The 121,896-nt window shown below is 37.3% G+C and overlaps 2 protein-coding genes across 8 annotated transcripts; one reads left to right on the top strand and one right to left on the bottom strand.

Moving 5' to 3' along the window:
* The first annotated feature begins 316 nt into the window (after positions 1–316).
* ptk2ba (protein tyrosine kinase 2 beta, a) lies at positions 317–80,445 on the top strand. 4 transcript variants are annotated; one of them, XM_088626425.1, is made up of 31 exons: positions 317–475; positions 20,519–20,758; positions 26,239–26,417; positions 26,614–26,701; positions 31,710–31,789; positions 32,943–33,005; positions 33,889–33,943; positions 35,506–35,646; positions 35,942–36,016; positions 37,381–37,482; positions 38,355–38,472; positions 42,698–42,737; positions 44,135–44,181; positions 44,478–44,522; positions 44,764–44,861; positions 45,868–45,949; positions 46,448–46,548; positions 51,677–51,792; positions 54,112–54,212; positions 55,261–55,350; positions 64,056–64,260; positions 64,764–64,875; positions 65,529–65,588; positions 67,193–67,315; positions 70,140–70,289; positions 70,545–70,580; positions 71,010–71,034; positions 74,049–74,083; positions 75,560–75,694; positions 77,317–77,397; positions 78,119–80,445. In XM_088626425.1, exons 2-31 carry the CDS (start codon positions 20,564–20,566, stop codon positions 78,332–78,334), a joined length of 2,994 nt encoding a protein of 997 aa, XP_088482551.1. In that variant the 5' UTR covers positions 317–475; positions 20,519–20,563; the 3' UTR covers positions 78,335–80,445. The 4 variants fall into 4 exon arrangements, 3 of the variants coding, with proteins under 3 accessions (XP_088482551.1, XP_088482550.1, XP_088482552.1); XM_088626424.1 differs by having other exon boundaries at positions 74,037–74,083; XR_015935484.1 differs by lacking the exon at positions 78,119–80,445 and having other exon boundaries at positions 73,907–74,083.
* A 2,591-nt stretch (positions 80,446–83,036) lies between these two features.
* Positions 83,037–97,162, bottom strand: LOC148675274 (neuronal acetylcholine receptor subunit alpha-2-like). Of its 4 annotated transcripts, none has more exons than XM_088626427.1 (7): positions 96,747–97,162; positions 94,778–95,099; positions 90,709–90,860; positions 89,810–89,854; positions 88,701–88,810; positions 84,505–85,597; positions 83,037–83,627 (listed from the first exon to the last, which is right to left on the bottom strand). In XM_088626427.1, exons 2-7 carry the CDS (start codon positions 94,848–94,850, stop codon positions 83,502–83,504), a joined length of 1,599 nt encoding a protein of 532 aa, XP_088482553.1. In that variant the 5' UTR covers positions 94,851–95,099; positions 96,747–97,162; the 3' UTR covers positions 83,037–83,501. The 4 variants fall into 4 exon arrangements, with proteins under 4 accessions (XP_088482553.1, XP_088482555.1, XP_088482556.1 ...); XM_088626429.1 differs by having other exon boundaries at positions 94,787–95,099; XM_088626430.1 differs by lacking the exon at positions 94,778–95,099.
* Between the last annotated feature and the right edge of the window lie 24,734 nt (positions 97,163–121,896).

Below are 121,896 nucleotides of genomic sequence, written 5' to 3'. Positions count from 1 at the left end.
GATTGACGTCGTGTTATTTTTACAAATCTACACTGTAGAGGTGACACAGGGCGCGGCGCAAAGTCTCGATACAAGAGAACTTGTCTGTTCAAGCTATTCCCCTCAAGGAAATTTCTTCAGGGTGAAGTTTTGTTTACAAAATCACTGTCCATTAAATGACAGGGAATCATATTGAATTGATCGCAAGCAGAATTATCTGCAGGTTAAAATGAGATATGTCTCACGGTTTTTTTAAACGCCCGGGCTGCGTAGGTAGTTTTAAATTCTTTGGGGAGCAAGCAGTCATACTATAATAGTTACGGTAAACTTTAAAGAATTGTAAGAAATAAGGAAGTGGCGAGAAAAAAAAAGCAGGGGTGTGGCTTACAACTGACAGCCACCTTTTCGGGGTGCAAACAGAAGAGATGTGGAAGAATTAATTCACTTTTCACTCGGCATTGGAGCAAGAGGAGAGACTAACTCGACTTGTGATCAGGTTGGTTGTTGACTGATATAGTCAGGTGCCCGGGCACCCTTGACCTGGCTTATTCTCAGACGGAGTTAAGGCTACCTGAGTGTGAAGTGCCTACACATAAAAAGAAGGAAGTCGGCATTAGGCTTATTTCGCGTGTTTCAAGAAGATAAAAAATCGGCGAGGGTTTTTTTTAGCAGTAAATATGGATATACTGTTTAAATTAAAGTTACACTCATTCTCTTTCACGTTCTGCTGACCTTTTAAATATTTTATTCAACTAAAAAATAATTCAATATTTAATCTCAAGGACAAACACTCTGATAACGGCAGTCAGTACCAGTAGTTGTAACGCCTCTAAATAGATGGTCTCTGTGCATTTAGAAAAATACCCTCAGGAATAAAACTGAAGTGAATTGAGGGGCATAGAAGTTCGTTTAGATCGATCGTGGATTGGAAATGTTTTTTTGTTATATTATTTTATTTCTTAAATAGCCTAACTGTATTTTTAGCGTCCGTGTATTATTGGCACAAATAAATGTTATTCATCTGTTAGTATGAAGCTAAAAAAAATAATATTTTACATCGTATTACAGTTTTAAGGATTTTTTAAATTCGGTCCACTACAAAATGGAATTAGGTGTTGTCGGTACAACAAACAAGTTTTAAAAACGTGATTTAACCATTATAAAAAGAGAGCTTGCGGATTTGTACACAAATAGAAGATGGAACGTAATTTGGAGTTTAGGTGTGCTCTCTTGAAATTCTGTTTTGTGAGCATTTGTCATCACTGCAAGTTTATACAGGTGAGATGGGTATGCATTCCAGCGCCTGAGGCCAAGCAATCCAAACTCTTCAATAGTTTATTGGTATTCGTATCAAATCAAACTGACAGTGACTGCAGTCTGTTAAAATTTCAATATTTTTTTTTATTCGTTGTCTGCGCACGTATTGGCCTAAAATGCCCAGCGATGGTGTCAGTGTGTTGTGAAGTAGTTTTATTTAAATGCTAAAAGTTCACAACGGACGCTCCATTATATATGTACTGTATGTACAGTACAGTACAGTAGGAGGCTTCAGGTGGGTTGAAAAATGGGTTGGAAAATGCTTAGCGGACACTATTGCGTCCGCTAATACTGCCTAATTGCCTGAAGTACCTTGATTAAGAATGCGGTAGTTTTGTCTGAATAGAAACTTGAACCCATCATTTAGTGTCGGTAATGGGTGTAGCACCAAACCACTATTTCACACTACTTCTGCCAAGTTAGTAAAGTAGTTTTTTTTTGTATTGAGCTTATTAAACAGTCATTTGCAACTCCTCTTTACTCTTTTGTACTGCTATTTTATTCCATGACATAGTACTCATTTAAACTTCTTGTAGATTTGCATCTTACCGGGATCTTGGGTGTTAAGGGATATTATTATTTTAAGATACAGCCTACTGTGTCATCTGATTGGTTCTAAGAGGAGTGAGTGAGTATCCATGAAATTCTAAGACAACAGATGTGAATCAAACTCCACTAGATATTTCCAATCCAGTAATACTCTTTGTTTACGCCAAGAATCTCATTTATAATAATAATTGCTTACACTTATATAGCGCTTTTCTGGACACTCCACTCAAAGCACTTTACAGGTAATGGGGACTCCCCTCCACCACCACCAATGTGCAGCATCCACCTGGATTTCAAGCATATTTGTCTGTACATAGACAACTATTATGTATACAGTAGTAATACTAGCTGTTAATGAATAATTGTACTTAAACAGCATACAGAGTGCTTGTCGACTCTCTTGTTTTTTGGTGTTCCTAAATAGCAATATACAGTAGATGCTAGGAAGAATGAGAGGAGTACAGAGCACAATGTGTGCTATCACTGTGTCATTAATTGACAGTCATGCATAGAAACAAAGAATACTATAATATGTGTAAATTCTAATTAAAGAGAAAAGGTTCAGCAGACATTCTCAGAATGAGCCCAGTTTAATCCTATGTCTATTCCTTTCACTCCTAAAGCTTTTGTTGCTATTATCTTTAAATAAAAAAAAATCATAACAAGTATTGTTTTGATTGTATGGTCATCATGCTTGTAATTGTTACGATAGTAACACACCTCTCATGAGGCAAATTGATGCTTTCATGCCAGGGTATGACTGGAAACATGTGAAAAGCTTGTGTTCCATTAATTGATTTGTTTTAATGTAATTTAGTAGCATGCCATGTTGTTACATTTTTTTAAACTATGGTTTTCAAGGTTGCAAAATTCCAGTTATGTTATACACTATGTTAAGAAAGCCATTCTACATGAATGCTACTGTATATCTGTTTGCTCTATTAGTTATGTATTTTATTTCTCATTAAATATTTGGGGACTTATACTGCAGTTCATTAACAAGATGTACAATGATCCCCTGGCTAAATATCCATTAATCAATGCATCATACATTGTGTATCCTTGAAACAATTAGCATGATTCCTTCCCAACAACTACAGTATGTGGGTTTGTGTTTAGTAAAGTGAAATACCTGCAATTTTCAGGGCGGAGTGCTGTTTCAACATTAGTGCATTACATTTGGTGAATCTTCTACATCAGTCGATCAGAACATTAGGGATATAGCCTCATGTCACTTACAGTACATGCCATACCTCAGGTATTTATGTGTTGTTTCTGTTAAGCTTTGTTATTTTTATGTATTGTATCACACAAGCTTTTTTTCTGTGTAAAAAGCCACTACAGTGTAGAACAATGTGACTTCAAATAGTCTTTACACCTGTAATGCTGTAAAACATTGGGTTCAATTAGTCAGGTAATACACATTTTAACATGAGATGATGCATTAATAATGGGACATAGAAGATAAAGGCTAAAACATGAGTAAATTTGCTTAACACTTACAGTAAAAAACTACCAGGCCCCAAATAGTAGTGGTAGTATAATAGTAATAACATAATAGTTTCTTGATGAGTTGTTTGTGCTCCATCTGCGATTTTGGTTTTCTAGTGATATTGGGAAGCAGTGTAGTACAGTATATGTTATTACAGCAGGATGGGTTTGTGTTTCAGGCAATCTTCGTTACCTTTTTTATTCCAAAATTAATGGGTTGCTAAAGCTTAACTGGCTTGTCAGATTTTTTTTTTTGCCTCATCCTGTTTATGTGAAACCTTTTTAGAATTTCCTACAACTAAGCTTAAAAACACCCAGCATCAGAGGTGATTCTCACCTCCTCACATGCCTCTGTACCACGGCCTCTTCGTGACATTACTAGTTCTTCTCTTTCTCAATTTTGGCAGCTGCTGTATCTACTGCACGTCTCACTCGATGGGTATCACATGTGGATCCCACCTCCTGTTTGTTGGAAGTCCTTCTCTTTGTTTTATTTCCCTCCTGATTCTTTGCCCTTTGCCCCCTTGGTATTTAACATAATAAATGACTCTGTGAGCTGTAGCACGTTAATGACTTTTAAACCTGCTGCATTCTTGCTGGTGCCTGCAAAACGTCTCGTGGCTTAGAAAAATATGAATAATGTTTGGCCCAAATCTAAGTTGTCTTTTCTTGCAAATGTAAGCCGGTCTAACTAGCTTATTAAAAAAAACCCAATATAGACAGATAACAACAGGTCACTCAGAATGTATTTCACAAAAAAGGAAAAAAAAAACCCAACACCAACATATACACAGGTCTGTGTCTACACAAATCGTAATTTGTAAATATACTGTAAATGATTAGATGCTGCACACTTTTTACAGTTTGTACTTTGAGTTGTTTTTTTTTATTTTTAATTTTAAATTCCGTGATTTTGCTGGGGAACTAAAATGCAGCTTTAAAGAAAAGTCCCAACAGTCAGTGGTGACACATACACATTAGAACATGCTATCAGAGTGTACATAAATGCAGGTCTCTTTTTGAGCAGTTTACACAGTTTCTCAGGAGTATAAAACGGCGATATTTTACTGTAGAGTAGTAGTTGCGTGTTCAAATCCAGAGCGTGAGGCTACTGTTGTAATCTTGGCCAAAATTGATGTCCTGATTTTAGTTTTGAGAAGTTAAATGGGTAATTCATTTTTAAGTAATTTGGAGATCATGTGGGATCTTTAGCACTCATAGACCAGTGGCTCTTTAGGAATGGTTAAGCCGTGACTAGACTGTGGTTCTCTAGGATGGTTTGGAACCCTTTTTGTCAATCTAGTTATTTTATTTTTGCTTAATAGTTTGATTTTCTTTATTTAATTTAAATTACCTTCATTTCTCTTTTGAGTGTTTGATTTTATTCTTACAAAAAGAAACAAACAGTGTATTGAAAGTGCCCAATGAAGTCAACAATACAGATGACTCTTAATTTACCTTTGTCGGACTGGACAATGCGCTGATTATTTTTTGAAGCATTCTTGGTAATATAGTTTAATGAAGAGATGCTTTTTTTTCCAAAATGGTTTGGTATTTAATCAGATTCTCAGAGGCGTCACATTTCAGATCTGTTGTGAAAGGGTAAAAGCTAGCTAGCAACAGGATATCACAGCCAGAAACAGTAAATTTACCACAAGGAAGTAAGTACAACGCGGCTACAGAAAAAACAAAGAAGAAAAAGAATATGAAAAAACAACCTGCAGTTTCTGCTCACAGAAGCATTTTGTTCTTAATAAAATTACTGCATATACAATCTGTGAGAAGTGGAAAAAATTTACATTAAGATTCTGAGAGTAACTAACATAGATGCCTAGACTGAGGATGTTCAAGCAGGAACTGTGTCAGCATGTACAGTATAGGCTGCAAAGAAACAAATTCCATGCTGAAAGGTAAAGAAAGGAAACAAAATTGAAAAGCCTTAAGATACCTAGATGAGCACTTGAAAAAGACACTATCAGAGATCTGCAGTCCTGATGGCATTTTGCCTAAAATGTGATGAGCGGCCCAGCTTTAAGCCTTGATTATGTTAGATTTTGAAGGACTTGAAGATGGAAAATCTGAAGGAAGATAGGCAACCTTGAAAAGATATCCTATTTACAGTTTTTAAAGGTTTGTTGTTTCGAGTTGGTCTGGTAAATGGATCCATCAAGTGCATTATATGGTATAAGGATGTTCACTACTGTATGGTATTGAAAGATTCTAGTAGCAACTCAGTTAATTTGTATGTAGGCCAGGCCAACTTAATTCAAAGTATCTGCAGAAATTTAGCAGCAGGATGTGGTTAATTGGATTGTCGTGTTGAGTTGTCAGATCATCTTTTATAACTTAAATCAAAAGCAGATTTGGAAAGGAGAGCTCTGTTATAAAACAAGCAACCTCTGGAGATCTGTCACAGGAAGCACCTGAAATATTCGAATCCCCACGTTACAAAAAAGGTATTACTGCTCTGGAATCGGTCTAGAAAAGAGCAACCAGATGCATTCTGGACATGAAAAGAATGTCTTACGCTGTCAGACTGAACGAACTTGAACAGAGAACACTCAGGTGGACTCGTACATATTCAGAATTCTCAAAGGCTTCAGAGTGAGCAGTGAGACACGAGTAGAAACTGTATGGAAGTATGAAAGTGCATTTAAAACCAAGAACAGCTGGTACATCTTCACCAAAGTGGTGAAAGCAAAAGCCAATACCCTAGCTTCCTTCAAGAAATGGCTGGTTGAGATCCTTGGATTATTTAGCTACTATCTTCTAAATGGGCCAGATGGGATAAATCTCCTTCTGTCTTTGTAACCTTTTTTATCGTTTTAATTTTTGGGTATATACTGTATATTTGAGTGATTTGGGAATTTGGAGAATGGTGATGGTTCCTCGACTATTCGAATCATGCTGACATTTTCCCAGTTGGTCGGGACCTTTCAGCTTGATCCCTGGGACTCCGGCGCGTGTTTTCCAAGACCACATTGACTAAGCAGTCACAATAGCGTTGTATCTTAGTGTTTTCATAAATGCTTCTGACAGTGTGTTAAGCACCATAACCCATGATGAAATAGACTCAGGCTATAGATTTTACTGACCTGCATTAGATTTGTCTGTGGTACTGTCATTAGCTCTCTTACTCTTACTCAGTATGTCCATCATATAAATTGTCCTCTCTAAAACACGACTTCTTACCCTGTGGAATGGGGAACCCATAACAGATTGCAAAAAGATGTTTTAAAGCTCTCAATAGAGAAAAAAAGTTCATGAACTACTACTTTCATACTGAACTGCCAACTTTTCTTCAATATGCGACGATAAATTAAATAGGTTCAGATATCCACAGCAGTGCAATTGTGTTTTCCATTTATCAGTAGTGCTGAAAACTAAAAACTCTTCCTTACAGGTTAAGACGCAATGTTAATTGGAAATATATTACATATATTATTACACTATAATATATATATATTATATTACACCATTGCACTTCCTTGACCTCCAGAGTCACTCAAATAGATGAAGATGCTGAGTCCGTACTCGCAAAATGTAGATGTGTCCAGTTTTTTTATTCCTTTTGTTTAATGGGTTTGACTTTGGCGGTTTTAACAGCTTCAATATGTTTCTGTCCTGCAGCTGTCCTTTGGTGTTTGGTTTAAAGTCAAGCAAAAATCTTCAACCCTTGTAATACTGAAAAGGAGTGATCTTTGCTTATCTCGTTACGTTTGATGCTTTTGTAGCGGAAAATGATAACATTATCCTGTATATGTAGTGTAAGTGAAATTATTGGGGTGAAATACTCTTCAGTACACCATCCCTTTTTTAAGATTATTTTCTTTTCCCAAAAGAGAGAACAGAGCCCCAAGCCAGAAAAAAAAATCATGACTACAAACTATTGAAAATTAATACTATACACAAAATGTAAAAAATAATAGAATTTACTGCCAGGGTCCTAAGGCTGTGAGGTTTTAACCTCTTTTCCCTATAGAACAGTAGAGGTGTTCATGGACTGTCTCGCAAAGGTCTGCAGTCGGTACTCTCTGGTTGTTGTCTTGTCTTTCTACTTTTTCTATCTCCTACTCTATTCTCTTCTCACACAAAGCACAGATTGGTATATATACCCCATTGGTATGAATTAAGTCCCCTAATTAAAACCTGACTGGAGTGTCTTGATGTACTGGGCATAGTGTATGTGCTTTTCATATTAGGTGGTAACTGCTTATATAAGTTGATTCACCTGTGTCGATTCTGTATCTTGAATTATGTTTAGTTGCCTTACATTTTAAGAACTTAATGATGGGATCTTTAAAGTAAATGAGATAACTGAGGCTTCATGCAAGCTGCTCTGCAGAAAATCAAATGCAAAAGTCCAAACGACATCAGGCAGTTTTTGTTTCTAAGTCAGAAGTTATGAATGAAGTTCGTATTGCATCACCCACACTCTTAAAGAATGTGTTTAGGATAAATGCTGCATTACTCATTGCTTTGTAAAGATGAGAAGATTGTAAAAGTGGAAGCTTTAAATGATTAAAATGTTGGCATTAGGTTGCCTTAGATACCGTTTTGCGTTCTAAAAAATGGCCTTCAGAGGGTGTACTGTGGTTTTGCTTCTGAGCAACAATTTCATGTTCCTTTTAAAACCGAAGTCAACATTACTTTTTCAGTTTCTGTGCTCAGTAAACAGAATGAAACCTGAGAGCTATGATGCATTTGATTTTTCTTGAAACATGGGTAAAACGCAATATTAGGAATAGTTTTACCCCTGCATATACCATATACTTTTATACTTGTACTATAAATTACCAGCTACTGGATTAGTTTATTTAGTTTCTAAAGTGATTGCTTATAGGCGGCACATTTGGACAGTGGTCAGCATTGCTGCCTCACACCTCTGGCCTGCTGGGTTCAGTTCCAGTGGTGTTATCTGCGTGTTTGTATTTGTATGTGTTCATGCGGGTTTCCTCCCACAGTCTGAAGACGTACTGTTAGGTTAATAGGCTTATGGGAAACTTGTCTCTGGTGTGAAAGTTTGTGTGTTTGTTTCTTTGTGTGCACTGTGATGGACTGCCATCCTGCCCAGGGTGTATCCTGCCTTGTGCCTGTTGCTTGCTGGGATAGTCTCCAGCTCCCTTAGAACCCTGTATTGGATAAAATGTTTAGAAAGTGGGTGAGAAAATAGGACTATATACTTTTGTATTTTAACTTAATTTGACACATTTGGGCATATTGTAATCCAAACAACTTTAAAACTATACATACTGCACATATATGTATTATTTTAAAAAGAAAATATAGAACTTTAAAAAAGCATGAGTCATAATGCTAGAGGTAGCTTGTGGTTAGGTTTTCTAATAGCCAAACAGATCCTGGGTCTTCCATTGAAGAGTCTAAAATTATACGGGGAGCTCTCAGTAAGGGGATGCTTATGTGCTGTGTCTCTGCAGCTGCAGCACAGCAGCACAGAGCTTTATCAGTAAAGACTATATCTTTTGGTGGTGGTAAAAATACTATCCCGCACTGGTAGCTAATGAATTGCTGTAGATCTTAGGGTTTTGTGATAATACACATTATATGGTTTAATTGGATTTCCATGCACAAGGATTGAGTGCTAGAAGCCCAGACGGATGCACAGTACTTGCCATCTGAAAAACCTGACAGCATAGCCAAGATGGAGAGTATTTCCATGTTGTTACACCCAGCTAGTTTCGGCTTTGATTTGCTCACTATGTTCACTCATTTCTTGATGTTCTCTGTTGTTTTTGACAGCCGTAATGTCAGGTCAGCGTGCAGACAAGTGCCACAACTAGATTAATTGGGTTTGGATCATGTGTTCTTTCCCCGTGAAAGCTGACATTCAGGTGAACATGTGCTTTGTGGGTGTGGAGGTGAAACACTGAAATGATGGATTCACTTGGATTTGTGGCCTTGTGAAAAATTCCCCAGAGATCACAGGCTTGTTAGTTGCATTGATGTTTAGCATTGGATCAGTGGATCAAGAACACCAGTCTTCAGCAAGCCGTTATTTACAGTAGGATCTTTGGCCTGATCACTTAGTCTCCGAGATGGATGCCCATCTCTTGATTGTCAAGAAGTATCTACAGATAGCAGATCAGCTTGGCATATTAGAGAATGTGGGATAGTTTTAGCAACAGGACAACAATGTCAGTGAAAGTAGTGCCAGTTATATTGAAAGCCAGTGTTGATGTTTGTGATGAAGGTCTTAGTTACTTGATCGTAGCAGCTTCGGTGTAGCCTGAAGAGAGTTTGTTCTGAGAGGAGGTGGGTGCTTTGGTAATTGGGCTAATCCTCTGAAACTGCTCCAGTAGTTTTTAAGATTTCCTTAACAATGATATCAATCTTTAGGTCCCAGAACTACTAACTGGTTTTCCTAATTTTGGCAGCATCATGATTCTTTCTTCACTCCAGATTAGAATTTGGTTACATTCCATCACATTTGAAAAAAACTCCCCGCCATATTTAGATCATTTGGTTCTTTACTTGTCTCGTTTGTCCATTTCTTAAAATAACCCATGATGTCAACCTGACAATATGGTTGAGGAGCTTGTGCCAAACTCCCACCACCCTTAATGTAAATAAACTGTCTCCTGTTCTCGGTTCATGCAAGCTCCGCTGAGTTCCTTGGTAGAGAAGCTGTTGGTGAGATACAGGAACCTGGGCAGCTGGTTAATGACTTCTTCACACTCTGCCCACATTTGAAAAAATATCAAGTGTTTTTTTCAGGTTTGCTATTTATATGGCAGTGGCAGCATTTGACCTGTGGATTCTTATGCTGGGTTAGAGGTTCCTGAGAAATCCCGAAGTCCTGCGATTCTGCACGTTCTGTTCCTCTCTGAATCTGGCAGCACTCAGGGACCCCAGCAAGGCACTTACCATTGCCGGTCCCCTGACTGTTGGGATTGTTCTCGCACATTGTTCTCTAGAAGATTCTTGCACTGAGATTTACACCAACAAATTTATTTCACTCTGTGTCCATGCGGTTTTTTGTGGCTGTGGTAATTTATAGTACAGAATTTACTCCTTTGGTCTTGTGAGAATTTGGAGAATGTTTTTTTTCCAACCTAAGTGGTAAGAAGCCAAGGTTCCATTCAGGCATGTTGATTAAATCAAAACCTAAATCCAGATTATAGATCTGTCCCGACCTTGCAGGCAGAAAATTACTCTTTTCAGCTTTTTGCACAAGGTGGAAGCTCAGATGATGATCAGTTTGTAAGGGCTTCCTTATTTTCATGGCTAGCTTCACACCGACCTTTCGTTAGTGAGCGTGTGTTTTGTTGAAGTTTCTAACATATATAATTAGTTGTTCAGAAGGTGGTAAAATCTGCTAGGGTCATTTTTTTATGATGTGTTTGCCAAGCTTGATGGGCGTCATGCCAGTACTTGGACAGAACTTTAGTATAGTTAGATATCTCAGATACTTCTAGAGTGTATTTTGCATTGTGGATGTTGATGGCCAAATTAGTCTATATTGTAGCAGCAGGCTTGTTCTTTGCTTTTGACATGGGTGTATTTAAGTCCCAGGACATTTATCTATGGCACCTTCTCCAGACAGTGGCATTCGGCCCTGAAGAGACATTCAATGGCAGATCTGTGTCTCAGGGCCTTCTTGGTATGGACCATAAAATGTTTGATAGCTTTTATAGTTGCTTTATTGAGTGCCAGTCTGTTGGGCATTCGTTAGCCCTTTTGATGTGATGATTTTGATGATTTTAGCTGTGGATCTTCCTCTATGGATTTCTATATAACAGAAATATGAGGAGAGAGATATGGTTTATACTGTAACAGAAATAGAGGCAGAAGCAGGCTGTCATTCTCCAACGTAGTTTTGTATTGAGTCAAGTTTAGCAATAAGTAATATAGTTGTATGTCAAAGACCTAACAAATTGATTAAAATTAAATTCTGGTGTTTTTATGGTACAGTATACAGTATATTGGTATAGCACAAATGTTGCTTGTAAATGAGAGTTTTCTCAATTTAATGTTTATGCTAAAGTAGTAAACAAAGACTCAAAACTTGCAAGCTGATCTTTGTTCATCAGTAATAGCTGTGAAACTGGTATCCTGTGCCCTCAAACAGAAGACTACACTCTAGAGTGCTTGAACACAGTTTGTATATTCTCATATGCTTACCATCTGTATAGTACTTGAAAGGACATTAAGTGTATATGCTACCATTGGCCTCCCCGACCTACTCTACCTGCTGTTTTATAACTCCAGCAAACCATTTATTAAGACCTAAGATAGGGATGTTTTTTTTCTTTTCAGCTGACCATCATAGGAATGGAGATTTTAACAGCACGTATCTTTAATCGTTTTAGTAAAGCTGACAAAGCAATTTAAATTTTATCTCCAGACATAAGTATCCTGTTCAGCAGTTGAATAGTTATTTAAGATGTTATTGTGCACTGAAGTTTAAAAAGTGTTAAACGAGAAAGTTAAGTTAGGGTTAGAATTCTGTTCCGGCTGTGTAAAGAAACGTTTAAAGCTCAGAATCTTAACTTACTGTTACTTTTTGTTGTTGTGGGGGGGTGTAACTGTTATTTTATGATGCAGTCCTGTTTTGTTTTATTTGTTTTCATCACATGATCTTGCAAGAACTCACACAGTACTTACAGTACCTGGTGGGGTTAGTAAGCTGACTCATAAATTTGTTTTTTGTTCAATGTTATAATGATTGGTGATATTTGCATGGTAGTTTAAAATCAGTATTAAATATCCTGTTAAAACCTCACATCCATTTAGTGTCTTGCATTGATAAAACAGTTAAGCTTCGTTATATTGTTATCCTACTTAGCAAATCAGGTACTAATTTCACTACATTGAATTTTTTGTAGAAGAACATTGAAATAAAACATAATTTGTTCAATGTTTTTGCTATGAATGAATTTTCAAGCTCAAGGAATGTATTGCTAAAACAATGCAGGGCTTCTATTGGTAAAAGATCACAGTTCAAATACTATTATAGAATTTACTTGGTATTGAATTCTGACTTAATGTATTGTCTTCTACTTTATATTTATTAAGCATTGGGAGTCACCCTTGATAAGTGTCTGTTGTGCAAATAAATTATTAAGAACTAAATGTATTTACTTGTGATTGCAAAATTTACTTGCACAAGTCTGAATGTGCAAACCTAATCTCATATTTAGTAGATATGTCTAATAGTTTTTAGTTTGTCACAGCAGTCTATTTCTGCTAAGTGCAAAATGCAAAAGGATGCATCGGTGGATTTTATTTTATTCTCTGCTAATGGATTGCTATTATACAATTATCATCAAAGAATATTCAATATTAAGTGATCTGCAATGATCAGTACTAGTCATGCCTTCATTTATTTCCAAAGATTAATCAAATTATATTGAGAAAAAAATTGTTTTAGAAGATCCCTTGCTACTAATGCTGCTGTAAGCTACATCACTTGTGTCTTGTGGCTATAGCAGCAGTTTTTGAAAGTTTCTCCCACAGTTCTTACTAAGGGTTCACTGACATCCTGGTGAAGGACTGGATTGGCCACTCATCTACAACAAAACAGACTATCACACACTTTAAAAAAATAGATCTCTGAAGAATGTCATCTCTTTAAAGATTTTCTTCTAAAGCTTATACTGTATACTGTATGAGAGGGCATGACGATTGCTGCTGTGCCTGTTAACTCATATACTGGCTTTCCAGGAAATGCCAAATATATTTATTTTATAATTTATCCGCTTGTAATCTTTTTTTTAATGCCACAAAGGAGTAGAGAAAAAAAAGAACCCTATAGCCTGTGTTCTGTTGTTAATGCATTGGGAAATGTGGCAGGATGGAAACCTAAGTAGTTTGAAGTACTAAGCTGTGAACTTCAGATGGCTTACTTTTGCTTATCATAAAGAGACATAGCGATATGTAATTTATTTTGTTGCTAAGGTGTTATGCAGATTAAAAACTGGGGAGGAAAGGAAAATGTTCCTAAGCATTGAGAGGAGAGTGGGTGGTGCTTTAATGTATCTAGGTTGTTTGGCTAGGTGCTGTGAGGTGCTAGACTGTACTTTGATTTAAAAAAAAAATCAGATGCCTTCTTTATTCTTACAGACAAGCAATTTTCCTTGGTTGAATAATATCTGACAGATCAGCCTGGAAATAAGATGCACAGCTACATTCCAAATAGAGACGTAATAGGTTTATTCCATGCTGAAAAAAAGCAGAAAGAAAAAACGCAGAAAGAAACAAAGAAAATGTTTCAGCCGTGGAGCCTTCTTTGGGTGTATATTCCAAATATGTGTGTACACATTGACAAAAAGAATAATCATCCATCAATCCATCAATTCCATCACTCTGACCCATTGATAGTTCATAATGGTTTTGAAATAAATACATCTAATAGCCATGCTTTCAGAAATGGTGCAAAATGTGTGATCCCAGTAAGAATAATAGATAAATGCCAGACCAGAGCCACAGTGTCTCATGGCATCAGATCCTGGTTTCCACAGCATTCGGGTGGGTAGATGACACAAGACCTCACCATGGATGGAACACTGAGTAAGAATCCGAGAATTAAAGGGAACCTGCAGTCTCAATTTCTCAGACCGGTTATTAAATCTTGGTAACAAAATAAATTCATTGACATTATAGAAACATTTTTTCGAATTTTGAGTTAAGCACAAAATCAGGAACTTTGTAAAAACACTGTACTGTACGTTGCCGAGTCATCAGGCAGCGCCTCTCAAAGCGACTCTCGGGGAGTCAGAGGAGTCTTTCTCATTCTTTCTCTATGCCTGATGGCCCCGCTCGCAGTCGTGAGGCAAGGCCTCTCAAACGCCTCTCAGCGAGTCGGGGGTGTTTGTTTTCATGCCCCAGGGCCAGCCAAACCCATTAGGACCACTTGGGTTCCCTGCATGGTCTGAGTGCTTCTTTTCTGTACTTTAATAACCCCAGTTTATCCCTTTGAAAAACTTAATGTCATTTGTTCATCTGAATCAGAAGCAGTTTCTGATCAGAGGACTGGAAATTGATACTCTTTCACACCTAAAAACATAGTGTACTCCTGTTTTTATAATTACTGTAGAGGAGTTCTTCACTGAGCATTGATATCCATTCCAGCCATACCATTTTATAGAACTTGACAAGAATCCTATATATTAATGGGAATCTTTTTTGCCAGATCTGTTTCAGTTATTCCAGTTTTTCATATCCTTTCTCAGTTCCAGTGTAGAATTTCAGGTTTCTCCCTGGGATTCAAGCAGCATTTATTCTGAGGGACACTTTTTTAATAAATGGCATTTTTTAGAAGTGGTACGCAGTTGGTGTTTCACGATGTGTAGTTCTCGACACGTTTCTGAGCTAAAAAAGAGTAGCTAGAGGATTACGTATCTCCTGTAGAAACAGGAAGAACAGTGAAACTGAAAGAAAGCAATGGGGAAAGACTGCTTTTTTTCACAAGGGGCATTTTGGGGAACTGGGTATCGAAGGAGAACAGTAAAAATAATCATTCCAGAAATGAGAAAGAAGGCGAGCAGTGAACCACTAGCATTAAGTGGTGTAATCTTGCATGCAAATACACTGATCTTGATACCCCTGCATCATGTGGTTCAGTCTAAGTAGGCTTTCCCCTACCTTCTGCCCAGCCTGCTTGTTTAACACTTGACATACTGTATACTGTATGTTTAATAGATTCTAACATTAAGATTCAATATTACAAGCACTGTAGCAAACTCTGGAGAGAGCTGAGAGAAAGTTTTTTTTTTTTTCTGTAGTTATACTGCATATGACAGAACTGCTGCATATTTAAAAAAGTACAAAAAATATTTATTTAGGCAGAACAACTACAACAAAAGCCCAGGAAATTCTTATTAGAGATCTTGTTAAGAGTGAAAATTAGAATTGTGTATGTTCACCATGAAATCTTTTAATTTCTCAAAGAATCTATTGCTTTGAGGTTGTCTGTTGTCTAACCTTACAGGTCTTAAAATCGTACAATTATTTATTTACGGTGTGAGGTACAGTATATATTTAGTGTGAGACTGCGTATGTACTGTAGTTTTGTTTTCATGTACAGTTTTAGGTTGTCATGTCTTACATTATGGCTTAGATTTATTTTTAAAGCTCTTTTTAGCATTGTAAACTGTGGCCTTACTCGTTCGTCAGTTTCAGGATTGTTCAGCTGAGATATTGGGTGCCGTATACTCACTGGCTTTGTCTAATTAAATTATTGTTCAAATAGAAGTTTGATTTTTTTTTCAGTCACGTAGGGTTTAGGAATTTGGTACAACACACTTTTTCTGTACATTTTCTTGTTGATATCTCAGGTGCATTACTGGTCACCTGATAAGAACAGTATAAGTTGAAAGAATTTTGGAAAATTATTCAAATGTTCTTACTTAAATATAGAATTTTATTTATTGAGTAGCTATAAAAGATGGATTGATGGACTGTGCATTTTATTTTATTATTTTTGCAATAAAAAGTAATAAAGTATGGTAGGGTAGGGATGGCAATACAAAATACTTTTAAGGTATGTAAAAATGGGTGTTATAGAAAACTGAAGGAATGCTAATTATTTCTTTAAATTGTAGAACCTGTGTATTGACTGCCCATTCCAAACATCAGATGCTTAGATGTTTATAGAAAATGGAGCAAAAGTTAGTGTGTTTTTGGACTCTTTAGAGATGCTTTATCAGTAACTGTAATATCAAACACATGAAGTGTCATACTGGACATTTGTTACATCAAGATTAAGTGAAAGGCTTTTTCTCTGCTAAATTGGATTAACTATGTTCATCTTTTGCCATCTCTTCATAAACAGCAGGTGAAGAAGTGCAGTCACAGCAAGAAATGTATCACACCCCTGTGTTTGGCTTGCATTTTTATATTTAAATAACGCATTCAGGATTTATTTCATCAAACAAAAGGCTTTTTACTAAAATATTTCAAACAGTTCCAGGCTAATTTTAATTGTACAGCATGTCATTTTATCTTCCATAACATACAGTATCATGCTCGACTTAGTTATTTACATTGTAATCAGAGTAAAGGTTTTGTTCTTCATATACAGTATGTCTCCTTAGCTTAGACTGGGGGGCTTTCACTCTAGGTAGTTCATTAACTTATTCTTCCAAGTAATAATTCTTTATTGAAATATTGCCCTATCGCTTGTTGCTTAGTATTATAAAAAAATATTCTGTGGCATAAAATTCAGTTTGAAGTTCTCCACAGTTCTTTTTTATCTCCTGCCTGTCCTGTTTGGCAGCTATAGGTGCTCAGAGTGCAGAACAAGGCTACTATAGTAACACATGTGCTAACATGCATGCATTGCAGAAACAGTGTTTGTGGGGGAATCAGAAGTACTAGGAAAATCCATGCTGTCAAATCTCATAGTTATTCAGAAGAAGTATTTCAAATCGGGGACGTCTTTCCTGAACAATGATGATCTTTTTTATTTAGAGTTAATTTTGTTGATGTGGGAAATAATTAATTGTAATTCTCCACTTTAATACAAATATTAAATTATCCATTGCTAATTACATGGTTTACATATACATTTGTCGTTCATTCCTTGTGTTGATATATTTCTACAGTACGTTATCATCACAGTGAAATACAAATTCACCGGAAAAAGTTTTATGGATGAAAGAAGCAGCTGAATAATGATGAGCAACATAACAACATTTTCCTATTTTGAGACTTGAAAAAATGAGCATCCTCCAAAAATTTGGAAAGGAAAATGCTTTGATGTGCTTGGCATTTGTAGAACTTAAAAAAAAACAAAACTATAAGTCTCCTTTTAACTATCTGATAAGGTTAGTGATTCAGTAACTGGATAATGATTGTGCAATGAGAAGCTTTAAAATCCTGCTGTTTGTCCTGGCTTTGCTTTGAACAAAGACATTTATCACCTCAGGGCAGATCCTGTATTTACAGCATCTGTATATATCATGACTCCTATCTGCCTGGTTCGGTCTTGCTCTGCTGTTAACACTTGATCAGGTTACCTAGCATTGTTATACTGTAGCTGGATACCTATGAGGCATCACAAAAGAAACTGCCTTTTAACTAGTAAGAAGTTGCCTTCTCTGCTGCTCTTATTGTGAGCAGCAGGGAATACAGACCTTGATTCTGGTCATGTGCATTCTGTAATCTACAGTATAAGTTTGACTTTTCACTTCAAACCAGTTGGAATTTTTCCATACGAAGAAGAATTTTAAATTTGACAAGTATAGTTAACATTATCTTATTTTTTAAACTGGCGGATAATGTATAGACCAAGAAGCAATGATGCTTGCAGGTATTATAAAATGTCTGAATGTCATGGGCACTTTTTATTTTAACCTAGTAAATGGAACAGAAGTACATACAAAAAATGTAAATATTTAAGAGGTGTTTACATAAATCGCCTCACCTCCCACTTTAAAAAAACAATTACTACATGGAACTCTCTGTAACCTCTCTTATATTCTGAAAGAGCTACTTCTTGCCTTTGATGTAAGATCACACTCCAGAAGGAGAAATCTTGAACTGTATACTATAAAGTGAAGTATTTGTAAAGTAAGGTGTCGGTATAACTGATGTGAACTATTTTGTAATCTTACTGGGTCACTCAGGAAGACAACAGCAGGACAAAAATGTTGTATAACAACCTATGTTGCAATGAAGCAACTTCCTCTATAAAGGTTTGTTGTTTGATTTCAGTGGCACAAGAAAACAAAAACTATTAGCAAAACTAAAGCCGAGGTTAAGAATACTTGTTTATTTTCTTAGGTAATATAAATGGATTCTGAGGCTGAACTGTGCCATTGATTTTCTTAATTATACTTTTTAATCTGTTTTAATCTGTCAGTCTGATATATCCTGATATATTGTTTCCTGAATAAAATGAAAATCAATGAATTATCAGATATTAGACTATTTTAAGATAAAGCTATTATTGTGCACTCTCTCATCCTAGTGTTAATCCCGCATCAGCAGGGTCCGCTTGTCGGCACGCCCATCTCCATTTGAGACAAATCTTTGAGCTGACATTGCCATTAACTGCGACCGAGAATACTCCAACCGTCTGCTGTCGGAGTGGGGGGGGAAGGAGAACAAAGTAATGTAGCCAATTCATAGAGGGGGATTATTAGGAGGCATGGGAAATTTGGCCAGGACGCCAGGGTTACACCCCTACTCTTTTCAAGAAACACCTTTGGGATTTTTAATGACCATGACCAAATGAGTCAGGAGCTCGGTTTTACGTCTCATCTGAAAGACAGCGTTTGTTTACAGTATAGTGTCCCCGTCACTGTACTGGGGCATTAGGACCCAAATGGACTGCAGGGTGAGTGCCCCGTGCTGTCCCCACTAACACCTCTTCCAGCAGCGACCTTAGTTTTTCCCAGGAGGTCTCCCATCCAGGTACTGACCAGGCTCACACCTGCTTAGCTTCAGTGGGCTGCCAATTGTAAGTTGCAGGGTGACATGGCTGCTGGCTTAAGCTATTAATGTGCACTAACAGTACAATTATATTATCATCTGTACCAACTCTGAAAAAGAAATTGTATTATGCAACTCCTCTGCCAAGCCAACCAGTCAGTCGTTATCAATGATTGAAAATGTCAAAATCTTCTGTTATTTAAAAAAAAATACAGATATCTTTTTTACAGTACATTATTACTTTTAATGCATCCTCACCTTAACACTAAGAAGATTATTTGAAAAGACGTTTTTTGTTTGACTCTAGAAAGCTTGTTCCAATCAGAAAATGACACATTTTGAACAACACAAAAAGCAGCAACCTACAAATAAACCTGTATTTTTTACAGGAACTAAGGTGTAGGAGGTTTTTATATTTCCAGATACAGTATGTGTGTAGGCATTTTCTTAGACATGACCCTCTGTCTTTCCTGTAAGATCTGAAATTTGACTTGGCTAAAAACGTTTTTTTTTTTAAATCTCTCAGCCTCTACTTTCAGAGGACAACAGTAAGGCACCCTCCAAGTAATGTCCCTAGGAAACAATTTTCAAGATAAGATCCTGTACCTGTTCTTCTGTTCTGCCTCCCTTACGGACGTAGTGCAGAGTGGCCACACCCAGAGAGTGAATTCCAGGCATACAACCGTAGCAGGATAAAAGAAAAAAATGCTTTCCCTGGGGCTAAGAAAATGTCTTGTTCCTCCAGAGAAAGGGACAGCATTTCTCAAAGTAGTGGACAAAAAAAGATGGAAACATCTTGGTTAATGAGGGACTCCCAAGTTTATTGAAAACAAGGGCTTCCACACACGTGTGGCTCATCTTGTTGATGCTGCTGTTGAAAAAACCTTAGCACGCTTAGTCACAATTTCATTTTATATATAAATTGAGCTCTTTGAACCTTTTCACTTGGAATTGCGACAGAGGTACTGTGCTTAAACAGCCACTATTAAAGGAATCAAAGACTTAATGATAGCCTTTGACTTCTAGTCACTTAATATTCTTTACCTTTTGGATTGACTGTAAGTGAATCTTGTGATACTGTCTATCACAACATTCTGTTGACCCACATAAACCATTGCTTTGAGTATGCTATGCTGTTGGTGCCTCTCTTTGTTGGCTCCACCGCTACTGTATGTCTACCAGGAGGCAGTTGAGTTTCTAGCTCCTGACTTATTATCTCCTAAATACATTACATCCCACATCTTCACAATTGCCTGCTTGTCCATCTTAGGTAGACCTAAAAAGTAAACCCCAAAGACTGCAACCAAGGTTATATATTCACAGCTTTTTAAAATGTTTTTACGATTGATGCAGCATGGAACACCTGAGCAATTAGAAACATCTGTCAACCATTTGTCCCAATACTAATGCTCACCGGAAATGAGAGGAATGAACACAAAAAATGACACTGCTCTAAAATGGCAATCTTTTGATCTGAAATGCAGATGTCATTCGTCCACAGCAAAAAAAGGCATATTTCACTTTGGTTTTCTAATGCATATGCTTTCCAATGTATTGGTGTTTTAATACTGTGATTGATCAATTTCTACTATAGAGCAGAGGGAGGTGAAACCTCCACGAACTCAAAAATAGACCAGACTCCCCCATGAGACTTTCGTTCAGATGAATCCATTGTGGAATATTCTGATGGAGCTGTTGTAGCATTCCTGAGCTCTGGTCTTCTGTGGCCACAGATCAGCCAGTCGTATACAGTAACCTGACCATGTGCTTCTCTCTATGATCTCAGTGGATGCTGTGATGGTGGTGCTGCTGAAGTGAACAGGGTGTGGAAATGTCAGGCGACAGCAGAACCCTGTCCTGGACATTGGGAAGCACAGGAAAGGGGGAGCCCTCGGGCCTGTCTGAGCGAACCAACGACACCCTGAGTGTGGGAGACAAAATCATCAAGGTCTGCTTCACCAGCAACAGTTTCAACCTGGGCAAGAACTTCAAACTGGTGAAATGTGACAGTTCCTGGGAAGTCAAGGTAAGTGCCCCTGAGCTGAATCAAGCAGTAGGTACCTAGTATGTGACCCAATAGGAAAGGTGGTATTAAAAATACAGTTGGGATGCACACTGAATTTTCAAAACCTGATGAGCAGTAGGTTCCCTCTTCAAATTGAAATTGCATTGACTTCATTTCATTTTTTACAATGACACATTTTGCAGCTCTGCTATAAGATACTGCAGTGTGGCTTAGCACCTGCTCCGCCTAAATCTTTTAGTGATATATAGATCCTAATAAGAAAACAGACTAAGGCAGGAAGAAATATTCATGTACTTGGAGGTTTGAGTGGGGAGCTGCAGTGGCGTGTGGGCCACAAGGGAAGGAGGTTCATTCCATGCTGAAGATGAAATAAAAGCAACATTTAAGCTGTGGAGCTCTCACAGTTTGATTATTTTCCCCAAATCTCTCCATTAATTTACAGTTTTCAGCCTTTCTCACTTCCCCTGGAATTTGTCTCTCAGCTTTCTGTTTTTTCGGCTCTTTCCCTCATCTCCTGCACCCATTTGCACATTCTCTTTTTTTTCGGTCACCCGTTCACTGATGAGTCAGTGTGACTATTGTATCAGCGCACTAAGGAGAAAGAGTGTAACTTCCAACACACCTTCCAAATCAATTGGAAATGGAAACCGAATGACTTTTAACAGAAAAAGATTTAATCTGATTCAGGGTATATAAAACATCAGAATAGGGAAAGGAAGGAAAATAGTATTTTAAATACACATAAAATTGAGATATTAATGCTTAGAACTCAATTTGGCAACAATATTCTGAACTTGGAGATAAAGCACATACAGTATACTCCTGCCTTGACAGCCCAGAATACAAATGTACTAATTTAAAGCTAGTAAAAAATCAGTAATGTTTTATTGCAATTTTATGTCATACATTTTACTCTCAACAGCAAGCGGAGAGTTTTATGGCAAAATGCCCAAACTTCATTTTTACATTTAATGTGCTTAAACCTTCAGACATGAATAGAGAGGATTTGGCAAAGATGTTTGACAAAGGAGAGGTGTTGACTGCTCTGATGACCTTCTGGATTGGTAAATCATTTGTCCAGCATTTGACAAGCAAATTTGTAAACCCAAATCCAAAAAGAATTAGGCCATGAGATACATTGTATGGAATGTATTGAAAATGTTTCAAAAATGAATGTTTAACCTCTCCAAAAATCATTTGTTTCTTTAATTTGTTATCCAAAAAAGGCCCTACTACATGTATTATATATAACATTACTGCCCTGATCATAGATCATAGCTAAAGCACTTGCTCTTAGATATGAAAATTCCCTTCTAAATTAATGCAGATTTGACACATTTTATTAAGCACAGAATGACCAGCAACAGCTTTCATATATTTTATGTTATCTTTAAATAACGATTTTGAACTAGGGAACAAAAGTTCTCAATTTCTTTTTATGGGAATGTCCTTTTACTGTTTTCAGCAAAATGAACTTCAGCAGATTCTCTGGATTCAAGGTAAATTAGGTGTGGGTGGGAGTCTTCCAAATGAACAGTTCTATTTCGAGGAAGATCAGTTTAGGTCTGTGTATCATTGGTTAAGTGGTCGTAACTGCTCTGCATAGACACAGATGTATCAAACATTTCCTACCTTTTAATTCTAGAACTGTAGAATGTGCAGACAGACCTATTTTGCTTCAGTCTCTAGTTCATGTCCTGGAACCCCAAATGACAGTCTCTCAAAAGCCTAATGTGGCTCAATGCTTAAGGGAAGCTGTGGTTTTCAGCAAATAGGAGATTTGTTTTGGTGCAGCACCTTGATATCTTTTTATTAATCAAGACATAACTGTCAAATCTGCAACACACCTTTTTTGAATATTTTTAGCTCAGACATAATGTTTAGTCAGAGGAAGATGGACCTCGTTTAAAGCCTCATTATTCATTGCTAAAAACTCACGCTTCGAAGGTGAGCCTAACTGACTTAGAGTAAGTATCATATCTTCTCGCAAAATTTGCTTTTGAATACCATCTGAGAAACAAATGGCAAAGATATCTGGGATATCCTCTTTCACTTAAGAAGTGGCAGGATATATGTCGGTAATATCAAGATTTCTGTATTATTACAAGATAGACGCTTTCTCATTAAAACTTCATCATCAGAATCTACTTAACTCCTAGAACATGAGGTTACAATTGAGAGGAGGCCATATGGCTCATTTAGGTGATTGGATTTTTAGTAACTAATTGATCTAATGTACTAATTTAATTGAACTAATGGGGCACCAACACAGATTGTATAATTAAGGAAATGCAGCAGAGGATCTATGTTCTCAGGCTACTTAATAAACACAAAGTGAATCAACAACATATTTGTCAGTTTTACACAGCCATAATTCAAAATATTTTGACAGGTTCCATCACAGTTTTGTACGGGTATTTGGACAGCTATCCAAAAGGAAAACTGGAAAGGATCATGTCCAAAACCTTAGAAATAATAGGCTGTGAACTCCCTTCCATTTCATCCCTTTACACAAGCTGAACCTGCAGTCTTGCTCCTTTCAAGAACTGCCTGCTTCATCCTTAGCTTCTTTCCCAATGTAATCTGAACTGTAAATTCTTACCCTTCAGCTCTGTAGCTTCCTGGGAGCATCTCTTTAATTATTCTGTTTGCCAAATATAATGTATGCATGTGATTGTGATTGTGTTTTGCTTATCTGTTCATTTCAAATTCATATTCATTGTTTTAATATTGTATGTGCTGTGGAGGATGTCTGCTTCATCGGTGTTCTCTTTCTGTGCCAAAAGCAAATTCCACCAACTATTGTGTGGCAAAATAAAGAATTCTTATTCTAATCTAAGGATCTCATCCAGTCACTTCTTTAAAGAAGAAATGCTACTGTCCAATGCATGACATGACTGCAGCTTATTCTAGACTCCCCATCAGATAATCATGGATTAATTTATAAGGACTTAGTAAATAGTCTATATATTTGTACTGTGTAAATAAGGTGAATTTTGTGATCGGTTAATGGGGTAATCAATCATAAATTATTGTTTGCTTTTATAGGATAAGTAATAATAAACATAATAATTCATTAATTGGGTTATAAACCAATGCATTTGTGAAGACCAAAAAACCACAGGATGTGAAATAAGTGGCATAGAATGTTTTTTTGGCATTTTATGTGCTATACGTTATCTAAAAGCACTTGAATATTTTGAGAGTGGAAATTTTTAATAGTTGTCTTTGGTTGATTGTGTGCTGCTATGATACAAAGATCTGAAAAGCTGTTCTATTAAAAAACACAAGATAGAACCCACAAAGCAAACACATCAGCCTCCGCTTCAACTTGGCAGACACACAGGAGAGCATTGATACTGTGGGTGCTCTATAATTTACAGTTAACTGTTTCTGTTAGCTCACATTTTTCTGGTGTTTATGAAATTTCAGTTTTTACAATTCTTTTACAATTTTACAATTCATCTGATAGCACAGGTGTACTTTAATCCCCTCTTGTGTATATTTCAGATATATATGATATGGCATATAACCAGGACATGGTAGTATACAATCAACAGTGTACTATTTGGCTTTTCAACATGAACCTCTAGGGATTCTTATTTTAAGCAGCTACAGTACATTTTCCGATAAGGAGCCACCATTTTGTACACTTATACACTTCTTCAGTACTGTATAAAGAATGTGTTTTTGTGAATGTTACTGTATTTCTGCTTTTATAAAATTTCATTTAATAACGTTTTTGTATTGTAAAGTAAAAAATATATAATAATTCTGGTGCCTGTAAGACCAAAACGTACAACAAAGGCAACAAAAGGAAAGATTCTCCTTTTTAGAACTTTCTCAATAATATCGTTTAGAATTTGTGTTGTTTTTCTCTTGATTAACATTTTATAATTATTTTAAATGGTGTTCCTGGCTGAATACCTCAAACATCCAAATGTATTCCTCTCAGAATTTAAATAGGCAATTGTTCAGAGACGTTAATTAAAATATAAGCAATTGCTTTTTTTTTTTACAAAAGGAACATGATTGATAGCTCATGTTGACATTACACTGTTTTTATAGATTTTATATATTATTATTTTTGCACAACCTGCAATTTATCATTAGATCGCATTCAGAAATTATCGATGAACCAATTTTTAAAATGACAAAGACTCACAGTACGAGAGGCTACGATTGACACTGGTGAGAGGAAGTCTTCTGTAACAGTAACAAGAGACAGAGGGTGAGATGGTAGTGTAGTGGTTAGCATCGCTGTCTCGCAGTGCTGGGGCTCTGGGTTCCATTCTGTATCTGGTGTGCTATCTGCATGGAGTTAGTATGACCTCCCTGTGTCGCTGAAATTTTGTCTAAGAATTATTGGCCCTGGTGTGAGTGTGTTCATGTCTGTGTCTACTGTGTCTGCTGTTGCTTGGCAAGGTGCCTCCAGCTCTCCCACAACCCTGAACTAGATGACATTGTGATAAAATTGATGGGTGGATTAGAAAGCTTGCCATGTCAGCATGTTGCTCTTAACGATTTATCTGATCGGTGTGCACTAATATTCCCATGGAGAACTGAATTTGGTGCGTGTTAAAACCATCAGTGATGTTGCTGATAACTGACTGCATATTTTATCCTTTATCAATTAAAACAGAGGAGATGTTTCACTCAAGCAGGCTCATGTGTTTATTAAGTCAGTCAGGATTTTAGAGCCAGAATAAGTGTGCAGTCTGGGTGTTGATGTTAGATGAATTTCAGGCTTTGATGATGATTGTAAACCCAGACGTGAACAAATACAAACATGAAATGCAAAAGAATACTGATGTACAATATGTTTGCATTAATTTAGGAATGACGTACTGTAGATAAATTAGTCCTCCACTTAACAAACAAGACTAAGTGGGGCTTGGCAGTTGTGATGAATTCAGTGGATACTAAAAAGTATTTCTTTGTATGGACAGGTTTTCACACAGGGATGTGAATCCATGAAAAATAGAATAAATAAACTGACTGTGATTAATGTTATAGCAAAATATAACACATTTGATGCTTTCTTTCTCTGAGCTTTGAGTGAAATTGCTTTGCACACTGCTTTTCCTTATTTTTTTTTACTTGATGCTGCTTTTATATTTGATAATACACTCATTTTCTGATATTAACATTAATCTCTTCAAACAAAACAAAATGATTCTTTTAGCCCATTTCATACTTTTCCTGATGATCAACTTAATTGGTTGTCTACGAGTTTCTTTTTATCTTTTCGGTATGGTGTTTTCTTTCAGGGATGTACCACTTTCTTAATTGGTTCATTAGAGTGGCCCATTAAAACTGAGGCCTAATTTATCTGTCCTAATTTACTTTGGCATGCACGTGAGACTGAAGAACATTGAGTAATGTCTATGGTGCTTTTGTGCAGGAAACTCAGGATGGTTATTCTTGAACATGTCAACCTGAAATGATTCCCTTAGGAAATGGAATGTGTTTTTCTGCAGGAGATCATTAACTCCATCCTAAGCAGTGGGAGGTTGGGCCCCAACATCACGTTTTCGGGTTGCTATGGGCTCCTGCTAAAGCACTTGAAATCGGATGAAATCTACTGGCTGCACCCGGATCTGACAGTAGGGGATGTAGTGCAGAAATATGAACAGCGCCACTGTGAGGCAGAATGGAGGTAATGTTCTGTTTTCTGTGTTAGGCTTTAGTGGTACCTCACACCAGAAGAGTGAACAAAGTTAAATCTTAATCAAAGGAAGACTTTGGTGATCTTCATCAAGCCATTCTTAGCAGATCACAATGAAAGTAGTTGAGTTTACTGACATACTTGTCTATCATTTGGTTATTTTGTTTTCTTTTTACCAATGTTCCAGATATGACCTGAGAATCCGTTACATACCAAATAATTTTATTGAGAAATTTAAGGAGGACAGAACCACTTTGCTGTACTTCTATCAACAGGTGGGTGCATTTCTTCATTGTATATTTTGGATTTTCAAATACCGAGTCATAAGCAGTTCTGCTTTATAAAGACACTCATACTGAAAAGGCCAGAAGTCCAACCTAGGCTTTTGTTTTCTCTTTAAATCATAAATGTCTTTCATAACAGTGGGGGATGTTGTTAGGTTACAGAAAATAACCCACCAACTACTGTACAATGCCATCCTTATCATTGTCAATCCATAAATTTGGATTAAACATGATGTTCTTCCGGATGTCTCTTAATTAATTTTTTTAACCTGCCATCCTGATATAGTATCAATATCCGATGTATTGTTGCTTTGTGGTTTACATTAAAGGGGAGCTTCTGGTATAGATAAGTCACTGCATAACTGAGACTGAAACGTCTGACTTCTATCATGGAACTTGTTAGTCAGTCTGTGTAGTACCCTTTGCAACAGTTTGCTACATACCTGTAGTACTTTACGGTATTCTTTGACCAATCTACTGGTCTATAGGCAGTATTGCACTGTCATAAACAAAATTAATTTTTAAAAACTTAAAACATATTTTTGGTTTGATCAGGCTTGATCCGGTGTGTGACTGATGTATTGCATAATCTGTAGTTCAGTCACGATCGACTCACTAAATCATCTCACCAGTTCCTGTTACAAAATGACTAAATTGTGTTTCATCTGGCTTTAAGCTTTCTAAAGTGTTATCAATTGTGTTAAAAGACAAGAGATGGGGAGGTGTGAACACACTCTGTAGCACCAAAATATTTTAAAGGTAGAATATATTTTGCTTGATTATTGTGGGTGCAGTATACAGTATTTTGAATATAATTTTTTCAATAGAAAGCTTTTTATGATGAGCAGGAAAAGCAGTCTGTTCTGGTAGTAAAGACCTAATATTAGAACTTCTTTTCACATTTTAAAGTCTCAGTTGAAATAAAATAACTTATTGGTAATGTTTCTTTTTATTACTTGGCCCTTTTTATATGACAACACAAGTAATAAAAGGCAGATTTTTAGAAGCAAAATGTCATCCTTAGCTATGAAGTGAGTGTGTGTGTAATATTGTTGCTAAGTTCATAAAAAAAAAACCTGAAATCTGTTTGTTGTGGAAAAAAAAATCCTGTACATTTTTCAGCTTAATTTTCAGTTTCCATATTATGTAATAAATATAAAGTTATTTGTATGTAATATTTGTACTGAAGCCACTTGTGCATTGTGTATTTGTTATTTTCTAGACTGAAAGACTCAATACGGATTACTTACAGTTTGCAGGAATGTATTTTAATTTCTTATACATGTTTGAAATTTAAAAAATGACACTCTGAGGCAGTATTTTGGAAAACATTCTTAATAATATAATATTATAAAAAATGCATGATTTGCTTTCTTCTTCAGAGAAGAAAAAGTGATGATGTACTGCAATTTACATTTTTTCATAATACATTTATTACCTTTTTTAAAAAATGAATGAAAATGTAATTAGAATAATTCTTAACATTCTTAACATTCATTTCAAAATAGAATCATAGCAGAACTGTTGTATTGAGCAATTCTTGGCAGGTATACACATGAAATACACTTATGAACAATTTTTAAATGTAATTGTTCATTTTGAAATGTTGCAATTTGCAATAATGGCTAAAGAATCATGTTTACACTACACCTCAGAGAAGGGTTTGCTTGAGTAAAAATCTCTTTATAAATTTGCTTTTCTCTTTACAAAACATCACATGTTTATTAGTGTAACAAATATTGATTCTTTTTCCCTTACAAATGTAATCTAAATAGAAATTTCCTTGGATTTCCTATAGGTCATTTTCATGACATTTACCACAATTGTTTGTTGCCAAACATGGATTTTAAGGTATACATTTGAAAAAACAGATTTTTCTATGCTGAACTTAAAACTGGAAATGTGGTGAATCTTTTAGTCTTCAGCATGTTGTTTGTGCCACAGTTGTGTAGTGGCTTTAATGAGTAAGACACTGTATTATCTTCAGTTCTTTCAGTTCTATTCAGTTCTTTTACAACTTCAGTTAAAAATCTAAATGCCTGTACAGTATAATTTTAATTCAAGAGAGCATTTCTCTCAGTGCATTGTTAACATTAGTTTACTATACTGCTTGCAAATAATACCATGGGGATTGCTGTAGTTGCTGTTATCCGTTTTTTAACTTGTAAGCTTGTTTTCTTTTGATAGATTTTTGTATGGCTGCTCTTTTTATTCTAACTAAACTGTTCCATTTACTTGTAAAGCGCTCTGGTTGCATTTAGCATTACTTTTTTTAGACGTGCTTTGACACATTTTACAGCGTGTCAATGGGCTAAAGTGTAAACTTCTGAGTACATAAACCTAAACTGCTTGTTCGAGCGTCAAACACTAGTAACCAGGCAAGCATTATATATAATTATATAAACACAGCATTTTAAAGGACGTAAATAGCACCACACAGTCAAAACCTTTGAATTTTCATTTTAGTCATTGAACCAAAATAACATTAAACAATACTTAACATATTTATTATTTCACAAAAATTGTAATATTAACTAAAGATACATAATTTTTAAATAATGGGGTTTAAATTACTATGAATAAAATAATGATAACAAATTATGCATATGCATAATGTTAAGCACTATTAATCATCTTTGATCAAGTCAGCATGAGGTCACAGATTTGCATCCACATTGCATTTGATGACATCAGTAGCAAGGCACCATGGGAAAATCCCTTGAAGTGCCTTATCCACCCTTGCAACTACTGCACTGTGATGTTTTTGTGTGCTTTATCTATAACTAGATGAGGGTGACGAGGTCATAAGGTTGGCAGTCATATACAGTCCCCTTTCACCTACAGATACAAATATTCCCTCTAGGGAACTGTTTAGTGGAGAATAGGATAGCAGGAATAGCATGATGAACTCTGAATGTGCTGCATTTTTTACTGCCGGGGTATAGTGAAGGTTTCTGTTGTCCCAGACCAGAACAAAATTAATACCAGTATTTGGACATAGAAGACAATTGTTCAATGCATGCAGAAAATACATTGTATGGCCCTAGCAGTAATTTGTGTCACATTTTCCACAGTGGCAGCACAGACCATTATTTCTCTAACATTCTGCCCCAGCACACTGGCTGTGGGTTGCTGGCCAGTAATGTTGCTGGCCATGGTGTTGACGTATGGCCAGTTTCAAGCCCTGTTCATCAGCATGCAGACTCTCATCTTGTGTTGGCAGTTGGTCAACGCAACAATCACAATCCAACATTCTCTGAAAAAGAACTAATGTGAGTTGCTGGGTTTTAAAGATCAGTGGTCACAATCAGTGATCAGTGGCCCTCCTATCGTATTATAGGAAATGTCTTGCATAGCAAAAACATATGCACACAGACCCATGCTCACATACTGTACAAATTCTTGCTCTTCATACCTGTACTGCAGTACAGTACTAAAATTACACTTACCTGAAAGTATTCCTGTTGCATTTGTTTTTCTTTGAGAAGGCACCAGATATATCTGCTTCATGGTTACTTGGAGGTTTTTCAAAAGCTGGCCAGTTATGGTTGAAAGGGAATGGAGGCCATTCGACCTACTGTACCTAGCGCTTTGGTAATTAGTTGTTAATTGATCCAGTAATCTCATCCAGCTGTTTGTTGAAGAGAGTTCGGTTATTAGGTTGGCACTTCTTCGCTAGAGTAGTTCAAGTAGGGAGCTGCTTCAGTATGCGTAGGCTGCAAAGGTACAAGTAAAGGTTTATTCCATGCTGACACGAGAAGAAAGGAAATACAGCGTTTTTGGCTGTGGAGCCCTGACATGCGAAGAAGGCTCCACAGACGAAATGTTGTGTTTCCTTCTCTTTTCAGCATGGAATAAACCTTTACTTCTTCGCTAGGACCAAATCATGCTCTGCAGTGGAAGCCCTGTCACACCACCGCTGCTGAGTTTCCTGTCAATTCAATTCAATGCAAACACAAAGCCACAGTATTGAGAAATCAGCAATTTCTGTAAAACTGACCTTACAACTCCAGTATGGTGCACTGGGTTTAAATTTCAGAGCCTGAAATATTCTGGCAATTGATGCTGCAGTTTACCTCTTTGGTGCAACTTTAAACTAGAAAACACAACCAGCTGCTTGCATTATCTCTGTGACGTGTTACTGTTGCTCTAGTTACGTTGGAACTGACAGCACATATTATTTGCACACCTTGAGCACATGATACAATCATTTTTGAATGACAAGCAATCAGCAGTTGATATATCTTCGAATAGGAAAAAAATAGTATTTAAAGAGATGGTGATTCAGGGTTTTGCATTAAGTATTCAAACATGTCTGATGGGAGATGATGGGTTTTTTTTGGAAAATGTGTGAAAGCAAGTGTGAAAAAACAGTAACATATTTCTGGACATTTTGTAAAATAATGTGGGCTTATGTCACATTATGAAAAAAGGCAGTATCCATGTGTTTAGGTTCTGGACTTCTGACCAGAGAGGGGGATGGGTTATAGTTAGGGTTAGGTGAAACATACTGTAGCTGTTATACCATTAAATTACTTCACTCAAATTACTCCAGCAAGTGCACTACAATCTAAATGGCCCTTGAGTTTCTCAGCTGAAATGACAACTCCAGTGTTACAATATAGGAGAAAAGCAAGCTCTTTATCTTTGTAAAATGTTAGTTTTTTTGCTGATGAATTTATTTATACTTTTAATTTTTATGGCACAAAGTAGACACCATGATTTGTATGTTTCCGTTTTGGTTACATGACACACAAAGTTGGAACCGTTGAACCAGCTAGATAAACGCAGTACAGTATTTTACACGAGGAGAAAGGAAGTCATTCATTTATGCACTTACAGAAAAGCAGGTGAAGAGACTTCTTTAACTGGCCTTGTAAAGAACTTGGACTTTTGTCTCAAGTGTCAAGTGCAGTCCGGCGTGGATGTAACGTTTGTTAAGAGCCTTCGGGCTGGTTGTTGAAAATGCTGAGCTGTGGTTGCTGCTCTCCCTGTGCAGGTTCGCTGTGACTACATGCAGCGCTGTGCAAACAAAGTGAGTGATGGGATGGCTTTGCAGCTGGGGTGTCTGGAAATCAGGTAACAGTGAGTTTGCCTTTCAGGCCCTTTCTTTCAAAGGGTTCTTGTTACAGTATCAATATTGCAAAGGACAGTATGAAAAACATTCTGAAGGATTTCAAAGTAAAAAAAAAAGAGATTTTTTCTTGCTTCACAAATCTATTTACTTTGTTTTCTTGTAATCTTTTTCAGTTCTTCTTCTGTATGCTCTATTTTTGCTGAAATGCTTTTGAAAGGAAATATATTAACATGGTTATGCATGCAGTAGGTCTTGGGAATATAGTTTAATTGCTCCAGCAAAGAAAAGGATGTTTGGAAATTGTTTTTAGTTTTGGATTATTTCACAAAAATATTTATGATAATTTAACTTGAACCTAAAAGACCAGAGCTCTGCACATTTAGCTAAGGTAATACAGTAGATATAAAACACAGTCCTGCTGGACAGACTATTCATGAGCTGCTCGGACCTAACAAGTCCTTGAAATCATGGATTGCATATGCATGCAGTATGCCCTTTTTCCTACTGTTAGTGTTGTAATGCTTTTCATGTAATTAATTTGTCCATGGAAAGGCACGGAAAGACTGATCAACACGTTAGAATCCCCTGAAGTTTATTGTTTTAGCTCCCTTTATTCATGCCTTGCATTTCAAGTGCATTTGAGCAAAACCTTTGAGTTCAAAGTGCTCCAGCACATCTAATTATCTATAAATACTGTGATTGATATTACCATGTGCCGAGTATTAGCATTTGAGCTCCTAAACTCTGTAACTCTATCCTCTGTATATTCATAGTCACTCAATATCAGTGAAGTGTGTTGATGAAGTTTAAACCAGTGATAAAATTTGTCAGAAATCTTCCATCCATAAGTGTTTTGGCTAAAGGTAATTAACCTTGTACATCTTTGGATATGGCTTTTATTATGTAAGTAATAAATAAATATACCTTTGTGTGGTGGGTGTTTAATTTCTTTTCACCCCTTTTCAGCTGTGTATGTTATGCAATTCATTATATTCTTCTAGTGACTGTATCAGAAAAGCAATGATGTACAGTATGCAGGAGAGACATTGTATAAAGCAATATCAGGACGAATCAAGGTAAATATTCTCAGAGATTGAGAATTATCACGTTAGTGATTTAAATTGCTGTACTTTTGTCTCTTTTTTCCACCAACAGGAGATTTTATAAAGATATGAATGCTAAAGGTCTGGAAAAGAAATCCAATTTTGAACTGCTGGAGTAAGTGCAATGCAGTTATCTAGAGCTGTAGCACATATACTGTATGTGTTTGTGTGTGCTTATGTTCATGTGTGCTGGGGAATGGTGTATTGTTTGTGGTGGTAAATGGAATCTGTGGTTTGGGGGAGCTCTTCAAGTTTCCATAATAGCAACAGTGCACATAAACACATGAAAACCGTTCTCATCTGGTCTTTGTTATTGCAGGCCTAAAATCTAATTAAACCACAAGAACTGTTTTTTCTTAATGTCCATAACAAATTTGTTAAATTGACAGCTCACCCACTGTGAAAAATCAGCCCATTTTAGTCCTTCACTACTCTGAAAGAATGTGTGATATCTAGGTGAGCATCATCTAGTAGTCTGCATTACTGACTGTCTCCTAAGGTAAAGCACAAATTATTCGGTTTTTTATACAATATTCAAAGATATTTTATTCATTTTTTTTCTGAAATTTTCATTTGGGTAAGAATGCAACTGAAAATCATACCTTGATCTACATGTAAACATTAAATAATGTCCCATATAATTATGGAAACGTCCTGTACCATGTAAATAGGTTATGCAGAAACCTATTAATTATATCATGAGTAACAATCAATGTGGTGAAACTGGATGTGCATGAAACTATATACAATGTGTATACAAGATTAATAGAAAAATATAAATGAATACAGTAAATCAACAATATACTGGGAATAGGAAATGATGATGTACTTTAACCTCGTTTTTGCAACATCACCACATCCTTGTGACTGAAATATGCAGTTATACATCCCTTTAATACCATTTTAATACTGAACTCTGAATGCAGATCAATGTAATATTATGAGAAAAAGTACATTTTACAATCTCTTTGTCAAATCTTCATTTTTTCATTTTCTAGGAAGGATGTAGGTCTAGATCTCTTCTTTCCAAAAGAACTGATGGACAGTATGAAGGTAATGTGAAAGAAATATTTGGGAAGAAATATTTATGATTGAATTGTAACTCTAGCACAGCATAAAGAAAATGCAAGTATTAGTAAATGTAGAGTTTTTTTTTTTAAACATACGACTTCAGGCTGTGCTAGAGTTCTTACTCTGAACAAGCTGCTCAAACTACCTATAGTCCTTTCTTGAAAGAAACTTAAAACCTGGGTCCACGTTACCTTCTAGTCTGTATAAAATGACGTGATTATTTAATTACAAAATAAGAACAGTATTCCTTGGCTTGATCCTTTTCATGTTAATTGTAGGCTCCATTAGCAATTAAAAATGAGTTTGAAATCCCACTGGCAGAGGGAAAAGTACTGTAGTATTGCATACTTACTGCTGTCGGTGAAAATAGTAAGGCTACAGTTGAGAAATGGAAGCAGAAAGTGATAATAGAAAGTCAAATGTAAAAAAGAAATGTGATTTGGTAATCAAACCTACATTTCTAATTCTAGACAAACTTCAGCCAAAGACAGTACAGCTAGCTGTTTGTTTTTTTCATTATATTGGAACAAAATATGAGTGGGCTTTAAAATCTAATAGTTTTTGGGACAAAAATGCAAAAAAATACTTTATATCTCATGTCTCAAGATTAATAAAAACACAAAAAATATGAACGTTTAAAAGTATTACAAGGGGAATTTTTATAGAAGTGGTTTGAAATGCATTTTATATTTGGAATTGGTGCTGTTTGTGTTAGATTTTTTATAAATAAGAGGAAATGTCAATGTTAATTTTAAAAATTGCAATGAAGCTCTAACAAGTAGCACTTGGACTGATGTCAGCATGGCTTTATGTACTTAGAATTACACTAAATGATGTCATGTGCTTCTTACAAAATTATTAAAATATTGTTGCTTAATAAAATGTTTATTTTCTCTTATTCTCTTATTCTTTGCATTCTTTTGACTTATTGTGGTTTCAGAGAATTAACTTCTTTAACGAATTCAGTGTTTTATTTAGATACAGTATGCAGCACAGTAAATTTAATTAATCAACACCATGTAAAGTATGCTCCGTGTGTCCCTTCAGAGCTTCAAAGCAAATTTTTTAGTAGTAGATTCATAGACTTAATCAACCAAAAGATCATTGAGTGATGTCATGTTATTTTCTCATGAAAATATGTTATAAGGATTGGTGTTGAAACTAGCATTTGAAAGGAGAGAATTCTAGCATGATAATTATTTGTGCACTTGTAGTAAATAACTTCACCTGTATGTCTTGGAATTATTTGCTTTGAGTACTTGAAAGGGTCAGCAAAGTCATTAACGGCATGCCTGAAAACTACGAAAAAAAATCGTATCTACAGTATCCTTGAAGCAGTTCTAAGATGGGCATCATCTTAGGTGTTTTCTTAATTGCTTTGCTACTAAAAACAATTATTATTGCAATGTGTTACTTGTCAAAGAAAAGAAAAGACACAGAATTATAGAGAACCCTGTTCTGAAGGTTTAGGAAAAGTAAGAAGCCTATGCCTCTGTATAATGTAGTTATTTACTTTAACTCTGGGTGTTGTTTTGTTGTAACAGCCCAAACATCTGCGGAAGATGATCCAGCAGACATTCCAGCAGTATGCCACACTGAAGGAGGATGAGTGCATTGCAAAGTTCTTTGAAACCTTGAGCAGTGTCTCCAGCTTTGAGGAGGAGGTTTACCCCTGTGAGCTGGTGGTGAGTCTCTGTCTTATTTTCTTTTTTTTTTCCTTGTCAATCATTTTCTCCAGATCTAACTTGAACGCTGCCAAATGTTACTTCACCTTTTCAACAAAGAAGAAGAACCAAAGATTTTTTTTCAGTGTCTTCATCAGACTGCATTGGTTCTAGAGCCAACTTTCCTAGCATCTTTGATTGAATTGCAAAAGATCTGACACTGTTTCCGGACAGCTGTTGCTCTGAAGGTAAACTTTCTCTTGAAGTAAACCATGACAAGATAGTAAAAGTGCCATTTTGCTTTTCCCCTTCACAGCAAGGCTGGAGTATTGCAGTTGACCTGGTTATTGGACCAAAAGGAATTCGCCAGCGCTCAAATAAAGAGGCAGTGGTGAGCATTTCATTCAGCTTGAAAATCAGTTGCAGATGGATTTTGGGTTTGTTCCAGCTGTATACGACAGTGATGGCTAAAGGAACAGTGTCTGCACATAGGCCAGTAAAACGTGGAATGCCTTTGAACTGATAGTGCTGAGATATAAAACTTACAGTATGCACACCCTTAAGTGTTTAACACAATCAGTGTTGCTTTAGGCAAACTTTGGTGATTTAACTGTTATTAGCATGTTCCTCCCCTCTCCACTTTGTTGCCTAGGAGTTTTAAAACACAGATGTACAGTACATTGCCTTGCAAACATATTCAAACCCTGCCTGTGGTTGTATGAACATTTTTTAACTTTCATTCAATACCTGAATGCTCAAGCTGAAGTCTTCTATGGGTAAGATAAATTACAGTAAATGTCAACAAAATAAATATCAATATAAAAAAATATAAATAATATATAAGAAATATGTTGATTGAATAAGTATTCAGACCCACAAACTCAGTATTTGGTGGAAGAACCTTTGCCACCTTTTACAGTTACAAGTCTTTTTGGGTGCGTCTCTATCAACTTTGCACACCGGCTTCATGCAATATGTGCTCATTCTCCTGGTAGAGCTGCTCAGGCTTTCCCAAGTTGCTTTGTTTATGGACAGTTTGTACAGATTCAAAGTAAATTTCAGGCAGGAGTTTAACTGTGCCATTCAATAATTAATTTACTTATTCTAAGCCACTCCAATGTAGCTTTGTTCTTTTGCTTTGGATCATTGTCATGCTGAAAGGTCAATTCTTGTCCCAGTTTTATGCCTGAAGCAGGTGTTTCTCTAGGATTTTGCAGTACTTTACTCCATCTACAGTATGTTCCTATCAGTCCTGACTAGCTTCTCCGTACATTCTAAAGAGAAGCAGAACTACTGAATAACCCAATGTTGCCACCATAACACTTGACATTAGGCATGTTATTGACTGAGTGAGGCACAATGATTGGCTTGCGAGGGATGCAGGGCTTTGCACTTAAACCAGAAAGTTCCGTGTTTGTTTTGTCTGACCACAAAGTCTTTTGTGTCCCAAAATGTTGTTTGCAAACGTTTACAAGGCACTGTAAGTGTAATAAACCTATAGGATTGAAACATTGCTGTATATGAATTGTTATTATGTTTTAACAGGGACTTCAATGGTAATGCCAAACCATTAATGCTCCGTTTACATAAAAGTGTACAGTTTATTTTCTGCCAGCTTCATGTATAACTGATGGTGTGAAGCCATTCTTCTCCATACAGTATGTTCTGTATATACTGTAAGTGTCAAATGTTCAATGCACTGACCTTCTATGGCTTGGAATAATAATGAAAAACAATTATTCGTTTGTTTTCCAGGCCATCTGTTTAGCAGAGTTCAAACAGATTAGAAGCATTAAGTGTTCCTTACAGGACAATGACAGAGGGCAGTTACACCTGGAGATAACTGGAGCCAAGCAGGTAGTAAACCAGCTATTTCACAGACATTGATAATATTATTGAATACAAATTAAGACTATGCGCCTCTCAGACTTATACTTCCATATTGTCTTCAGAACTAAAGAATGTTTAGAAAAAAGAGTGGGTCATTTTGCTCTTATGGTTTGTTTTTTAGTAACTAATTGATTCAATTGATCCATCCAACCATTTCATGAAAGAAGCCACAGTAGCAGTTTCAACAACATGACTGGGTAACTTGTTCCACACTCCCGCAAGCCTGTGGCTGAAGAAGCGCTTCCTGTTCTTGGTTTTAAATGCCCTTTCCCTTAGTTTCCACTGAGGTTGTCCGGTTTGTGTTTCAGTATTGGTTTTTAAGAAGTCCATTGGATTCACTTTGTCAGTGTCTTTCAGGATTTGGAATACTTGAATCAGGTCCCCTGGTAGTCTTTTCTGTTGGAGACTAACAAGATTAATTTCTACCAGCCTGTCTGTTCCTTTAATCCCATGACTGTATCTGGTCACACTTCTTTGCAAAATTCCTTGATTTTAATTCCATACAATCAACCGGCATGCCATTTGCCTTTCTCATTGCTTCCCTACAGTGCCTAGAAGGTACTCTTTTGCAGCATTATGGAACACACTGCCCAGCCACATTGTTGAAGCCGATAACCTGTCTGTTTGAGAAACGCCTGGATGAGATCAGAATGATTAGCTACTAACTATGAAAGGAGCTAGATGGGCCACAAGGCTTGTTTTTGAACTGAACATTTCTCATGCTATGTGTGTTATAATTGTGCATTGCGGAAATTGTTTAACTGAGTTCTGTATATATATATACTGAGTTCACACTATGTGCTGGTCGCTTTACATGCGCTCAATGTGTGTTTTTTTAGCTTTTGTCCATCAATACCTCTAACCTAGCGATGGCAGAGAACATGGCCGACCTTATAGATGGTTACTGTCGGTTAGAGAATGGAGCTAACACGTCGGTGATTGTAAGGCCAAGAAAAGGTAAGACAGCCATTGACATTTTTCCTTCACTCTCCTGTTACTTACTTGACTTTCTGGGCCTTTGAATTTCAGACATATGACAGCCAACTTGGTCAATATAGCTTACATTTCTGCAGACAACTAAAAATCCCTGAGGTGGTAATAGATTACAAAATTTAAACAGTTTCAGATGCATGTTGATCCTGACATTCTTTCATCAGATGGCAATCTGAGAGTCCTTATTTTTGAAATACTCAAACATGTTAATAATGTTAATATTCATGCTAAAGGACTCTTCCTGTAATAGTGTAGAGTGCATTTGATCTATTCTTGAAATACTAATCAGCCTTTTCTAATGTACTAGGTAAAGCTACAAAATAATATGAATATAAGGATAAAATGTATGTGGAATTTACATAAATGGAAAAATCCCATGTTACTATAAAACCAATGGTTATAACATCAAGAAAATATTTGTAGTTTGTGCTTGTATACTGGAAAGCATTCTGTTTTCGCACCCTGTTCCTAATACAAAGAACCCAAAATTAGACTTTAATTACATGCCTGTCAAGCGGTTCTTGTTACTGTAAGTTTATAAGACTCCTAACTGACAATTAAGGGATCATGCTCTCACACCAGTCTGTGCAGCCTTAGCAATTTGAGAGATATTGTGAAATTTGTCTCCATTTTGTTGTATAGTGTCTGTGATTTAAAAGCCCTCACCCTTTGTTTCTGAAAATGAAGTTAATCCTATTGTCATAATTGTTTAATACTACAAGAGGTTTATTCATTAGAAGGGTCTAGGGTAACCAAATGCATAAATTCTAACTGATCCTGTTTAAAAATCTTCACACAGTATGTCTACTGGTTAAAGTTATAGCTGACTTTTTTGTAAAGTGAAGGCTGTTCTTGGAGGTAAGAGAAACAGCAAAAGGATGCATTTTACTCTATGCTTTTTATTGATTATTTGGCTATGTAAGAGTCTCAAGTAAGCTAGCAGTTCACAGTGATATCAGCAGAAATTTACATGGCTGTTACACGTGCCCCAAACCATTCAGTGCTTACACACAAAATTAATATTGAAATAACATAAACAGTAGCTGTTTTTCTTGTTCTGTGTTTTATAACTGTGCATCGTTGAAATGGTTCTATAACCTGTTATAGAAAATGTTATAGTACAAATGTTCCAAATGGTCCGATTATACCAAGATTAGTGCACAGATTCTTAAACCATAATTTCCATAAATTACGTTGATTTACACGATATCGTCTGCTGGTGCCCTCTAGTGGAGCAACAGTCATTAAAATCTACAGGCACAATCGTTTTTAGTTTTTGCTATAGTGCTATTTCTACCACTTTGAATCATATTACTATAAATTTATTAGGCTCTTGATTACTATTATTTTTGCAATTTTAAGAATTGTGAAATATCTGTTTCCAAAATTGCATGCAGAAAGTATATTGTTATATCACTATATCCTGTATCTAGTAATTAACTTGTTTGTACATCAATAATAATAATTTCTTACACTTATCTAGCACTTTTCTGGACACTTCACTCAATGCACTTTACCGGTAATGGGGACTCCCCTCCACCACCACCATGTGTAGCCCCACCTGGATGATGCAACAGCACCCATAGTGCACCAGCACCAGCTCACCACACATCAGCTATCAGTGGGGGGGAGAACAGAGTGATGAAGCCAGTTCATAGATGGGGATTATTAAAAATTTGGCCAGGATGCCAGGGGTAACACCCCTTTTGTTTCAAGAAACACCCTGGGATTTTTAATAACCACAGAGTCAGGACCTCGGTTTTCCGTCTTGTCTGAAGGACGGCGCCTTTTTACAGTATAATCTCCCTGTCACCATACTGGGGCATTAGGACCCATACAGACCTCAGGGTGAGCGCCTCCTACTGGCCCCTCTAACACGACTTCCAGCAGCAACCTTAGTTTTTCCAGGAGGTCTCCCATCCAGGTACTCACAACTGCTTAGCTTCAGTGGGTTGCCAGTGGTGAGTTGCTGGGTGATATGGCTGCTGGCAAATTTGCAAGTTAAAGTTACATTTACAGGCTCACATTTAATTCTCTAAAGTTGAATTGATGCCAGATTTTCATGGAGAACAAAACAGGAGTTATGTAACACTGCCCACTAACAAGTAATTTCTAATAAAAGAAAGAATGATTCGTTTAGAAATATGTTTAACTGGTGTAAATTACATTTGGAGAAATCAAAGGTAAACTCCATATTGAATAGTAGAAGAAAAATCAAAATGTTGCGTTTTGTCTTTCTGCTTTTCAGCTTGGAATTAACTTATTTTTCTTTTTGAAGCCTTCAGGTTGAGGCAGCTACATTCAAACGTCTTTAAATTGCATTTTGGATTAAAATACTTTAAAATACTTGATCAGTTGATTAACATCTTGAAGGCTTAAGTTTGACTTGTCCTGTAGTTGAACTTAAAATTTAAAGTTTTGTCAGGAGACTGGTATTATAAGACAAAGAGCACATACATTGTGAGATTGATTATCAATTGGCAATTACCAACTGAAAAGTAAAAAAGATTAAGTCTAAATATATAATGCAAGGATCAGAAATAATGTCACAATAACTTGTACAATTCTACATTGTTGAGTGCTCACAAATTTGTTACAAAGAAAATTCTGAGATGCCTTTTTTGTCAAATCTATAATTTATTTGCTTTAATATTCCACTACATGTACCCCATCTCCACAAAAATGTTGGTTGGGGCTGAAAAACAAAACATATTCCTGCATCAACCCCTGGACCATGATGGTTACCAGTTATATACCACTTATTCCTGATGAGGGTCACACCACCCCAGAGCTCATGCAAGAAGAACACAGCACAAGAGTACAACATAGATAGGATGGCAGTCAATCACAGGGAGAAACACTTTATACACTATAAAGGTGAATATGGGGGGGAGCTATGTCATTGAGAAAAGATTCCTAATAGAGTGTGCCCCATTAATTTATGAATCACCTACTGTAGGTCTTTTTCACAAGCAGCTTCTTCAAGTTTAGTGTTTTCCATTAAACATTGAATTGTAGTTTAATGAAGTGATGCCACTCACGAATCCCACTCCTGCCACTCGATATTTCCTGCATTATTTTATAAGCATTTATCCAGTCTTTAGTCTAGATGTTTTAGGTTTCTCTGGAGTTTTCACTTTGACCATAATTTAGCTGTACCTCCCTTGCAGAGTTTGTTTGGATTCTCCCCCTTCCATTTTAATTTTCTTTGTAGATGCTTAGCCTAGACTGACTGGTCATTTAATTGTAATCCATCACTTTCCAGTGGTCAAGGCAGCTGATGTCTTCCTAAGCACACCGTGTCCTCAATTATTATTTTTCTCCTCTATCTTAGCTTTTTTTATTCTTGAGAAATTCAATAATTTTTCTTAGTTCTTAACTAATGACCAACATAGTGTTTTTTGGAGTCTCATTTAACAGAAGAATTGTAGTATGTTTTTACGCTGTTGTGGAGTGCGACACAGGAAGAAAGTTTACAAATAATACTACAGTACTGTTTCAGAGCAAATGAGCTTTTTGTCTGACTCAGAAGAATGCTAGCGTACATTGGTTTCACTGCAGTCTGAAACCACAGCAGGCTCCTAGAGAACAAGATTTAGTTTCAGCCTTATATATTTAGCATGGGTTGCAGATGTAAAAAACCAACTATCTGAAAAGCCACTAAGATGTTTCATCCTTTTCAGGATGCTGCAAGTCAGGTGATTTAACATCTTTAGTAAGCTACAGTAACTTGGATAGTGTGCTTAGAATCGATCTTTGAAAGACACCTGTAATAGCAATGACTTTTTTACCCTCTTTCTCAAATATATCAACATAGCAGAATTACAAAATACAACAGCAAAATCCTTTCCCTCTTCTCCTTTTCAAGAATCAAGCAATTCATCGTGCTACTACGCTGTGCCTTCATACTAATACTGTTAATTTTCATGTATGTTCTCTTCATTTTTTATGGAACAGTAGTCAATTATTTTCCGTTGTTAAACCTTGCAAACATCTGTCTTTAGCTGTATATTTACCAGGTTAGATGCATTTAGCACAGATTAATGCCTTTTGATCTTTACTATGTAATGCCAAAAAAATGTAAATACAGAGGATCTGCGTTAGTTTGAAAAGAACATGTACAACATATTATCTATATTCAAGACAGATAGGACTTCTTTATCATATTCTTTATTTTGTTTTTTTGCAGACAAGGATTTCCGAAATTCTCTTCCAGCTGTTCCTACAGCGTAAGTTTAATTTTTTACCACTTTTTTAGAATGATGACTGATACAAATATATCATATAAGTGCCATATATATCAGTCATGTGAGGATAAAGGTGTAGCTGGAGCAGTAGGAGAAAAAAGTGCAATCTTTAACCTTGTTGCACCCTTGATATGCCAATAAGCCTACATTCATCAATATTAGTTGTTTTGATAGTGCCCCAACACCTATCCATAATATAAAATCATGTACAGTTAAAATTAATTTAAACGTAGGCTTACAAAAGATAATTTTAGTGGAATAAAGCATTTTCATATTAATACCATAAACCCTTTGACCATGTTGAAAATGTACTGTACTGTATACAGTATGGATAACAGCTAAACTGGATAAGGTAAACTTTGATGTATGTTTGAAGTGTAATGTAAAAAGAAAATTGTTGAAGGTATGATGATGAAATTCTAATATGGGGACCCTTATAAAGGTCATTAAAACCATGTGGTAAATGGGCGTGACTTACATTTGGATTTATTGTACAGGACTCTTGCAGACACGCTGGTAGATGACCAATTCAGCTTTGTTTTGATTTCTTTCTGGCATGACAATTTGTGTACATAAGAGAAGGAGCCATTGGGAAGCACACACTTCCCATTATTATTCCATATACCACCTACAGTAGATTGCTGCTGTTCAGCTGTGGTCTTGTACTACACTGTATTTATTTCCAGGGATGAATATTTCAAGGGCACTGATAATGTTTCAAAAATTTTTGTTCCTGTGCTCTCTAGATAGAAGGAAAGTTCATTTATAACTATTACTTGAGATCCCTGAAAGGCATATCTGTCATGACCAGCTGCAGGTTGAAATCTGAACCTTATTGTTTTGAAGATTTAATTTATAAATGCATGGGACACACCCCTCTTTTAAGGGATCTCTTCCCATTGGTAAAGCTGGTATTTTAACCCATCTGTCCTTCCATTTGGGGCTGAAAAATTGTCTGCCAATGCAGTCATCCTTTTTGTCGGGAAATAGAAGGATCTGAGAATCCTGCTGAGATAACCAGAGGAGATATAGAAAGATAATACAAGACTGAATTTGTGTTGTCTCGATGATTGTGACGTCACATTCAAATTCAGAGTAGTAGCTAGCAGTCCTCAAGGCCGGGCTCTGTACAGCAGACTTTGAGCTTTACTTTAGCTTGTGAAGAAGAGGAACCTCAGAAATGGCTTGCGTTTGTGCTCTTTCTTCTTGCATATGGTGAAATCTCGCTTGAGCCGTTATGAGAAAGATAGTGCTCTTCCTTGAGATACCACATGGTAATAGTTTGAAAATTAAAAATGAATGCAGATTGACCCAGTATTATTGGGGATTTCTGGGTGGTATATTTGGTGTAGCTGGTAATGTTGCCTTTCTGTTACCAGTGATCACAAGAACATGGGATCCAACACTACTGTGAGGGAGAGCGTAGGTATGTGTCAGACAGCTTCTATTAAAAAATGTTCAAAAGAAGACCTTTTTGCTGAAAATGTTTTTTCTTCCAGAATTATTTAAGATTCCTCTATTCTTTAAAATGGTAAGCCAGGCAGTTCAGAATAAAGTTGACTGTTCTATTATAATTTGCCATTTGCTCAGTATAGGGATTTGAATGTTTAAATTGATGAATTTCTTTGATGTTTGCAGTAAGGTTCAGCATATACTATACTGTATGTGGAAAACAACTAGAAATAAGGCCAAACCAATTACAATTTATTTTCCATGTGGCAGGGTCTGACATCTATGCGGAGATACCAGATGAACGGCCAAAGTCCGGTAAGAAATAAAAAAGTTAAATATTCTTTACAACCCTTTTAATATGTTAGAATATATGTATGAAATCACAGTAATATAATGAAAGAAGCAAATATCCAATGAAGCTGCTTCATCTCCATTACTGAAGAGTCGGTGTTAGATTTCCTATTTCTAAGTGTAAAAAAATTCTGAGACTTCAAAAAGTAGAGAATAAAAACACTTTAGGAGAAATAAAAAAATAAATGTTATTCTTCTCTTCTAGTTATAAAATTTGGAATCTCCCGAGATGATATTGTCCTGGGGAGGATTCTGGGGGAAGGCTTTTTTGGGGAGGTGCATGAAGGAGTTTATAAGGACAAGGCAAGTTACACACTTTCGTTTTAAATGGTATTACGATTGAATTCTTATTATGTAATACGATATTTGTATCTGTAATGGGCAAAACATACGATGACAGAGAGAAAGCTTCTGAAGCTGTCCTAGACCTTTAGTGCTCTGTATGTTGAATTTGAAAAAATAAAGGAAAAAAAAACACTAAAGGTTAATCCTTATGAATGAGCAATAACAACAGAAATCTACATCCACATTAAAAAAAAAATGAAGTCCACAGCTGTCATGACGCAAGCTGCTTCATCTGTAGCTTGTCATTCCGCTTTTCTTCCTGCAGTCGACAGGATTTCAGCTGTTATACAGGACTTGTGGCTCAGCCAGAGAGCACCGGTGAGCAGCTAATCTCCAGCTCAGCTTCCACACTACTGGAGAGTCGGTGTTAGTGTATTTACAGGGAGAGACACGGCTACTGGTAGACAGGAGCTGCGAGCAGCTGTGACTCTCCCAGTCCATCAGAAGCTGAAGTTCTGTCTCTCCTTTTCTTTCTTTAAGGAGCTTGATAGATTTCTAATCATTTATTGACTCCATCTGTATAAAATAAGAATGATTGCGTCATTTTTTAAAACAAGCATATCAGTAAATGCAGATATACTCTGTGGTCTTTAGATAGGGTGGTTAGGGGGCATGGTGGTTGGTGTTGCTTACTTTCGAGTTCTGGGTTCAGTTCTAGCCTTGAGTGCCTTCCTGGTGGAGTTGTTCTTCCTGTCTCTCCATAGGTTCTCACTGGGATGGTTTCGTCCTACAGTTAAAAGACGTGCTATATAGGCTAACTGGTGCCTTCAAATTGTCCCCCTTATGTGTGTCTGTCATCCTTTCCAGAGTGTGTCCTACCTTGTGCTCATTGCCTGTCAAGTTAGGCTCCATTACTGCAACCCTGTTATTGAAATTGGGTGGATGGACTAATGGTCCTTTGTGTTAATTTTATTTAGCAGGGCATATTTTTACATGAGTCAGCCTCTTTTTTTATTTTTTTCAGAAGGGAGAGAGGATAAGTGTTGCTGTGAAAACCTGCAAGGACTGTTCTCCTGATGTGAAGGAGAAATTCATGAGTGAAGCTGGTAAGTAGGCCAGGGTCTTAACTTGCCTGTCACAAAATACGCAAAGTTTATTAATCTTGGTTTACCTGATTCGAACTGATGTTTTATAGTATTTTTCAGGTTTTCAATTTTAACGTTTCCTCACTTTGATCATGTTAGAATGTCAAAGTGGGTTTCAGATCTTCACTTCTTGAGTCCACAACTTCAAGATCTGAATCGAGATTTTTAAATTTAAAATCTTTGAATTCAATATTTTGAGTCAAATGTTTCCATTTCATCAGTGTGTGACATTCATTAGTCAAAAAGGGAATCATTTACAGGGTTCTTCTGTTCTTTAGCAAAGTATGATCATTAGCAAAATATGATCAATTCAAATTATTATTTTTTTCACTTGTTGTGTAGTTTATACCCATTGCAACTCAGTTTTTATTTTGTGAGAGTGTGTTTAATATTTCCATGCATTCAGCTGTTTGTTACAGTATTTGGAATCCATGAATTTCTGTATGATTGCTGTTTCAGTGATCATGAAAAAACTTGACCATCCACACATTGTGAGGCTGATCGGAATCATTGAGGAGGATCCTGTGTGGATCGTCATGGAACTCTACCAGTATGGAGAGGTTGGTGCTTATTCTGGTGTAGCATCATGTAATACTTATGTGATTTTTTTTGGTGTTTTTTGGGTGCCGTGTGGCTCAGGACCTTGGAGTTATAGATGGTGCAGCAAACTGCAAATTTAACAGTAGCCATCAGACTTACATCAATTAGACTGTTGTTGGTCAATTGCAAAGTGGGAGAGTATAATAGGACCCACAGAATGACATGATTTTTTAAGCAAAATATTTATCACTGTGTCGTAAACCAGTCTTATTGAGTAGTAAATTTGATGTTTGCTTAAGATTTCCTGGGGTGTTCAGATGTTTGAGTCTGGGGTTGTGTAATCTGCAGTTTTGTGCCAGAACATTTTTTGAGGATTTGTTTTATGATGATGAACAATGAATCCTGTTAAAGAAAGTTTGGATGTAAGGCAATTGTTTAGCACTGTTTGCTGCATTACTGTTTGAAATATGAATTTCTGTTTAATGTGTGATCATAATCAACTTAAATTCTATTTATTAGAATAGAATAAATGCTACTACTTGAATGAAATAAATAATACATAATAGATCAATATTAGAATAGAGTAAATAGTACTAACTGAAGTACAGATAAGACATAGACAATATTAAATAAAAATATACAGATACCTTTTATATCTGCTTGTCTGCAGATAAGACATTATTCTAGTTTCTATCAAATTTGTAACACTGGCTTTGTGCAAGTTTTGCACATTCTTCTAGTGCAAGGGCTCTCAAATTGCTTGGGGGTTGCTTATAGACAGCAGTTTTCAAGTCCTTCCACAGATTCTCAATGGGATTCATGCCTGATCATTCTCTTGCTGAAACGCAATTTTTTCTCACATTTATGTCTTTAGCAGACTGACATACAATTTTCTGTGTAAACCATTTTTTGTAGAAACCTAAAGTTCTTATATAGTGCTGAATGAATTATCATATGGTAACTGAGATGTATACGTATCATCAAAACGAATGTAGAATATTTCATGTTTTGTGACAGGTTTTCTTCTAACAGAGCTTGAATTTCACAATTGTTAGCGCCTCAGATGGCAATTGCAATCTTGACTGTCATCTGTTACATAACTCAGAAAGATTAAATGCTATTTTTGTCTAAGAGTGGTTTTGTATGGACTTTTTGCTTCATTTGTTTGATGTGTTTTTTTTTAATCACTGTGTTATCTACTGTACGTTTCTGTACTGTAGGAAATTTGCTTCTTTGATAATGATCATAATAATAAATAATAATAATATTTCATTCTAGGGTTGTGGTAGCAATGTGGTAACAGCATCCTGTCTCAATAAAGTAATCACTGTATTTAGTGATTTTTTTGCCACCAGTACAGTATACATACAATATGACTAAGATGCAAGAAAGCACTAATGAGTTAATAAACATTTAATAATGTATAAATATTTCTGACAAACACACAGCTGTGGTAATTTACCAGGTGGCACAATAAATCAGACCTTCAGTGGCGAGTGACATTTTACAGAGTATTGCAGTGCGGTCCTGCATCATATTTTAAAAAAAAAATGCCATGATGCACTGTTACTTTATGTTGGCCGGGACTCTGTGGTATACAACGGTATACCGAATGACACCTTGTGCATTCTAGACGGCTGCATCTGTATGTATGTGAGTTGAGAACTGATTAACAGTCAGTTAACTTAATAGGCATAAACTCTATCTGGGCAGATGAGCGAGGGTGTGTGCAGGGGATCTGTTTTGGGCCTGTTTCTCTACCTGATTTATATGAACAATTTAGATTCTGGTTTATTTAAAGATTAAGACATTATGACAAAGAAATGCACTTAATTCGGTAATGATACAAAGGTGGAGATGGAGAGGCAAACACAGAAATATCAGCAAGGGAGTTACAAAGAGACGGGACAATTGGGCAGAATCATGGATTGAGCTGACACTTGGCAGATTAAATTCAATATTGATAAGTGCAAGGCGATCTACTCGTAACAGGAGCACATACCTTACTACGTACTGTACATCACGTAGTTGCTTCTGAGCTGTAGGACGCTACACATGAAAGCTATCAGGGTGTTTATGTTGATTGTTTTATTTACTTATCAAGACAACGTGGGTAAGCAATCATAAAAAGCACACAGAATGTTGGGGTATATACTGTAACAAAAATGTGGATTTTAAATCCAGGGAACTAAATTTCTTTAATGCACTAGCAAGACCTGATTTGGAATACTATATTCAGTTTTGGTCAACTACAGAAAAAAATGTATTGCCTTAGAAAGAGTCCAAAAAAGAGTAACACAAATGTGTTCATGGTCTCAGAGGAATGTCGTACAGACTGGTTGAGGGAGATAAATTTCCTCAGACTTAAAAAGAGGAGAATAAGAGGAGATTTGATCTATAGTAAGCTTATAAAATCCTAAGATTGTATACTGTATGTAGTATACCTGTATGTTCAACTTATAGTTTCAAAATCAGGAGTGAAACAAGAGCATGGTGTCACCATTGGAAACCTAAAGGAGATTTGTTTAGGAAAAAGAGTCGAGTAGGAAAGATTTCTTTACTCAAAGAGAAATAGGTATTCGGAAAAGGCTTCCCAGTCAAATTGAGGCCCAATCTTTAATGATCCATTAATGATCCCTTGGCATTTTTAATTATAACTTTTAATGGCCCACAGAGTCGGAACCTCTAATTAGTACCTCATCTAAAGAATGCACATCCTACAGCGCAGCATCTCTCGTCACCTTTGCAGGGCATTGGATTAGACATTTAGATCCAGAGGAAAGAGTGCCATCTGCTGTTCTACCAACACTACTACTACCAAACTCTTTTAGACTTATCTAAGTGCCTAAATACTAAAACATTATGTCCTCAGCACCATTCCAAATAGTTATAGTGTGCTTTCGCTGTAGATAACACTAGGTGAAGACAATTTCAGTTTTAATTGTTATAAACCTGTTATGGTTTATAATATTGACTATGACTTGTGGTTACATGCAGATGTTTTACAAACCCTATTTTTGGTTTCTATAACTAACATTGTGGACAGATAAACCTAATTTTCCTTTGAAATGTATTGACTTTTGTGTCAAATTTAATGTGACTATAATGAAAACAATGTTTTCCCCATGTTGTCACAATGGTAATATACTGTAATAAGTATATTTCATATAATTATTATATGTATCACCTGAAAATAAAACATCTGAACCCTGACATTTGTACAATACTATATAGATGCACTTCATCTGAAATTCATCATAAAATGTCCATCTGCATACTGTACTATTCGTGGCATTTGTGGTTCTTTTTATATGTGGTATAGCATAATAGGGTAAACATGCACGCACTATATAGTGGTCAGTGTATTTCATGAGCTAAGACAAGCTCTGGACTGAAAGCAGCAGTCCATTCTTCATGATGCCTTTAGGTGAAGATTTAACATAAACCCTGTTGTTGTCAAGAGCATGTTAATGCTACACAAAATATATTAGAGACTGTTGTATGTTGTTTATTTAAAAACTCTTTTGTCACACAGATCCCAATTTTGCTTTTCTACCTGTTACTGTAATGGCTTCAAAATTTACAGCCAGCCAGTTTGGAGAATTACTCTCTGGATATGCTTTGCAAGAAAACTGTTTAGCATTTATATTAGGTTTTGAAATCCTCATATTCTGACATTGACGTTTGCTCCTTCAGTTGTTCTGAGCAGTATATTTCAATAATGCCTAGATGTGCAATGGTGTGCAATCACCGTGGATGCCTGAAGCTGGATTTAATATAACGTGTTCCGGATCGGTTCTGTTGTACTGTAGACAGGGTTGGGTATGTAGATGGTATCTAAGACTTGTACATCAGAATGTAAACTCTGGAAAATGAAAAGTGTAAGCAAATATAATCAAAAACCTGAATATGTATGACAGTGTTGAAAAGAACATAGAAAGGTTACAAGTGAGAGGAGACCATCATTTGGCCCATCTAGCTCATGTAGGTTCTAGTAACTTATTGATCCTAAGGTTTCATTCAGCCATTTCGAGGAGTATTCCAGGGTATCAACTTCAAAAACACGGCTTGTTTCCTGCTCACACACCCATTTATGTAAAGGAATGCCTCCTGCTCTTGCTTTTAAATGCACTTCCACAAGATTTGAACTTGTTTCCTCTGGTTCGTGTTTCACTATTTATTCTTAAGTCCTCTTGGGTTGATATTGTCAACGTCATGCCTGCGTAGCTTGTCCCATGTGGGAAAACTCAACACAATTACACAATCCACTTTGTTTAAAAGTGCCTCCTGTTCAGTTTAAATGCACTTCCTCTTAGTTTACATTTATGACCTCCAGATTATGTTCCAGTGATTCTAAAAACGTCAAATTGAAAATGTCAATGTCTTTGTACAATTTTAACATTACTTTTAGTGTCATTATTTCATTAGAAAATGAAAGTGATTTAGCAGAATAAATACTAAAGTATCATAAGCAGATTTTACAGCCTCAGTTGATGCCATCTTCTATTTAGATTTTGTATTTCTGTTACCTGTACTGTAAGAAAAACTTATGTGATCTGTCTAATCTTGAAGTTTGTGAATACTGAATATGAAAGTGTTTCTTCAGTCTTTCTTAATTCACCTATTTTGTTATCATCTGCAAACAAAAAAAAGTTTATTATTTATGCCAGAACAGTAGATCATTGATAAAGAGGAAGAACAGCAGTGGTCCTAATACAGGTCCCTGTGGCTCCCCATTAATTAAGTCAAGTCTGTTTACACCCTTTTTCTGTTCTCCGCTTTCTCTTAATTAACGCACACACAGTACATGCATTACTTTGAAAGTCTGCTATATTAAATAGATATCAAAAGCCATGAACTGTTTATGGTTTATTCGTTACTTCAGGTTAAAACCTCTTTGAAGTCTGAAATATTATATTTGAGGTATTAACCAATACATTTTGGCAAAATGTCTCATTGACTATGACATGGAGTAAGTATGAGGAAGAATAGATCACTGTGTATGGAGAAGCTCAGCTGCCTGAAGCATTGAGAAACTGAGCGTTATGTTAGTTGCTTATAAAGCCTACTACTTCACCAATGTATACCATAATTAAGATAATGCAGTACATGAAATGCCTACTTTGATTCTCTCTTTCTGTCTCTCAGCTTGGAAACTACCTTACAGACAACAAACACAACCTGACAACCGCCACATTGATCCTCTACTCTTTACAAATCTGCAAAGCTCTGGCTTACCTGGAGGGAGTTAACATGGTGCACAGGTAGATGATGTGTAAAGACCACATACTGTATGCTTTCATATAACCTAATTTTTTTTCTTCTTTGAACTTAACGTCTTGCAATAGGAAACACAATGGAAATGCGTGAATAATGTTTATAATTACTGTCTTTTTAAGTAAGTTAAATAATCTTAGAAATTTTTAAGGTTATGTGTCATTTCTAGAAGTGATTCTTGTAATGTGGTGTTGACTGGGGTATCTAACAAACATCTGTGCAGTACGTCCAGAATCCTGTTCTTAACCTATAAGTAATGTAATAAAGACAAACATTAAAAAATGAAAAGGGAGAAGATTAATTAAACATTTTTAATGTATTTAAGTGTGGTCCAATTCCTGAAATTTCTTTAACAAAAACTGTACAGTACATACTGTACATTAACCATTATTTAAATATATATTGTATAAATTGCAAATTGTAAAGGGTTATAGCTTCAAAGATGGTATGTAGACTCACTTTATTAGAGGACAAGGGGGTAATAATCTGCAGTATTTTCAATGTTAAAATGCAGGTAATCTGCTACGTATGTACAGTAATTGTACTGTAAGTGGATCTTGATGAGTAGGAGTCAGACCAGCTGTGAGGAAGAAGATGGAGAGAACATTTCTAATTTGATCACAGAAAGGAGAAACAGGTTTTACTCTCAGGAAACGGCTGTAGAGGATACTGGATCTTGTTTTATTTTTGAAATCCTCACTTCCTCAATCCTTTCTTAAAGGTGATGAAGGCTGGACATTCGGTTTGACAAATGCTCTCCTGTACATTAACGTGAATAGAAGAGCATGTTCCAGAATAAACATTAATATAATCACATTCCGTTTCTTACACACGTGAAGGTAACATTTCATTACATGTCCATTAAACTAGTTTTGTTAAACTTTAGGGAACGTCTACCACAAGGAGACCCAGACAATTAGTTTCTGCATCACTATTCCCTCCTCAGAATATTAGGCATTCATAAGTCTCTGTGCTCATGGCAATAGGCATTTAATCTGGACACAAAGTCGGATCTGTTTGGATCTATTTATAGAAGAACACAGGAACATAAAAATATTACAAATGAGAGGGGACCATAGGGCCATCTGATAGAAGTTAACTGATCCAAGTATCTCATCCAGCTGTTTCTTGATCAAAGTCAGGGTATCAGCTTCAACAACTGATTGGGTAGATTGATCCATCCCACAAAACTTTGGGGTAAGGGAATGCCTTGCTGGTCTTGGTTTTAAATTTGGCAGTGTCTTTTGAGTACTTGTGTCAGGTCCCCTCATAGTCTTCCCTGTTCGAGACAATGGTTGACTTCCTTCAGCCTGCCAGTCCAGGGCATTCCCTCAAGCCCTGGAATATATTTGGTTGCTGTTCTCTTCCAGAAAGCTATACTGTATCTTTTCTATAATGTGGTGACCAAAACTTTGCACAGTATTCTACTGTAAATGGCCATAACATTGTGTTATACAATCGTAACATAACTTCCCTTGATTTAAATTATTTTCTTTTAACTACGTATCCTAACATTTGCTTTGCCTTTTTAATTGCTTCCACTCACTGTCTAAAAGATGTAAAGGATCTGTCAAGATAAGCACCTGTCAATTTCTTCCATAGTTAAAAAGTTAACTTATACATAAATATATACTGTTAACATGTACAGTATGTCTGCATATGTTAATGATGAAAGAAACAGTTATGATAGATTTTTATCACTAACATCCAGTTAATTTACTTTAGAAGTTAGTTAATATCACATTTGTGCCACATTTTGTACCTTATGGATTTACTCAGATGTTTTAAAAACACAATTTGCAAACCTGAATGAAAGTGTAACTGGTTACCTGATCCACTGTTAATTCTGTAAGACCTGGGCATGGCTACTGTACAGTATGTCTGAGACACCCCCAGGATTCACTGAGTCCTATTTGAAAATCCTCACTGTATTAGACTGATGCCTCACAAATTATTTTCATGTTGGTCTTTTTAGATACTTTTCTCTACATTTTACAGATTTTAAACAAACAGTTCTGTGGGTTCCTTTTCTGCTTCTTGCTTTTTATGTACAGTATGTATACAGTTATACTGAACCCCAACTGACTGATATTGCATACATTGTATTATTGCTAATGTTTCATTTTACTAATGGATTTTACATGCATTTCCTTCTTTTCTGAAAAGCCCCATTGTGAAATCCATCTAGATCTAGTGCTTAAGACTTTTTTTAGCGGAGATCTGTAATCACAGACTCCAATAAATGGCTTAAAGACCTCAAATAAACTGCACAGAAATAATCGTTTCCCTTTCTGTCTTTTATGAAGGGACATTGCTGTGAGGAATGTGCTCGTAGCTGCTCCCGAGTGTGTGAAGCTGGGAGATTTTGGCTTGTCCCGATACATTGAGGACGAGGAGTATTATAAAGGTTAGTCTCTTTGAGGTCAAATAAGTTGAATACAGGAACAGGCAACAAAATGGGTCGTTCTTCTCATTTGTAAACAGTAAAGGTTTGATAATATTGTAAACGCTTTCCAGTTTATATGTCTTGTATAAAGTAACTCAAGGCTTAAATGAAAAAATAAGCAGCTAAAAGTAGATATCCATAACTACTGCTGTTTTTATTATTGCCGTTATTTTCCTATTTGTTTTATTTAATAAAATATTTTTTTTATTTACATTTTATTTAAATAATAAGGAGGGAAGAATTTAAGAAAATAAGGTGAAAATAAGGTGAATGAACAACTGTCATTTGATACTGTAGGTGGATGGGTAGTAAACCTATAATTAAGTATATAAATTAAGTACAATTAAGCACAAATAAGTACAAATACAGAAGATTAATATAAGTCAAAATAAAGATGGTTAGTGTCCTTGGTACTGTACAAAAATAGAACAGTTGTGTTTAAAAAAAAACACAAATGTGTTTTTTTTATCACAAATCTGCTAAATATTAGGAATGATGCTGGAGAGTTGGATCCTCATTAGACGCAGCATCAGGTCTTTTCCTACATTTAGTTTTCACTGCAATGTAATATAAAATGTATGTGGTAGTAAAGGGAAGTGCCACTTACACTCAGACACGTACTGTAGGACTGATTGTTTTGTCACAAGTCACCTGGTAACTATGCTATAATGAATGGGTTATAAATATTAATATACCTGGGATCTAAATGCTATTCAAGCATCTTAGTATTTTTTACATGCAATTTCATATTTTATATTTTAGAAGAAAATATAATGCTAGCATCGATTTGTTTCACAGAACCCCTATTTTCTCTGCAGGGAAGACCAGTGTTCCACCGAACAGTTTGAGGAATGCTGGGCTAATTAGTTGTATGTAATCTTAATGGTGAGACCATAGTGCGACATAGCTGCTTTTCTGAAGTTACTGGCGAAGTAAGAAAATATTTGCTGCCATTGCTTACTTGCGAGAACTCCGTGATTTGTAAGTCTCTTGTTTGGTTCCTCTGCAGCCTCTGTAACCAGACTCCCAATCAAGTGGATGGCTCCAGAGTCCATCAACTTCAGACGTTTTACCTGTTCTAGTGATGTCTGGATGTTTGGTAAGTGCTGTTCTAATGTGGCTTTCCCCTAAGTGTGTAGAACATGACAAAAGGCTCAGATAAGCCTAGTAAAATTAGCAACACACCAACAGCGGCTCAAGTTAAATTGTAACAAATTTAACTTGAGCAAATTTTAATTATAATTTAAGTGCCACAATGTTAATGGGATTTTAATATAGATAGACTTCAGTCCACACTCCATCTAGACAAATATATACTATGTCAATAAATAGGCATGATGCAGATTTCTATGTTCAGATACTGGTACAGAGCACCAATTAAGGCTTGTACACTGCAATGATACTTTATTTATATTGTTATGCACCTGCGGCTAGGGGTGTCATAGCAAGCAGTCTTTAATAGGTGAGCCCCAGAAAACAGACACAAATAGAGCTGTAAGGTAGAGAAATTAGTGCTCTTGTATTTCTTGTGCACAGAAACACAAAAAACACATAACCAAACTATTCTTAGAGCGCTAAATAGTTTTTCTAACCCTCTCTATAATTATCAGGCAGCTATGATGCTTCAAAACAAACTTTTAAAATGAAACAGATTTTTGGGGAATGTAGTTCAGGCCTGAGCTGCCACCTTGCATGAAGGTTCCATTCTCATAGTATAATTTTGTTTAGAGTACGACAGATTTTCTCTTTCTTCCTTAAGGAGATAAAAACTGTTGCAAAACAAAAAGGGTTATTTAGCTTAATCTAGCTCAATTGGGATTTCAGTAGCTAAGGTAATACCAGGATAATACAGGTAATATAAATGCACTTTCACATTGTGTCTCACTGATGTTTCTGTAAAAGTCCTCTGTTTGAGTTTGTTAATGTGTTTGAAGACTATGAATCCTTGGATCAGGTCCCTTCATCTTCTCGGGTTCAACAGTAAAAAGGTTAAGTTCTTTCAGGTTGTCAGTGTAGGACATTGTCTTAAGTCCTGGAGTTTATATGGTGTCTCTTCTTTAAACCGACTCTATAGTAGCAAAGAAAGCCTTTTTGTATTCTTGTGAGTAAATTGAAAAAAAAAACAGTAGTTTAGATCAGGTTGAGGTCTTGCTAATGCAATGTACAGTTCTACAAAACATTTTGATGCTTTTAAGTATACATCCTGTTATTGTATATAATTTTTATTGCTTCCCCGTGGTGCATAGAATATGGATTTGATGTGTCTGCTGTACATAAACACCACCTACAGTAGATCTCTGTTCCAAGTGGCCTCCTCAAAATCAGTGTTTCCAATTTTACATTTATAGCTGATCTGTGCTACCTGTATAACTGCCTGTCCTGGTTTGAATCAAATAGCATCAACTAAGTGTTTGCACAGTCCTGTATTTTGTCTCTGTTGTTTTGGATTTCTTGTGCAACTTCTACAGTGTTTTCTACTTGTCCTAGTTTGGCACTATCTGCGAACTTGACTAATTTTCTAACTATACTAGAATATAGATCATGAATATACGTTAAGAAGAAAAGTGGTCCTAATACAGATTCCTGTGATAATATTTGAATGTACTGTATGCAATTTGAGATTCATTGATGTTAATTAAAGTGTCTTACATAAATTCCTTTTTATCTGTTTTTAAATAAAGCTAAACTAATAGGATATTGTTTGTAATTCTAAACAGTCATAAACTGTCATAAACTGTCATAAATCCCAGTAAAAAAAAATTAAGATGAGATTTGCAGTACCTGAGGTCGTCCTCTAAGAGCAGCCAAGAACGTTGATATAAAATGTTTACTCATTTTAAATAGTGGTGCGCAGAACTTTAGGACATAACTGGACAAGGCTTAGAAAGCAATTTCACAGGAATAATAGAAATAACTTTTCTACATTGTTATCAGTGTTTAGAAAAAATTACTAGGGCGTGTTGTTTAGACAGAGACACAGGAAACTTTGAAATCCGGGCTTGATGCTGTAATAGGATTACTGAGCATTCAGAAAAATGATGAGCACAAGTGGGCTGAATTGCTTGTTCTTGTCATTAGCTTTTCTTATATTCCTACGCATTTCAGTACAGGTTATTGAAATGCTGGCGTTAGCTTTAAGTGGTGGCCTTGTTTTCCATTATTCAAGTTAAGCCTGTGCTGTGTCATGCATCACTGTTTGGTATCACTGGCTCTTTGATGTTGATACACAAGAAAATATTTGCAAACTCATGTTTTCCTTCATCTAACTTCTGCAGCCTTTCTTGTCCTTATCATGACTTCTTTCAGTGAACTTTTCCGTGGCCGTTTTCTTTTATATGTTATCTTTTTGGGGGGACTTCTAGAAAACGTCTGTGGATATTTGAAGTGTTTTGAAAGATTTAAAGTCTATTTATATGCAAGTTCTTCTTATTTTCAGCATGCGTGAGTGATAATAATAAAAACAGTTGAAATAAAACAGCTATTGGACAGCTTCCTGTGGCGAGCGACGCGCTTCTGTTTGATGAAGATGACATGTCACTTCGGAGCTTGCCTGTAAATTATACAGTCTGAAGCTTTATCTGAGTGAAATTATAATTTCATAGACACTGTGTACTAGTAATACGTTGTTAATTGAATTGACTGCTGATAGCATTTTGAAAAAATAATCCCATCGCTAAATTCATAGAAAGTGCTTTGCACTTTGTGTACTGTAAATCTGAGTTGTCTTGCCTACGGAGAGAGAAATGTCTTATTATTTCATCTTCTGCTGAACACATACCTGTCAGCCTGTTTTGATAGATTTTCTCTCTCTAAGCCTTACTGTGGTTCTTCTTCTAGCCTTTCTTGGAATAGCTTGTATGACTGCTGCTTCTTGTAATAAATGCACCCTTTACACTTAGAGAAGCTCGAGGAATCTATTTGCATTTTAATGACTCAGGGGCTGGTTGTCTTGCTGAGAAGAATCTGTAACTTTTGATGCCTGAACAGCTAGTTTTAGTTCTGGACAGAATATCACAATAATGTGTTAACATGGCTTACACTTCTCTATATTAAGAAGTAACGAAACCAGCAGATGTGCAAACATGTCTATCAAGTGTAACTTTAGATGTCGCTCCACTGGCACTGCACAGGCCTGATTCGAAGTCCTAGTTCAGGGGTCAGCAACCTTCCAGAAGGGCTGCGTCAAGAGTTAACTCAAACACTTGGCTTTGCATGCCATTTTGTAACACTAATAATAAGCCCTATTTTACATTTTCATTAATAAAAATGAAATTTTAAAATATAATAATACCTAAAATGTAATTAATATGCATGTCTTACCATTAGTTGTGATCTTTTCTGAAAAATCCATATTGCTGGTTTTAATCTGAAAAGAGAACATTGGGCCAAAACGTTGGAAATCCTGAAATCTGATGGAACATTCCTATGCCAGTTCTTGCATGTCCACCCCAAACTCTGCAAAAGGGATTGTGCAATTATTTGACAGTTCTTAAAGATGCTGGAATGCCTTCCACGTTTCGAGAAGCCCCATAACAGTTTGATCTGCACCCTGCAAACGGAGGTTGAGTTGACCACTCTTCCTACATGCTCAGACACATATCTTCCCCTATATCCCCTCTCTCTGTGTTCCTCCTCTCACTCTGTACTCCCTCTACTTTCCCCCTCTCCCAGAGCCCAGGCACTCTGTACCCTTGCTCCTCTGCGGTGCAAGGAGCTTTCCTCAGGAGTCAGGATTGCTTAATCCTGATCACTTTTCTGCCTCTCCTCAAGTGTAGATGGCAGCTATTTTCTCTCAGTTGCATTCCTCAGAGCATCCTTGATTCTGAGGCTGGCATGCTCACTCCAGATGTGGAGTGCCTGTCTGTAAACTGTCTTAGATTTGCTGTTTCATATTGCCTGGTGCAGTGCTTGGATTGCTCTTCCAGCTTGTATTGGACTTGCTAGGAGTCCACTACCTGGTTGTTCATACATGCCCCTGCAGCTCACCAGGGCCCTAGTTTCTAGGGCTATGACTCCTCTCTCCTCCCCTCCAGGTGGGACACCAGTCTGATTACAAGGATTACCCCCCCAAGAATGCTAGTCCCCTCTTATGCAGCTGGGTGGACTGGAGAAACCAGGACTAAAATATCTCACTCAGGGGTACAGAAGTAGTGTCTCCAGTGGGGTCTTGAACCCACAACCTGCTTGAGTCCATAAAACTCAAGCAGGTTGTACACCCATATGGTGTACAAGTATAAATAACATTTCTTTCTGTTTATAAGAAAGCTACAAAAGATGCTTTGTGCCAGATTTTGCCTTGCAGAACATTGTCACAAGATCACCATTTACCCCTTTCACCTTGAGATTGTGTTTAGGGCTCACATATTGAACAATAAATCGATGGACACAAATATTTAAAGTTAATAAAATTGCAATGGATTATTAAAATGTTCAACGCAAAATTTATGAAATAATAAAATGTACAAAATGGCAGTGGGAATAGTTTCTAGAGTACCTAATTTATTTTTATTACTTATAAATCCAATTTCCTCCAATGACATGTTTATATGTCCTCTGGCAGCAGGGTGCCTATTGAAGAAGTCTGCCCCTGTCTTTTGTTTTCTCCTCTGAAATAGCACTCAGGCTTTTGCTGCTATGTTTTAAGTTAAGTAACTTTAGGATTACTTTATTACATTTTTAAATGTTTCTTTTAAAATATTTATATAATGTTCTAATAGGGTATACAGTGTATCTATTCATCTTCAAGAACCACTTAGTATTACTACAGGATTGTGATGAGCTGGAGCACAACCTGACGGACATCTGTGTGGAGTTTCACATCTGCGTAGGTTTTTCTGCAGGTGCTCTGATTTCCTCCCTCCTCTCATGCTGGCTAGATTAATTAGTGTCCATTAATAGCCCCTGTGTATGACATGTTATGGACTGGGTACACCTGTCTATATAGTTACTATAGTTACTATTACTACAAACAATAGTTGGGGCACCACCATCCCACCACCTGGGGGCTCCTAACACACAGGCATCTACCTAAGCTACTCAGGGAAGACTTAAAGGAACAAGTAATAGGTTTGTTCCATGCTGAAAAGAGAATAAAGAAAACACAACGTTTCGGCAACTTTGTCGTCCCCTGAAGAAGGCTCCATGGCCGAAATGTTGTGTTTTCTTTCTTTTCTTTTCAGCATGGAATAAACCTGTTACTTGTTCCTTTGCAGCCTACACATGCTGACGCAGCTATCCACCTGAACTACTCAGGGAAGACTTATACTACCTAGACCTCCTTAACCATTCCCAGCACTTCTTCATCACCACACCCCCCTTCCCCAGCTCTCTGGTTCATCTCTGCTCAGTATTAGGTTTTCATCAGAGAGCTCCACTTCCTGTTTGCCACGAGTCAGTCTGCATCCCCCTTTATGGCCTATAGACTTCAGCCCTGTTTTGCGACCATGACTTTTTTGGATTCTCCCTTGGTTCCCTTTGCTTTAGGACCTTCTGGTTTTTTGATGTAGTGTTTTTGGACTTGGATTCCCGTTTGATGCTGTTGGCACTCTTTTTGCGTTTCCTAGATCCGCAAAGGGTCCATCCCTAACTATAATGTAACAGAATGTTTTATAGTACATATTTTCTGGAAAAAATAATGCCTGCGGAAACTAACATATTTTTAATAAAAATAGTTTAAAACTTGAACTACACATTTTGCCATTTACTGAACTCCCTGTAACAAACTATATATTGAAGAATTGAAACATTGAAAGATCTAAATTTCTCTCCTCAGTTGTTTTGAAGAAATATTAACAATAGTAACTTTCTTATTAATTTCCTTAAACTCATTAAAATCATTCAGTATTCATTTAGAAATTGTAGAAGGAAATGTATTTATAAATAAAATACCAGCACTAAGAAACATATTAGATAGTTCTTGAATGCTGTCTGATAAATAATATAGTGACTGGTATTTTGTTTCTGCAAGAGAACCCATTCTGTACATTCCATTCTTTTTAAAAAGTAGATTACTATAGTAATTTAAGCATTTATCCCATGTACACAATACTTTCAATTCTCAACATCCTTTAATAATTGGAGACAGTTATACACCAAATAATGGATGATTGATTCTTTCTCAAGGTAGTATAATTTACCATGGCTGTAGACAGATATATACAGTACATATGCAGCGTATAATGGAAGCAGTAACAAGAACAATAAAAGTGTGTCCTGCCTGTGCCTGACATTTTGTTTGATTTCAGTAGTTCAGCCTGTTTTTGTTACCATTCAATGAATCAGCTCTCTATTCAAAATGATCAGTATCACTTTGGGCTGGTTTTCAAGGGGGAAAAAGGACCACAGGACTAATAGCAGACAGAAGTGGAATTTAGTGTACTCCTGATTGTAAATTGGTCCTCAGTTTAGTTACACCTTGTGGGGCCTAATTGAAGATACAACCAGTGAGAAATACAGTGCGATTAAGTAGATCCATGCATACCCATATTGTTTTGCCTATAGTTACATGGAGCTTCACTGATTTTTAGGTTGATGTTTTGTTAATGTTAATGGTTTTATAATGGTGTAGTATGACCCTGTCCAATATTGTATTTTGCACATTGTGTAAAATAGATTAAATAAATCTTCCTATGTTTACATATTCTGCAGACTTGACTGAATTCTATGCTTTTTCGCCAACAAATCTGCAGGCTTGTGTATTATAACCACTCCCTAGGGTTCATAAAGGTCCCATTTGGCAATTCTTTATGAAATCCAAGCTTCAGATAAATCAGAAATGATCCTTTCTTGGCCATTACTTGAGTACATACTGTACTGTATAGAGAATGACCATTCATGATAGTTATAAATAGCATTGTGTTTAATGGAGAAAAACATTTGAAGCCCTATAATTAGAATAACGTAATACCATATACATTTAACAAAACGGCAATACTGTATACATTTAACATTTATACAATCAGTAATAATCAGCAAAACTTGAGAAAGAGGGAATTGGGAGAGATTATATAAAATGGAGCCCTGATCCTGACCGCAGTACTCTATCTCCGTGTTATTCATCCTCAGAAAGAATGCACCACACTACTAGTCCTTTACATATCTAGTATAAAGTTTCCTTAACTGGACATTTTTATTATGGCTCCTATGGGAGGTTTTATGTACGTACAAATTGTCACGTGCCGAGTCTTATTGTAGCAGCAACCCTGTTTACGGTAAACAGTTGATGTTGTTGCTGTGCAGAAGCAGTCACTAAGGTCGTCCCCATTTAGAGATCTTGGGTGGATGAAACTTAATTGCCCTACTGTGTGTAGCAAATTTACAATGCAACAATTGTACCATTACAGTTTAGCATTCCTAGAGCACATTCCCACTCTTTTATTGAGCAGTGGGGGATTACTACAACTAACTAACCTTTGTAACTGCTTATTCACACACCTTGCATATGAAAAGTCATAATCATACCTTGCCAAATGTGTTGTCTTTTGTTATTTAACACCGAAGAAGACATGAGCTCTAAAGTTTTCTATAGACTTGTCAAAATTTTCCAAGTATCATGATTGAAGAGGTTTACATTTTGTAATAATTAGGGCTAGTGATTCTGTATATTATTTACACACATACGTAGGTATCAGTTCAGGTGGGTACACACCTGAAGAAAGCTCCACGGCCGAAACGTTGTGTTCCCTTTCTTCTTTTTTTAATAATAATAATAATAATAATAATAATAATAATAATAATTACTTACACTTATATAGCGCTTTTTCTGGACACTCCACTCAAAGCGCTTTACAGGTAATGGGGACTCCCCTCCACCACCACCAATGTGCAGCATCCACCTGGATGATGCGACGGCAGCCATAGTGCGCCAGAACGCTCACCACACATCAGCTATCAGTGGGGAGGAGAGCAGAGTAATGTAGCCAATTCATAGAGGGGGATTGTTAGGAGGCCATGATTGATAACAGCCGATGGGGAAATTTGGCCAGGAAGCCGGGGTTACACCCCTACTCTTTTCGAGAAACGCCCTGGGATTTTTAATGACCACAGAGAGTCAGGACCTCGGTTTTACGTCTCATCCGAAGGACGGCACCTGTTTACAGTATAGTGTTCCCGTCACTATACTGGGGCATTAGGACCCACACAGACCACAGGGTGAGCGCCCCCTGCTGGTCCCACTAACACCTCTTCCAGCAGCAACCTTGGTTTTCAGCATAGAATAAACCTATTACTTGTTCCTACGTAGGTATCTATTCTTATTCATATTCCTATGTATCTATTCCTATATCCCGCTACAGTTTAACAGCAATACAGGTTGATTTGCATATATTTTGTGCACTGAGTGCTTTGAAAACTGTTTGTGAAAATGCCAGGGGGAGTAGGGGTGTAACTCCTGTAACTCCAAATCTCCCCCTGGTCTTTACCAGTCATGGCCTGCTAATAATCCCCAGCTCTGAATTGGCTTCATCACTCTGTTCTCCTCCCCACTGATAGCTCATATGTGTTGAGTGTTCTGGCGCATTTTGGCTGCCGTTGCATCATCGGGGTGGATTCTGCACATTGGTGGTGGTGGAGGGGAGTCCACACTACCTGTAAAGCCCTTTGAATGGAGTGTCCGGAAAAGCACTGTATAAGTGTAAGGAAATATTGTTAAAAAACACTTCTAATAGGCTGTTCTACAGTTTTCAAGACAGTCCATTGTTTCCGTATTATTTCCAGTTTTCCAGTAGGGTTTTGAGTTCTGACGTGTGTGCGTTGTTCGAGGAGGTGTCCCAGGGATGACTGTCGTGTGTTTTTTGTGTGCTACAGCGGTTTGCATGTGGGAGATAATGAGCATGGGCCAGCAGCCCTTCTTCTGGCTGGAGAACAAAGATGTGATCAACCAGCTGGAGCAAGGGGTTCGACTGCCCAAACCGGATATCTGCCCTCCCACCCTATACACCCTGATGACGCGCTGCTGGACATACGACCCCCAGGAAAGGCCGAAGTTTACAGAGCTGGTCTGCAAGCTCAGGTACCCTTCCGCCAAGCTGTTTGACTGCGTTCTCTCCAACAGTGGAAACATGTTGATTGTTTCCATGAAAGAAGTCAAGACATGACATTTTGACCTGTTAGCTCTTCGTCAGATCTTTTATTATGTAAAATAGCAGACCGGTACATGTTGGTTTTTACATAACTGGATAGACACCCAAATATGGAAGAATACCCACTTTGTTTTGTGATAAAAAATCTAGAAGAATATGGACAGTTCTTGATGCTGTCTTTGCCGTATGCACATTTTTAATAACTACTGTATATATGTACAGTTGTAGGTCTATATTCTATATACAGTAAAGTAGATTTTATACTGTATATATTATTTGTAATGGGGTTTTTCCATTTATAATTTCTTTTTTTTATTTTTCTTTTGTTTCACTACAATTCCAAAAACAAGGTATCCAGAAAACATATGCCATTTGGTCACGTAAAGTGCACTACAGAACTTTTATTGTGTGTGCTGTGTCTGCATCCCTCTAGTGACATGTTCAAGATGGAGAAGGAACAGGAGACGCTACAGCAGTCAAAGAATCGATCCCGTGCCACAAAATTCTTTGATCCTATTATCACTGTCAGTGAGCCTCCACCAAAGGTAGTACCATCTCATTGAACCCGTCCTAGTGTGTTGTGGTTGCTCCTGGTTTCTGTAAGGCAAAGATCCCGCCTAACTCACAGACCTTCTTATTTTTCAAACTTCACTCCAGTCTTTATGATCAGGTCAATTTAATGTGCTATAGGTCCCCTAACCAAATGCCATACTCTGGGTGACCGTGCTTCTCTATCTCTGCTCCTCACTTGTGGAACAGCCTCCCTGATCATCTCAGACAAGCAGTTTCAACTGAGCCCTTTAAAAGAGATCTTAAAACCTTTCTCTACAAGGCCTATCAACAAGCCTATCAACTTCTAGTACCTGTCTTTTTCCTTCTTATTGTTAAATTCCTTGACCTTATTTTTTAGCCTTTTATTTTATGTGATATTGATTTTAAGGAAATGTGCTATGTAAATTAAATGTATTATTAATAGTTGGTTAACTCTGTTGGCATATGTGTGGGCTAATGATACTTTGGATGTGGATTTGGATTGTGGGTCCACTCGTTTGGCATGTTTCTAGAAGAATCACAGCATGTCTTTTCCTAGAACAGTGTGTGGGTTTTTTGGTTTGAGTCTCACCTGGGAGTCATTGACACTTAACTAAGAGAAATGCATTACAGTATAAACAGCTTGTAACTTTCTCTTTTTTTGCAGCCTTCGAGAATGAAATCCTCTCGTTTTGGAAGTACCCTCAATGTTGGTTTACAAATTCAGGTACTGTACGTTTTCTGTCCTCTGTCGTGTTCTTTTACTGTTTGCATTGCCAGGAAAAAACAACTCGTCTCTTAGGTTTCTCTTAGGTTTCAGCAATGACCATAGTGCAAACCTGAATGCCCAGCTACTCTGATGTTTGTTTGATAGTCTCTGGATCTCAACCAGGCCTAAGCAATGAAACTGATATGAACAATAAAAGTTACTAATGCACCACCTACTGTTTACTTATACATCACCTGATGAAGGAGAACAGTTATAGTCATTTCAGATGTTAAGGTTCTGTAAATGTTAATGCCAATTGTCTAGTTTTTAGCTTAATATGACAACCCCAAATTTAATGTGAGTGGCCTAATACTTCTTATTAATAGAAGTAGGAAAGAAAGGAGCTTGAAAAAGTTCTGGACTTGAGAGATATTGCTGTGTTTGCTATTTTGCTTTGTAAAATAGTGAACAGGGAAACAAAACCTCCCAAAAACCCCTTACTGTGAATAGGGTGTGGTAGGGGGTTATGGATCTCTTCAGCACATCCTGTGCGAACGTCCTCAGCATAACTTGAGCAGAATATTTCAGTAATTTTGAAATGGATTTTAATAATGGCACTGGGATTGTTTTTATTATTTTTATTTGCTTGTTTTATTTTTTAAAATGTATCTGTGTTTCTAGGCAGTGGAAATATAATAATATACAACTAAAAAATTAAAACTAAGAGTGGCTTAGCACAAATCCTACACAGTTCTACACAGTGTATTGTTAATTTTATAACAGTACTTTTGTGAAATCTATAGAATAACTTCATCAAAAGTTTTTTATGAATGTCTACAACATCATAGGCATTGATTTATAAAATCAGTGTGCTGGATATCCATGCTTATGGCATCAGTATTTTAGGGTTTAAACTAGCGGCCAAAAACTAAAACAAGTATAGTATGCTATTTTTAAGTTAGTGTTCAGATCAATTTCAGTGGGGTCTTGTAGTTGCTGATAAAAATTTAAATTAAAATGTACACGTGAAATTTGTACGGCCTTTGGCAATATTAATTGGAGTTATTCTTATGAAGTATGGTGATTTTCTGATTATATTTTGGTAAGTAACAGTATTGAGTATTGAAGGCTTAGGCAAACTCTTATTGTAAGGGAGAATCTCTGAATGATAAACAAGAAATGTCAACATACCCAAATTATTTGCATGTTGTAGAGCATAGAATATAATCCAGTGCAAAAACTGATGTGGTTTTAATATATTGTATAGTTCATGAAACTGACAATAAGCAAGAAACAACATTTAATGATTTTTTAGATTCCCAGTCTACTTATCTACTCGTATATTGTAAGGAAGAGGATGCGCTGTTGCAAGTCAGTGCTAGATGAAACAACAGTGCTGTGGGAAGTCCACATTCCTCTTGTATATACTGTAGTTGTTTCGAGTATAGCCCTTTCTTGGTTGAGCAAAAAGCCCATGAAGATAAACGAAATCCTGTGTTTCTTCTATGGCTTTCAGTGTGTCGGCATTCCCGTGCTTTCGCGTCGCGTTCATGCTGACCGCCTCTGTGTGTGTGTTCTGTCCCATTTGCCTTCTGCCCCAACTTTTGCCACCTGCTTCCCAGCTGCCAGAGTCTCTGTGCGCCAGCTCGCCTGCCATTGCTAGCCCGCCTGATTACCAGACACCCGTCGACTCCAACAACAGGCTGCTCCTGCCGCGCCAGGTCCCCAGACGCCGGAGTATGGGGGTAAGAGTGGCTCACTGGCGCTGCCTGTCGTGCGGAGATGGGCGCACGAGCAAGGGCAAAGGGACAGTCTCCCCCTCTTGAAGAGAGGTGGCGAGAACCCCATCGAAAGGATGAATCTACCACCAAGGAAGGATGGTCTGCCGGCCTGCTTGCATGCCTGTCTGTGTGATGATTTTACTATCCATCCATTTGTCCATCTATCTTGAAATTAGGTTGAATTTCTCCTGTTGTCTGTTTACTTATCATTTTCTCATTACCTGTAAATTACAGTGCAGAGCCATTATAATACAGTTCTTGGGGTCCAGAATGAGTATTAACATTATCTACAGTATGTTCCACTTTAAAACACGTACTTTCATTTTTTTCCTGAAATAATTTGAAATTTGTACAAATTCTGAGTAGAAAGTAGCTCGGGAGACATGACAAATAAAATTTAAATATACATGAATCGACAGATTTTATTTAAGTTAGAGCTTAATTTGTACAGCTCTGCATTCATTTATTTGAATTGTCTCTTTATTATAAACGTGAACTCTTGTTTACACATAATCCACAGACATTTCTATACCATTTTTAGTAACATTTAGTAACTGTTTTTGCAATTGGGGAACAAATATGAAAATTATATACTTTTTCTTGTTTTCAACATACAGTAATTACATTTATTATGGAATAATGGAAATAATAATAGAAAATAATGGAAAAACAACAATAATGCAAAGTAAGGTTTTCATTTAATTCATGTTCTTTAGGCCCTTTTCATTTATGTTTTTGCAATGCATGGCATACTGTAATTAAACTCTGAACATGAAAAAAAAACTAATTTAAAAACTTTGCCAGCCAGCACTGCCACCTGCTAATTGATTTCTTGGTCCGATAAAAGCTTGGGCAGTTTTTCAATCTAAAGAGATAAAAGTCAGTTAATTAGCTCTTTATTGTTTTGTTTATCCTAAAATGTCAGCATCGATTTACTCACAGTGACATCTTTGAAAAATAAAGAGGGGTGGGGTACATACCGTACATTCTCTGAAAATCTTAACTTTTACAAGTCGTGATGCAATGTGGTTATTAGTTTAAAAATCTAAAGAAATTATTGCTCATCACTCTCATGTTGTGGACAGTTTTACTGTGGCAGGAAATTAAAAAACCTAAAAATTAAAAAGGACCAATACTGTTCATATCCTTCAAATATAACTCTTATAACATTATAAGTCTTTAGGTGCAGCAAAGCCTAACAAATTGTCTCCCTCAAACAAGTCTACAGTACTTATTGCCTTGGCACATTGTTAGAGAGGGTTTAGTATAGTTACACGACAACGACTGTTATGTGTGAATGGTGTAACTTGGTAAAAATTAGCTCAAGTGAAATACTGGAGCCTGTGGGATAAATCACTCTTTCTTTTGTCTGTAGTCTTAAGGACATAGCAATACATTTCCATAAACATAAATTCAATTTAACATGAACTAATAGTCAAAATTACGGAAGCGCATTGCTGCCACCAAGGGAAAAAAAATATTCGCCCCCTTATCTCGTAATTACGAGATAGCAATGCTTACGTAAGTGTATGTACTGTACAATCTGTTATGTCGTGCACTGAACACATATAGTAACTACTGTGAACTTTGCTGGCACTTTCAGTTTAATGATTGTGTCAATGCCCAGCTCTGCAGAATTTGTACAGATTTACTTTCAACTGGGGTTTAGTCATAATGAAATCTTGCAATTTGGAGCAAATATGAACAGAATCGTTTCAAGCATGAGGACCAGTTTTGTGGGATTTAGAGATCAAAGCAATGATGGTTCCGTTAGGAACAGTTTTACATGCAATCACTTGCGCTGCTTAAAACTGTAATTCCACACATAGCGATATATATCGCGATATATAACAATATATATATTAAAGGAATAAGTTAAAGGTTCGTTCCATGCTGAAAAGAGAAGAAAAGGAACACAATGTTTTGGCTGTGCATGCTGACGTAGCTACCTACTTGACAATTGTGCTATCTCATGATCACATAAAGTACACAATAATTACTTATCTCGTAATTATGAGATAACTTTCTTAAAGTTTGCTTTGAAAAAAAAAGAAATATCTACATTATGTTTAAACATCCAATCAGTGTGTATGACTATGCAGACAATTCAAGATCTGGCTTTTCTTTTAAAATGTTTACAATATTTAAAATATTTTGGGACACTGCAGAGTTTTTCACTGTTGCCCCTAAAGTCATTAAGAGATGTGTTCCACATTAATTTCCATCTTATAGGTTGTGTTTTAGTTATCAGTTCTATTTGTCATTTTTCACTAGCATAGAAAGAACCAGCCACAAAGGAGAGGAAACATTAATAAAGAATCTAGCCGAGTAGTAGTCAACATTGGCTTTTCCATTCCATGCATTTAAATGCCTCTGAACATTGGTTCAAAATGAAATAGTTTCCAAATAGCTTCAACAACCCAGGTGCTGAAGATAATTTTCTGTAATTAAGGATTATCTGGAGAAAATATTTGCAGTGGAATGTAAATGTCAGGCTTGATTACCACTGATTACCATTTGCGCCTGTGGCTGGAAGGTTGTCGGTTCAAATCCCGCGGCCGGCAGAGGAATCCTATTCCGTTGGGCTCCTGAGCAAGGCCCTTAACCCCAACTGCTCCAGGGGTGCTGTATAAATGGCTGACCCTGCACTCTGACCCCGAGCTTCTCTCCCTGTCTGTGTGTCTCATGGAGAGCAAGCTGGGGTATGCGAAAAGACAAATTCCTATTGCAAGAAATTGTATACGGCCAATAAAGTGATCTTTAAGTTATCCCCATGTCTGTTGGAAAGGAGGGTGACTTCATCGTGGAACCTGTCAGCAAGGAGGATGCTCAGCGGCTGTGGGAAATTGAAAAGGCTCGCATGCAGGAGACCCTGAAGAGACAGAAGCAGGAGATGATAGAAGACAACAAATGGCTGGAGAAGGAAGAGAAACTGCTAGTAAGACACAGAGCTTGTCTGATCACCTCTCAGGACATTTTGGAATAGTTTGTCATTCAATCTGCAATTACTGAATATTCTTAAAAATGTAGGTTGTATTGGTAGTAGGTTGCTGTTATACAATATCTTTTATCAAAGTACAGTTTGGAAATCATAGAATGCTAAAATTGTTTTCTTATTTTGTGATATTGATTTTTCGTTAGTAACCTGTAATATTGTTTAATTCTTCTGTTTTTTCTGTTTTGTTTTCTGCAGGATCCTATGATACAAGAAGGCAGTAAAACATCAGAGGTTTGTTCTCTGTCTACTACAACAGAAATAATGAATCCAATACGAAAACCTAATTGTTTGAGACTGTTTGAAAGAGTCTACAGTTTAGTCTTTCCGCATACTTTAGTTCATAGATGTACTGTACAGTATGTAAAGTACTGTATATAGTGCATAGACCATACAGTACTTACAGTACTGTAAATGATCATTTTAAATATTAGTGTCTTTAGCTTATACCATTTGCTATATGTTGTTCAAAAAAGTAATGCATACAGTATATAAATATTGCTTATAATACTTGCATATAATGGAGCTGGTTTCAGAAGATTTCAATTTCTTGTGTGTTTAGGAAATTTCAAATCCAAATTAAATCTGAAACTTGGTAATCTTTTCAGTTTAATTGAAGCAAAACTAAATTAGGTGATTTAAGCTATTTCCTTTACATTAAAGGTGCCTGAAAAGGAATCTGGATATGGTGAGTACTGCTTGGCAGAATTTCATTTACAAAAGGTTTTTATTTTTACTCTGACACTATAAACAGTGTAAAATAAAATAAAAACCCTTTTAGAACACCCTGGGACAGTAATGATTCATTCTTGTTGAACAGAAACTATTAAAATTGTTGCAGTAACATCTGCATCCAAACCGTAAAGCAATTAGAGAAGATTAAAGCTGTTTTGTTAATTTGTCTTATTTAAACTCCATTAGGTCATGGGGATTCATTCAAACATGAATCAGGAGAATTTTCATACGCAACATTTGGCCTTTTACAGTACATCTCCTTAGCCATTGCTAAAGAGGGATAGAGGAATAAGAATGTAAAAAAAGTAGGAAATGATGGGGTTCCTTCTCTAAGACTAGAGAGAATTTAGGGAGAGGTTTCTTGGATTGTTTAAGAGTACCAGCTAAGACGGCCTGCTTTGAAAGTTTGACCATAGGTCTTTAAAAAGATCACAGATTAATCAAACTGAGCATGGAAGAAGAAACATTTGTGTATAATATTCACAGTCACTACTCGCTGGTATGAGCATTGCTGTGAACCATGACTGGCGCTTAGTCGTTTAGTGTCTCTGCTGTTGTCTCATCCTAGAGTAGCACTCAAAAGTCATTGGCTCACTGTTCCCAGAGTCTGGAGGTTCTGAAATCTATTCTTATGGTTTGGCCCTCAGGGGCCCAAGGCTTAAACATGCAGTGATGTTTTTTTGTATCATTGAAAAGACTGCAGAGTAAGTAAGAGTAAGTGTAAGTACAGAGAATATACCTAGTGTATATTGTATATATTTGAAATAATCCCTGTATGGTATTTAAGGAAGAATGTTAGCGCTATATACAGCATACAGTGGTTTTATTAGATTTTCTATAAAAATACAGACATTCTCTTAGCTGTAAAATACATACATTGCCTATGGAATGTCTACACCACCCTTGGACTTTTTCACATTTTATTGTGTAGCTGTTATTGTATTTAACTGAGAATTTTTGCCACTCATCAACACAAATTACTCTATAATGTCAAAGTAAAAACAAAAATCCAGACATTTTACTAAATTAATTAAAAATAAACACCTGAAAATTATTGAATAATAAGTATTCACCCTCTTGCTTTGACGCACCTAAATTACCTCTGACGTAACCAACTCTCTTCTCCAAGTCACATAATTACTCGACTGGAGTCCACATGTGTGCAGTTGAGGTGTTTCACATGATTTCAGAATAAATACACCTGTTTCTGGGAGCTTCCCCACTTAGTCCATCATTAAAAAGGTGAGAAAATATGGAACAACTGTGAATCTGACCAGAACTGGCCATCCTCCAAAACTGAGTTACAGTCCTCCTGTCACGATCGTAAACCCCTCCCCTTAAGGACGCTCCAGCCTTTCCTCGTTTATTCTCTATCTCCTGCACCTGCCTCTGGTTCCTGCCCCGGTCCTATAAAAGCCAGATGTTCCTGCCAATCTGGGCTCAGCTTTGGAACATGGATGCCCGGAAGTCCGCCTACCCGCGAGTCCAGGAGCGGCTTGACAGCATAGGCTTCACAAGGGCGTCCTGACCATCTGGGTCCGGGACTGGGAGCGCCTGGCCCCGTTATTCCCCCGACCCTTCGCCGGATCCCGCTCCGGCCTTTAACTCTTGTCTTGTCTGTCAGGATGGAGCACCCGGCTTTGGACTTTGGCTTGCTCTGGATATTCTCGTGGACTCCCTTGGACTAATTTGCCTTGGAAAACTCCCCCCCGAACACCAGCGCACCTTTGACACGCCCCCTGTTCTTCTTCCAGCCCCTATCCTAGTCTTTTTTTCCCCGTGTTTTCTTTCTGGTTTCTGGCTTGTACGGAAGGGTAGCAAGAAGAAAGCCTTTGTTGAAAAAAACTCATATCACATCTTGGCTGGAGTTTGCCCAAAGGCATGTGAGAGACTCAACAATAAGGAGGAAGATTCTATGGTCTGATGAGAACAAATTTGAACTTTATGTTTGGCACAAACCTAACACAGCACATCACACTGAGAACACCATCCCTACAGTGAAGCATGGTGGTGGAAGCATCATGCTTTGGGGATGCTTCTCTGCGGCAGGGACTGGAAAGCCCATAATGATAGAAGGAAAATTGGATGGAGCTAATTACAGAAAAATCCTGGAGGAAAACGGGCCGCAATCCGTAAGAGCACTGTGACTTGGAAGACGATTCATCTTCCAACAGGACAATGACCCGAAACATACTGTACAGCAAAAGCCACACTGGAGTGGCTTAAAACCAAAAAGGTTAATGTCCTGGAGCGGCCCAGTCGAAGCCCAGACCCCAATCCAATTGAACATCTGTGGAATTATTTAAAAATTGCTGATCACAAACAGTCCCCATCCAACTTGATGGAGCTTGAGCAATTTTGCTAACAGGAATGGGCAAAAATTCCAGTGTCAAGATGTGCAACGCTGATAGAGACTTACCCAAAGAGACTCACAGCTGTAATTGCTGCCAAAGGTCGTCTTAACAAGTATTAACTCTGGGGGGAGGGGATATGAATACTTCTGTATACAATTATTTTCTGTGTTTTATTTTTAATTAATTTAGTTAAATGTCTGAATTTTTTTTTCACTTTGACATTATAGAGTACTTGGTGTTGATGAGTGGCAAAAATTCTCAGTTAAACACATCTTGGTTCAGTGCTATAACACGAGACCATGACAAAGTCCAAGGGGGGTGGAGACTTTCTATGGGTACTGTGTTTTTTAAGATTGACAATCTTTTTGCCTCACTGATTTTCCCATGGTGGAATAAGGGGCTCTGCTTATAATTGTTTTTACATTTGGAAATCTCATCATGACATCACTCTGTCCTGTATCTTTTTTTAAGCTCAGATTCCACTTGTGAACCAAGTTTCTTGTGCGTATACAATCATTGTGGTGTGTACTGTTTCACTTCACCATTTTCTTGAACTGCCTTCCTTTTTCTTCTGTACTTCTGCTGCTTGCTTTTCTTCAAGCTCAATTCACAGGTCCCCCAGAAAAACCTCCCAGATTGACGGCTCAGGTAATCAGCCTGCATCAGTGATTACAGTACATTTACACATATTACTTAATTAAAGCAAAATCTTCCTGGAAATTGAAATTCTAGTGGAGATTGCTAGGTATGCATTTCTGCCATTTAAGACAATTGTCCAAAAAGTAATTTCCTTAAAAAGTCTTGCTTACCAGCTGGCAATATCAACAATGAGTCAGTTTCGGCAAAGTTTTGCCAGTCTGTAACTTGGCAATACATCAACCTGAATGAACAAATGTCTGTCTTTGAAATGTAAAATCTATATTTTTTAAATTAAATCATTCCTTAATGGATACATCTTCAGATAATCCCAAACGCACACCTCTTGCATTCTTAGAGAATAAAAATGTAAATATTTGATTTTCAAAATTGTTAAATATATCATATTAATTTAATAGTAATGTCTTGACAGCAAGAAGTTTTCATTTTGCCAGCACTTTAGAGTGTATTACATTAATCATATTCTATACAAACTGTATTTATTTCATCTTAATCAAAATAATTACACAAAATAATGAATTTTGATTTGAAGTACACAGATCTTGGGACTTAAGGGCAAAAAATACCAAATGCTTTTTTATACCTTTGCTTAATTCAATATTAAGATTTAGAAGAATCCCCTTGATTATGTAAACTGTAGAACTTTGCTTCAATAGAGTTCTAAGATTTCAGAACTTGTTTTCATTTTATGAAAACAATGTTTGTTATGCTGTTTGTATGGGCTCCAGACAGCTAATGATCAGTGTATTCATGGAAATGTTTTTATGTAAAAAACACAAAATGGACACACACACTGGGGTGGTCAGATCAAGTACTTTTGCCAGCAGCCATATCACCCTGCAACTCAAAACTGGCTACCCACTGAATCTCAGCAGGTGTGAGCCTGGTCAGTTCCTGGATTGGAGACCTCCTGGGAAAAACGAAGGTTGCTGCTGGACCTGGTGTTAGTGGGGACAGTGGGGACACTCACCCTGTGGACTTTGTGGGTCCTAATGCCCCAGTATTGTGATGGGGACATTATACTGTAAAGGGGCGCCTTCCTTAGGATGAGATGTAAAACCGAGGTCCTGACTCTCTGTGTCATTAAGAAATCCCAGGGCGTTTTTTTAAAAGAGTAGGGGTGTAACTCCGGTGTCCTGGTCAAATTTCCCATTGGCCTTTACGTATCATGGCCTCCTAATAATCCCCATCTCTGAACTGGCTTCATCACTATGTTCTCCTCCCCACTGATAGCTGATGTGTGGTGAGCGTTCTGGCGCACTATGGCCGCCGTTGCATCATCCAGGTGGGGCTGCACATTGGTGGTGGTGGAGGGGAGTCCCCATTACCTGTAAAGCGCTTTGAGTGGAGTGTCCAGAAAAGCACTATACAGTATAAGCTTAAGCAATTAATTACTTTAGAAGTGGGAGGGGTTGGAGAGCTCTGTGATATACTGTATGCGGTGATCTCTTGATCTTTGTTGAGCAGCCTGCCCCAACTGCGGAGATGGACCGCTCTGAGGACAAGGTTTACCACTTCGTCATGGAGCTGGTGAAGGTGGTGGTCCAGCTGAAGAATGATGTCAATGTGCTGCCGGCTTCTGAGTACGTCAATGTTGTTAAGGTAGGTTGCTTTCTGTGGAGATAATAACGGCATACAAGAGCAGCAGGAGAATGCTCAGGTTGGCTTATGGAATAAGTGAATCCTCTCTGAAACAATTTTGGGTTGGGTGGTGGTAGTTCTGCTGGCAATATAGTAGTACGATTATGGGGTGAGGGAGGAGGGAATGAAATTGAAGTTCAGTGTTAGTGTTTCAAAGGCTTGTTTTCTTGTTTGAATATTTTCTTGGAATGTTCCAAAGTGAATTAAGTTTAGTTACAGTATGTGAATAAAGAGACACCCATGGCTTTTTTCTGTTCTTTTATTTTCACTAGTGCCTTTGGATCCTTGTTTCATTGCTGAAGATGTCATAATTGGATTGACATTATACATTTCCTGATTGTGGATTCTTGTGTCAACTTGTATACCTTTCTATTTTTTGCATTTAAGACTTAGGTTAGCAATTACTCTGATTTCTTTCAGTGGCACATACAGTATATGTAGTTTGAAAAACACCAATGTACTGTACTAAATACTAATACAGTACTAAATGTACTGTATGCTGGAAGCTGGAGAAGAATGTCACTCTTGAGTTAAATTCAGGTTAGGTCTGCAAAGGGCAGTGATTACAGCTTATCCCAGCAGTGTTGCAGAATGAATAGGAGGGATTATTCAGCACAGAAATTGAGAAAGCTTATACTATAGGCTTCAGAGACTTCCTTTCACCCATTCAAGTACCTGTTGTCTGAAATGGGCACAAAATTCATAACTACTGATAGTGTTTTTTCTGAGTCATTTCATGTTAGAACTAAGTCGAATGTGACCATTATTGCTGCTGTCTCTTGCAAATAATTTGCAGTCACTTCCAATAGTTTTGGAAACTGCCTTGGCAACGTTCTCATCTTATTGAGCCCATTTCCTCCAGTGGCAAGAATGGTTGTGCTTGATTTCTGTACTGAAAGGTATCATTGCATTTTCTCAGGCATGTTGTCTAAATGAATGTGATAGGCATTTCAAGTTTTCATTTTCAAGACCCCTTAAAGTATTGATGAAGATGTAACTCTCACTATACTGTAGAAAATCTGGTTTTGCACTTAATTTTGGAAACAGGAAATGGGAATTGCTTTGATCTTTAATACAAGGTGTTTAGAGACTATATGTTTTTTTCAGAACAGCACAATAAGCAGAAATAGGAATTTAGAATAGGAATTCAGCATCTTTGTTAAAATTAAGGTGGCTGAGGTTTGAGTGCTTTCTGAAAGACTGATTTAAGGAAGAAATAACTTCCCTGGCCAATAAAAAAACAGTCTGAAAGACTGACAGGCAGACTGACCTTTTACTATTGGGCAGGTTTAACCATTCTAGGTTGTCACTTTCCATTAATTTTGTCTTTTGCTACTAGATGCTACCGTACCTTAGATCACCATGTCTTTGTCAGTGTGACAGCCTCTATTGGGCCTCTATCCATGTGCTTGCATTTCACAACCTAATGATACAGCTGCAGTTTGTAGTTTGCATTTTCTAGTTTGTCTCTCAAGCCTACCTAGGCTGGTACCTCAGAAATTCAGGTCTTGCTCCTACAGTGTGCATTATCAGTGGAATCATTCGGTGCAGCACCAGTGACTTCTCCCTTTCTCGTCTTGCAGTCAGTTGGGTTGACTCTGCGTGATCTGATCCACAGCGTGGACGAAGTTCTGCCCACACTGCACGCATCCAAACGGACAGAGGTAAGAGTTCTTCAGGGTCTACGTAGACTGCCCTGCCCTTAATGATTTGTATGCAAAACAGATGAGTGCTCCTGTGTGCATTAATCAACCCAGAATTATTTAAAATGTAGTTCAGGTGGGTAGCTGCGTCAGCATGCGTAGGCTGCAAAGGAACAAGTAATAGGTTTATTCCATGCTGAAAAAAAGAAGAAAGAGAACACAACGTTTCGGCCTTGGAGCCTTCTTCAGGTGTCCTGAAGACACCTGACACCTGAAGAAGGCTCCAAGGCCGAAACGTTGTGTTCTCTTTCTTCTTTTTTTCAGCATGGAATAAACCTATTACTTGTTCCATTATTTAAAATGACTGTGTTACAATTGTGGCAATTTCCATGTCTGCACTATCATCAGTAGCATGTAGTAGCAGTAGCATGATTCCTGCCAAACTGCACCCCACTCTTCCATCTATAATTTAAAACCTGTTTGGTGCTGAAATGGAAGAAATAGGATTTTTTTTGTCTTTGGGTTCTCTGAAATATGGTTTTAAATTCAAGTTGCTCTTCTTCTGCTCCCAATTTATGTGGTTACATCATTACAGTAGGTAACCACCACCTGCTAAATCATAAACCCGAATGTCGGTTGTTGGCAAGGGCTCCACCATCATCCTTGTTGTCTTTTTCACGTGGAGTTGCAGTATGGCATGCCGGTTGCGGGCATGAATCAGGTGCCAAGTTTCTCCCTGCAGATCGAAGGCACTCAGAAGTTGCTGAACAAGGACATGGCAGAACTGATCAGCAAGATGAAGCTGGCGCAGCAGAATGCGATCACCTCCCTCAGCGAAGAGTGCAAGAGGCAAATGCTGGCAGCTGCTCACACGCTGGCCATGGACTCCAAAAACCTCCTGGATGCAGTAGACCAAGCCCGTGTCCGTGCCAACACAGCCAAGCCATCAGCCTCCTAACCAGAGCACGGGCTTTGCTGACAGCTTGTGAGGAACTGGGGGCAACCCTGGAGAGTTGCAGAAGTTATGTGTGCAATAATAAGTAATTTCATCTTACAGTGCTGGCAGATAAATATTACAGTGGAAGTATATGGTACTTTGGCAAAAAACAAGACCTTTGTTTGGTTAGGCATGTTACCTGCATCCCCAAATAACAAGACTGTAACTATTTTATCGTGTATAATTTTACAAGCTGCAACTCATAGTTCTGTTGCTTTAGGTGTTTTTACCCTGTGTGGCTTGACTGAATTCCTGGCTTAATACAATACCTCCCATCTGATTTAATTGTGGAAAAGCCAGTGTTGAATCGTAATAATTCAACGTGACTGTGAGAAGTAAGACATACAATGCTGGCATGTAAAGACTTGTGATAAGGTACAGTACTTGTGGTAATTTTATTCCAGAAGCAGAATATTTTTTTTAAAAAGTGGCACATGAGAACCGTGCATGTTTTGTAGATTGGAAGGGATTTATTATGTATTACTATTTGAATTAAAAAGGAAAAAAATAAATGGTTTATTTTTTTTTTCTAGTACACATGATAAAACAAGTGTATTTTTCTGTAAATGTTAGGTGACCGCAGCAACAGAGGTAGGTCAAGGGGTGCCATCACATCACCATTATGCTATGCTGGGGAATCATTTTGTGATGCAAAATTAAAAGCCTTTGGTTACCCTTTGCAGGCCATTGGAAAGCTCATGAATGGTAAATTATGAAAATCACAGACTGTGACTACGTACAGTACTCATCAAGGTGCATATTCTGTTTGTCATGACAAAGTTTTCATTTTAAATTATATCCTTAACTTATCAGGATGTTCAGGTGGAACACTTGCTCTGGGGTTTTCTGGTAATTAAAAGTGGAATTCTCCTTCTGTCACTCACTATTGGAGAAGGGCATCCTGCCTGTGAAAGGAGCAGGTCAGCAGCAAACTGCTGTTTCACGGTTGCAGAGAGTGCAGAGTTATCCTGAACTTCGTGCATGTTTTGATCTTGCCACATACTGTACAGTACGTAGCTACTGGACTCTACTGCACATGCAACTCACAATATGTTGACTGCATTGGAAATATCATATGAGAAGACATTGGCAGTTCATTTTTATTGGGTTTCTATGGAAACCATACTTGCCTTCACTAAGTCGTGGAATTATTCAAAACACTTCGAGTGATACAGTGCGTTACAGACACCCTGCTGTTGCACCTGCACACAGACATGAATGAAAAGATTTGTGTCATGAAGAAAATAAGAATACTTGACTGCGAAATCACACTTGCCCGTGGTTTGCCAGGTTGGAAAAAATGAGATTGTATGGAAACTATTCACAACTAATAATTGCACTGAAATTCATACTGTTTCACATTTCTGCTTTTCCCAGTACTAAGAGTACTACAAAACAGCATCAGTATTTAGAGACTGATACAATATCTCTTTACCTAATTAATTTATGTTGTTGTTCCTAGGTTAGCAAGCCTATTTTATTAATTATATTGTGAATACTGTATCTAAAAACTGCAGATGTTGTGTATAATATGCAATACAGTAATAGTGATTGTTCATTGTCCAGCCAAATTTGACAGTACCATTATCCATCATAAATCTATAACTATATAGAGATGTTAAAAAACATTTTGCTTTGTTTTTAATGTCTATCTTTGATTCTTTGCTCTGTAAATCTTTCATTTAAAGTATTTTTTCTTTGTTCGAAAGGGTAGAACTTTAATATTAAACACAAATGTGAAATTATTTCTTGCCACCATCTTATGAATAATCAATAACCAATGAATGCTGTGCAGGAATAATTTATTCAGGCATTTTCCTGATTAATAATGCGGAAACCATTATATCGAAGGTACTCAAGCACACAGCATTTGTTTCTCTAACACTTCATGTCTGGTAATGTCATAATAGTAATTGAGACATTTTCACTAACAAAATAAATGAAAAGTTAAAAATGAACAAATGGAAGCTATTAATGGGAAGTGATAGAATGTGTTTTTACAGGTCTTCATTGTAATACTGTACATAGACATTTCTAATACAAACATAGCATTAAATATGGAATTTCACTTTGCCTGTTGCTAATAGTTCTGCAAAGAAAGCTGTATTGATGTTTGTACTTAGTTCATGTTTCAGGAATTATCCTTGACCTCATATGTCAGATTTATGAATATCTAAGACTGCTTGCTGTAGTTGGTAAATGCCCCTTTTAATGAAGTCTGAGGGGACTTCATCCACGTATTCAAAACCCTCAAAGGTATTGAGCCTAGTGGACTTCTTCAAAATGAATGGTGAAACACAAACCAAATTACATAAGCGGAAACTACTTGGATGTGCATTTAAAAGTAATAATAGGGGAACTCTACTCAAAGTGTTGTTGGAGTATGGAACAAGCTACCCAGTCATGTCGTTGAAGCTGATCTCCTGGTTTCCTTCAAGAAATGGCAGGTTGCAATCCTTTGATCAGTACCAACAACCAAAAAGACCAGATGGGCAGAATGGCCTTCTCTTGTTTGTAACCTCTCTTTATGTTCTTTACAATCTTCTGCATTAAGTGGCACATGAGGTCCATAATGGAAATTTACTATTAAATTAAGACCCCGTGACACTTGGCCAAGGCCAAATAGCACACAAATTAAGTACGCTCATTTGCTGACAAGTTAGCACTGATAGTCTGTGAAACAAGCCCCATTACAGCCACATGGACACTAGTGTGCAATGCAAATAGTAAAACATCACTGGACAACAGTTTTGGAGATTAGGAGTGCAGGCTAAGTTGCAGCTCAAGTGAAAGCCTATGGGCTGTGCAGAAAATGTCTGTGATATGTGTTGTGCGCTTATAGATATTTAAAAAATAGAAACATGGATGTGAGAAAACCCCAGATGATAATGGACCATTTTTCTCATGTTTGGTATAGCCAAAGCTACTCTAGCTTTGTCAGTTCTGTTTATAATGACCTTCCACAATTCGCAGCCTAAAGTTTATTTAGAAGGAGATACTTTTGTGGGGAGATTAGTGTTCCCAAAAACATTTGAAGAGGGATGAGAGTTCCTAACATTGGGAATCTTACATGGATTTCAGCAACTGTATGATCTCATTCATGTTAAAACAAAAAAGAGGCATATTTTGATTATGATAGACATATAAAAAGGTCTGTTTGTTAAAGTTACAAACAGACCTTTTTCCTGTTGTTTTGTCCTTTGGTTTTGATTAAAATGTGCATGACATTCTAAAACACTTTCATTCTTAAGAGCTTTCCATCATTGATGGGCCGCACAATAGGCTTTATTTTAACAGTTCCCGATTTCAGATAAAATGTTCCATAATTTAAATCTAAAGATCATGAGTTGTGCATAAAATAAAAGTGTCTTAAAACATGGACAATGGGTTTAGTGAACCAGCAGAGCCCTTTATGTTGAAGTCTGTTTGAGCTTTTCACAAGGTAATTCTAGATTTGCATATCTGTTTGGCATTTTTCCTGGGTGAAGATAACAATGATCTGCCATTGTTTCCTCTGGGTCCAGAAGGCAGATTTTAATGCAAATGGATGTGTTAAACAATGGACTATAAATACCCACATGTGTTGAGAAGAGCCATGTGGAGTTTTGCATACCACTGATGGGATTACTGACCCTTATAATTATATGCTCCTAGCGTGGAAACATGTAGCATCCTGCAATTAGTGGCTACAGTTAAATAGTCTGATATTTGTATACCTGTTGCTTACATCTCATTTACAGATGTTGTAGATAGATCACTCCTTTTTTCTGGGATATACTGTACATGCAAACTGGATACTGTATGTATTCAAACACAAATATGATAGCTGTAGTTTTCTTTTCAGAAAGCTGTTCAGTTTTGATTTTCCCAATAAGACCAGGAGCTAGTCCCTGAAGAGTTTGTTTGAAAAACTACAGTTTATAGTATCAGCCTGTTGCCACAATAATAGATGTTTTTGTTTAAGCAGTCTAAAAAAGCACTGCAACACAACAAAAGTGTCTGCTCAAATGCCTACTGGTGCAGTATGTGTTAATTCATTTGTTTGATATAGTGAAATATGAGATATGAAAGTAACTGAGGAACAGCACTTTGAATTTTGTAAAATAATTAGCTCCATCTAATCTTACTATGTATGTTCATTGAATACAATGAACATACATAGTATTACAAATTAACTCAATAATTTATACCTGCCACTAGCAATAATATTTGCATCATTTATAGATGATGTATAAAATGACAAAATTGTGTTTGTGCAGAACATAACAAAGTATATTGTTCATTTATAATCTATGCTGGGCAAGAACGATTTAACTTGTGTTTGGTGATTATATAAAAGTATAATTTTTGCTTCTATTGGAATTGTCTCTTGTATATGTTAGATTTTAGAAATTCACTGCCTGTTATATATACGGTACATCCTACATAAATATTGAAACAAGCAGTGACTGTGGAAAAAGGAAAGTTTAACTGTACATGTATGAACAGATTCCAGTGTACTAGATATGACATGAGTATTCATGTACAAATAAAACAAGACTGAATTATGCTTTGTCTATGTCTTGCAAATTTTACAAGTTATTTCAGTGGTTACCATATTCTCTACATACAGTAGTATGATATATTCTTAATAATCAATAATGAGCCTCCATCCATTTTACCATTCAGGTACAAGGTATATTTTAATAGGGTCCAATATAGTTCTCTGCATCCAAAAGAAATATTTCTACATGACTACATGAAAGTTAGCAGTCAACTGGACAACAGTACTTTTTTATTTTATGGTACAATGTTGCATTTAAAAATATAATAAAACTATTTCAGTGGCAGCAGTAGCAGGGAGTGAACTCATCCAGAGAAACAAGGGGTCTCTGTGGTTTTTGTTTCTTGAAGGAGCTAGGGTGCTTTTGTTAAAAAAAAAAGACTGTAAGAGACATGCCTTTTTCACCCTGAGAAAACAGCTCTGCACTCCACTGTTTCTGGTCTCTGCCTGATAACAAAGAGACATCATTGGACCTTTTCTCCAGTGCGTCCAGGTAGCACAGGCTTTGGTCAGTCACGCATGCCCCTTCGGTGTTCAAGTCTTTAACAGCAGATCAACCAACCATCATCCTGTAAATAGTGAGGCCTAAATCATCCCAGAAAGCCAGGGTGGAAGGAACAGCCCAATCGTGCCCAGTAAACACACAATGATGAACATCCAGAGGAAGATGCGATCAATTACCATGGCAACGTATTTCCAGTCCTCTTTCACCTGAAAAAATAAGAAAAAGGAAATAACTCTCTAAATCTGTCTAAACACTTTCAATATTTATGAATCCAATGCAGGGTCTGGGTGAGCCGGAGCCCCAGCCAGCAGTCAATGGATACAAGGGTGCAAAATAGTTTGGACAGGACACCAGTCCATCACAGGGCACGCATACACAGGACAGGTGGCTATTTCGACATGCAAACTTATCTAGACAGCGTGTCTTTGGACTGGGGATGAAAATCACAGCACCCAGTGTAAACCCATGTGAATAGGGAGTAAACATGCAAACTCTGCACACACATCTCCCCGGTAACCGAGATCTGTGAAGAAACAGCACTCGCCACTATCCCAGAATACTACTAGTCAGGTGTCATTTGAATTTTAAATACACTGTTAATGGGAGATCATTAAAGTTTATAAAAACAATTTGAAAATGGTTTACTAAATAAAAGAATCAAATTGTTACTGTAATCAATGACCCAACAAAAGTTTGGCCTCATGACCCCTTTAGATGAAAAGTCAATTCCACATACAGACAAAATCTGCCTCTATCACATTTAAAGCCATTGATTGAAAAATATTTTGCCTTTGAATTATTTGACCATGTGTTTCTCAGTGGTTTATGGTCTGATTATTAATGGTATACTGTTGTTTCTGAAAGCACTTGATTATGAGAGAAATTTAATAAAATCTTAGTTGGTAGAAGGGCAACTGACAACTCCCTTTTGTCCCTTTTCTCAGTGCAACGAATAGAAACTGTTTTTCCCAGATAAGTGCAGATAAGAGAAGAAACTCACAGATTCTAATACCACGTTTGCTGCAAACAAAGCTGTCGCTTCCTACTGCAGACTAACTTTATTAATACAAAGACACCACTTACAGAGAAGTCTGCATCTTCGGCCCGGAGGTGGTCTGCGATGTAGTGTACACCTTCCAGGGCACGCAGGATGCTGGGGGAAAAGGGGAAGTTCGAGTCGGACACCAGGTTGTCTATTTTAGCAGGGCGCTGGGTGGGATTGACCCGGCCGCCAAGCTGGCGGGCCATGCCCTCTAGGCGGTGGTGGAGGTTGTGTTTTTGAGGGAGTGGGCTGTGGGCGGGTATGAGGCGAGGGGAAGCAGCACTAGCAGAGGAGAAGGAGAAAGAGGGAAGGCCCAGCTCGGCGTCGTCGCACTTGAGGTCCACATCAGTCTCAAGCCAGTACCTGGAAGTGCTGAGCTTGGCCTCACTATGGTTCTGCTGCTGCAGGAGACGTTGGCGTTTCTCGTCTAGGGTGGGGCGCTTCATGAACAGCCAGCGGGGGATGAACTCCAGGAAGACAGTTCTCACCCAGCGGGGCATCTTGTGGGTGCTGGGTGAGCGGTGGTGGACGTTGAGCACGAAGACGGTGATGACGATGGAGAGGGTGACAAAGATCATGGTGAAGAGGAGGTACTCTCCAATGAGGGGTATGACTAGGGAGGTGGAGGGGATGATCTCAGTGATCAGCAGCAGGAAGACAGTGAGGGAGAGCAGCACAGAAATGCACAAGGTGATCTTTTCACCGCAGTCCGAAGGCAGATAGAAGACCAACACTGTCAGGCAGGAAATGAGCAGGCAGGGGATGATAAGGTTGATGGTATAAAAGAGGGGCAGCCTGCGGATGATGAAGAAGTAGGTGATATCAGGATAGATCTCATGGCAACAGTCATACTTTTTCGTGTTGTATGTGCCCACTGCATTGATGATGGCCCACTCCCCACTCTCCCAGTAGTCCTTGAGGTCTACAGTGTTTTCGATGCGCTCCAGGTCGATCTTGGCCTTGTCGTATGTCCATGAACCAAACTTCATCTTGCAGTTTTGCTGGTCGAATGGGAAGAAGGTGACGTCAATGCTGCAGGAGCTCTTGTAGATGGCTGGGGGCACCCACTGCACCATGCCGTTGTAGAACAGGTGGGCCTTGGTCATGTGGGTCACTGCAAATTCCCCGTCCGCACTGTGCAGACCCGGAGAGACAGCAGCAGTGTTAGACAACAGCACCAACAAAATCTAACATTCAGAATTTTTATTTAAAAAACGATTACCAAAACACTACTGTCATGACCCAGATCAAGCAACAATTGTGATTTATATCTCCTTTCCTTAAGGAGCAACATTCAATTTGTTCTACTTCAGAATACCACATCTTTATCGATAATGTGCAGTAATTTGAAAACAGAATGGAAGCAAGAAAAGATTTGAAGAAAATATTGTGTTGTACAGGTGAGGCTTTTATTAAGCCTTTATCAATCAATTGCACTTTAGTTTAGATACCTGACTGTTGATTAGTGGTACTAGAAATCTGAAATTTGAAAACAGCTCAGTAATTGGATGAAACAAATAGTCCCTGAACAGTATTTACTTGTTTTGAAGGTTACTGTTTGAAATCTGGACAACACAGGAGAGTAACCAAAAGAGCTAGATGATTGTAGAAAGTGAATTTGCAATTTAATTCACACTTGAAATGGTGTGATATATTTTCTTATGGAGATAGAGCATATAACGTATAAAATAAATGTGCCTGAGACAGTTGAATCAATCCCCTTAATCCAGCAATTTAAAATGTTCTTTTTTGTATGTAACCTTTAAATCAATATCAAATTAAAAAGACAAAATAGTCATAAATTATTATATTTTAATACTCAACAGCTGCATTTGCATTCGTCACACAGTAATACCAATTTAACACAGTGTTGCACTCCAATCCAGGAGCACTAGGTGGCACACTGATATATTGTAATATTCAGAGAGACAAAAGAATACCATACTTTAAAAACAATGCAAAGAAATGTTAGTATGACAATGCATCTGACTCAGACAGTGATATTGTGATGAAGATGCCTTCATCACATATGCAGCTTTTTTTCATAAGTGCTATACTGTTTTGCAAATTTTAATATTGTAACCACAATATACCATATCCATAAATTGAATATGCAAACTTCTAAACTCTTTGTAGATAGTGAAGGCAATAATTATTCTTTACCAGTATCCCAGAATACAGTATCCACTTGGGTGAAGGTGCTACATTAATCAGGAGTTCAGGTGGAGAGTTGAGTTAAGAGGAAACTTAGATGGGCCAAATACTGCAAGCTAAAAGTGGAATTTAGTAAGGACAGTTAGTCTCCATTTTCTTTGTAAAGAAGTACCATGGAATCTTTAATGAGCTAGTAGCCAAGGTGTGAGTTTAATGTTAATTCTCCAATGGAGTGTTACTCTTACAGCACATCATCCCCAGTTTATATAAATGTGGTCCAGGGGTGGAGTGCCTCCTAGTGGCCAAGCGATATCTTTCACAACTGGAACCTGCATGTTTTCCATCCCAGTATTGAACAGAACCTTTGCTTCCGAGTTCTGAGGAAATGGGGATATAAGCTGAACATGTCACTGCCATGTAAATGGGACAAAATGAAACAAGCAAGTTGCTGTGCCACAGGAAAGAAAGAATTCTTTGAAATTGAGTTTAAACAGATTTTCTTTACTTGTATAAAAAACAGCCATTAAATTACTTTTCTTTGACTATTTTCTTTCAACAAAATGTGAACATTATTGCCATAAGATTTTCAACAGTAGAATAATCATTCAAAAGCTGCTTTTCAAAAAGCTGAGAGTGCTATAATATACAGCACAGAAGGTTAGCAAACCCCAAATATAATTATGGGAAATATTAAATTTCTTACCTTGATACCCTAATTTAATCAGTTCTTTTCTTATATAACCAAAATTATTTATATTTGCCAAAATGTAATCTGTTTTGAGATACAATGGTATATGAAGTAGACAAAAATGAATAAGAATCAGTATGTAAAATAATAAGTGCGCTCTTACTTTACTTTTTTTCTTTCTTTACTTAGAACAATTCCAGGGTTGGATCAGAATCTAGTGATTAAACAACTGGATAAACAATGACCTACAGTATATAAAGGTCAAAAACTTTGGTGTGGGGGAAACACGTCATCCCATGAGCAAAGGAGATTTCAGAGGACCTCAGTAAAATACTATTTGATGCTTATTAGTATGGAGAGGGATTCAAAACCATTTCTAAATATTGTGGGCTACAAATAAAAACTATTCAGGACTTTTGTGACTTCACCCAGGATCAGTCATCCTGCCAATATCTCCTGAAGTACAAATCAGAAAACCATCCAGGAACACAAAACCTCTGAGTAACATTGAAGGATCTGCAGGTCTTTCTCACTGTGGCTAATGTCAGGGATTATGCCTAAGTCATCAGGAAAAGACCCAATTAGAATGGTTTTCCTGGAGAACAGCCATGAAGTAATCACTGCTCTCTAAAAGGAACATTGCCTCCCGCCTCAAGTTCACAAAAGAGCACTTGTACAATCCTCTAAACCACTAAAAGAATGTTCTTTGGACAGGTAAGTCAAAAGCTGACATTTTCAGCCACAATGAGAAATAATTAGCGTAGCAAATTCCAAACACCGGCTTCCAACAGAAGACCCTCATGCCAGCTAGGGACTGTTTTGCTGCCTCAGAGCCTGGATGGCTTGTCACCTCTGGCAGAACCATGAATTTGGCATTGCATCAGGCCATGCATTTATCGGCTGGAGCTGAGCTAAAAGTGGGTTATGCAGAAAAACAATGATGCTAAACATACAAGCAGATCTACAAAGGAATGGCTGAAGAAGAAACTGAACCTTCTGGATTGCCCAAGTTAAACTCAAGGTCTAAACCTAACTGAAATGTTAAGGTATGACCTAAAGCGAGCTGTTCATACAAGTACTGTAAGTCATCAAAAATCACAGACAAAATTGTCAAAATTGACAAATACTGATGTTATAAGAAACATCTAATTAAAGTAATTGCTTTTCAAGGAGGTACTGAAGCTAAGGGTTAACCTATTCACACAAGGATATGAAGTGATGGATTACTTTGTTAAATAACCCAAATTTATCTTCTTATCCTCGGCATTATACATTTAATCAGGGAATCTTAATCTTTTATTAAGATCTAAACATATATGTATTCTTCCTATTCCAGATTTTACAACCCTTAACCACTGATCAGATCCATTTATTTCAGGAACACCTGCCACTTACTTGTTATACAGCACGATGTCCGGAACCCAGATCAATTCAGATGGGACTCGAATTGATGTGACGTTGTCGTAATCAGAAGGTTTCCATCGTAGCTTGTAGTCATTCCACTCCTAGGAGTGATTACAACATGGTGAGACTTTTTGCCACAACATTTCAACATTTCACGTCAAGAGAAAAAGTGTAATAATCAGAAAGCGTTTCTGCCCACTTTACTGGGAATTCTCGAGAAAAGCGTAACAGAGTATGTCTTTGGACTGTGAGTGGAAACCAGAGGAAACTCATATGATCATACAAACTCCATGCAGATAGCAGCGCAGGTCCCAAATTAAACTCAGGGCTTCAGCACTGCAAGGCAGCAATGCTAACCAATTTTCAACAGTGCCACCCAATAATGATCACATAAAACAATCTAAATCGTTAAATCTGCATTTAGTTAAAAAAAAACATAGACTCAAAACCATCGGATATGAAAGAATGGTATATGTCACAGCCTGGGAATTACCGTAATTTTTAGTATCTGCATTTGCTTTATGTTTTATTTTTATTAACTAATTTGTTGCGTTACCTTTACTACATTTATCACACTATTTTGTTTCAATAACTCTCTCAAAGTCTATACTTTCTCCTTGCTAGACTTGTGAGTTTTAATAGTTCCCTTTACAGAACCAGTGTCCACAGTATCTGCTTGCAGGGTTTTTAGTTAAATGGGAGAATATAAAGTATAAAGCCATTATACGTTTAACATACTGTAATAGTCAGGCCCTTATTCAGGTGCATTGTCACTCGTGGGTTCTATGGGCAATGTGCTTGGCAGTACAGTAGCTGTTGTAATATATACTGTACTTCACCTTTTGCAAATGTAAGCATAGGAAATGCTCCATGTTTGAGTTAATAGACATATTAATTATACATTAAATATTACCTTGTGGGTAAATAACAGGTTTTTGTACGGAAGGTTATGAAAGTTGTCCGTTGTACTGTACATCAATGCTGACTAGCTCCAAATCATTTTGAGAGATGACTTTTTAAAGCACCTCAAGCCTTTACAGGAAACGATGTCCTTTTGTTACCGAGAAGTAAAATGAATGAGAAAAATCCTGACACGTTACCTGTTTGAGCCAAACATTTGTTGTCATCATCTGATTCTTCTCGTCCTGTTGAAAAATGGGAAGAGACTTGAGCTGCTGATTTTGTTTGGCTAATTAGACCAATTGTGGACATAATGTACTTTAGATGGAAAAGACCAACTGTATGTCAGCTATACAAAGCAGCCAGGAAAATCTAAACTCTCATTTCCCAATTGCCAGGCCATGGGGTTAATTACAAAATTCTGTGTCGGTCCAGGTTTGAGTTTGCCTGCCAGGACTATGTTTTGTTTTCCAGGATTCTTCCTTGCATATTCTCTGCTTGTATTGAATGCTGTGTTAGATTAAGATTACAGTATATGAAATGTTTTAGACATTACTGTAAATTATGGTGTTTGTCAGCACATCAAAAACACAGCATAGCTTCTTGTGGCAGGGTGTTTAGTTTCTCTCAGAACCACACAATATCTTAGGAAAAGTTCTTTATTAACTAAATATATTATTTTTCTTTACTGCAAACTTTATGTAACCAAATCAGAAACATGCTGTAGGAAATGATTGATCGTGGATAATGTATTGAAAATTGTCTCAGTATTTTTTGGTAATTTGTGTCATCCCTTTTCACTGTATTTTTGTAATATCAGTTCTTGTTATGTCGTAGGTTGTTAAGAAGCAGCAAGCTAATTCTGCATGAGTCATCACTTCTTCATTTTAGAGCAAGGCTCTAGATCAACCTTTTTTTTTAACTTTTTAGAATGATTGTAAAAAACGATTGTAGTTTGGAGCCAGGTTTTAGAAACTCAAACTTGTATAGTTGACTTGACTCTGAAGGGTGACATTTATTCATTTATTACACAGACCTTCATGTTGCCTTGTAAAACATGCTGGCATTAGAACTGTAGATCTATTCTGGATACACTCACCACATCAATCAGCTGTGCAATGGAGAGACCGAACTTGACAATGACAACGTCAGAAATATTTGGCACTGGCCTAGACCACCTGTTGTAGCCAATAAACAGTTTTTTGAAGAGATCTTCTTCAGCATGGGAGTGAGTATTCTCATGGCAGAACACTGCAGACGGAATGGAAAAAAAAATATTCATCACTCCAATTTCTCTGTACATGTCATAGTTATGCATTTCCTTATGAGGATGGAATGTATTGGGATAGAATTAACAGATGGTAACTGACACAATAGGCATGATAAGAACACAAGTATATAATCAAAGGTATATTATGAGCACAGAAAAAGAGTGGCACACAGGCACACTCAGCAAAACAGAACTTTCAGTTTAAGTGGTTCTGAGACCCTGAGATGGTGAAAGAAAATCAATGAAAAACCTCTTTAATGATGTCTAGTTTAGCATAGTTAATGGAAAAAGGTGACTGAGACTTGAAGCCTTTAACCTGATTACTATATCATTTTTGTACATGCTTTTATGTGTTTATTTTAGAAAATAATAAACATTCTCTTTGGTAAATCTGCTTTTTAAAAAGTTTTTCCAAACAAACATCCCCCATATAAATGCATTCTTAAAGGACCCCAAAGTTTGCCCACAATTGCCTACAAGTACAAATACAAATACATGTGGGGTATATGGCCAGGATAAAATTAAAAAGACTGATTGCATTATAACCACACCACCTTGATATAAAATGCATGTAAAAGTATAGTATTCACATTGGTTGAAGACAATTAGTATTTTTTATATAATAATAAAGCTCACATTATTATTACTAGCCAGGAGATTCATCACATGTTCCGTACAAAATACTGAATTATTTCTCAAAATACTATGTAATATACAGTAAATACTAAATAAATACTTCACATTTTTTCATACAGTATATACATAATTCTTGACACCCCAATGAAGAATGTTGTCTTTTAGAAATGTTTAGTTTTTATTTTATGCACAACCAACTGCTGATTTCTAGTTAATACAATTAACCACTACAGTTCCTGTATTATGTATCAATAAGCATAAGTACTCCTCCAGCAAACCCACTGGGGCAATCAACACTTGACTTTTCTGATTTTTTATTAAATTATTATTCTTTGTAATAAAAAATATATTTCTTAATCCTTTTCTTGTTTAAAAAATTATGAGTCAACATAAATGTCCAAGACTTTTTATAAGTAGTGTCTTCTAGTTTCCATTTGTGTTTAAAGTTGATATTTTTAGCTGCGTGCATGTATAACCCTGCACTTCTCTAACGCACATTAAATGTATTCTGTTAGGTGTTTACTTAGTTTTTAATTTTATCTAAATCTTTTAAAATGTTATTTGCTGCTTCTTTTTTTTATTTCATCAGCAACTCTAACTAGTTAACAAAGTATAACAAAATCTAAATCATTGATATTAATTAGGAAGACTAATGGTCCTAATGCAGATCCCTGTGGTACTCCAATAAAGGTATCCCCCCATTTTGAGCATTCTTTGCTTATTTGTACCCTTTTCTATTCATTATCCAATTCCCAATCCAAACACATACAGTTCCCTGAACGCCTACCCCCTGTATTTTGAGTAATCAAATCAAAAGCCATCTGAAAATCAAAATACATCATATCATATGCTCTATCTATATCTATTACTGTTATTTCTTGTTCAAAGCACAAAGCTAATTAGAAAAGACCCACCTTTTCTAAACCCATGTTGTCTATTACCTAGAATCTAATTGATTCTCTGTGATTCTCTAATCCACAAGTTAGAGTATGTGCATAATGTACAGAATGGATTTTTCTCCAATGACATGCTACAGTATATGGGGAAGCAACTGAATTCAAGAGACTAGCAAGACTCCCAATCCTCTGGGTTGGTGTGCATTAGCAGAGCAAACATACAGTATCAGTTTATGTATGCAGCATGCGCAATGGGCTCTATCACTCAAAAAAACAGGACTTCTCGGCCACTAATGAAAATGCAGAGTGAGATAAACTGCCATCTCAATGGACAGCGCATTTCAATCAACAAGCAAAGACAGAAGGTTACTACTGCTGCTGCTGATGTGACCCTTAGAAGAATTTAAACTTGCGCATTTAAACCTGAATTGAAAAAGAATTGAATTTAAACCTAAATTTAAAAAGAATTTAAACCTGTCCATCTTGGACACAAACACGATGAAACAGAAAATGAAAACTTCTTAGAGGCTGCATTGTGTTTTAACACCATTCAGAAGCCATCCATGAAAATATGTGAGCAGCATAAGCACCAGCCACTGATAGAGGCAATGGTAGTAATGTACTGTGCGCTTTTGCTCCTACAGTATATTCCCACAGAATTAGGATGTAGGATTACCTCCCATTGCAGCCAAAATGAGCCTAGTAATCTACCCCACTGCAGAAGGCAGGGGGTGCAATTTCTGCCACACTCAGGTCACTCTACAGTACATCTTCTCTACAAAAACATTACTTGTTTAAAGCTAGAGTGGCACAATCTAGTAAACTGCTAGCTTAATAAATATAGTATTACTGAATGTACTGCATATGCAAAACACCATTTTTATAAAAATGACTGTATATACAATTTATAATTATATCAAATATTGTATAAAAATATTGCCATATTTATAAAAAAAATAAGGATTAAAATTAAAACCCACAGTGATTTAGATACTTATAAAGGTGCATTAGTATTTTATTTTTGATAGCTAATGAAGCAAGGATGTCTGAAACCCTAAGATCCAAAGTCTCTTTATTGATTCTTAGCATATGTGTGGCTCAGGAATTAAATACAGTGCAGCATAAATCTGTTGTGTTTCTGGACAGGTGAAAGCTCTGGATTGTACTTCAGCTAAAAGCTTTCTTGCGCTTGTCAGGTATTTTGGGACTGATCTTTGCATTACAATTTCTGACTATAAAGGTAAACTCTGTCAGCATGTTGTATGAAAATGAACCGATGTGACCTAACTTACTGGTTATGCAAAAGTAACTGAGCAACATTTCTGAGCATGGTACTCAAAATGAATCAACCCAAGTTCATCCACTAATTACCAGGATCCTACATTTTTAGGTTTACTGTTCAGTTATCTGAATTACTGAGAAAGTTTAGTTCATTTTAATTTTTCTATTCTTCTATACAGTATGTAAGAGCAGCACCAAATTCAACCTTGCAAGTAGTGTTCAATTATTAAGGATTATTTAAAATACTTTTGTTAGAAGATAAATATGACTTACAGTATGCTGACGTAGAGTTTTCTTTGTTATTTTTTAGTTTTGTAGAAATTAATACACCTACATTGTTGTGGCTTTAACGGTTTGTAGTAATCATGTACTCAGGTCTGCACTTTTGAGGCACTGAAATTCTAGGTCTAGGGGTGTTACAGCGTGTGGGTCACAAACTGCACTGGATGGTGTGAGAGTACATCCTTATGAAAGTAAAGGCAAAATCTCTTGTGGTGTGGGTTTTGGCAAGTGGCTTCCACAAGAAAAAACTCCATCATCTTCTTCCAGCACTAGGGAGGTTTTAAAATGGAGATCTCCTGCATGAGCTCTCTTGTGGGAGTAGGATTCTTAATCTGTGCTCCTGTGTTCAAATGCCGTGACTGCTACCTGAATTATTTATTTTCTCTCTGGGTTATACAGTACTTCAGCTAAAGTCCAGGGAAGCACTGCTAGCTTTGCTACCCTGTACCCCAAACTAGACACTTCAATTGGGTTCTTTCTAATTATATGTAAATTATTGTTAAATAATAATTTATTGAAAATAAATTACTGTTAACTTTATAGATGTGCCAAAACATTAAAACAAAAAGCAACAGTTGTTAATCTTTAAACTCTTTCAGAAGTACAACGCTGATAGGAATTTGAGGACTAAACAGAATATGGCGACTTAAACGGCAGGAATTAAAAACACAACAACTTTCCATTCTACTGTATACAGTATGTGATTGTTTGCAGCCAAGTAACCAGTCATAATGCATCATTGTGCATCGAACATGCAGTAATGAGAAAAATGAAGATGTTAGTGATTAGAAATATTCACTTACATGACTTACATAAGATGAAACAACAGAACAGCGTGGTCCTCACGGAGAACATTTTCTTGAAATTGCTTTCCATTTTTTCCCGAATGCAAAGAAATTTCAGCGTCTTCCTCAGTTGAAAATCGAAGGTATTTTTTCTAAAGTTATGCCATATCTGCTGTGGTACGGTTATCTGGAAATCGTGTTTTCTGGAAAATCATTCTTCTGGACCTCGGTGCAAGAGTGAACCTCTTCTTTCCTACTCATTGCGAGAACGAATTGACACCAATCCAATTTCAGTTTACCCTTTTCTCTATTACAGGTTATGATCCGGCGACATTAAGATCTGCCAGAATAATCAAGAGACATAAATCTTTCAGTTTTAGGAACTAGCGGTGGTATAACACTCAAATTAAACTGTCAGAGTTTTAGTTTTTAAAACCTTGTTCAATATGAGTTTTTGTCTGTTTGCCACGCTCCTTTTTTTGTAAGACATGCGCGAACGACTAATTTGCAGCAAAAAAGAACTGTTCATTCCGAGGTGCTGATCCTCTCTGACATAAGGCTGGTGATGCAGACAGCGCGGAGATAAGGCTTCCTGGCGTATTAAACTAAACACCCGAGATGTTGTTTGGAAAAGTTGTTCGAAGTCTGTAGCTGTTAGCAAATCAGCAGAACACTAGCCAGTTTAGCCAGATCGATCTCTCGGGTAGTCTCAGGTCCCATTATTTCAAGGGGGGAATTAATCCATCAGTTCTGGCATGAATAAAAAAATGTAAAACTGTACTGTACTTATTTACACGACATTACCAGGGCCAGTCAGCACGTTTCGAAATTCTACAGGGAACATCCCTTCAGGACAAGTGCAATTATACAATTGTACTGTGTTTCTAAAATTGCATTTCAAAGAAGGCTTGTGACGGAGAAGATAAACAGCCTACAGGTATGTGAATGATATTACTAAGAAGTTCGCGCCGATAATGTTAGAGTGAATTGCACATCACATGACTTCATATTCAAATTGTTTTCCTGAATTTGCTGGGGATTAAAGGCATTTAAGGACAGGAAAAGGTCTCTATCTTTAAGAGTTTTATAAATACATTATAATCAGAAACCTCCAGTAACAGAAGACTCTCCTTAGGGAAGAAATAAAATATCCAAGATTTTAGTTAGCTGAAACATTTTGCCCTAGCACATAAACGCAATATTAAGCGAAAGGTCTTCATAAAACCCCAAAATAAATATTTATTTTTCGATTTCACAATGTGGAGAAGTAGCAGAACTACTGTAGTTCTTTTAAATAAAAATAAATAAATACTGTATACATATGCAAATTTCACAATCGCTGGTAATTAAAATATGTATTAAAAATGGTATTTTAATAATACGTTTTAAAGTCGAGGCTTTGCATTGCATAGTCATCACTATGGTCAGTTAAATTGGATATCAGTAACATTGGAAATGTTATTTCCGAAGTCAAGGTTTACTCCTTGTCCAGGAACAGCTCATTGTTACCATGGACAAGAAAAAAAATGCTATGTAAGCACGTTGGCTAGCTACAGTACCTCTGAAATCATATCAAGCAGGGTTGTTACTGTATATACAGTATTTCTACAAATTAATGTACACGGACCACAAAGAGTTGGAGTGGTTACTTCACATTCATGAATCGTCTTGGAAGTCGCGACATATTTGAATTTAATTACATTTACAAGCATTACATATGTGAAAATTGTGTTAACACTGTACTTCCAATGTATTTTGGGAAAAATATAATAATCGAACGTCTTTATAGTAAATATTTGAGATACCGTTCTAGGTATTTAAAGGTAAATCGCCTTCACAGTGAAATTAAAAAGAAGAAAAATATAAAACCGTCTACTTGAAGATATCAGATTAAACACTGTGCTTCTAAATGGCCATGCTCTAAACTTAAATGACATTTTCTCAAACTAAAAATAGCTAGAAAGCGGAAACTCACGTTTAATCTTACCTTATGTGTGAAACGATGTAGGTTTAAATATTTTCCGTGATAAGGCTACAGTTCATCAATAGTCTAATGTTCAAAGTCCTCTACTGGATTAAACCAGTCATTCATCTACATGTTCAAAAGACCGTTTAAAATCCATGGATGCGAAATTGCTCCCTCCTATACAGTCAGTTCTATACGGATCGGAGTAGTTCAAACGATGTACTGTACTGTAGCAATTTATTTTCTCAATCTAGTACGAAACAGTCCACAAAGAAGGTAAAGCTGAAAGAGTAATGGGTTGGCTAAAGTTTTTGTTTATTTTCTTTAACAAGGTGAATTTGTTGAAGGTTAAAGTTTTGTGCGGTCTTTCTGGGAGTTGATTCAAATACTCCTACATCAGTTGAAGCGCTCCCAGTACAACATACTGACAGTGCTTCATTCACTATCATGGGCTGCCTTTAACTCGTGGATATTCACTAGACACGTGATGTCAGAAACAGGAGGAACCGAACAGCGACTCTACCCCTAACCTCCCCGGCTGCGCCGTTCAAATACACAACAACATTTCGTGATTGTAATAGATATAGTGTATTTAGCCCTTCGGCATATTTTGTTTGCAATAGAGCCAAAGTAAAATTTCTTCCAAAATTGAACTTGTTAAAACCAATTGAATGGCAATAATTGTTTGTAAAAATTGAATTTGGCAGTAATATGTTATTTTCCCACAATAGTCATAATGTAAACAGTGCTGAGAAGAAATACAAAAGAACATATTTTCTAAAAACGTTTTTTTTAATCGGTTACATCTTTTACATAACTCTTAAAAGACGCATACATTCCGACATTTTTAAATAAATCACCAGCGCATGGCCGCTAGATGGAGTGCCACACTCTTTTTAAAGACAAATTGACAGTGAAATAAGCTTCGCAAGTCAAGCAAAATATTGTTTCACGTATCAGACTTAAAAGAGAAACAAAAAAAAGGTGTTGTTGTACTCATGTTAAATCGTAGTAGTAAGTTTTGAGTAGTAGTGGTACTTATACACGCACAGTATAGCTTTGGCTTAGGCCTTAAGTTGAAAGAGTGTGAGTCATAAAAGCAAAGTAGAGCTTTGTGAAACCTTTGGAAACAGCAACACTTCCAGGAGAATAGAATTTCTTCACTCCTGATGCGTAAAAGACTTTGTAACAGAATGCATGTATACTTTTTGGCCTGTCATACATAATTACAGTTTATAATATTTAAAAACATGTTGTTTACATTTGTAGCAATGGAAATGCATTTAACCAAGTATGCAACATAAACACCAAAATAGGTAATTGTATCAAAGTTACCTTCTCACAAAAATCATATTATTGTGTCATTGTTGCTGCAAGACCTGTTTATTATTGTGTGATTTTTAAAGTTACCTGATATTCCAGCGCCTTCAGATACAGTAAATGTTGATACACATTTTTTTCATAAAAATGCTTACTTTCTCTACATTCAACATACACATGCCTATAAACATACACATGCATTATCAGTTTGGTTTGCTTGAATTATTCAAGTTCTATATACAGTACCATAAACGCTACCATAACATTATAAGACGGTACCATTAATTTTGATCAAATCGCACACAGTATGTCAGGGACTCTTTCTGAGTCACGATCCATTAGCACAGGTGCCCCTGAGGGATAGCAATGATCAAAGCAACTTCATTTTCAAATTCTCAGATTATACAGCTGTTCTTGGCTTAATGCATAGAGGTAGCAGCTCATCTGTATACATGTCAGAAATCCAAAGGTTTGTGCAATGGTGTGACAACAATAGCCTAATTTTGTATGCAAAAAAACCCAAAGAAATAGTTTTAGATCCCAGAGCAGTTGGTGATCACTCACAGGTAGTAATGCACAACGAACTTATTACTCAGGTTGATTCATACATGTATACTGTAAGTACTTAGGTGTACACATAGACTGTAACCTGTGCTGGTCTACTCATGTTGAGAGTGTTTGCTCCAAAGTACAGCAAGTATATTTAAGACTAAGAGTGTTTGGGGTTCGACAGGAAGTAATGCTACTCTTTTACCGTGCTGTAATCGAGAGCATTGTCAGATATGGTATTACAGTGTTGGTTTGGTAATCTATCAGTTCTTTTTAAATCGCAAGTTACCTGCCTCATCCAGACAGCTTTGAAGGTCATGGGAGTGAAACAGCACCTCTCCCTGCAGACAAACATTGAAAAACAATAAAACAATCAAACAGGCAGGAGAAATTCTGTCAGATCCTTCCCACATCCTCAACTCTGAATATCAACTTCTTCCTTTTGGCAAACGTTTTAGGGTTCCCAAATGTAAGTCAAACAGATACAAACGTTCCTCTGTTCCACTATCCATTAAAGCTGTCAACGCAAATGTCAAGGATGAACACAGTTTTGACTCTTACAACCCACTTGAGTGCAATACTGTATGTTTTGTCTTATGTTATAAATGTTACATGTTGTTATGTGTTATGCTGTGCATGTGCAATAGAATAATGTGCAATGTTTTTCTTTTCTTCTCTTTTTTAATCAGTTTAAATGTACACGAGTGCGGGGTGTCCATAAAATAAAATCCCTCAGGGGACAATACAAATCTTTATCTTATCTTATTCCGCCATTTTACTAATAAGACAAAAAATGTAAATTTCATGTAATAGTAAATAGAATATGATACATTTTAGTTTGAATAAGATACTGTGTTTGCAAGAGCTGCTGGTGTTTGTGTTTTAGTGGATGGTTTCTGAGGTGGAAAGAGAGAGCTTTAATTCAGTGTTAATGTTTCATAAAAATATGAGTATTAGACATTTTTAACAAAAGATTGGAGTTTATTTTGGGCTGTGCTTCAGTACGCTCCGATCATGAATCATCAATGATTACCCTGTACCTGCTACCATAAAGGATCCTTTTATGACCTTATATAGGTCAGATAAGGCAGTAGCAAAAGTGGTTGTTGTGAGTAACATGCATGAATGACGTACCTAAACTGGCCATGTCACGAACACGAGTTAATATGGTAGAAAAAAGTTGGTAAGATTTTTGGAAGTCTCTGCTGGGAGGAGTCTCTGATTTGCCTCACTTTGATTACAGTATTATCAACAGAATAAGTCACTTGCTTATACAGTTGTCATGCTGCCTCACTACTGTTTTCGTTGAATAAAGTTTGAGGAGCCATGATGATAAATTGACATACCAAATACTCTTCCTAAAAAATAAGCACTGCAATATCTAAGTTTTTTCTGAAAACAAAACAAACCCACGACAATATTAAACAAACAATAAACGGCAATAGTGTGTCTTTAAATCTCCAAATCTGTATGATCTCAGGTCTGTCACAAGCCCATACAGTATTTGGGAATCAGTAATTCTGCGTATTTAAGTAGTAGAAATACCCTTTATAGTCTCTTGTGTTGCAGTTCCTATTTTATTGGATGTATACAGTAAATGATGTTACTGTAAGGTAATGCAAAGGAAATGCTCCCTTATTTAATTACCCAAACTATAGACAACAGTGTGAATTCATAAAAATAAATACTTGAAAAATAGTATTAAAATATGCATCCAGTATTTGTTGCTCTGAGCAGCTAGAGGGCACAAGAGTTAAGAAAGATTTTTTAACTTTGAATTAGTTGAGATTTCTTGGAAAGCTCCAAGATTAGAGAACTTTTAGAACTTAGAAAGTACTGTACATGTAGTGTACATTTTCTCAGGGTTATTCTTTTTTAGCAATATTACCTTTACACTGCACAGAATAGTTTGGATATTCTATTAAATATTAAATCAAAATATTCTTTTAATGCAAAGAGGTCTTTGAAGGTCTTTGAAAGTGTGAGAAATATTGTCATTTTCATCTAGATGTTGTATGCATATTTTAAATTCTTGCCAGATGTGAAACAAATTCTCACATGGTAACCTGTATGACAAGGTAAACTGTATGACAAGTTAATTTTATTTAAAAGACACTTAAAGAGCTTATGATATTTGTATTGTCAATACTGAGTCCATACAATGTTAGAGTGTTGTTATAAATATTCCAACTGAGTTACAAAATGTGGAAAATGTGTGGAAATCAAATTCTATAAATTATATAAGTTCAGTGTTTCATTTACTTTGTACATTTCAGAATTAAATGTTCTGTGATACTTTTCAAAATATATTGATCCTCAAGGTAGATATAGTATATGTAATGCACTTCTAACAACTGAGTTAAGCAATCATTAAATCTGCTATTTTAAGATGTACTGTTTATGTAAGTTCAACGATTCTCAAATTACATTTTGGAATCACTTCATTACCTTTTGTTTATGAAATTTTAATAATAGTTTTATTCTGGGAGAAGGAAAAAGCCTCAGGGAGACCATTACGAGAAACATGGTGTTTGAAAAGAAATTATTTCTGCTAAAAATATTAACAATATTAACAGGAGTACAGGCCAGGCTGTATGGTATCTCTGGGATGCAGAACAAGCTGTTTTTCAAGTGACACACTGTGGACAATTAATATCTCAAGGGACATTTGGCAAGACTCAACCTCAGTAGTCTCCTACATTGGGTTAATAAATGTTTCATTTCTCACCTAAACCCACCAACCCCATCTCTATCTCAATGGTTTCACAGGACATCTATATTAAACAAATGTCAAACAAAGAATAAAAATACTGAAATCAAAATTATTAGGTAATACTGAAACTCTTTGACGACAGAGCTGTGTCACCATGCATATGCTGCATTCCACTCTGAAAAGTAAGGCTTTTTAACCGTGACTGTTTTACGCTGCTTAGTTCAGCCACCTTTAATGAACTGTATTTGACATGGTTATAACATTGTAAAGTGCCCCAGAATGGTCCCAAAACACAAAGAAACACGGGGAAGCCTCTTTAATCTAACTATCCAAGATTTTGATCATTTAAATTGAAATTATTCATAATAACGCTTAACACAGAATGTTCAAACTTATGTCCTGAAAGATCTAGTGTTTTCTGGTTGTTGTTTTACCTAAGCTTTTAGTTCCATCGGTCTAATTGTTAAATTGTGCAATAATGGTTCTAACCAGATGTTTTAAATGGAACTCTACAGTACCTGGAATGAAATGAATGTGTTAAACAATCGACTGTAGAAGACCTTGATAAAAATCCAGTATACTGTATGTGTAACTCAGAAAATAAATACAGTAGAGTAATTATTTGCCTATTGAAAAGATAAGGTTCTCCAGAAGAGACCAGATCCTCTTGAAAATGGATTTGTGACTCTGGGAAGTACTGGGTTTGTGTACAACCAGCTCTTTAATTTGACTCATTACCTGCGTTTTGAAATTATTGGAAGGTCTGGAAGGTCAATTTAACCATTGCAGTTTAAGGTCAACACAGAGAATGACCTCAGAGGATATGTGGAAATTTGAAGTGAGACAGTCTCAGTACAGATGGCAGAAGGCACGAGATGCACTGAACAATTCACTGTACACATTAGTTGAAGAATCTGAACAAATTAAAATGATCTTCAAATAATCAGTACAGGCTGCAAACAAGCACAGCGGGAAACAGTGATCTCACAGTTACAACTTCCGTTTTTTCTTATGCAAAAGGTTCCTGGAAATTTTCATGTTCTCCTTTTAAAATGATTTCTGTCTAAGTAAAGTCTCACTGATTTATCAAAGGGCTATCTCTGTGCCCATTGTCAGCAAAATATTGGTTGAATTGCTTTATCATGGAGATATAATGGAATGAAATGAAATTGCTAATCTCTGAGTCATTAATTCATAGTTTTCACACAGCCTGTATGATAGAATGTATTTTAAACCACCTGCATTCTGAATAATTCTGTTGCATGTTATTAATAAAGACAACAGTGTACTAAATACTAAATAAATTCTGTTAAAAAAGAAACATGTCTAAAATTCTCAGTCACATTTTTCCAGAGACACAATCTGTTTGGTAGAAAAATAAATAGGTTCAGTTTAAATGATAATTTAAAATCATTTCCACAATATGATACACAGGAATAAACACATTCTTGGTAGATAAAGCCTAATTACGGAATAAACAACTACAAAATAGAGAAAATTGGATTTGCAAAATCCAGCTCTAAAAATAATGCTTTAATTAGGAGGCAAGCATTCCACAGTCTTGCAAGATGATGAAAATGATCATCTGTGACTGTGCATTGGAGTGAAAAGCTCCAAATAGTCTTTTCAGAACAGCTTTTCATATGGATATTAACATCACTTTATAAAAATATGTACAATTTTATTTTTGAAAGAATTGAAATAATTGAATCAAAATCAGTATTTGAACTAAATTAGTGAAACATAAAATAGAACATACTGTACAGTATATACAGCAACAGAAGTCAGGCATTAAAAGCATGCCGATGTATGTACCAATTGACAGCATTTTTCACCTCAATGAAAATTTGCCTAAAGAAGACAGATTATTAAAGAAGATACATTTCCAAGAGGTTTTGAAAAGCGTTTGGGTTGTTTGAGACTCATATTTTTTGGTTTGAGTTAAAAATTCAAATCTCATGATTGAAGGGCTTCTGAGATACCCTGCAGGAATGTACACTTTTCAACCCTAGCTAGGGTTAGGGTTAGCGATCCCACACTACGTAGAAGTTTTTTACTGTCAGTGCTGCATTCGGGGCCCCCAGTTATCTTTAGGATGAGTGATAATTTACTCCTATCTGCAATTTTAGTTTTCGGACACTTTTGTCCACCTTTCAGTATATTGCCCCATTCATTGATTTGATCCCAAAAGTGAGCCAGATGAAAAGTGTGAAGAATACCTGTTCTAAGGGGTAAACTCTCTTCATTTTGTCCTTTAAAGTGCAGCGAGAAGCGTAACTTCGGGCTTAATTCTATGGTTCTTTTAACCCTAACCCTAGCCAGGCATTAAAAGCATGCCGATGTATGTACCATTTGACAGCATTTTTCACCTCAATGAAAATTTGCCTAAAGAAGACAGATTATTAAAGAAGATACATTTCCAAGAGGTTTTGAAAAGCGTTTGGGTTGTTTGAGACTGATATTTTGGGGTTTGAGGAAAAAATTCTAATCTCATGATTGGAGGGCTTCTGAGACACCCTGCAGGAATGTACACTTTTCAAGCCTAGCTAGGGTTAGGGTTAGCGCTCCCACACTACGTAGAAGTATTTTACTGTCAGTGCTGCATTCGGGGCCCCCAGTTATCTTTAGGATGAGTGATAATTTACGCCTATCTGCAGTTTTAGTTTTCGGACACTTTTGGCCACCTTTCAGTATATTGCCCCATTCATTGATTTGTTCCCAAAAGTGAGCCAGATGAAAAGTGTGAAGAATACCTGTTCTAAGGGGTAAACTCTCTTCATTTTGTCCTTTAAAGTGCAGCGAGAAGCGTAACTTCGGGCTTAATTCTATGGTTCTATTAACCCTAACCCTAACCAGGCATTAAAAGCATGCCGATGTATGTACCATTTGACAGCATTTTTCACCTCAATGAAAATTTGCCTAAAGAAGACAGATTATTAAAGAAGATACATTTCCAAGAGGTTTTGAAAAGCGTTTGGGTTGTTTGAGACTGATATTTTGGGGTTTGAGGAAAAAATTCTAATCTCATGATTGGAGGGCTTCTGAGACACCCTGCAGGAATGTACACTTTTCAACCCTAGCTAGGGTTAGGGTTAGCGATCCCACACTACGTAGAAGTTTTTTACTGTCAGTGCTGCATTCGGGGCCCCCAGTTATCTTTAGGATGAGTGATAATTTACTCCTATCTGCAGTTTTAGTTTTCGGACACTTTTGGCCACCTTTCATTATATTGCCCCATTCATTGATTTGTTCCCAAAAGTGAGCCAGATGAAAAGTGTGAAGAATACCTGTTCTAAGGGGTAAACTCTCTTCATTTTGTCCTTTAAAGTGCAGCGAGAAGCGTTACTTCGGGCTTAATTCTATGGTTCTTTTAACCCTAACCCTAGCCAGGCATTAAAAGCATGCCGATGTATGTACCATTTGACAGCATTTTTCACCTCAATGAAAATTTGCCTAAAGAAGACAGATTATTAAAGAAGATACATTTCCAAGAGGTTTTGAAAAGGGTTTGGGTTGTTTGAGACTGATATTTTGGGGTTTGAGGAAAAAATTCTAATCTCATGATTGGAGGGCTTCTGAGACACCCTGCAGGAATGTACACTTTTCAACCCTAGCTAGGGTTAGGGTTAGCGATCCCACACTACGTAGAAGTTTTTTACTGTCAGTGCTGCATTCGGGGCCCCCAGTTATCTTTAGGATGAGTGATAATTTACTCCTATCTGCAGTTTTAGTTTTCGGACACTTTTGGCCACCTTTCAGTATATTGCCCCATTCATTGATTTGATCCCAAAAGTGAGCCAGATGAAAAGTGTGAAGAATACCTGTTCTAAGCGGTAAACTCTCTTCATTTTGTCCTTTAAAGTGCAGCGAGAAGCGTAACTTCGGGCTTAATTCTATGGTTCTTTTAACCCTAACCCTAGCCAGGCATTAAAAGCATGCCGATGTATGTACCATTTGACCGCATTTTTCACCTCAATGAAAATTTGCCTAAAGAAGACAGATTATTAAAGAATATACATTTCCAAGAGGTTTTGAAAAGGGTTTGGGTTGTTTGAGACTGATATTTTGGGGTTTGAGGAAAAAATTCTAATCTCATGATTGGAGGGCTTCTGAGACACCCTGCAGGAATGTACACTTTTCAACCCTAGTTAGGGTTAGGGTTAGCGATCCCACACTACGTAGAAGTTTTTTACTGTCAGTGCTGCATTCGGGGCCCCCAGTTATCTTTAGGATGAGTGATAATTTACGCCTATCTGCAGTTTTAGTTTTCGGACACTTTTGGCCACCTTTCATTATATTGCCCCATTCATTGATTTGTTCCCAAAAGTGAGCCAGATGAAAAGTGTGAAGAATACCTGTTCTAAGGGGTAAACTCTCTTCATTTTGTCCTTTAAAGTGCAGCGAGAAGCGTAACTTCGGGCTTAATTCTATGGTTCTTTTAACCCTAACCCTAGCCAGGCATTAAAAGCATGCCGATGTATGTACCATTTGACAGCATTTTTCACCTCAATGAAAATTTGCCTAAAGAAGACAGATTATTAAAGAAGATACATTTCCAAGAGGTTTTGAAAAGCGTTTGTGTTGTTTGAGACTTATATTTTTGGGTTTGAGGAAGAAATTCAAATCTCATGATTGGAGGGCTTCTGAGACACCCTGCAGGAATGTACACTTTTCAACCCTAGCTAGGGTTAGGGTTAGCGATCCCACACTACGTAGAAGTTTTTTACTGTCAGTGCTGCATTCGGGGCCCCCAGTTATCTTTAGGATGAGTGATAATTTACTCCGATCTGCAGTTTTAGTTTTCGGACACTTTTGGCCACCTTTCAGTATATTGCCCCATTCATTGATTTGATCCCAAAAGTGAGCCAGATGAAAAGTGTGAAGAATACCTGTTCTAAGGGGTAAACTCTCTTCATTTTGTCCTTTAAAGTGCAGCGAGAAGCGTAACTTCGGGCTTAATTCTATGGTTCTTTTAACCCTAACCCTAGCCAGGCATTAAAAGCATGCCGATGTATGTACCATTTGACAGCATTTTTCACCTCAATGAAAATTTGCCTAAAGAAGACAGATTATTAAAGAAGATACATTTCCAAGAGGTTTTGAAAAGCGTTTGGGTTGTTTGAGACTGATATTTTGGGGTTTGAGGAAAAAATTCTAATCTCATGATTGGAGGGCTTCTGAGACACCCTGCAGGAATGTACTCTTTTCAACCCTAGCTAGGGTTAGGGTTAGCGATCCCACACTACGTAGAAGTTTTTTACTGTCAGTGCTGCATTCAGGGCCCCCAGTTATCTTTAGGATGAGTGATAATTTACTCCGATCTGCAGTTTTAGTTTTCGGACACTTTTGGCCACCTTTCAGTATATTGCCCCATTCATTGATTTGATCCCAAAAGTGAGCCAGATGAAAAGTGTGAAGAATACCTGTTCTAAGGGGTAAACTCTCTTCATTTTGTCCTTTAAAGTGCAGCGAGAAGCGTAACTTCGGGCTTAATTCTATGGTTCTTTTAACCCTAACCCTAGCCAGGCATTAAAAGCATGCCGATGTATGTACCATTTGACAGCATTTTTCACCTCAATGAAAATTTGCCTAAAGAAGACAGATTATTAAAGAAGATACATTTCCAAGAGGTTTTGAAAAGCGTTTGGGTTGTTTGAGACTGATATTTTGGGGTTTGAGGAAAAAATTCTAATCTCATGATTGGAGGGCTTCTGAGACACCCTGCAGGAATGTACTCTTTTCAACCCTAGCTAGGGTTAGGGTTAGCGATCCCACACTACGTAGAAGTTTTTTACTGTCAGTGCTGCATTCGGGGCCCCCAGTTATCTTTAGGATGAGTGATAATTTACGCCTATCTGCAGTTTTAGTTTTCGGACACTTTTGGCCACCTTTCATTATATTGCCCCATTCATTGATTTGTTCCCAAAAGTGAGCCAGATGAAAAGTGTGAAGAATACCTGTTCTAAGGGGTAAACTCTCTTCATTTTGTCCTTTAAAGTGCAGCGAGAAGCGTAACTTCGGGCTTAATTCTATGGTTCTTTTAACCCTAACCCTAGCCAGGCATTAAAAGCATGCCGATGTATGTACCATTTGACAGCATTTTTCACCTCAATGAAAATTTGCCTAAAGAAGACAGATTATTAAAGAAGATACATTTCCAAGAGGTTTTGAAAAGCGTTTGGGTTGTTTGAGACTGATATTTTTGGGTTTGAGGAAAAAATTCAAATTTCATGATTGGAGGGCTTCTGAGACACCCTGCAGGAATGTACACTTTTCAATCCTAGCTAGGGTTAGGGTTAGCGATCCCACACTACGTAGAAGTTTTTTACTGTCAGTGCTGCATTCAGGGCCCCCAGTTATCTTTAGGATGAGTGATAATTTACTCCTATCTGTAGTTTTAGTTTTCGGACACTTTTGGCCACCTTTCAGTATATTGCCCCATTCATTGATTTGATCCCAAAAGTGAGCCAGATGAAAAGTGTGAAGAATACCTGTTCTAAGCGGTAAACTCTCTTCATTTTGTCCTTTAAAGTGCAGCGAGAAGCGTAACTTCGGGCTTAATTCTATGGTTCTTTTAACCCTAACCCTAGCCAGGCATTAAAAGCATGCCGATGTATGTACCATTTGACCGCATTTTTCACCTCAATGAAAATTTGCCTAAAGAAGACAGATTATTAAAGAATATACATTTCCAAGAGGTTTTGAAAAGGGTTTGGGTTGTTTGAGACTGATATTTTGGGGTTTGAGGAAAAAATTCTAATCTCATGATTGGAGGGCTTCTGAGACACCCTGCAGGAATGTACACTTTTCAACCCTAGCTAGGGTTAGGGTTAGCGATCCCACACTACGTAGAAGTTTTTTACTGTCAGTGCTGCATTCGGGGCCCCCAGTTATCTTTAGGATGAGTGATAATTTACTCCTATCTGCAGTTTTAGTTTTCGGACACTTTTGGCCACCTTTCAGTATATTGCCCCATTCATTGATTTGATCCCAAAAGTGAGCCAGATGAAAAGTGTGAAGAATACCTGTTCTAAGCGGTAAACTCTCTTCATTTTGTCCTTTAAAGTGCAGCGAGAAGCGTAACTTCGGGCTTAATTCTATGGTTCTTTTAACCCTAACCCTAGCCAGGCATTAAAAGCATGCCGATGTATGTACCATTTGACCGCATTTTTCACCTCAATGAAAATTTGCCTAAAGAAGACAGATTATTAAAGAATATACATTTCCAAGAGGTTTTGAAAAGGGTTTGGGTTGTTTGAGACTGATATTTTGGGGTTTGAGGAAAAAATTCTAATCTCATGATTGGAGGGCTTCTGAGACACCCTGCAGGAATGTACACTTTTCAACCCTAGTTAGGGTTAGGGTTAGCGATCCCACACTACGTAGAAGTTTTTTACTGTCAGTGCTGCATTCGGGGCCCCCAGTTATCTTTAGGATGAGTGATAATTTACGCCTATCTGCAGTTTTAGTTTTCGGACACTTTTGGCCACCTTTCATTATATTGCCCCATTCATTGATTTGTTCCCAAAAGTGAGCCAGATGAAAAGTGTGAAGAATACCTGTTCTAAGGGGTAAACTCTCTTCATTTTGTCCTTTAAAGTGCAGCGAGAAGCGTAACTTCGGGCTTAATTCTATGGTTCTTTTAACCCTAACCCTAGCCAGGCATTAAAAGCATGCCGATGTATGTACCATTTGACAGCATTTTTCACCTCAATGAAAATTTGCCTAAAGAAGACAGATTATTAAAGAAGATACATTTCCAAGAGGTTTTGAAAAGCGTTTGGGTTGTTTGAGACTGATATTTTTGGGTTTGAGGAAAAAATTCAAATTTCATGATTGGAGGGCTTCTGAGACACCCTGCAGGAATGTACACTTTTCAACCCTAGCTAGGGTTAGGGTTAGCGATCCCACACTACGTAGAAGTTTTTTACTGTCAGTGCTGCATTCGGGGCCCCCAGTTATCTTTAGGATGAGTGATAATTTACTCCGAACTGCAGTTTTAGTTTTCGGACACTTTTGGCCACCTTTCAGTATATTGCCCCATTCATTGATTTGATCCCAAAAGTGAGCCAGATGAAAAGTGTGAAGAATACCTGTTCTAAGGGGTAAACTCTCTTCATTTTGTCCTTTAAAGTGCAGCGAGAAGCGTAACTTCGGGCTTAATTCTATGGTTCTTTTAACCCTAACCCTAGCCAGGCATTAAAAGCATGCCGATGTATGTACCATTTGACAGCATTTTTCACCTCAATGAAAATTTGCCTAAAGAAGACAGATTATTAAAGAAGATACATTTCCAAGAGGTTTTGAAAAGCGTTTGGGTTGTTTGAGACTGATATTTTGGGGTTTGAGGAAAAAATTCTAATCTCATGATTGGAGGGCTTCTGAGACACCCTGCAGGAATGTACTCTTTTCAACCCTAGCTAGGGTTAGGGTTAGCGATCCCACACTACGTAGAAGTTTTTTACTGTCAGTGCTGCATTCGGGGCCCCCAGTTATCTTTAGGATGAGTGATAATTTACTCCGATCTGCAGTTTTAGTTTTCGGACACTTTTGGCCACCTTTCAGTATATTGCCCCATTCATTGATTTGATCCCAAAAGTGAGCCAGATGAAAAGTGTGAAGAATACCTGTTCTAAGGGGTAAACTCTCTTCATTTTGTCCTTTAAAGTGCAGCGAGAAGCGTAACTTCGGGCTTAATTCTATGGTTCTTTTAACCCTAACCCTAGCCAGGCATTAAAAGCATGCCGATGTATGTACCATTTGACAGCATTTTTCACCTCAATGAAAATTTGCCTAAAGAAGACAGATTATTAAAGAAGATACATTTCCAAGAGGTTTTGAAAAGCGTTTGGGTTGTTTGAGACTGATATTTTGGGGTTTGAGGAAAAAATTCTAATCTCATGATTGGAGGGCTTCTGAGACACCCTGCAGGAATGTACTCTTTTCAACCCTAGCTAGGGTTAGGGTTAGCGATCCCACACTACGTAGAAGTTTTTTACTGTCAGTGCTGCATTCGGGGCCCCCAGTTATCTTTAGGATGAGTGATAATTTACGCCTATCTGCAGTTTTAGTTTTCGGACACTTTTGGCCACCTTTCAAAATATTGCCCCATTCATTGATTTGATCCCAAAAGTGAGCCAGATGAAAAGTGTGAAGAATACCTGTTCTAAGGGGTAAACTCTCTTCATTTTGTCCTTTAAAGTGCAGCGAGAAGCGTAACTTCGGGCTTAATTCTATGGTTCTTTTAACCCTAACCCTAGCCAGGCATTAAAAGCATGCCGATGTATGTACCATTTGACAGCATTTTTCACCTCAATGAAAATTTGCCTAAAGAAGACAGATTATTAAAGAAGATACATTTCCAAGAGGTTTTGAAAAGCGTTTGGGTTGTTTGAGACTGATATTTTGGGGTTTGAGGAAAAAATTCTAATCTCATGATTGGAGGGCTTCTGAGACACCCTGCAGGAATGTACTCTTTTCAACCCTAGCTAGGGTTAGGGTTAGCGATCCCACACTACGTAGAAGTTTTTTACTGTCAGTGCTGCATTCGGGGCCCCCAGTTATCTTTAGGATGAGTGATAATTTACTCCGATCTGCAGTTTTAGTTTTCGGACACTTTTGGCCACCTTTCAGTATATTGCCCCATTCATTGATTTGATCCCAAAAGTGAGCCAGATGAAAAGTGTGAAGAATACCTGTTCTAAGGGGTAAACTCTCTTCATTTTGTCCTTTAAAGTGCAGCGAGAAGCGTAACTTCGGGCTTAATTCTATGGTTCTTTTAACCCTAACCCTAGCCAGGCATTAAAAGCATGCCGATGTATGTACCATTTGACAGCATTTTTCACCTCAATGAAAATTTGCCTAAAGAAGACAGATTATTAAAGAAGATACATTTCCAAGAGGTTTTGAAAAGCGTTTGGGTTGTTTGAGACTGATATTTTGGGGTTTGAGGAAAAAATTCTAATCTCATGATTGGAGGGCTTCTGAGACACCCTGCAGGAATGTACTCTTTTCAACCCTAGCTAGGGTTAGGGTTAGCGATCCCACACTACGTAGAAGTTTTTTACTGTCAGTGCTGCATTCGGGGCCCCCAGTTATCTTTAGGATGAGTGATAATTTACTCCTATCTGCAGTTTTAGTTTTCGGACACTTTTGGCCACCTTTCATTATATTGCCCCATTCATTGATTTGTTCCCAAAAGTGAGCCAGATGAAAAGTGTGAAGAATACCTGTTCTAAGGGGTAAACTCTCTTCATTTTGTCCTTTAAAGTGCAGCGAGAAGCGTAACTTCGGGCTTAATTCTATGGTTCTTTTAACCCTAACCCTAGGCAGGCATTAAAAGCATGCCGATGTATGTACCATTTGACAGCATTTTTCACCTCAATGAAAATTTGCCTAAAGAAGACAGATTATTAAAGAAGATACATTTCCAAGAGGTTTTGAAAAGCGTTTGGGTTGTTTGAGACTGATATTTTTGGGTTTGAGGAAAAAATTCAAATTTCATGATTGGAGGGCTTCTGAGACACCCTGCAGGAATGTACACTTTTCAACCCTAGCTAGGGTTAGGGTTAGCGATCCCACACTACGTAGAAGTTTTTTACTGTCAGTGCTGCATTCAGGGCCCCCAGTTATCTTTAGGATGAGTGATAATTTACTCCTATCTGCAGTTTTAGTTTTCGGACACTTTTGGCCACCTTTCAGTATATTGCCCCATTCATTGATTTGATCCCAAAAGTGAGCCAGATGAAAAGTGTGAAGAATACCTGTTCTAAGCGGTAAACTCTCTTCATTTTGTCCTTTAAAGTGCAGCGAGAAGCGTAACTTCGGGCTTAATTCTATGGTTCTTTTAACCCTAACCCTAGCCAGGCATTAAAAGCATGCCGATGTATGTACCATTTGACCGCATTTTTCACCTCAATGAAAATTTGCCTAAAGAAGACAGATTATTAAAGAATATACATTTCCAAGAGGTTTTGAAAAGGGTTTGGGTTGTTTGAGACTGATATTTTGGGGTTTGAGGAAAAAATTCTAATCTCATGATTGGAGGGCTTCTGAGACACCCTGCAGGAATGTACACTTTTCAACCCTAGCTAGGGTTAGGGTTAGCGATCCCACACTACGTAGAAGTTTTTTACTGTCAGTGCTGCATTCGGGGCCCCCAGTTATCTTTAGGATGAGTGATAATTTACTCCTATCTGCAGTTTTAGTTTTCGGACACTTTTGGCCACCTTTCAGTATATTGCCCCATTCATTGATTTGATCCCAAAAGTGAGCCAGATGAAAAGTGTGAAGAATACCTGTTCTAAGCGGTAAACTCTCTTCATTTTGTCCTTTAAAGTGCAGCGAGAAGCGTAACTTCGGGCTTAATTCTATGGTTCTTTTAACCCTAACCCTAGCCAGGCATTAAAAGCATGCCGATGTATGTACCATTTGACCGCATTTTTCACCTCAATGAAAATTTGCCTAAAGAAGACAGATTATTAAAGAATATATATTTCCAAGAGGTTTTGAAAAGGGTTTGGGTTGTTTGAGACTGATATTTTGGGGTTTGAGGAAAAAATTCTAATCTCATGATTGGAGGGCTTCTGAGACACCCTGCAGGAATGTACACTTTTCAACCCTAGTTAGGGTTAGGGTTAGCGATCCCACACTACGTAGAAGTTTTTTACTGTCAGTGCTGCATTCGGGGCCCCCAGTTATCTTTAGGATGAGTGATAATTTACGCCTATCTGCAGTTTTAGTTTTCGGACACTTTTGGCCACCTTTCATTATATTGCCCCATTCATTGATTTGTTCCCAAAAGTGAGCCAGATGAAAAGTGTGAAGAATACCTGTTCTAAGGGGTAAACTCTCTTCATTTTGTCCTTTAAAGTGCAGCGAGAAGCGTAACTTCGGGCTTAATTCTATGGTTCTTTTAACCCTAACCCTAGCCAGGCATTAAAAGCATGCCGATGTATGTACCATTTGACAGCATTTTTCACCTCAATGAAAATTTGCCTAAAGAAGACAGATTATTAAAGAAGATACATTTCCAAGAGGTTTTGAAAAGCGTTTGGGTTGTTTGAGACTGATATTTTTGGGTTTGAGGAAAAAATTCAAATTTCATGATTGGAGGGCTTCTGAGACACCCTGCAGGAATGTACACTTTTCAACCCTAGCTAGGGTGAGGGTTAGCGATCCCACACTACGTAGAAGTTTTTTACTGTCAGTGCTGCATTCAGGGCCCCCAGTTATCTTTAGGATGAGTGATAATTTACTCCTATCTGCAGTTTTAGTTTTCGGACACTTTTGGCCACCTTTCAGTATATTGCCCCATTCATTGATTTGATCCCAAAAGTGAGCCAGATGAAAAGTGTGAAGAATACCTGTTCTAAGCGGTAAACTCTCTTCATTTTGTCCTTTAAAGTGCAGCGAGAAGCGTAACTTCGGGCTTAATTCTATGGTTCTTTTAACCCTAACCCTAGCCAGGCATTAAAAGCATGCCGATGTATGTACCATTTGACCGCATTTTTCACCTCAATGAAAATTTGCCTAAAGAAGACAGATTATTAAAGAATATACATTTCCAAGAGGTTTTGAAAAGGGTTTGGGTTGTTTGAGACTGATATTTTGGGGTTTGAGGAAAAAATTCTAATCTCATGATTGGAGGGCTTCTGAGACACCCTGCAGGAATGTACACTTTTCAACCCTAGCTAGGGTTAGGGTTAGCGATCCCACACTACGTAGAAGTTTTTTACTGTCAGTGCTGCATTCGGGGCCCCCAGTTATCTTTAGGATGAGTGATAATTTACTCCTATCTGCAGTTTTAGTTTTCGGACACTTTTGGCCACCTTTCAGTATATTGCCCCATTCATTTATTTGATCCCAAAAGTGAGCCAGATGAAAAGTGTGAAGAATACCTGTTCTAAGCGGTAAACTCTCTTCATTTTGTCCTTTAAAGTGCAGCGAGAAGCGTAACTTCGGGCTTAATTCTATGGTTCTTTTAACCCTAACCCTAGCCAGGCATTAAAAGCATGCCGATGTATGTACCATTTGACCGCATTTTTCACCTCAATGAAAATTTGCCTAAAGAAGACAGATTATTAAAGAATATACATTTCCAAGAGGTTTTGAAAAGGGTTTGGGTTGTTTGAGACTGATATTTTGGGGTTTGAGGAAAAAATTCTAATCTCATGATTGGAGGGCTTCTGAGACACCCTGCAGGAATGTACACTTTTCAACCCTAGCTAGGGTTAGGGTTAGCGATCCCACACTACGTAGAAGTTTTTTACTGTCAGTGCTGCATTCGGGGCCCCCAGTTATCTTTAGGATGAGTGATAATTTACTCCTATCTGCAGTTTTAGTTTTCGGACACTTTTGGCCACCTTTCAGTATATTGCCCCATTCATTGATTTGATCCCAAAAGTGAGCCAGATGAAAAGTGTGAAGAATACCTGTTCTAAGCGGTAAACTCTCTTCATTTTGTCCTTTAAAGTGCAGCGAGAAGCGTAACTTCGGGCTTAATTCTATGGTTCTTTTAACCCTAACCCTAGCCAGGCATTAAAAGCATGCCGATGTATGTACCATTTGACCGCATTTTTCACCTCAATGAAAATTTGCCTAAAGAAGACAGATTATTAAAGAAGATACATTTCCAAGAGGTTTTGAAAAGGGTTTGGGTTGTTTGAGACTGATATTTTGGGGTTTGAGGAAAAAATTCTAATCTCATGATTGGAGGGCTTCTGAGACACCCTGCAGGAATGTACACTTTTCAACCCTAGTTAGGGTTAGGGTTAGCGATCCCACACTACGTAGAAGTTTTTTACTGTCAGTGCTGCATTCGGGGCCCCCAGTTATCTTTAGGATGAGTGATAATTTACGCCTATCTGCAGTTTTAGTTTTCGGACACTTTTGGCCACCTTTCATTATATTGCCCCATTCATTGATTTGTTCCCAAAAGTGAGCCAGATGAAAAGTGTGAAGAATACCTGTTCTAAGGGGTAAACTCTCTTCATTTTGTCCTTTAAAGTGCAGCGAGAAGCGTAACTTCGGGCTTAATTCTATGGTTCTTTTAACCCTAACCCTAGCCAGGCATTAAAAGCATGCCGATGTATGTACCATTTGACAGCATTTTTCACCTCAATGAAAATTTGCCTAAAGAAGACAGATTATTAAAGAAGATACATTTCCAAGAGGTTTTGAAAAGCGTTTGGGTTGTTTGAGACTGATATTTTTGGGTTTGAGGAAAAAATTCAAATTTCATGATTGGAGGGCTTCTGAGACACCCTGCAGGAATGTACACTTTTCAACCCTAGCTAGGGTTAGGGTTAGCGATCCCACACTACGTAGAAGTTTTTTACTGTCAGTGCTGCATTCAGGGCCCCCAGTTATCTTTAGGATGAGTGATAATTTACTCCTATCTGCAGTTTTAGTTTTCGGACACTTTTGGCCACCTTTCAGTATATTGCCCCATTCATTGATTTGATCCCAAAAGTGAGCCAGATGAAAAGTGTGAAGAATACCTGTTCTAAGCGGTAAACTCTCTTCATTTTGTCCTTTAAAGTGCAGCGAGAAGCGTAACTTCGGGCTTAATTCTATGGTTCTTTTAACCCTAACCCTAGCCAGGCATTAAAAGCATGCCGATGTATGTACCATTTGACCGCATTTTTCACCTCAATGAAAATTTGCCTAAAGAAGACAGATTATTAAAGAATATACATTTCCAAGAGGTTTTGAAAAGGGTTTGGGTTGTTTGAGACTGATATTTTGGGGTTTGAGGAAAAAATTCTAATCTCATGATTGGAGGGCTTCTGAGACACCCTGCAGGAATGTACACTTTTCAACCCTAGCTAGGGTTAGGGTTAGCGATCCCACACTACGTAGAAGTTTTTTACTGTCAGTGCTGCATTCGGGGCCCCCAGTTATCTTTAGGATGAGTGATAATTTACTCCTATCTGCAGTTTTAGTTTTCGGACACTTTTGGCCACCTTTCAGTATATTGCCCCATTCATTGATTTGATCCCAAAAGTGAGCCAGATGAAAAGTGTGAAGAATACCTGTTCTAAGCGGTAAACTCTCTTCATTTTGTCCTTTAAAGTGCAGCGAGAAGCGTAACTTCGGGCTTAATTCTATGGTTCTTTTAACCCTAACCCTAGCCAGGCATTAAAAGCATGCCGATGTATGTACCATTTGACCGCATTTTTCACCTCAATGAAAATTTGCCTAAAGAAGACAGATTATTAAAGAATATACATTTCCAAGAGGTTTTGAAAAGGGTTTGGGTTGTTTGAGACTGATATTTTGGGGTTTGAGGAAAAAATTCTAATCTCATGATTGGAGGGCTTCTGAGACACCCTGCAGGAATGTACACTTTTCAACCCTAGTTAGGGTTAGGGTTAGCGATCCCACACTATGTAGAAGTTTTTTACTGTCAGTGCTGCATTCGGGGCCCCCAGTTATCTTTAGGATGAGTGATAATTTACGCCTATCTGCAGTTTTAGTTTTCGGACACTTTTGGCCACCTTTCATTATATTGCCCCATTCATTGATTTGTTCCCAAAAGTGAGCCAGATGAAAAGTGTGAAGAATACCTGTTCTAAGGGGTAAACTCTCTTCATTTTGTCCTTTAAAGTGCAGCGAGAAGCGTAACTTCGGGCTTAATTCTATGGTTCTTTTAACCCTAACCCTAGCCAGGCATTAAAAGCATGCCGATGTATGTACCATTTGACAGCATTTTTCACCTCAATGAAAATTTGCCTAAAGAAGACAGATTATTAAAGAAGATACATTTCCAAGAGGTTTTGAAAAGCGTTTGGGTTGTTTGAGACTGATATTTTTGGGTTTGAGGAAAAAATTCAAATTTCATGATTGGAGGGCTTCTGAGACACCCTGCAGGAATGTACACTTTTCAACCCTAGCTAGGGTTAGGGTTAGCGATCCCACACTACGTAGAAGTTTTTTACTGTCAGTGCTGCATTCAGGGCCCCCAGTTATCTTTAGGATGAGTGATAATTTACTCCTATCTGCAGTTTTAGTTTTCGGACACTTTTGGCCACCTTTCAGTATATTGCCCCATTCATTGATTTGATCCCAAAAGTGAGCCAGATGAAAAGTGTGAAGAATACCTGTTCTAAGGGGTAAACTCTCTTCATTTTGTCCATTAAAGTGCAACGAGAAGCGTAACTTCGGGCTTATTTCTATGGTTCTTTTAACCCTAACCCTAGCCAGGCATTAAAAGCATGCCGATGTATGTACCATTTGACAGCATTTTTCACCTCAATGAAAATTTGCCTAAAGAAGACAGATTATTAAAGAAGATACATTTCCAAGAGGTTTTGAAAAGCGTTTGGGTTGTTTGAGACTGATATTTTGGGGTTTGAGGAAAAAATTCTAATCTCATGATTGGAGGGCTTCTGAGACACCCTGCAGGAATGTACACTTTTCAACCCTAGCTAGGGTTAGGGTTAGCGATCCCACACTACGTAGAAGTTTTTTACTGTCAGTGCTGCATTCGGGGCCCCCAGTTATCTTTAGGATGAGTGATAATTTACGCCTATCTGCAGTTTTAGTTTTCGGACACTTTTGGCCACCTTTCATTATATTGCCCCATTCATTGATTTGTTCCCAAAAGTGAGCCAGATGAAAAGTGTGAAGAATACCTGTTCTAAGGGGTAACTCTCTTCATTTTGTCCTTTAAAGTGCAGCGAGAAGCGTAACTTCGGGCTTAATTCTATGGTTCTTTTAACCCTAACCCTAGCCAGGCATTAAAAGAATGCCGATGTATGTACCATTTGACAGCATTTTTCACCTCAATGAAAATTTGCCTAAAGAAGACAGATTATTAAAGAAGATACATTTCCAAGAGGTTTTGAAAAGCGTTTGGGTTGTTTGAGACTGATATTTTGGGGTTTGAGGAAAAAATTCAAATTTCATGATTGGAGGGCTTCTGAGACACCCTGCAGGAATGTACACTTTTCAACCCTAGCTAGGGTTAGGGTTAGCGATCCCACACTACGTAGAAGTTTTTTACTGTCAGTGCTGCATTCGGGGCCCCCAGTTATCTTTAGGATGAGTGATAATTTATGCCTATCTGCAGTTTTAGTTTTCGGACACTTTTGGCCACCTTTCAGTATATTGCCCCATTCATTGATTTGATCCCAAAAGTGAGCCAGATGAAAAGTGTGAAGAATACCTGTTCTAAGGGGTAAACTCTCTTCATTTTGTCCATTAAAGTGCAACGAGAAGCGTAACTTCGGGCTTATTTCTATGGTTCTTTTAACCCTAACCCTAGCCAGGCATTAAAAGCATGCCGATGTATGTACCATTTGACAGCATTTTTCACCTCAATGAAAATTTGCCTAAAGAAGACAGATTATTAAAGAAGATACATTTCCAAGAGGTTTTGAAAAGCGTTTGGGTTGTTTGAGACTGATATTTTGGGGTTTGAGGAAAAAATTCAAATTTCATGATTGGAGGGCTTCTGAGACACCCTGCAGGAATGTACACTTTTCAACCCTAGCTAGGGTTAGGGTTAGCGATCCCACACTACGTAGAAGTTTTTTACTGTCAGTGCTGCATTCGGGGCCCCCAGTTATCTTTAGGATGAGTGATAATTTACGCCTATCTGCAGTTTTAGTTTTCGGACACTTTTGGCCACCTTTCAGTATATTGCCCCATTCATTGATTTGTTCCCAAAAGTGAGCCAGATGAAAAGTGTGAAGAATACCTGTTCTAAGGGGTAAACTCTCTTCATTTTGTACTTTAAAGTGCAGCGAGAAGTGTAACTTCGGGCTTAATTCTATGGTTCTTTTAACCCTAACCCTAGCCAGGCATTAAAAGCATGCCGATGTATGTACCATTTGACAGCATTTTTCACCTCAATGAAAATTTGCCTAAAGAAGACAGATTATTAAAGAAGATACATTTCCAAGAGGTTTTGAAAAGCGTTTGGGTTGTTTGAGACTGATATTTTGGGGTTTGAGGAAAAAATTCTAATCTCATGATTGGAGGGCTTCTGAGACACCCTGCAGGAATGTACACTTTTCAACCCTAGCTAGGGTTAGGGTTAGCGATCCCACACTACGTAGAAGTTTTTTACTGTCAGTGCTGCATTCGGGGCCCCCAGTTATCTTTAGGATGAGTGATAATTTACGCCTATCTGCAGTTTTAGTTTTCGGACACTTTTGGCCACCTTTCATTATATTGCCCCATTCATTGATTTGTTCCCAAAAGTGAGCCAGATGAAAAGTGTGAAGAATACCTGTTCTAAGGGGTAACTCTCTTCATTTTGTCCTTTAAAGTGCAGCGAGAAGCGTAACTTCGGGCTTAATTCTATGGTTCTTTTAACCCTAACCCTAGCCAGGCATTAAAAGAATGCCGATGTATGTACCATTTGACAGCATTTTTCACCTCAATGAAAATTTGCCTAAAGAAGACAGATTATTAAAGAAGATACATTTCCAAGAGGTTTTGAAAAGCGTTTGGGTTGTTTGAGACTGATATTTTGGGGTTTGAGGAAAAAATTCAAATTTCATGATTGGAGGGCTTCTGAGACACCCTGCAGGAATGTACACTTTTCAACCCTAGCTAGGGTTAGGGTTAGCGATCCCACACTACGTAGAAGTTTTTTACTGTCAGTGCTGCATTCGGGGCCCCCAGTTATCTTTAGGATGAGTGATAATTTATGCCTATCTGCAGTTTTAGTTTTCGGACACTTTTGGCCACCTTTCAGTATATTGCCCCATTCATTGATTTGATCCCAAAAGTGAGCCAGATGAAAAGTGTGAAGAATACCTGTTCTAAGGGGTAAACTCTCTTCATTTTGTCCATTAAAGTGCAACGAGAAGCGTAACTTCGGGCTTATTTCTATGGTTCTTTTAACCCTAACCCTAGCCAGGCATTAAAAGCATGCCGATGTATGTACCATTTGACAGCATTTTTCACCTCAATGAAAATTTGCCTAAAGAAGACAGATTATTAAAGAAGATACATTTCCAAGAGGTTTTGAAAAGCGTTTGGGTTGTTTGAGACTGATATTTTGGGGTTTGAGGAAAAAATTCAAATTTCATGATTGGAGGGCTTCTGAGACACCCTGCAGGAATGTACACTTTTCAACCCTAGCTAGGGTTAGGGTTAGCGATCCCACACTACGTAGAAGTTTTTTACTGTCAGTGCTGCATTCGGGGCCCCCAGTTATCTTTAGGATGAGTGATAATTTACGCCTATCTGCAGTTTTAGTTTTCGGACACTTTTGGCCACCTTTCAGTATATTGCCCCATTCATTGATTTGTTCCCAAAAGTGAGCCAGATGAAAAGTGTGAAGAATACCTGTTCTAAGGGGTAAACTCTCTTCATTTTGTACTTTAAAGTGCAGCGAGAAGTGTAACTTCGGGCTTAATTCTATGGTTCTTTTAACCCTAACCCTAGCCAGGCATTAAAAGCATGCCGATGTATGTACCATTTGACAGCATTTTTCACCTCAATGAAAATTTGCCTAAAGAAGACAGATTATTAAAGAAGATACATTTCCAAGAGGTTTTGAAAAGCGTTTGGGTTGTTTGAGACTGATATTTTTGGGTTTGAGGAAAAAATTCAAATTTCATGATTGGAGGGCTTCTGAGACACCCTGCAGGAATGTACACTTTTCAACCCTAGCTAGGGTTAGGGTTAGCGATCCCACACTACGTAGAAGTTTTTTACTGTCAGTGCTGCATTCAGGGCCCCCAGTTATCTTTAGGATGAGTGATAATTTACTCCTATCTGCAGTTTTAGTTTTCGGACACTTTTGGCCACCTTTCAGTATATTGCCCCATTCATTGATTTGATCCCAAAAGTGAGCCAGATGAAAAGTGTGAAGAATACCTGTTCTAAGCGGTAAACTCTCTTCATTTTGTCCTTTAAAGTGCAGCGAGAAGCGTAACTTCGGGCTTAATTCTATGGTTCTTTTAACCCTAACCCTAGCCAGGCATTAAAAGCATGCCGATGTATGTACCATTTGACCGCATTTTTCACCTCAATGAAAATTTGCCTAAAGACGACAGATTATTAAAGAATATACATTTCCAAGAGGTTTTGAAAAGGGTTTGGGTTGTTTGAGACTGATATTTTGGGGTTTGAGGAAAAAATTCTAATCTCATGATTGGAGGGCTTCTGAGACACCCTGCAGGAATGTACACTTTTCAACCCTAGCTAGGGTTAGGGTTAGCGATCCCACACTACGTAGAAGTTTTTTACTGTCAGTGCTGCATTCGGGGCCCCCAGTTATCTTTAGGATGAGTGATAATTTACTCCTATCTGCAGTTTTAGTTTTCGGACACTTTTGGCCACCTTTCAGTATATTGCCCCATTCATTGATTTGATCCCAAAAGTGAGCCAGATGAAAAGTGTGAAGAATACCTGTTCTAAGCGGTAAACTCTCTTCATTTTGTCCTTTAAAGTGCAGCGAGAAGCGTAACTTCGGGCTTAATTCTATGGTTCTTTTAACCCTAACCCTAGCCAGGCATTAAAAGCATGCCGATGTATGTACCATTTGACCGCATTTTTCATCTCAATGAAAATTTGCCTAAAGAAGACAGATTATTAAAGAATATACATTTCCAAGAGGTTTTGAAA

This window comes from Lepisosteus platostomus, chromosome 3 (assembly GCF_059453375.1).
Source record: "Lepisosteus platostomus isolate fLepPlt1 chromosome 3, fLepPlt1.hap1, whole genome shotgun sequence".
Taxonomy (NCBI): domain Eukaryota; kingdom Metazoa; phylum Chordata; class Actinopteri; order Semionotiformes; family Lepisosteidae; genus Lepisosteus; species Lepisosteus platostomus.
This window is presented reverse-complemented; position numbering and strand designations above follow the sequence as displayed.

Bases quoted from the DNA above. Each gene is read 5' to 3' on its own strand.
- ptk2ba (XM_088626424.1), top strand. From the start codon at position 20,564: ATGTCAGGCGACAGCAGAACCCTGTCCTGGACATTGGGAAGCACAGGA. The intron at 33,006-33,888 runs GTAAGTGCAATG...TTCATTTTCTAG, and splicing joins TCCAATTTTGAACTGCTGGA to GAAGGATGTAGGTCTAGATC. The intron at 44,182-44,477 runs GTATGTGTCAGA...TCCATGTGGCAG, and splicing joins TACTGTGAGGGAGAGCGTAG to GGTCTGACATCTATGCGGAG.
- LOC148675274 (XM_088626427.1), bottom strand. From the start codon at position 94,850: ATGGAAAGCAATTTCAAGAAAATGTTCTCCGTGAGGACCACGCTGTTC. The intron at 88,811-89,809 runs GTAACGTGTCAG...AATCACTCCTAG, and splicing joins CAAATGTTTGGCTCAAACAG to GAGTGGAATGACTACAAGCT. The intron at 85,598-88,700 runs GTAAGTGGCAGG...GGGTCTGCACAG, and splicing joins GACATCGTGCTGTATAACAA to TGCGGACGGGGAATTTGCAG.